This window comes from Sarcophilus harrisii, chromosome 3 (genome assembly GCF_902635505.1).
Source record: "Sarcophilus harrisii chromosome 3, mSarHar1.11, whole genome shotgun sequence".
Taxonomy (NCBI): domain Eukaryota; kingdom Metazoa; phylum Chordata; class Mammalia; order Dasyuromorphia; family Dasyuridae; genus Sarcophilus; species Sarcophilus harrisii.
In genome coordinates, this window is record NC_045428.1 from 80,245,525 (window position 1) to 80,374,077 (window position 128,553).

Consider the following 128,553-nt stretch of genomic DNA (forward strand, 5'->3'; position numbering starts at 1 on the left):
TGAACTAGAGAACTATTAATCACCATGCTAAACTAGATAACCATTGTCTTATCAATTCCATTTAGTTAGCACCTTGTAAGAATTCTTCTTTCAAGTATAGAGTTCTGGCCCATAACAATATGCCTCCTAGTTACTAAGCATAAAAATATACCATTCCCCTCACTCTGAAATAACAAAAGTCACTCGTGTCATCATCTGTAAAATTAAGGGCTAGATTAAATGATCTCCAAAATCCTCAGAATCCATGAAATAATGGAAAAAAGCACCTAAATGTTCCTATTTGAAATAATAATGACTAACATTTGTAGAGCATTTTAAGGTTTTCAGCAATTTTGTGAGGTACCTAGTACAAGTATTACTATCCTATCTGAGTAAACAAATCTGAGACATCAAGTGGCTTGCTGCAAATACCATGATTGTCAATGTATGAAGTGAGATTTGAATTAAAAGTCTCCTAGTCCATCTCTCTTTCCACTACTTCACTTTCCACTACCTTTCCTTGAAGTTATTTAACATCTCCCACCTTTAGCAACATTAGAAGATTCAGCACTATATCTACACAGCTTTTGGACTTATATGACAAATGAAGATGATTTAATTTGCAAGTTGGGCAACAAGAAAATCTTTCCTTTGGTATCATAAAATTTAGCACAGAAAAAAGAACAATGTCTGTCATTTCTACTGGATTTCATTTTTCATTATGATTTAATGCTATTGCAAAGACTTAAAATGAAGCATTCTCATGCACTCTCCTAGTGCTCAAAAAAGACAGGATAGCATTTTCAGAAGGAAATTGTTTTCCCAGTACAATTTATTTAAACGTATGTTTATGTGCTGGTGCTTTGCCCTTGCCAGAAAAAAACACCCTCATGCTTTAAATTCGGACCATCTAATTCTGTAAACTGAGACACTTTTACACTATGTAATGAATCCATTTTGTTATCATTTTATCTCTAATCATTTTTTTGAAAAAAAAAAAAAGGCCTGAACTAAAACTAAAAATTACTTTAGATAGTTCCACCGATTTTAGGAAATACCACCTATTGTTTTATTAGCATAACTCAGTCATAAGCAAATAATAACAAAGAAAGCAATGAAGTATAGAGAAATGGTTATTATTCTAGGCCTAGGATCAAGATGCAGAAAACTATATGTGACTGAAGGCAGAGGAGATAAAGGGAGTGGCCTTGGAAAAAGCCTGGACAATGTTCATAAAGCAGGTGGAAAGGAAAACAAAATCAGTTTTTTGTTTGTTTGTTTTATTAGGGCAAGTTGGAGTATAGCAATAGTCAGGAACCTAAGCTTAGAATGCTGAAAAAAATGGAAAGTATAGGAACTAAATAAAACCAGGGAGCATAAAGTAGGTTTTTTAAATTTTTGTTTTACTTTAATGCATTTAGAAAATGTAACTAAATTGTAAAACCAAGCTACTGAGACATTTTGTGTACTTGTATCTTCCACCCTAATAACAATTCTAAATAAGAGCAATTTCTAATGAGTACACATACATGCACTGTATATGTTTATTGTTGAGCCATGGGAAAAAAACACCATGAATCATCATAGCAGCAAACAAAAAACTGCTCAACTTCTAAATTCATTACAATATTCTCAGTAGGTTTTCTGAGTATTAATCTTAGGTTGTCATCACTTCCATTCAGCAACTCTCATTTTTTAAACATCTATCATAAACAACAACTGCTCAACCTAAAAATATAGAAATCTGTATCAATCCTTTCTTTACTAAAGGATTCTTATGTTCTGGACTCAGACACTTCAGTCCTGACCTCTGATGAAAAGAGATAGACACGCCTTTTCTTGTATACATTGTCTCCTTAAGCCTCCACCCAACAGCCCTAAAGATGATTTACTTACAACTCAAAAGATTTGTGCCCAGGCTCTTCCCAAAAAAGAAGGGGTAGAAAAGTATTCATTGAAGATTCTAGATCATGTATGAGACAGGTATGTATTTTCTACACACAAAAGAAACTTTAAAAGACATAAAAATTAATGGCGCATTGGGAGAAAAAAACTTAAAACAGGATTTAGTAACTTAGCATAACTACTGTTATAATCTTCTGGAGACTGGTACTTAAACCTCATAAGACATGAAGCAGTTTATAGCTGATTAGGCATTTCACATGAACATATTGTAACACATTGTATTGCAGATAAGAAAAAGAGCTACCCTTACAGCAAAAACTTCACAATAGCTTTCTGCTTGTCTAACTATTTGAATGGATGTGAACTAGAGAATATCAGAAACTAAGTTGAATTCTCATCTTTCCTTAATACTATTTGTCTGTAATATATGTATTGAAAAGTTGCATAATACAGTATTTTAAAAGGGGGGCGGGGGGAGGGGGAAGGGGGATCTGGCCTTACAATCAAGAAAGTCCTATATCCAAGATCTAGTTTGGTATAATAGCTGTCTGACCACAAGCAAATTTTCCAACTCTCTGTGCCCTCAGGGAACTCACAAAGAATATAATTTACAAGAGGAGTTGTTGACCTTAATCTGTCTAAAAAATTTCCATAGCAGAGAGCTTCCCTTTCTGATAATAAAATCACAAAGACCAAAAAAAAAAAAAAAAAAGCCACCAAAAAAGAATGTTTTCATATACATATAGCCTTGTTCAATTGAATTCAACAACTACTCGCTTATTTAAAGTATTTATTGATTTAGTAATGCTGCTACTATGTACAAGGCACTGTTAGGGTATTGGAATACAAAAATAAAAATGAAATAATCCCTGCCTTCAAAGAGCTAACATTCTATTGAATGCTGGTAGGTGCTGGGTCTACAAATAAAAAATAAAATGAAATAATTCTTGTCCTCAGGAAACTTACATTCTACTAAGAGAAACAGTAAGAAAAGGTATCTGACCCTGGCAATTTTCTGCTAATATCATCAGTGCTCTGATGAAAACCAATTTGAAATGATCCCCACTTTACAATTGAGGAAATTGAGAGACAAAGATTAAGTGGCTTGCACAGAGCCAAAAGTTGAAGAAATTGAAAGGCAAAATTAAGTAGTTTGCCCACAGTCACACAACTGTCTGAGACCCAATTTGGGTTCAAATCTTCCTCATTCAAAGTCCAATACTCTATCCACTACCTGGAGGTGAATTAGAATGACATCAGGATCAGGGAAAAAAGAGTATTCTGGAAGAAGGGGTAGAAAGTTTAAGAGAGCACTGTGAAATGAATAAAAAGTAGTAATCTTAATTTCCTAAAGTTTTTTTTTTTCAGGGTGGCACCACGGACAGAGCTTCAGGTGTGGAGTCAGGAGAACCTGAATTCAAATGGGCCTCAGACATTTGCTTACTGAGATCCTGACCCAGTCATTTAATTTTATTTGCCCAAGTTTCCCCATACGTAAAATGATCTGAAGAAGGAAATAGCAAGCTACTCTAGTATATCTGCCTAGAAAATCTCAAATGGAATCATGAAGAATCATGAAGAAAACAAAAAAATATGATAGTGTAATGAAATCCAAAGAACGAGAGTGTCCAAGATGAGAAAGTCAAGATCAGAAGTTACAAAGGGGTCTAGAAGGATGAAAACTGAAAAAAGATCATCAGATTTCTCAGTATTTAATGTCAACATATATAGAGAGAGGACTAGTAATAGCTACTCCATAAAGTTGACAGTGTTTTCATTCATGTTTCTGAAGAAATACTTAAATTTGCCGTTAATGTCTCAGTCTCATGTATTAATGATGAGTCATTGTAGTTTTAAATATAAAATCCTAACCTTCCAACACTGGTGAGAGGGGGGAACCCTCAATTATGCAAGCTCTGTTAATTCTCCAAGTTTGAGAATTGGATAGAGACTAAACAAGCAGGAGTATAGAGCTGCAAGTTGTGAGATGGAGTATCAGATATGAGGAGAGAAAAAGATATAGACTATAGCAGAGTGGCAGGAATATGTCTGGAGTGGATCCAGTGCTAAGCAGGATTTAATGAACTCTTAAGATTGTTATTTCTGATATAGTTTATGCATTTCTTCATTCATATCATCTTATTGTTTTTATTTAGTGATTAAAAATTTAAACATGATAAACATAATTTACCATATGGATTTGTAGTTTATTGGAGACCATAGAAATATATCCAAAGACCTAAATTTTGCTGAGAGCAAAACTAAAACCCAGAAAGGTGACTTAGAAAAAACTAATATCTAAAGAACTAAGAGTTCCTAGTCAAATAAGGATTTTTTTCACTTGTGGGAGAAAAAAATACAAAGAAAAAAAAGAAAGATGTAAACCGGTTATGGTTCTTATTTACAATTCAATGTAATTATTGTGGGACTTTAATTAGCAAACCCTCTAGGAACAAGGCTCCTTTACAACAAAATTATTCAAGTTTAAGTGAATCAAAAAGTTTGTAAATCATATCAAACAATATTATTGTTCATTGTACAATCCAACAACAATATTTCCATTACCGTTTTTGAGGAAGATTGTTAGAAGTTTGTCTTCAAACTATTCAGTGTTTCATTTCTACACTTTCCCTCTCATCACAACAGTGACTCCTCTCCTTTAGATACAAATTTACTTCTGGCTTTTAAGACTCCCCTATATCCCTTATTAATAGAGAAAAGGTTCTAATATTAATTTACACTTGTTGATTGATCCATATGTCTGTAGAATAGACAAGATTTAGTGACTTTTATCTCAACCAGAAACTATTCACTTTGTCTTTTTCTCTAATTGTAAAGGGTTTGACTCTCTGCTTAAGAAATTTTAAATATTAACTTGAAAATGGAAGTAATGGGAAAGAAAATGTCCCTCAAAATATTGACTACTTGAGAGTCTATCTTTAAAGGCAAAACTAGGATAGTGTTGTGATTGATTGTGTCAGATTTTCATTGATCCCAACCCAAGGAAAATAATGCTTCAGGAAGAGAAAACTCCAGTGGCAAAGTGGACAAAGTCTCTAGAATGAGCCTGCCAGAATACTGTGGAGCCCCTAAACAGATATTTTCATCTAATTTGAAAACCAAACTCTTTTGGAGGGATGATGTCTCTAGGGATTAAGCCTAATATACATGAGTGAGTCCATTAATAATCAGAGACTTCCACTAAGATGTATAACCAACTGTATAGAACAGGGGCTTTGAAGATAAAATATCTTAATAAAGTCTGAGATTTTTGTTAGAATTGTTCTCCTAGGGAGCTATCCAGAGTTCTGGACTTCTTTTGCCTTAGCTGTCTCAGGCCCAGTGAACCAAAGTCTTATATCTCCTGTGTTTGCTTGCAGCCTAGACCCGCTCTCAAAACAGGTCATCCTTAAAACCAATCTTGTTCTCTAATCCATATGCTTTTTTTTAACCATGATTAACTTCTAAAATTAATCATCTGCCCTGTCCTATGCTCTATTTTATCTCAACTAATCCTGTATGCCTATTTCCTATGCCAAAGTATGACTAGACTGATTTAAACTGCCTCTTTTCCTAAAACCTGATCAAGGTGGGTCTCAGACCAAAAATCTAGTTTCTTGACAGAGTAGTTGAGAAAATGTCAAAAGGGATGGTTTTCCACTGATAAAGGGGTCCCGTTTCCTCATAAAGAATACATGTCCTATTTATACCAGTTGTTTCCAGGATTCTTCTCAAGCTGTAGATCCACACTATAAACTTACCTCCTTATTTCACATCTTTCATCCTATCTTTCCTGAGGAAAAGAGTAGGAAGGAAAAGTTAAAGTTTAGAAAATGGAAGAGGTGGCCCTGTATTCTAGCTTCTTCTCCAGATATGTTAACAAGAACAACCTGCAGATACTAAAAGAAGTGTAAAAGATATCACCAAGCACATTTTACCTTATTTTTATTTAGTACTTAATGGCATTTTTATTAAAATCCTACTCTTCTTTAATCCTAGAATAAAATCCCCATGTCCTGTTATTTCTCTCTTGTAATGAAGCTTTTACAACACAGGATTTCATTGGAACACATTGTCTTTGCTAAAAGAAGTTTGCAATATTAATGTTGATAAAATGTAAACACCTTGAAACAAACTGTATTGTTTTTGTCTTTGTATGCCTAGCACCTAACATAGTGCCTAGCACATAACTTGAGTTTTATACTTTATTGGAAGATTGATCATAATCATCATCATCATTACCGTCATCATTATTTTGCATTTAATTACACTAAATGTCATGGAAAATTCTTGTACAGGGTACAAATACATGAAGAATTCCTTATCCACAGTGCAGTTCACCAGATGTTCCTATTTCTGGGTGAGTTTATAATGATTGCACAGTTTCTACAGAGCCTCAGTGAGATCAATAGGAGAAGGAGAGACAGAGATAGAGACAGAGAAAAAAAAGAAGGAAGAAAGTAGACAGAGAGAAAGGAGAGAGTACTGGTGTACTTAAGATAGTAAGGTCATAGATAGCAAAGTTATAGATTTATATAAATCTAGTCCAACCCCCTCATTTTAGAGATATAAAAACTGAACTCCAAAGAGACTAAGTGATTTACTCATTATAGTAAATATGAGAGAGAGGATTTGAACTCAAATCTTCTGACTCCAAAGCTGGTGCTCTACATATGGACAATGAGCAGGATCTAGAATTAAACAGAAAGGCTAGAATGTCTTGGTTTGCATTTAGAAAATTGTTCAGAGCTTTCAATAATCTCAAAGTATTCCCTGACCCAAATCAAATCTTTTTAATACCAATATGAATGTGGATCTCTCTGTGTAAAATATTACCTATTCTACTATCTATTACCTCACTGTAACTATTACCATAATAGGTAACACAAAGGAAAAGAGTCAGGATAGATATAAATAGATTTCAGTGTATTCTTAATAATATCTTGAGGATAAGAAATGAAATAAGAGACATCATCAAGTGGAATGACATGACACAAAGAGAAAGTATAACAAGGAAAAATATGGGCAAGTCACAACAGCAAGAACAAGGACTAACACATAGCCTGTTATATTGATATTCACAAAATAATAATTATTAAAAGACTCAGAAGAAAGAACTCAGCATGCTGGGTGAATATTCTTTGAAGGATTTAGGAAATGATATGAATAGAGGATAATAAAGTACTTATGGGTGAGATTCTAGAAGAAATGCCCCTTCAATGAGATAACTGATTCACTGAACATTACATTGGTATACTATTCTCCCTGATAGGAGAAAAGGGGGCCCTAGGATAATCATGCTTAGAGAATACTCTAAAGGAAATGGGCAGAATTACAAAAATAGAATGAAATTCACAAATAGAGTACACAACATACTTTTCTTATGTCCATCTTCTTCCCTCTAATGTGACTCACCCCCCACCTTCATCACTTTTACTAATCAAAAAAGTAAGTATCACATACAGGCACATTTTTGATATTCTAGTGCAATCATTTCCTATTTGCAGGGTAATCAGAAAAGGTAAAAGTTTGCTGACTGTCAAACATTTTGATCTATTTCCAGCTTGAATTTAAAACATGCTCCCAGAAGAGTCCCATATAAAGAGGGAAAGAAAAAACAAAGTATCAAAGGAAGAAATGAAAGAGTACTTTCAATGAAGTTTTGCAAAAAGGAATAACAGTTTTCTGAGTGGGTATCATAATTTTTGATTCATAAAATACTGTTACTAAGATCTCTTTGCCCATTCCTTGGGTAGGAAAATAATTGTCTTACTAACAAATGATCAGCCTTACATTATGCTAGTATTGGGACTTAATACATGGAACACCACTGTATCATTATCACCTTTAAATAAATCTCTCATTCTCATTCAAAAAACAAAGGTACAGAGTAAATACTTTCTGAAATTGCATCAATCAGTCGCCTGTAAAAAGATATGTCAGTGGGCTTGAAATTCTACTAGGATATTTTAAAAACAAATTGTAGCACTCTGATGAAGAGAGATTAGTTATTCAAAAGGATTATAGATCTGTGGAACCAGAAAGAACTTTACTCATCATATAATTCAACCTCTCCATTTTAATGATAAGATGGTGGCATTATTGGTAGCAAAGTAAGGCTTAGACTCTAAATCTTTCAGATGAAATTTTTATTGTCACGTGTTGTCTATCCTTAATAACAAGGGGCAGAAAACAACATAACTTTTAGCTATATTTCTTATATGTACATTGAAAGTGTTTGGTTTTTTCATATATCTTCATAAAACTATAGTTACAAGCCTTAAGATGACTTATGAAATTTTAATTTTTGCTAGGAACAATGAAAAGAAAAGAAAGTTTATCTGCAGCTTCCCTAGTTCCAGGGGACCAGATAATGCAACCAATGAGGCCACCAAGCAAAACTCTAAGAGCTGATGGCAAGCAGAATTTAATACATTGAGGTACAATTCCTTTTTCCTCCTGAGGAAATTGTGCCTAAATCCTCAGGCAGCTGAATCATATTTTGAAGATATAAAAGGAACCAAATGTTGAGGTATTATAGTATATCATGGATACTGATGCAATTCATGTTATTGTTAGGTCTCATTTTCATGATCTTCTTATAGGTAAAAGTTTAGTTAAACCAGTTAGAGTGTACAGGTATGGCCAATTTATAGTACAACACAATCATGAATTTTAAAAATTTAAGACTAAGTAAATTATTTCTCCTCAATTTATTTCTCAGATCAATTGGTTTTCCAGTGAGCTATTTCACATATTCTTCTATTTATTCTTTTTTCTTTTACTTTGTTTTATTGTTTCTTTAAGTTTCATGGAATCCTTAGTTTTCATTTGTCAAATTCAATTTTTTAAGGAATTATTTTCTTCAGTGAATTTTTTTACTTCCTTTTCCATTTAATTGCTTTTTCTGCTTTTTAAGAAGTTCTTTTCTTCAATGAACTTTTGTGCCTCTTTTGCCATTAGGTCAATTATGTTTTTAAAGATATCATTTTCTTCAGTATTTTTGTGCTTCTTTTTACAAAGCTCTTAATTTTCTCACATCACTCTCATTTTCTTTCTCAACTTTTTCTCTACCACTTTTATCTTTTTTTTTAACTTTTCCAGGAATTCTTTCTGACTTGGGATCCAGTAAGCATTTTTCTTTGAGCTTTGCTTGCAGTTGTTTTCACATTATTGCCTTTGTCTAAATTTATGTCTTCTTTTTTCTGGTACTCTAGTAGCTTTTTATGGTCAAGTCCTTTTTTTGTTGTTTTCTCATTTCCGCAGCCTTTTTATTTATTATGAACTTAAAGTTTCAGCTAGGCTCTGTTCTCCTTGGGATGGTGAGGCAATATGTCAAACTTCAGGCTCTTTATGCTGCTGTCTTAATAGCTAATTCTAGAGTAAGTCTCCTGTGCTTCCAAAGTGGTGTAAATCTAGGAGAAGCATGGTCACTTCTCTCCTGGTTTGTGCTTTGGTCTTTACCCAGGAAGGCCCCTGCTTCCCTGCAGCTACAAGAAAAAGGAAAAAGATGCATATGTATAAAAAATATTTATGGGAGCACATTTTTGTGTTGATAAAAAGTTGGAAATTAATTAAGGAATGATTGAACAAGTTTTATCATGTGATTGTAATAGAGTATAATTGTGCTAAAAAATGACAAGGGAGATTCAGAAAAACAAGGCAAGACTTATATGAACTGATGGAAAGTAGAGTGAAAAAAAAATCAGGGGATCATTGTACAATAATGTATAGCAATGTTGTGATGATAAAAGACTATAAAAGTTGTGGCTATTTAGATCAACACAATGATACAAAACAAATCCAAAGGATTTATGATGAAAAAATGCTATACATCTCCAAAAGAGAACTAATACACTATGATTGCAAACTGAAGTATGATTTTCTTGCATTTTTTTGCTTTATTTTGAGATATGGCTAGTATGGGAATGTGTTTTGCAGGATTTTAAATATATAACCAATATATTAATTGCCTTCTCATTGGGAAGAAGTATGGAAGGGACAGAGATAATCTAGAACTCAAAATTTAAAAAGAAAAGAATGTTATAAATAATAAATTTTAAAAATTAAAATATAAAAAGACCACGTAAGAAGTTTCCTGATTTTAACTTTTGTGATCACTTAAATGGTTCTTCCATATTATTTGCTGTAGGAGCTTAAAAACAAACATAAAAAAGTTCCTTGGAATAAATGTTATGACTTGCTTTAAAAAAAATCTCTCAACAAATGGTCTTTCTTTAAATAATGTAGTTGAATATTACGCTGTAACTTTTTAGAAAATCTTAATCTTACAGTAGTTTGAGTACCCTAGAATAAAAAATTATTTTGTCTGGAACAATGACCTTATTAGTGCAACTGAGTGCAGAGAATCTGACCTGTGACTACTCCAATATACTGACAGATAGATTATTTGATTAATAGATAAATAGATAGACAGAGATAGATGGATGTATAGATAAATAGACAGATAAACTTCACTAAATTGCTTTACAAAGGTCAGCAGAACTGCATGAATCAGAGTGAGGAAGGGATTAAACAAACCCAGAATTTAGCTATAGCAATATTTGACTCCACAAGTATCCTTTAAATCCCACATTTCTAAGTGCTGGAAATTAGTGTATGACAGAGTATTAGTGATGGATCTTGAAATATCATATAGATATCGCTTCAAATAGAAATTGTTTTAAAGGACCTTGTGGTTTCCTATTATTTGTTGTGGTAACTGAAAAGAACTTTTGTATCTCATACTCTAAATCTCTAGGATAAGCTGATTATAGCTAATTGTAGCTTTTTCTAAGCATTCCAATAACATCCACCTAAAACTGGGTTGTGGAACAAAGATTAGAAAACAACCAAAAGAAATGGGAACTCCTGTGTATCTTTATTCCAACTCTTATGTTTCTAGGGAAAACTGAAATAAAGTAATAATGGTACATGCATATTCTAGAGGCTACAAATATGTCACTTAAAGAACTAGTAGTGATTTAACTTAACGTTTTATAAAATAATCCCCACCCAGCCAGGGGGGAAAAAAAGCCAGTTAATACAAATCAATCATAAAAGCATGAAAGAATTTACTACAAATCACTCAGTTATGCTCTCTGTAGTAGAAGCTGAAACTATTTGAATTACAGCATCTATAAAACTGTAATAAAATTTTTAAAGAGAGAGTCATGTCCCAGAGGTCAAGAAGCAACTACTGAAATTTCCTTATTTCCTATCTCTATTTTTAGAATGAAACAAGCTATGGGGCAAGATAGAGAAATAGAAAGCCAAACACGGCAGTTTATACTTAAAATTTGACCACTTTAATTAATATGGTATCATTTAGAAAATTAAAAGTCTGCAAAAATAGGCAGAAGCCATATTGTAAAGAGCTTTAAATACTAAACAGAAGAGTATTTTATCCCAGAGATAAAAGGAAATCAATGAAGCCTTTTTATCAGGGGGTTAACATGTTTAAACCTATGTTTTATGAATATTAATCTGACAGTTTCATGAAGGACAATTAATACATCAAGCCAGCAAGCATTTATTATGCACCAGATAGGAACTAGACATCAGACACTATGCTAAGCACTGGCTACATTAGAGAAAGGAGAGCCTAGAAACCAGACTTGTAAATTGAAAGCAAAGGCAACAGGAGCCTAAATGTGGTGACCCTATAAGTAGAGGAAAAAAAAGGTTGTGTACCAGAGAAGTTGCGGAAGAATAATCAACAAGACTTGGCAACTTATTGGATATGACATGTTAGGGAATATGAAGAGTGGAAAGCGATTGAACCAAGATTGAAAACCTGGAACACTGGAAAGATGATGAAGCCCTTTAAAAGAGATAGGAAAATTAGGAGAAAAGATGGATTTAAAAGGAAAATGAGTCATGTTGAGTGTGAGATGTCAATGGAATATCCAGCTGAAGATACCTAGTAGAAATTAGTAAAAATAGTTCAGAAAAGGGATATAAATTGGATATGTAGATTTAGAAGTTAACTACATGGAGATTAATGAATGGAATGAAATCACCAAGAGCATGGAGAAAGAAGGCCCAGAACAAAGTTTTGGAGGATTCCATACTTCCAAAGTAAGAAGTAGATAACAAATTTGGGAGGAGAACAAAGAGATAATAGTATCATTGAAAACTCAGAGAATATCTGGGATGAAGGGATGATCAACAGTGTCAAAAACCAAAGAGGAACACAAAGTATGTGAGGAAATCATCGAATACTACTCAAGTAGCATTTTCAATACTACGAAAGTGGTATTTTCAATGTACAAGTTAACAGTTTTAAAATATAAAGCTATATAATAACATAGCTTAAAGGACGTATGACAAAATGAAATTGCAAGAACACTAGATATCTATAAATAGTGTATGTTTACATTATGGGCAAGCACAGAACCAACATATTTTGTGAAATTATAGGTCTCAATGGATCATGAATCACTCCTCTGAGAGAGGAAAGAAATTGGAACATTACACTTCTCTTTGGTTTCATTATGACAGATTTAATATGCTGTGTTCTCCAGTGTTGGTTCACAGCAACTGAGCAAACAGAGAAAAGTTAATTTTCAAAGTTTAAACTAAAGCAGACTTTTTAATTTAATTTCTTTTTGATAGAAATCTCAGTCAGAATATTTTCTTAGGTAGTTAAAAAGAAGAATTGATCAATATTGACTTTGGGCTGAAATTAGTTAATTATATAATTGAATATAATATTTTAGCAACATATACATATATAATCATTTTATGATGATTTCATCAACTAAGTATTGACTGAGGTTTTCAGAAATTTATTCAATTCAGTTATTTTCAGGTCCACAAAGAAAGTACTATAGGGATGTCTCTGTATATTATTATTGTTGTTTGTGAGGCAATTGAGTTTAGGTGACTTACCCAGAATCCCATAGTTAACAAATATTAAATCTCTGAAGCCCAATTTGAACTGAGGTCCTCCTGGTACTGTGCTCTATCCATTGTATCATCTAACTGCCCCGAAGGCTCTGCTTTTTAAAAGCATAGGAATGCTTAGGGGCAAATGGGGTGAGGAAGGTAGAATGATACCTTTGCCCCCACCCCCCTCAGATGGGTTCTTTTTGGCCTGCACAGGTAACAAAATGTATCAAAAAGCCATTATACTAGTAAATTTCTCCTTTGCCCATAAAGATTTGGAGAAACTCTACGCCAATAGGAATCTTGAGGGGTCATCTCTTTGATCTCCCTCCTTTCAGACACAGATATTCTTTTTTTGTGAGATAAGTGGGGTTAAGTAACTTGCTGATGGTCACACAATTAGTGTGACCATCTCAAATATCAAATATTTGAGATCTGATTTGAACTCAGGTCCTCCTGACTCCACGATTGACTCTTTAACCACTAGACCACCTAGCTGTCTACAGATAGCTGGCACTTTAAAAGTTAAAGGATTAAGAATCTTATTTCAAAGGACCTTAAGAAAAGTGTAATATAATGGCTTTTTCAGTAACTTATTTTAATGTTCAAAAAATTGCCCATGGGAAAATTTTTCTTATATCTAGTCTACCCTAAATCTCATCTTGTATTAGTCCATTTACTGCTCTTGGTAGGGTTGAAAAACAACTGGTGACTATATACTTTATAATAATAAGCCTTTATCTATTTTCAGATCATTGTTAAATTCTCTTTTAGCTTTTCTTCACTAGACTAAGTAACCTCAGCTCGTTCAAATTTTCATAATAGATCTTACTTTCTAATCTTTTAATAATCTTTGTGTAAATGTAAATGGGTAAATGCATAATACAAGGATGACAGCCTTTGTGTCTTGAGATCTTTTCACTTAAATAGCCTTTTTCAGAAGGAAAAAAAAAAGCCCATTATTATAGGCTTCCATTACTCATAAAATATTATGTGTTTTATTCCACACTGGATCATACCTCAATATTCTTACTAGGCAGGATGAGTAAAACTTTCCTTTATATCATAGTTATTTGATATGTATTTGTTATATGTCTACATCATTTCTCTAGCAACCAGAATAGAGCCTTGAATATATTAAACACTTAATAAATGTTCATTGAATTGAATTGGAAGTAGGAAGAATGAAGCCAAGGAGACAAACTAGATTGCTCTTAAAATAATTTAGATATGAGTTCATTACTTGAACTATGGCACTGGCGTTAATGGGTAGGGAAGAGAAAGGGAACAGGAAGATATAAAGAGAAGAATTGACAAGATTTGGTGACTTAGTAACTTTGAATGTTTCTGGGGATTGTTGAGTAATCCTGAATAATTTCCTCCACTACCCATTGCACTAAAAGATAAGATTAAAAGAGCTTCCACTCTACACATACATACAATTCAAATGTCCTTCAACCTTAATTTCCAGGATTGAAGTAATACACAAATGTTTATGCAAAGAGAACTGATTAGAATTTCTCTGTTTTTGATTCAAATATATGAAACTTTATTTTCAAAATAGGAATGAAAATTCCATTTTTATCATACAATCCACAAATAGAGACTATTAAACCCTAAAACACCTCATTAGGAAACTTGAAAACAAATCACAAATCTTTAGAAGACAATCAGCATACTTGTAAACATGATCTACAAAGGAAAACACTTTCACTAATGTACTGTTAGAGGAAAAAAAAGTTGACTAGCCTTATATCTATCCTGGTTTAGCCATGCTTCAAAGGATGGGATTAAACAACTAGAGGTATATAAATAATTTTTTTCTTATACTTTCCATGATCAAAATATGGAAAGGACTTTACAGATGTTCTTGAGTGAATTTTCATAATATCATCCATGAAACAGGGAAAGGGAATAAGCAAAATTACAAATTATTGATGGAAGCTTGCACTTATGCTTTGAAGGGGGGAAAAGTTCTTATTATAAATATGTAGTTAATTCAGCAAATGAATATTTTTGAACAAATTATTGAGCAACTGGGTTTTGTTTTGTTTTATTAAAACAAAGGCTTTGAAATTTGTAGTAGAAACGAAAACATTGTGTCTTGATTTATAATGCATACTTACATAAATATCCATTTTTATCTCCAACCTAATCCTTCAATCTTATTCTTTTCCAATGTCTTCAGGACATCACTTGGATGAAATCTGTCCACACTGAAAATCATCTTCTCAGAATACTTCCTTAAACAGATACATGAATAGAACATGTCTCATGCTTCTTTGTAGCTTCCATATCAACTGGCACAGTGTTTTCAGCAGAGTAGGGACCCACAGATTACTAATTAGACTACCTTATATGTCAGTAGTAATGCTATTTATTATCCTGCTTTACAACTTAAATTTTCATGTCATTTTTTATTTATCCCTTTTCTTCATCTTTTATGTTCATTCAAGATACCCTAACAAATCCTATCACCTATTCCTTCATAATATAAATTAAATGTGCTTCTCTTCTATTCCCTTGCCATAACCGAGGTTCAGACTCTCATGGCCTTACATGTGGATTAATGCAGTAGTGTCGATCTATTTTGCATAATTCTCCCAGATTAATCTTCCTAAAATACAATATTCATCATGTCATTTTCCTTCTTAAGATTATAGAATACCTTTCAATTGTTTACTATAGCAACCCCTATTCCTGGCTTACAATAATCATACTTATCTGGATCCTAATTTTTCAATGTGGTCTAATAGAAGCTCTATTCTCAGAACACTCATCATTGACCTGGGAAAATATATCTTTCTTGCTCTATACTCTGTTCATGCTATTTTTTGACTTGTCATAGCTTTCTTTCTCCCCTCTATAATCCATATCTGACCCATTTTTAGTTGCCATCTAAAAGTACCATTTTCTCCAAGAAGCCTTCTCTTACCATAACAATATTTCCCTTTTTCAAATTTGTATCAGATTTAGTGCCATTAGTAGTGTCTAAGATTTAATATCTAATTATTTCATTGATGTATATTTTGTTCCTCCTTTCCAACTAAATTGTGAAATGAGTACAAAGAACAATTTTTATAGTTCTTTTTTATTTCTTATATTAATTAGCACAGTGCTGAGCACATAATACAATCTGGTTTTATCCCCACAAATCCAAAGAAACTGTTCTTCCAAAGGTTATCCAATGGTCTCTCATTAATTTTCATTCTCTTTGTCTTCTCTACAGTATTTGAGGTTGTTGGCCACACAATCTTCTCTGATTCTTTTTCTTTACTGGTTTTTATGATATTTTATTTCTCTGACTCTGATTATCCTCTGTATCACTTACTACCTCTCTTTTTCTTCTGATCCCTTATAGTGAATATTTACCAAAGTCATCTTCCTTGATTGTCTCTCTGTCTCTTTGTCTTTGTTTCTCTCTGTTAGTCTCTATCTCTGTCTCTGTCTCTCTGTCTCTCTAAATATATAGACATATATCTTTTTGATATATATATATATATATACATATATATATATACAAATACACACACACACATGCACACACATATTTTTTCAGTATAAAGTCTTTCTTTTGACTTCTCTATTTTATCAAAAGTATCACCATTCCCAGTAATCCAAACTCAAAGACTTAGACTTATTTCTCCCTCACTTCCCTTAAGTGATCAGTTACCAAGTTTTACAGATTCTGCTACTCAGATATCCCAAATTTGTCCACTCCTTTCTCTTCTCCTATCACTATCCTCATAACTACCTGTCTACACAACTGTAACACCTCTAATTAATGAGTCAGATTGCCTTTCCAAACACTTGTACCAAATTAACCTTCCTCCCGCATATACATATTTGATCAAATCAGTTATCTCACCAAAAAAAAAAAAAAAAAAAAACTTAATAACTCAAAAGCATCATTTTGGATTTTAAGATCCACTATAGCATGATGTCTCCTCACCTCTCCAGTCTTATTTCATACTCTTCTCTAAATATATTATGGTCTACTCAAATTAAGACTACTTGCTCTCCTATGTACATATCTAATACTTTCTTGCCTCCATACCTTTCTCATGTTATTCTCCATTCTTAGAGTACACTTAGAGTATTCTGTTCTTATTCCTCTATCTCCTCTTTTTGAAATCTGACTTCTCTTTTAACACTTAGCTCGTGTCACTTTTCTCATAAAGCTATTCCTTGTCCCCTAGTTAGAAATGATCTTCCCTTCTGATTTCAAACTGTACTTTGTACTTACCAATTGTACTTATAGTAAATTCTGTACTATTTTTATTGTATAGCTTGTTGGTGATCTGATTATATTTTATTAAATACTGTTCTTTGTATAATATTAAATGTGTATATATCACATTCCCCCTTCCATATTTTAAATTTCATGAGGGTATTATATCTACCCCACTACTTAGTCCAAAGCTTTGTGCATAATAGATATACAATAAAATGGTTATTGAGTGAAATGGTTTATATTCAAACATAATCTGTATCTAGTGGGTAGCCAGCAGTGCATTAATAAAGTCTTATACTATGTTAGTGCCCATCTACCATTAAAAATATTTTTTAAATGCCCAGTGAATTATTGATATCTATTTTGAAAATATGGCTTTCAGTTGAATAATATCAAGGAGAGTGAGTTAACTCCCCTAATAATAATAACAACCAAAAAGAAAAATCTCAGTGTCCCAAGAAATCGTTTGGGAACAGTTTTAGAATATGAATTGCTCAAATTTCTCCTTCGAGGTTGGTTTCCATGGACTTAGGCTAAGAAAGTCCTCCCTATCCATTAACTGTCAGAGCTGTCATCCTTAAGAGTATTCTCCTTGTCCTGCAGAAGTAAGGAAGAATGCCAAAGTGAAAATTAAAATCTGGTATGGATTTCCCTAGAAGCAGAGTGCATTCTGGAACCAATTCTTTCTGTCAAGATGAGGATAGAAAAGCATTAAATATTCACTAATGTCTTAACTCCCATTAATCTGGCTTCTCTTCCCTTCACTCTGCCAAAATTGCTCTCTCAAAGGTCACCAGTGATATCTTAATTGTCTTTCTCAGTCTTCATCCTCCTTGACATTTATGCAGTTTAACACTGTTAATAATCTTTTTAATTCTGTCTCCTTCCTTAGGTTTCACAGCAAAGATCTATTCTGGTTGTCCTGCATGACCACCCCAGATTAAGTGGTTTATAGTCTTCTTTCCCCTAAGTGTGGGTGACCAGATTCTGTCCTTGGTCCTATTCTATTCTCTTTGGATTTTCTTTGATCATCATTTCTTTGCAATTAACTACTCAGCCCTGTTGTTCATGCCTTATCATTACTCTCTGCTCCTGAATTCCCTCTGATTAAAGGTCAGAATGGGAAGTTCCTTTTGGAATTTCCATTTAAGGAGGGCACCCAGACTGTCTTTATTTCCCATCAGGCTGCTCTCCTTTATATGTCTCCACTCCTCCACTTTTGGGCTTCCCTTCCCCACCACTTTACAGCTTCCTTTTAGATCATAAGTTTCCTGAGGGCAAATACTGACTTTCTTTTTCATATGCATATATGCCTAGTACTTACCACAGTGCCTGGCACATAGTAGAAACACAGACTGTCGGATTCTCAACAAGCATTTAAGTGCATAGTATGTACCAAGTATTGTGTGCTAAGTTTCTAGAGATATAAAGAAAGGCAAAAACACTGTCCTTGTCCTCAAAGAGCCCACTTCTAAAGGGGGAGACAACAACAAAATCATCATCATCATCATCATTGTCACAGCTAGTATTTCTATCACACTTTAAGGTTTGCAAAAAATTATCTCATTCTATCCTCACAACAACCCTGGAAAGTAAATACTATTATAATCCTAATTTTACAAATGAGGAAACTGAGACACAAAAAGTCAGTTTTTGAGTTTAACTTTCTGAGGTTAGATTTCTACTCAGGTCTATCTTGAATCCAGATCCAGAATTCAATCCTCTATTCTATGGAAGATAATTTTGGAAAGAATGGCACTAGCAGTGAATAGAAACAGGAAAGGTCTGCTTCAGAATATGGTATTTAAAAGAAGCCAAGGAAGTTAGGTGCAGGTAGTAACAACGAAAAACATGGGGAAGAACCAATGAAAAGGCACAGTGTTGGGACATGACATTTTAAGGGTGAGGAATAGCAAGTGGAATAGGTGGCTAGATTGGTGAGTATAAATGTAAGATTGCTGGAGTACAGTATGACTGTTAAAGTAGTATGGGGCTAAGTCAAGCCAAACAAAGGATTTGATATTTGATCCTAAAAGCAAAAGAGAACCAATAGAGTTTGTTTCTTAGGGGTATGGCATGGTCATACCTGCACTTTAATAAAAACCACTTTAACAGCCAAGTGGAGGATGGATTAAAGTGGGGAGACCACCAACCAGAAGACTTTTCTGATAGTCCAGACATGATAAGGTGTTAAGGGCCTGCAACAGGGTCAATTGGGTGAGTATAGGGAAGAGAACTTAATAGCAGAGATGTTGTAAAAGTAGAACAATAAAATCTGTCAACAGACTGTGGTAAGTGAAAGTAAGGAATCAAGAGTGACCCCTAGATTATAAGCCTGAGTGACCAGGAGAATGGTAGTGTACCCCACAGTAATAGAAAAGTTGAGCAGAATTTGGAGAAGAAGAAGACAATAACAATGAGTTCTATTTTAGATGTGTTGAGTTAGAAACTCCTATAGGATATTCAATTTGAAATAGTCAAGAGGCAGATAGTAACTCTGGAGTACAACTCAGGAGGGAGATTAAAGTTGGAAGCAGGGCATCCTCCTCCTCTTTTCTCTAATGAATGTTTCATCTCTTGCCAATATAATTTTCCTAATTCACAGATTTGACCATATCATGCCTTTGTTCAAAATCTTCTGTGACTTTCTGGTGCCTTTAGGATAAAACACAAATTCCTTAAGCTGGTTCTTAAAGAACTCTGAAATCAAGTTTCAATCTATCTTTTTGGTTGTAATTCATGGTGTCTCCCTTTTATAAACTCTAAGGTCCAACCAAACAGGATTACTAGTGATTTCCTGATCTTGTTTTATATTCTCTTACCTTACATGAAGTGCTCCAAGCCTTGGAACCTCTTCCTGACTCCTTTCTAAAGTCACATCCTCCACAAATCTATCTATGAATATGACTATCTTCAAACATACTTTCTCACTCTTCAAATCTTATATCTTTCCTTTGTTTTCATCATATGCTTTCTATCACATTTATTTATGTATATATGAATTATCTCAATCCCATTCAATTTTTAGCTCCATAGATTTGGCTGTTGAGAAATATCTTCCCTCTTCCAATATGGACCAGAATCCATATTAGAAATATGAGACCAGTGCCCTAATTCAGAAATATTTTAATTTCTTGGGAACTTTTGAATTTGCATGAAAAGTCTACCCTGTCCAATTCTTTTCTCTGATCTGTGCTCTGAAAAGGAAACAGAAAGGCAGAGGGAGGTGATCAAATATCTGGAGATCCAGGAAGTCTCTTCAACAGGATCACCATGTGTTTAGCCTGCAAGTTACTATTTTATGAATTTGTAAAGGGGGAGATATTAGAGAAGGGGAACCCTCCTCCACAGCTTACAGCACTCTGAAAGCCAAAGGAAAGAAAATTTTTAAAAAAGAAAAAAAGCTGAGTTTTTTTTTTTCACAACTTGCTCCATAGTCCACAGAAAAGATGGTTATTCCATCAAGAATCAATTTTAGATGATTCTCAGACACTGATTATCTTGGAATTAGTTCCATTGATGGGGGACTAATCACAAGTGTATAGGACCATAACAAGTAAGAGAGATTCCTTATGTTTTGAAAAACATGTCAGTAAAGAGCTAAGGTGCCAGGTCTACTTTCATGGGAGGCATCTTTCAGATAAAAGACAATGCTCTATAACACTACCAAGATGATTATCATATTGATCAGAGCTTTCCCAACAGTACCTTACATAGTAATCACTGACATTTGTAGCTATATAAGGTTTAAGGTTTTGAAACTTCTGTATGTACATCTCATCTGATACATCTCATAACAACCCTCAAAAGAGGTGGCATGGCATAATGGGCGGAAGATTGGCATCAGACTGAGGACCAAATGCATTCAAGACCTACTTCTCAGCATCCCAAGCAACTCTGAAACTATTAAGTTGTAGATTACTTGCCCATTGACATTGGTTGGGGGGGGAGAGGGGGAGAGTTTTCCTCACCAGGAATTCCGTGATTTGATAAAAGTATAGAACTGAAAAAAAAAGAAAAAAGAAAAAGAGAAAGAGAGAGAGAGAGAGAGAGAGAAAGAAAGAAAGAAAGAAAGAAAGAAAGAAAGAAAGAAAGAAAGAAAGAAAGAAAGAAAGAAAGAAAGAAAGAAAGAAAGAAAAAGAAAAAAAAAACAAGTCTGTAAGGTAGATAGTATAATATTGTTTTTATAGATATAATTTCACCATGACCATTTGGCTAATTTTTGTCAGATGCAAGACTTAAAATCAAGGTCTTATCTGACTACAGTTAAGTCAAGCTCTTTCCACTATGCAAAGTCATATACAGTGTGTATATAGTAAGAGCTAGAATTTGAATCAAGGTTCTCCTTATTAAAAGCCATTGTTCTTTCTGACATATTTGCCTGCCTCCCTCTCATACCCATGTTCTTCATTTGAGTTAGCTTAGAGGAAAGGATGACCAGATATCTTATTTTTTGATAATCCTATTTTCTTGGATTTTTGCATGATTAATAAAATCTTACAGTTGCAGTGTTTTTCTCACAACCATCATTTTGGATTAGTAATATAAGTATTACCATCTTCATTTTATAAATGAGAAAACTTAGGTTCAGAGAATGAAGAGGCTTGCCTATGATTCCACAATTAACAAGTACAAAAAAGGTGAGCTTCAAAACCAGGTCTCTCCTGATTCTAAATTTAGCCTTCTTTTAACTAGCTGAAAAAAATCTCTTTGGAGTAGTAATATACAAGTCTTGTCACCCTATTTGAATAAATAATTGCTAAGGTTATTATCATGTTCTCAAACTTAACTTATTTTTAAACTAAAGTTTTAAAATCTCTTTTGAAAGATCATTACTTGTATGTTTACTTCTTCAGATGAAAGGAAGTATTTACAATATGGTATTGACTTTCTTATAAAATGTTGCAGGAGTTACATTTTAGAAAGTTAAAATTGACAAATCATAGCAATGTGCTTAAGAAAACTGAAGCCTAAAGAAGTTAAATAATTGGCCCCAGTCAGTGGAAGAATTAGTCAGAAAGTCCTGATTCCCATGTTCAGTAGTCTTTTCACTGCATTAGCTAAGTATATTGACTCTATTCTTTTTCTACCACAAGATTAAGGAACAATGTCCTCGAACTAATGGAACTAATGAATGTATTAGTTCAGATATGATTTTTCCTTCAGATATTTGGATTGGGGTGATTAAAATGAGCTGACGAGAATCCTTTTGAGTGACTATCTCTCTCTTTGCTTATTGTTTGACCAAAATGAAGGCCTGCATGAGAGTGAGCTCTTTAAATGGAAAAGAATATAAGAAAACCAGTTGATTTTTAAAAGAAGACTTGAGATCTGTCCCTGATGATGGGTAATATAAATTGAAGAAATCATCAATTCATGGAAGCACCAAAATCTGGAAAAGGGGAAGGAAATTTTAACAAATGCAATGTCTTCCTTGCTCTGGAAAACATAGCAGCATCTATTAAGTGTGATAAAAGATAAGTTTCCTTAATTTATTTCACTTTCTTATTTAACAGGATGTATGATGACAAAGAATTAATATTTGTACATTTGCTATATTCTCCCTAAACATTTCTGTCTTTTGTGAAATAAGATCATGAAAAAGGGTAGTTATGGATCAATTCAAAGGGCATCACCACAACTATGCTTAAAAAAAAAAATCCAAAGGTTAATTCATTGGACAAATATTTATTGTGTCTATTAAGCACAAAGTTGTGAGGGATATGAAGATGAATAAAATACTGCTTCCTGTTTACAATTCAGTGAGAATGATAAGACATATACATAAAATCACTTTTTTAAAAAAAGATAGTTTGAAACAAAAGTAATAGAAAGGGTACAAAGTACTATGGGAGTTACTGGATAGCAACATATCGATATACAAGAAACAAACTACATTTCAAGAAACTTAATAAGGTTATTCAATTTAGTATCTACAAGTGCAATTATGTGTCTTAAGTATAACTATCTTTTGAGTGAAATGTAGCTAAGAGCAATGTGATATTGTTCTGAACACAAGCATGAAATGTATTGTACAAAGGACTGAAAAAAATTGAAAATGCTCAAGAGTTTCAGGAAGGCAGAATGTAATTAACCAAACTGGAATATGGCTCTAGGCCAGAAAATTTAACACTAGTTCTTGGAAATGGGATAATCTGAAAGGGTTTTAGGAACTCAAAAACATATAGTCAATTTCTATGCATCTATGGCAATTCATGACAAGGAATTCTGAAATTCCCCTAAGGTGAAAAGATTTGGCATAGAAATGTTCATTCATTGATTTCAGTTTTCCAATTCATCAGCTGTTTCAGTTTTCTCAACAATTTTTCAGCAATGCTGCTAGTAAATAGTAAAATTGAGTGAAATTTTTACTTTTTCTTTTCTCCTTTCAATCTTTAGGTGTTAATAGCCCACATAAAAATCAGAATCTAAGGATCATTTGATATCAGATTATATTCAAGGATTTGCTTAATAAAATAAACAAGTATTATCAGATATATAATCTGGAATTGACTGATTTTAATTAGGGAGGCTAGAAATTATTGAAAGTACAGGATATTTTATGTAGATTTAATGTATTTGGGCTCAAATTCAAAAACATAATTTATTTCCTCCCAAAAAAGGAGCAATTAAAGAGAACAAAATGCACTGGTTCGTGAAAACTCCATAAAATGTATTGAACATAACAACATAGGTGTTAGCCAAAGTGAGAATTACTAAAAATGCTCACAAAGGTCAATAACAGTGTTACTAATTCGGTTCAATTTGATAGATTTATTCAAATTAAAGGTAATAAACCCGAGGTTTTGTCTTCATTTATTTCTACTGTCTTTGCATATCTAATATATATATAGCATAATGTGTGATATTTGTATATGTATATTTAAATTTTGTTTAAGTGCTATATACACACACAGAGTATCTCATTTGATCTTCACAACAGCTCTCCTAGGTAAGTGTCATTATTGTTCCCATTTTACAGATGAGAAAATGGTGAACGACATTAATTGAATAACTTGCCCAAGATCACAAACTTATCTTCTAAGTGAAATTCAAATGCAGGCTCTTCCAACCAATATAATCAGCTTCCTTTCTTTATTCTCTAAAATGATCTCCATTTTATCAGGTATATAGGTTGCTTGTACAAAGTAATTAACATAAAACTGAGCTTTTTGAGAGCAGCTCTATGCTCTCCGTTTTTCATTCAATATCAAGTGTTTTTTTTTTTTAAGGTTGCTTTTCTTTTTCTTTTTTTTTTTTTTTTAATCTTTCCGTTCCTTAGCTTGTTCATTCATTCTTTTTCAGTTTCTCTCCATAGCTTTCATCCATCCATCGGCTCACCCTTCCACCCCACTATCTAATCTATACCCATCCATCCATCCATCGCCTTCCCAGCGTTTAGTAGTACCACGTATCTGGCACATTCAAGGAAAGCTAGGGGACTTGACCACAAATCGTTGCTGCTCTGGTCAGTCACTTCTCTCTGGGTTTTATGTTCCATATCTGAGGGAGTTGTTCTAAGGAAATCAGGGTCTCTTAATCGTGTTTTGTTTTGTTTTTGGATGGATCCAATTGGCAGTCTGTGGAAGCCTCTTCTAGAAAGAGCGTTCTTAATACATAAAATAAAATAAATAGGGAAGCCAGTGAATAAAATCTCGCTTTTTTTTTCCCCTTAAAGTTTACTGGGTCCCAGGTTAAATATCTAAGGCGTACTCCGGCTCTTTTGTGTATGATTACACCAGAAACAGCGTTGTACACATTTTTGTTCATGGGGGGCAGGGGGGAGAATAATCAAGGTGGAAAGGGTCCGCAGGCCAAGCTGAATGCAGTCTCCCAAAGCCGAATCAGGCCCAGCGAAGTGCCACCACGATACGGGGGAAAGGGGAGCGGCCCAAGCCTGGGTTTCACTCGCTCATTCACTCATTCATTCTCTCGCCAGGAGGGGATTCGGAGGGACCCCGCGACCACTGACCGGGGACCGGAGGGAGAGGAGAGGCGGACGTCCGAGCCGGAGGTGGCAGCAGGCTCAGGGAAGGAGGGAGGCTGGGCTGGCCCCTAGCCTCTGGTCCGTGCAGACCCGGAGACCCTCAAGCTCTGGGCGTGTCCGGGCTGGAGGGGGGGGCGGGGAAGGGGGACACTGCGGCGTGATTGGTGCGGCGGCCTGCGCCGGAAGTGAGCGGCTGGCAGCGGGGAGCGGGGGGAGGGGGCGGCGGCGGCGGCGGCGTGAGTCAGTCAGTCAGTCAGTCAGTCGGGCGGGCGGGCAGGCGGGCAGGCGGGCAGGCGGGCGAGCGGGCGAGTCCTCGGACAGTCTGTCAGGCCGTCCGCCCGTCGGTGCGTCCGCGAGTGCCCCGCCGTGATTTGCAGCCTCGGACTTGCCCGCGGGGCGCGCGCCGCCGCCTCCCGGGAGGGGGCGTGTGTGGTGTTTGCGTGTGCGGCGGCTCTGCGGTCGGAGCCTCCCTTCTCCGCACTCCCCACCCAGCCGCCCGCCGGCCGGCCACGCAGCGCGCGGGGCGGGAGCAGCCGAGGCTGCCGAGGGAGGAAGCGGCGCGGCCCGTCTCGGCCCGGCCATCGCGGCGGTGAGTGAGCCAGGGGCGCCGCCTCCCCTTCCACCGCGCGCGGCCCCCGGGGCTGGGATGGGGGTGGGGGACGGGGCGTGGCAGGCGTGGTCCCTCCCGCGGCCCCCTCCGTGGAGCCGCCTGGGGGCGCCTGGGACCTCGCCGGTGGGGGCCGCGGCCCGAGACAGACAATGAGCAAGCCGGCTGCCGAGCACTGCCCCTCGCCCGGGCTCCTGGGGGGGAGGGGGCGCCCCGGCGAGTGACCCCCGCGCTCTTCCGCCTCGCCGGCCGGGCCTGGGAGGCGGGAGGTCACTGCTGTGCTCGGGGTCCTTGTTCTTCTGCCCCGGGCTCTGGGCTGGCGACTCCGGCTTCGGCCACTCGTCCCGGGGTCGGATCCGGAAATCCAAAGGGCAGCCGCTGGGGCTGTAATTTTTCGGAGCTGGGGGGTGGGGAAATGGGGAGATCGCTTCCTTTTCCGAAACGATTCCCCAGTGTCCCCACGGGATTTGCTGGATCCTTCTGATCACCGCCGATTTAATGTCTTCCCAGACATGTGGCATGATCGAAAAGCTTCTAATCAGAGGGAGCAATGAGTGGAGCCGCACTCCTAGCTTTGAAATAGGTTGTCATGACACCTCCAGGAGCAGTTGTTCTTGACCAAATTCATTTTCCCACTTGCTACTAGTATGGATTAAATTTTTTCCCCTGCATCGTTCCTTATGAATGTGGGAAGAGCTGCTTAGAACCAGAAAAAATCATTGTGAAGCTAGGAGAAGGGAGAGATTGTAATAGGGAGAGTGTCTATGTGGATATATAAAACTTTAGCCTATTCTGTGTCTTATATTCATGTTTTGTGCGTGTACATGAGTATATATGTATGAATATATTGTATCTTGTATTTATTTTACGTGTGTATATCTATATGCATATATGCATCGATTTTGATTTAGTTCATCATTTTTCTTAGTCTTCTGCATAGATGATAAGAATGTCTTTAATTTAGTTTAAGTACTACGAACGGATGAAATTCTTTTTCTTATTCCTGAATGACAATAGTTTAGCTTAAGGGTTATATAAGGTAGAACTAAGATATAAGAAAAAGGGGAAATATGTTCTGTGACCACTATATATATATATAGAATTGAGCTATTAGATGTTTAAAAAGCAATTTGATAATATCACTGTGCATTTATTTATGTACCATTTTTGTGCGTGTGTGGTTTTTGTCCATTTAACATTCCTGTTAAGGATGGGTGCTAGCCCCATTTAAATACAGAGAAATTTTCAATGTTGAAGTCCAATGAATTGAGAGATCCAGTTGATTCGAATTGGGACTTTTTCTATCAGCAGATTCTGGTTTCAACTTTGAAGGCTTATCTTTAAGGCATATCTATTTAAATCATTAATCCTAGTGATTTTATCCAGTAATCACATAGGATTTTAGTAGGAGGGGAGGATATAGAAATCATTTAGTTCAACTCCTCACTTTACAGTGGAAAGCAAGTCCAAAGAGTAATTTATCTTAGTAGTAAGTATATTTTGAACCTAGATCTTCCAATTCCAGATCCAGTGCAGTGTCCTTTTCCTTACAGCACACTGCCTTATTTGTACCCACAAGGTGGCACTCCCACCAAAGCCAGAATTGAAAGCTTTGTATATTACAACACTGAATTAATTACTAATCCTTCAGAGAAATAAGAGCCAAAGAGAAAACAAATTGAAGAGAAGACAACTTTGCTTCAGGGTTTCTTACCTCCCAAGAAATACTAAATTTCCATCATTACTGAGGAAGTTGGAAGAGAAGTGAACAGGAAGGCAAAATGGGGAAGCTGGATAGCTTTCTAGTATGCTGGAGTCAAGCTTTCCTTGTGTGGTATTGTTTTTATTTCTTGTGTTCTGAATTCCACAAACTTTGAGATCTAGTCATATTTAAACATAATCAAGCTTTTGTTAAATGTCTATTAAGTGCCAGGCATTGTGCTTGGCTCTGAAGATACAAAGACACTTCTAAGTACAAAATTGCATTACAGAGCCAAATGTGACTTTTGAATGATCTTTTCTAATATTCTTGTTAACTTGGATAATCAAGCTGGAATATAATACAAAATAATTTGTAATTGTATAGAATATTATTCCTTTTTGGTAAGAGGAAAAAAACTAAATTTTTAGACTTACTAACTACACAAGTGTCATACAGCACAAGAAATTAGGCAAACTGAACACAATAAGCACAAGGTCATTGTATATTGTTTGAAGCAAACTGTCACTGCCGTTATCACTGCTCACAACTATCACTTTATTCCCTTTCTAAATAAACTATTACTTTATGCATAGTATTTTGGCTAATCATAATACTATTTAAAGATTTTTGGAATATATTTTCTGTGAGAAATGCTCTTGTCTTAAGTTGCAAGTCAGTCAATATATATTAAATGCCTACTATATGCCAGACGCTGTTCTGAGTGCTGAGGTTAGGATGAAAGGCAGAGTAAATGCATATCTTCCATGAGCTCACAGTTTAATAGGGGAGACAATATGCAGAATATATATATATATATATATATATATATATATATATATATATATATATACAGATATGATACAGATTACATACAAACAGGATAAATGGGAGTAGGGGTTAGAGAGAAGACATAAGATTAAGATGGACTGAGAAAGGTTTCTTGAAGAAAGTGGAACTTTACCTGAGACTGGAAGGCAACTAGGGAAAAGAAGTGGATATGAAGAGGGAGTGTTCCAGGGATGAAGGAAGCCAGTGAAGATGAAGAGTCAAGAGAGGAACAGCAAAATGATATGTGTCACTGGATCAGAATATTTGGAAGAGAGTAAGACTAGAAAAATAGGAAGGGTCCACGTTATAAAGTGCTTTAAAAGCCAAACAAGATTTTATGTTTAATCTAGGAGGTGATGGGGGCTACTGAAGATTATTGAGTAGGGAGATAATGTGCTCATACCTGCTCTGTTTAGGAAGCTTAATTTGACAACTGAGTGGAGGAAGAATTGAAATGGGGAGAGACTTAAGGCAGGGAAACCAATTAGCATGCTTCATTCAAGAAGAGAACCTGTGACATCATCTTGACTTACAAGTGAATTAGATTTAAGGGAGGCAGAGCTGTGCAAAGTCATCAGCCCCACTCCTCCAGAATCATTGGAATACAGTGATAAGACATAGGTCAGGATGACTGATGATGGTGCTGGATACAGTGGAAGACCCTGGCCTTTTTAAACTAAAGTCTTTTTCAGGTCTAGGTTTTTCCTAAAGCAGTACCTAAGCAATAATTAAAAGGTAGGGAAAAAATTGAATCAAAAGATGGACTAATGGGGCAGCTTGGTGGTGCAGTGGATAGAGCACCAGCCTTGAAGTCAGGAGGACCTGAGTTCAAGTGTTACCTCAGACACTTAACACTTCCTAGCTGTGTGACCCTGGGCAAGTCACTTAACCCCAATTGCCTGAGCAAAAAAAAAAAAAGATGGATTAATTTGACTTCATAGAAAAATCAATCTGGGAGGGAAAGAACTTCAGTTTCTGCTTGAAACAGAAACAGTTGTTATTTACATTCACTTTATTTTATCAAAAACCAAATAATAAGCCTAAGCTGGAATCTATTATTGGTCAGTTAATGAGAGCTAGAATGATTTGGATTTGAAGGCGTAGTCATATAGTTCCACTTGCAGCCCAATAGTCTTTATCAAATTTTGAACTATATTTACCAGAATTTTATTTGAAGAAATCATAAATAAAAACTACATCAGGAAAAAGAGTTAATTGTTCCAACTTTTCTAACTAGTTCAAGTGTGAAGTGATAAGAAAATTGCAAGAAAAAAGAGGATTTATGCACAAAAGGTAGAAATGACACAACTTGGCTAGTGTTGGGATATTGGGAGGGAGATAAAACATAGAGTCAAGGTTAAGGTTATTATCCTGAGTGACTGATGATGTGATAACCATGACAATAATAGGGAAGTTAAGAAGAGGGGAAAGATTTCACTTTGGGGCAAGTTGAGTTTAAAGATGTGTCTGGGATTTCCAGTTTGAGATGTCCAGTGGGCAGTTGGAGATGCAAGACTAGATATCAGAAGAGGTTCTTACTGGTCATCTGAGACGCATCTGTATGGAGGTGATTGAAACTGTGAGAGCTGCTGAGAATGTAAAGTCAGGTAATGTAGAGAAGGTACAGTATAAACTTAGGGAGCCTCTCAGTTATTGAATATGACATAGATGAAGATCCAGAAAAAGAGATAGAAAATGAGTTGGTCAGACAGATAAAAGAATCAAGAGAGGGCAAGATCTCAAAAACCTAGAGAAAAGAGAATAATGGAAGAAAATAGGATAGCAGATGTCATCAAAGACTGCAGAGAGGTCAACAAAGATGCAGATTGAGATCTGATAATTAATTGTAACTTTGAAGAGAGCAATTTCAGTTGAATCATGTGGTCAGAAGCTAGGCTGCCGAAAAGAGAATGAGAAGAAAGGAGAGTAGACACTAATTATAAACAGCCTTCTCAAGGATTTAGTCACAGAAAGGAGGAGCAATATAGGACAGAACCTATTGGACTGATGAATCAAGGGTTTTTTGAAGATGGGGGAGACATGAGCATATTTATAAGCGGGATAGAAGCAGCCACTACACAGAGTGCATTGATAATTAATGAGAGCATAAGGATGAGGGAGGACAATGTGCTGGAGAAGATGGATATTATAGGATCACTTGTGCATGGATTGGGGTTTGTCTTGGCAAGAAGGGTAAGATGAAGATTTTTACTTCATGAAAAATGAGAAGGAAGAGGTAGCAGAAGGTATTTAAATTGTTAGATGAGGAAGAGGGGAGTGTGAAAATAGCAGATGACCTTCATTTTTTGTTTGAAAAATGAGGCAAATTTTCTGCTGAAAGAGTGAGGAAGCTGTGAAAAGTTTGGAAAGAGATAAAGAGTTTTGGGAAAGCCACTGTGATGGAAGCAATAGTGAATTGGTTATGGAAGTATAAAAGAATCCAGTTGAGCTTAAGTAACACAAACTTGTAACAGATCCAGATAGTACAATTTCATGATTTTGTGGCAACTGGGTGATTTGTCAATTAGAGCACTAGATCTACACTTAGGGACACCTGAGTTCAAAATCTATCCTCAGACCTTTACTAGCTGGGTGACAATCAGCAAGTCATTTAAACTCTGCCTCAGTTTTCTTGATTGTAAAATGAAGAAACTAATAACACAACTCAGAATTGTGAGGATTAAATGAGATCATATTTGTAAAGCACTTAGCACAGTACCTGTCATATAATAGATGTTTAATAAATGCTAACCTTCCTTTTTTCCCTGCTCTCCTCTCTTTCTCCCTGACTCCCTCCTGCCTTGTCCAGCAGCATAAGGATTGAAGGCATATGGTTAAAAGATGTTACTTAGTCTTTCAGTTAAATTTTCTGGGCCTCAATACCCACACATATATGATAAGGAGATAAGATTATTTGATAAGTTCCCTGTTCCTGAAATCAGCTGTCTCCTATTCTGAAAATGTAGTGGCTATTTTTGAATCACTATTGCCCTTCTTAAGAGAGTTTTCATCATATCACTTTCCTGCTCAAAAGTCTTGAATGGTTTCTTAGTACCTAGAAAACAAAGAGTTTTCTTTTGGAGAAAAGTTGTCCAAATGTGTTCTGTAGTGATTCATAAGTCTTTTATAAAAATATAATTTTATTACCAGTGAATCAGATTGTTTGAAGCAGTTGGAGAAAATCGGCAGTGGAAAGGCACCAGAATGAAGGGAAATGTGAAGAAAAATTATTTTAGGAAGCATTATTAACCCATGAAAAGATCATTCAGATTTCCAATGAAGAGATCACTTGTCGGCCCTAGAAAACATTTTCAATAGAGTGATGGAAACCAGATTGCAAGGGATTAAGAAAAATGAATGATAAAAAAATACAGGGGAAGTTCTTAACCTTTTTCTGTTAGAGAGAATTTGAGAACTTTTTCAGTGAAAGAAAGAAGGCAGGATAGTAATTGAGATATTACTCTTCTCAAATATACAAAGTAGGTTAAAATTTCAGTTACTTATACTATAATGTATATATTCATTCCTAAAAAACTTGGGTAATGCAATAAAAACTGTAGGAAAAATGGAGATAGGGGACAACACTTAAAAACCAAGTCTGTGACACATTTATTCAGTAAATATGATTTTACCTAGAAAGATCCAAGTTTGCTTGGAGAAGTGGGGGCCAGGAAGGTTCCAGTTTGTAGTTTTCTGAATTGTTACTGTTTTAAGCCACATGACATCATGCATAAACAAACCAAAATTCAAGTTGTTCTCTTCAGGTGGAACAAATTTATGTTTGCAAAAAGAGTATTATAGCAGAATCGACTTTACATTTGGAGAAGGTAGTGGGGAGAGGTATATTGAAGATAAACTAGTGAACATGTTTTAGGAGGAAAGTATCTGGAGAGTATTAGAACTATAAATATGGAGGGACAGGAACTGACTCCTCTATTGAGTTGCCAAAATTCACAGCTTAAATTATGAAATATTTTCCCATTAAAAACTAGGTAATTTTATGAGTTTTCTTTAGAAGGACTTTATCAATACTGTCTTATAAATAGGATACATATCTGTGTGTCCATGCAAATATCAAGGTAGAGAACTTGACATGGATAGTTCCTCAGAATTAACTTTAAATGTTAGTTGAAAATCGAGGAGATACAGACATAGATATTTTGTATTTATGTGCATGTGAATAAAATTGGTATTATTGACCCTAGAATTATATACAGAAATACCCAGAAGCTTAGACAAAATTTTTACTGCTTTTTGTGTTATACTCTTCCTTTATAGTTGACTTATTTCACATGCTTGTAACAAATCAGAGTGGAGAAGAAAGGCATTTACTTCTTTTTTCTTATCAGTTGCCTTTCCTCAGCACCAAGAACTTATGTCATTAGCTTTTGATAAGTTTTAATCAAAATCTTTTGAGTACTGATTGGTAGATGATGGAACTCATTATCTTTGTGCTTTTCTCGCCTATCGTCTCTTTGGTGGGAGATAGAAAGCATGTTTCAAATATCCTTAGCCTTCTGTGTCTGATTTCAAAGTACTTTTCCATTATATCACTGTAGAGATTGTTTAAGTTGTTCTCTTTGGTCTACTCTTGGTCTCTATTCAGCATCAAGTCATCTTGTGATTTTTGTCTTGTGTTGCTTTTAGAACTTATTTTTGTTTTCTACAACATAAAAGAGCTAATATAAATATTTTAATATGAGTCTTCACTTCTTTGATGTCTGTTGATATTATTGGACTTAAAGGTTGAAAAAAGAAGAAACTTAATTTTAGCCCACAAAATATAGGTATTTTCTATGTAGTATAAGTTTATTGTTATAAAGAAAAATCCAGTTCCACAAAAATTTATTAAGTACCTGTGTGCAATAAAATACAATATCTGTTCTCCAGGAATTTATATCTCATTGTGGGAAACAACATATAAAACAGATTAGCAAATACAAGGCTGTTTGGTTGAAGGAAACATTATTAACAACTAAAATAGTCAAAAAAGCATTTCCATAAGAGAGAATATCTGAGTTGAGCCTTAAAAGCAGTTAAGGATTTTTATTGTTGCAAGAGAAGAGGGAATAGATTCCTAATCACAGTTTTTGCCAAGGCATGAAAGCTGAAAGGTGGAATGTCAAGTTCAGGGAACAAGCAAGTTGGCCATTTTTGTTTGGGATGTGGAATGTGTAAATAGGACTAATGTGAGATAGATCTAGGCAGGGGTCCTCAAACTTTTAAAATAGGGGGCCAGTTCACTGTTCCTCAGACTGTTGGAGGGCCTGACCATAGTTAAAAACAAAAACTTTGTTTTGTGGGCCTTTAAATAAAGAAACTTCATAGCCCTGGGTGAGGGGGATAAACGTCCTCAGCTGCCGAATCGGGCCTGCGGGCCGTAGTTTGAGGACCCCTGATCTAGAGGCTAATCCCAGATCGTGAATGATTTAAATGCTACATTGGTGTGGGAGGTATTGTATTTAGTACTTTAGGCAATAGTTCTGAAGCATTTTTGAGCGGGCAAATGATATGGTCAGACCTGTGCTTTGGGAAGATTGTTTGACAGATTAGATTAAAAAAGAAAAAGAATGGAAAATTAGGAGGCTGTCGTGATATTAGTTGAGACTGAAGATGTGGCAAGGTTTATGGCAGTGGAAGGGAAAGGGACAGATGCAAGACATGCTGTAAAGAAAGAATTGATAGGAATTGACAACTCGGCAAATAAATAGTTGAATTGGATCAAGACTATGAGGAGTGGAAAGTGAAGCCAAGAAAAAGAAAATGTTGATATTGAACTAGGGCTGTTTATGTATAAATTAGCTTTTCTTCCCCATAATGCCAAGCTATTCTCTTACTTAAACCTTTTAAAAATTCAGGCAACTAGGGACTGGTTGTGGTTGAAGAAAGAAATATGCAGGAACAGAAGGTTGCTTCATTTTACTTGTATGCAAATTTCCTGGTAAATGGATAAAGTCCACTGAGAGAGAAGTCCTGTATAAAGAACTTTCTATATTTTTTTATTATATCTGAAATATAGCTATATTATAATATGACTAAATATTTTAAGTAAATGTTTTATGTTCCTAGAAGCAAATTAAAGTAATTAATTCAAGAAAATTCCTGCCCCTTAAAAAAAATTCATTTGATAATTCAGCAATATTGGACATAGTTATGTTGGATTAGTTTCATATCTTTGCTTATATTTAAATTGCTTTGATAAACCTTTCCTTTGCCGCCTTTTATTAAAGTCTATTGAAACCCACAGTGACCATTTACCTCAATCATCATATCCTTTTATCTTGTGTCTGTTGATTTTTGCTCCCCCTATGCTTTTTTGCTTTTTTCAGAATTTTGATTCTCTCTTTTAAAGTCTTTCTTCTCTTTAGTCCTTTTCTCTTAAGGTGTGTACTTTAAAACTATCCTAGATTTTTGAAGCAGACTTCTTATTTTTATTTTAATTTGTTATAATTTTTATCTTCAAAATTTTTTGATAAAAGTGCTTTGTAAATCCTAAAGTCTGCTAAAAAATACATTATTATTTTCTTTCTAAGACTATAGTCAATCATCCCCTTTCTTTGCCCTTTAATTTGCTCCCTCCTCCTCCCATCCCCAGCAGCAACCAATTGTTGATGGTTGACTTTCTGAAAACTTTTAGGCCACTGGTCACTTGGTTTTGTCCACAGTACCCCAGGCTAGGCTTTTCATTGATATTTCCTTAAAATTTTACCTTCACCCATCTCCTTCTATGCATTTTTTAAAGTATTTTTACTGGTCTCTACAGCCTTTCTTGGCTATGGCTATCTTTGGATGCTTCATTGATTTACCACTGCTGCGTTTCTGTTGATTGGGATGTTCCAGAAGCAAATAATCTCTTCTGATAGGGCTTTCTGTTAAAAATGATTTATATGTCTCCCAATTATGGAATATCCATTTTTCCTTCATATATGGTGAAGCTCATTTTTACCATGTAGGTCATTCTGGAATGCATCCTGTGCGTCATTTTTCTTAGGAACACATTATTATTCTATTTCCTCCTAAGTTTTCTGGTGGATATAAAATAGTCTTGCATTGTTAGGATCCCCTTTCCTTGGTTTTGAAGATCTTTCTCTTGATGCTTAAAGAACTTTTTTCCTGAATTGAATTTAATTGCTAGATGTTTTGGAATTTTTTTTGGAGGTGACCTGTGAATTATTTCACTTAATATTTAATTTTCTGTGTGTGGAAGTTATTTTCTGCATTGTGGTGTAAAGATTATTGTCTTATTCTTCTGGGAGAACCTATGCACTTCCTGTTTTCAAGATCAATATATTTTATTATACAACATTTCCTTTTCATGTTAATGCTTTCTGTATCTTCTATATTGTCCTTAACTTCCATATATTTGCTTTTCCAGTTTGTTGTTCTTGTTCTTTGATGAGATTTGCCATCACAGATTCCAATTTGGTTAGTTATTTTTTTTGTTTGTTTTTAATTCTGCCCCTTATTTTTGCTGTTGGGCCATCTTTTAATTCTCATTTCTCTTTTGAACCACTCAGGAAGAGTATATTGTGGTTCCTTGTTCTTAAATTCCAAAACATCTACTGTATCATCAAATGTTGGATCATTTTCCTTTGTTTTGCAGTGTTTACTCATAAATACTGAATTTGCTTAATAGATTGGAAGACCATTTTTCCTGCTGTTCTTAATGTTTTCCTAGTTGACTTTCCACTATGCCTTTCAGATTAATTTACATGTGTATCTTTCAAGTTCTTTGTATTTTCTTCTTATGGAAATTTTTGGTAATTTCAGTCTTTTTTTTATTCTTGATTTTTCCTGATTTTCACTTTCTGATCCTGTCCCCTATGATGGTGATTTCCTTGGAGGAGGGATCTCAAAACATCTCAGCTTCCTTCCAAATTGGGTAATTCATGGTTCACAAGCATAGGTCTCTTCCTAAACTGACTATTGGGTGATGCACTGAATTAATCCAGAATTATGAAACCTAAACTTTCCATTATAAATAGGAAATTTGATGCAAGTCTTTCCATAATATATCCTCCATTTACTCTATATGCCAAGGAAGCCTCTGGTCTCAGGTATTTCTGTTCAAAAATAAATTCAACATTAAGAGGTTCTGCAATGGCATTATAAATTATTCCTCCAGTAATGAAAAAGTAAGACAGCATTACAGTACCAAGGTGGACACCAACATAGCTGATAGCATGTAGGCCCAAGGCAGCTTTTTCAACTTCAGATTGGGATACTTAAAGACCATGAAAAGCAGGTGATATAGTGTCTCTATTGTTAACTGCACTATATGGTGGCCCCAAGCCCCTTGTTTGAAGCACTGGTAGAGCTGCCACTGCCATCCTGTGCAGCACTGGAAACTTGATTAATTTTTAATGTTCTGACTGATAAAATAACATTACAAATACTGCAGAGCTCCTAAACCATAATATTTTTAGAGGAGATACCCTCATGATAGCAATACATGATAGCAATTACAGGATTAAGTTTATTCCAGATTGTCAGATTATACTGTGCCATGCAATATACAAAGCAGTGAGAATAAAAGACAAAAGTGAAATAAATGGTCCTTGAGCTCCAGGAGCTTATATTCTATAGGGAGAAAAACTTGTACCCATAATAAGTACATGCAGATTGTTTACAAAATGAATAACAAGATGTTGGGAGTTGCTAGCAGTGAGGAGTTCAAGAGGCCTCTCTTATAAAAAGTTGTACTTAAACTAAACTTGAGGTGAGCATATATTCTAATTATGAAAGACTGGCAGTCAAAAGCATGGTGTGAATAAGAATTGAAATGTATTCTGTGAGGTAGACAATGGCAGACGGAACTATTTTATTGACAGAGCTAGATTAAACTGTCACATTGAATACTGCCAGGAGATAAACACTGTCCTTGATCTAGCATGTTCCTTCACTTCAATCATCACTTAAGCATTACCAGACCTAAACAGACTATTGAAGACTATGAAGGTGCCAGACATCACTGAGAGGTGGTGAATTTGGGTACTTCAGAGTTGAAGGAGGCATTTGGACTAGACCTAAGTCAGCCAAAATCTAATTTAACCAGATCAGGCAAAAATTGAAAATATGTCAAAATAGTATGTTAGCTTCTGGTACAGGAAGGTTTTAAAATATAACAGTGATATAGGTGGCTCTGGGAAGTTGGGAACTGGCATTGAATGTACTATCAATTAGAGGTATAGCACTCTTTTGAGAAAACTAATGGTGCAATACTAGGAGCAGAGTTAATTATGTTATTGGAATGAGACAATATGCATATAGATCATTCTATACACAGTATAATTAAGGATGATGAGCCTTTTTATATTTTAGCAAGGCATAAATATTTTCTCTTTATTAATCCAAGCAGTTAACTTTAATTATTTTTTTCTAATAGGGTTCTTGGTGAATATTGTTTTTTATTGTTTGCTGTTCTTATTATTATGCCAGGTAGTAGATGAAATGAGTGAGAAAACAAAGATTCAAGCTTCCAAGCATATCAGTTTATTAAATAATGCATGCCAATTTCAAATTAAACGAGTTCCAGGCCTTTCCTCAACTTTGGCACTGGCCTTTGAATAAAGGGCATGGGGGGAGATCTTAATGCATTGAAGACCAGTTAATTAAAAGAAAACTATCAACTAGCTTACAAAATTAGATAATATGACTTCTGATTGAAGGAAAGATTAGAGACATTCCACGTTGGGCAAGGGAAAGTGAACAGGTATTACTCCCTGAAATCAAAAAAATAGGTGTCCTATTCTCCTCAAGTGTCTGGCAAAAATAAAAGAATATACAAATAATAATTGATCAGTAGGGGGCCAGTTTTTAGATAAAACATGGGTTACCTGAGATGTATAATTGTGAGAAGATTCCTTGCATCAGTCTTCACATATGAGACTGAGGTCTCTGGTCAACATAATCTAGATCCTTAGTTAAATGGATCTCTAAGCAAAAATTAGCTACTTGCAAGGGCTAAGGTTTAAACAGTGTAACAAATTCCTTTCACAATTCCCACAGTTGAATAAAGTTTTCTTACAAGACAGAATTGAACTAGACATATAATTGCATAGAAAGGAAACTCAGCAAGCTCCAGAATTGAGTCATAAGATGGAATCAATATAGTTCACCCATTTATCCCTACTCCTTGCTGTTCTAATCTCATTACCTAAAGAGATTTATTAAATATATTTGTGTGGGTTTTAAATGCTATATGCTGTATCTTGTTAATAGTCATAAGATTCATATTTATGCACATAAATTATCACTGAAGTTACACTTATATATCAGCATTTTTGTAGGAAAAAATAGAATAGAAGGGAAATCCCCATTTTGCAGAGGAGGAAACTAAGAATTAGAAAGGTTAAATGATTTATTTATCCATTAGCATGAAGCTATTAAGTCTCTTATTGGGGTTCTGAACCCAGGTCTGCATATTCCAAGTTTGACATTCTCCATCACACTTCGGAGGAAAGTGAAGATTAGTTTGAGCTAAAAAAGTTGGAAAATATTTCATAGACAAGAGAGTTCTTAAACAGACAACAATTGCTTCCATCTAATTCACATCCAATCAGTTAAATTATTGACAAAAACTATAAAATATCTTCACAATCCATTGCCATATCTCTATTCCTACTATTATCGCACTAGTATAGGTTTTGATAGCCAATGGATTTAAAAAAAAAAAAAATCCACCAACTGTAACTTTTCTTTGCTTTCTTGATCAAACTTTGGTTCAATAGATTTTCTTATTAGTTGTGGAGGTGTATTAAGTGAGCTGGATAAAAATTCTGACTCACTCTACCATCTTGACTATTCCCTCTTTCTCTTTCTTTATGGATATTCACTCCCTGAAAAAGTATGTCTATCCTTGAAACTTAAATGATCACTTATATGGAATTTATTGAGATTGAATCACACTCGAACAACACTGATTGAAACAAAACTTTTAACTTCCTTTTGTCCATCCTGGGTCATTTTCCATGTCTCTAAGTAGCCTGATGACCTTCCATCCGGAGGTTGCTAGACTTTGTTGGCACACTCCTCAACTTTCTCTTACTGCAGCTCAGAACTCCCAAACTGACTTAACAGCTTCATCCTCCCCAGCAGCAGATGACTATTTCTATCACATACAGTATCTGGAGTGCTTGCTCACTGAGTATCATAACAGTTCAGCCCTTTGAGGAGCCTAGAATGTATATTAGTATGAAACAATTTAGAGAGCTCTAAACTTATTAAGGATGATCTAGTCACAATTTATTTAACACTTTAAGAGTTAACAATCTTGTGAAGAAGGTAAAGCAGTAGCCTTTTAGCTAAAGAGAGGATATGGCAGGGATCCTTTTCCTTTATGAGAGAAGAATGGATTAGAAGTAGAGCATAGGTAGGAGGACTTTTTTGGAGACTGGCAGTAGTTCAAGTAGACAATCGTAAATAAACAGTTGTGGAGTCAAGAATAAAATGGGAAGGCTAAGGGATAGATTTTGGAGGCATAATCTGCTATATTTGATTATTGATTTAATATGAAGAGTAAAAAGGAAGAATTAAAAATGATACTTAGGTTTTGAACCTGCTCAAAAATCTGTTGGGAGCAGTGAGGTGGCCCAGTGAATTGAGCACTGACCTTGGAGTTAAGAGGATGGGAATTCAACTCCAGGTCTCAGACACTTGACACTTACTAGTTGTGTGAATATGGATAAGTCACTTAACCACTATTGCTTTGGGAGAGGAAAGGAGAGAGGAAGGGAGAGGAAGAGAGAGAGGAAAAGAGGGAGGTAGGGAGGGGGAGAAGGAGAAGGAGAAAGGGAGGGAGAGAAGCATATTGAATTGGAGCCACTTAACTTTTCTGAACCTCAATTTATTTATCTGTACCATGAAGGATAATACTTGAATTACCCACCTCACAGGGTCATTGTGAACAAAATACTTTCTATACCCTTAAAAACACTACAGAAATTTGAGGTGATGGTGTTATAATGGTACCATAGATAATAATGAAGTATAGGTTTTTGAAAAGAGAATTTTAGACATGTCTAACTTGAGGTGCTAATGGGACACATTCTTTTGGACAGTTTGAAGTTATATATCTGTATGAGGACTGAAAAAAAGGCCATTGGATTTGATGACTAGAAGTTAGTGGTGGTTATTAAAAATTGAGTTTCTCTAGTGTGGTGCAGATGGAATTCAAAGAACATGGGGCTAAGAGGCTGGAGATATCAGATATAAGACAACTTTTTTGAAAAGCTTGGTCTTGACTAGGAAGATAGAGATGGATAGTTTAGAAAAGTCAAAAGAAAACTTTTTAGAATGGGGAGCTACACACTGACAAATATTGGAAGGAGCTAGTGGGAAAGAAGTGATTTATAAGATTTTTAGATGTAGAAGAGAATTTAGAGATTATCTAATTCTTTCTCATTACAAATAAGGAAATAAACTCAGCTAGGATTTGCCCAAAGTCACACATGTACTAAGTAACAAAGTCAGGATTTCAATCTAGGGGTTAATTCTAGATCCAGTACTCTTTCTGCTATATCACTGCATTGAAGTGAGTTGAAGATGATAGAAAGAAAGAGAGAAATAGGAGGGAAGAAAGGAAGGAGAATGGGAAGGATTGCTGTTAGTGAGTGAGTTTAGTCTTAGAAATAGGAGGCAAAGTAATTTATTGTAAGTAGGGATGGGAATGAGGAGAATGGGATTTTGATGAGAGAGAAAAAGGTTCATAATAGCACAATCATGGAAATGAGAAGGGAGCCATTATAAATACAGTACAGAAGAAACAGGCAGAAGCTGAGGCTCTGGACTTCAGGTAGGTGGTAATGCAGGCTATATTGATAGTGATGTGTGATAAATTTATATGAAGCAAAGTCAGTTTTATTTTTTGAACTTGGCACAACAGAGAAATTGAATAGTCTTGAGTAGTGTTAGAGGATCCAGGTAAAGATTAAGAATTTTGGTGTCTAGAATATGTGCTATGAAAGTAAGTTCATAACACAGAAAAGCATTTGGGAGGAATTCCAAATTCTTTTATTAACAGGGTTTGAGGGTTACTTACATAATAATTCTCTCTTTTGAGAGAGACTAATTCAAATTTCTATGAACTTCACGGTGTAAACCTTGAAGAAATAAAACTTACTGAGCCAAAATGCTAATTTTATTGAATGTTTGTGTTATTAACCCCATATTTAATATTGAAATTAACCATCTTATAGAAATGAGCCACTATTGAGATTTTTTTAACCTGTGTTATCAAACCAAATGAGGTATCTGTATACTTATCAGGGCAGTTGTAATATATAGAATATGTGTGTTCACATATTTGTGATACATTCCATTCACATATTTGGTACAATGATGTCAAAACCTATCATACATTTAGCTTGCATTAATTAAACTATAACAGCTATGGAAAGGGGGAGGGGAGGAAATGGAGGGAGAAAGGAAGAAACAGAGAGAAAGACAGAGACACCCATCCCAGGATAAGGTCATATGGGAGTTTGAAATATATTCTTTTTTTTTTTTTTTTTTTTTTTTTTTTTAGTATATTTCAGTTTGAGCATCTTGCCACAATGAGTGTGTCTAAAATCCCCTCTTCTGTATTCTCACAATAGAGACTTTCTATCTTTGTAAATGTCTAATCATATAAACAGTATACATAAATTGCATTATTTTATATTTACAATAGTTAAAGTTGTTTGCTAATATACTAAACATTGAGGATACAACAAAACACAAAAATATAGTTCTTACTTTCAAGAGACTCATATTAAGATGATAGCTACAATGTGCAAATAACTATGTATATGTAAGAAATACAGTTTAAATGAAAGATAATGATAGAGGGAAAGCACTGGTAGTAAACTTATACAGAAAGTGGCATATGACCTGAATCTTGAAGGAAGCCAAGAAATGGAGTTGATGAGAGCATTCCAGCCATGGTGAATATATGGAGTTAAGACTGTCATGTTGGGAATTTCATTGGCGTGTGAAGAACAGCAAGAGGCTAGTATCCTGGGATTATTGTGTGTGGAAGGGGGAGAAAATTGTAAGAAGACTGAAAAAAATAGAAAGGAGCCATATTGAGAGAGAGAATTTTAATGAGGAGTCATTTGAGTTAATTGCCTAGAGATGTGACAAGCAGAATTTCTCATTAGGAAATAACTTTTTTCACTTCCAGTGGAGCAGTAATGAACTGAACCAGCTACACCCAGTGAAAGAATTCTGGGGAGATGACTAAAAACCATTACATTGAATTCCCAATCCTTATATTTTTGCCCACCTGCATTTTGGATTTCCTTCACGGGCTAATTGTACAATATTTCAGAGTCCGATTCTTTTTGTACAGCAAAATAACAGTTTGGTCATGTATGTATACATATTGTGTATCTAATTTATATTTTAATTTATTTAACATCTACTGGTCATCCTGCCATCTGGGAGAGGGGGTGGAGGGAAGGAGGGGAAAAATTGGAACAACAGGTTTGGCAATTGTCAATGCTGTAAAGTTACCCATACATATAACCTGTAAATAAAAGGCTATTGAAATTTTTTTAAATAAAATAAATAAAAAAGAAATCACTTTTTGAGTGGGACATGGACAAAGGTTGGGGAGAGACTTGAGAAAGGGAGAACAAGTCTGAATTATAGACCTATTTTAAGTTCATGCATTAAATGAGACATCATATAAGATATCTGGTGATCAAGATGAAAAGACTTTAAAAAAAGACTTAGGAAAGAAAGAAATTAAAATAATTACCCAAAACTGATGTAAAAATAAGGAATAAAAAAAGAGTTGTTCAAGTCTGAAGAAAATGTATGGGGAAAAATACATACCTAAACAAAAAGGAAAACTAGAGACAAACACAAAGGCATAAATCCTGGAAAATTAAATAATTCCTGTAGCACTTAAAATTCTATAAAGTAGAGCTCCATTCCTAGAAAATAGTTTGTGACTTTTCTTTCTAAAATTTTGATCCAAAGTTAGTAATTTCTATTTCTGGCTAGAGTCAGACAGGTAACCTGTATTATAGGTATTGTATGAAAATGTCTATTTGGATATAAAATTTCTTTCAGGTGGATTTTGATTGTCTTTCCTGAGGATAACTCCTTATATTTGTCAACTAGCTTATTGAAAGGATGATGTTTTATAGTATTTTGTTTTATCTGCCATATTGTGGCATCTTTGCAATTTTGCCTAATTCGATGTTTAATCTTTCTCATCTCAGAAGGATCATCTTTATTCACATATTTGGTATAATGATGTCAAAAATCTTACATACGTTTAGCTTGCATTAATTAAAATGTAGTGGAAATGGAGAGAAATAGGCAGACACACACACACACACACACACACACACACACACACTAAGATCAGAGGAGAGTTTGAAATATATTTTCTTTTTTAGTCTCAGCTCTTGAGTGCCTCTCAGTTTGAACATCTTGCCACAGTGAGTGTGTCTAGAATCTCCTCTTCAGTATTCTCATAGACAGTATATTCTATTTGCTTATTCTAAGAGAAGACAGTTTTAGTTGCTTTTCCTAGCTTTCTAGGTCAGATTAAAGACCCTTATTATATTCCCATTGACTTTTCTTACCACATAATGAGCAGGAAGAAGAAATACTTATGTGATGGTGTGATTGCCATCCATCTATACACTATAAAACCCTCCCTCTCAGAAAAAAATTTCCCCGTAATCATCTATTTCTCTTGCCTTAGTTAATTCTTTACCCATTTTTGTTTTCTTATATTTGAATAGCAATTTTGATTCCTCTGGTTATGATGAAAAATAAAATTATTATTGTCATTGTTGGGGTAACCACATCAGATTCATCAGCTTTATCATTTAGACTTCTCTCTTTAATATTTTATTTATTTGATTTTTCAATTAATAAGCATTTATTTTCTCTCTTACATCAATCCCCAATTTGAAATTTAAAAAATACATGTCAAAAATGTATTACACTTCCCTCTTTTAAAAAAACAAAACTATTTAGTTGAGCACAATCTGGTATGACACACTGTAATATAAAATACAGGCAAGCAATTTGATAGAGATTATATAAGGATAATCATACAAAACATTACCATTTTAGCCATGTTGTAAAAGAAAATATAGACCAAACCCCCCCCCCCAAAAAAAATAATTAGTAACTTTAAAAAGTATCTTTCAGTCTGCCTTCATATTCCATCATTTTTTTCTTGAGAAGCAGTTAGCATTTTTCAGCAGAAGTCTTTCAGAATTGTTTTGGATTGTATTGCTGAAAAGAACTCTTTCACAGTTGATCAATGTACAATATTGCTCTTACTATATATACTACTCTCCTGCTTCTCCTCATTTCACTTTGTCATTGTGTAAATCTTCTCAGAGACAAATTTTTTTCTTTAACAGAAGTTCATGTTTTGTTGACTGTAGAAAAACTGTAACTCTGGTTTTTTTGGTAATAGTGGTGGTGGGTGCAAATCATAACCAGGCAGGACAGAGCCTAAAGAACTAGGTATCCTCAAGTTTCTGACAGCCTAAAAATTTTTAGTGTTTCATAACCGAAATCCGAAAAGGATTTCATCATTTGTAATTTGGCTTTTGTAGCATTGCACTTTAAAGGACAGCAAGGAAGTTTAAAAAGAATTCTTAGATTTTTAAATTTTGAATATGAATTTGCATTTTTTCTCATGACCAACTATAGCTGTATAAATTTTAAATAGCTTTTAAATTTTTATTTTTATTTCAAGGTAATTAGGATTAAGTAACTTGTCCAGGGTCACATAGCTAGTTAAGTGTCAAGTGTCTAAGGTTACATTTGAACTCAGGTCCTCAGGGCCGGTGCTTTACCCACAGTGTCACCTACCTGCCGCTTTAAGTGCCTTTTTAAAAAATACTCTACTATTGAAAGGACAGTGGTGTTTAGATTTTAAATAAATATTCCATATATACACATATACATATTTTAAAGGTTACTTTCTATTTTAGCATAGAGCTTTTTTCCCCTCAGTGAATATTATTATTATTATTTTACATCTTATAAATTCTTTGAACTTATTAACAGTTTTCAGAAAACTGCTTATAAAATAAATGATAGGTTATGTTGCTGAGCAAGAATATAAGGTACAATTAAAAGTTTTCCTGAAAGTAAGTCAAGACTGTCTTCATCAGTAGAATTTAATTCACTATGATTTTTCCTATCTTCAGCTATCTTTGAGATTGAAAAGCACATTTTTCATATAAAGTAGCTTTTAAAGTAGAATTTATTGAAATAAATCTCCCCCTTTATTTTACATATCAAATAACTTTTTAAAAGACTTCAATTTCTTGTCATTTTGATCAATTTCTTCATAAAGAGATTAGTCATGAGTGAATGAAAAATCAGTTATTAAACATTTACTGTGTTTTAAGCACTGGGGATACAAATAAAAACAAGACAATCTGTACTTTAAAGGAGTTCAGATTATAATGAATAGTTATTTTTCATCTCACCCAAGCTTTATGATTAGTCAGTCAATGAGAGGAGAGTGAATAGGGAGATCATAACTGCAGTGACAAGTATATGTAGTCCTGGAGAGGTTCTGGGACTGCACAACAGGTGAAAGAAAAAGAAAAGTACCAGGTAGTAACAGTTCTTACCAGCTTTCTGGTAATCTCTCAAATGTTTAGATTGCTCAGGTAAGTGTTTCATAAATGATTGTTGTTTTTCTTTGCAATATTGTGATTACTGTGTATACTTGTTGCTCTTTACATTTTTCTTCTGGATCTGTTTACTTCATTCTGCATCAGTTCTTTAGGCAAGTCTTTTCTCTCTCTCTCTCTCTCACACACACACATACACACACATACACACACACATGTTTGGATTATAAAGCCTTTTATACTTGGAGGTTTCAAGTTCTAAGTGAAATGTATTTGTTTTAGATTAAAAGAGAAGAATATTAGAAGGTTATTCTAGACCTTGGGATCAAAAAAAAAAAAAGGCTTCAGTCTATTGAAGCCAATAATGACATTGGTATGTTTAAACAGTTTATGTAGGGAAAGTTAATTATTAGCAAATAATGTGATGCAATTTTACGATATTATTTGGAATTATTTTAAAATATACTGCCATTTCAGATGCCACCTAATAATATATTGCTCAAACATTATGACTTCTGATTATGTGAATTGGCTTTAGATTTTTTTTTTAGAGTAATCCTATTAAGGCTGGTTCTAATGTGCTCATCTTAGTTTTTTTGACTACATATTTGTGTTAATATTGTATTAAAACATTATTAAGCTGTTTTAATGGACTGTTCAATATGCCATATTTACTCTTACAATTTCCTTCTTTTTCTTAGAAAGGTATTTTAAACTATTTGGTTAGAAATATGACATGGAGTAGAGAAATTTTGTTATAGTTCAAATTATGCAACATTTGAGTCGCTAGCTCATTAAGCTGGTCCATCAGTATATGTATCTTGGACAGAAATCTCATATGGACAATAAGCTAGGATAAGCCCAGAATTGAATCATAGGGGAGCATAGAGCAGGCTGGAATACATTTAGCAAGTTGCAAAATTCTTCAACAGTTTCAAGTTGCTCTTTTAACAAAAACCAGTCTATTGAAAACTGATGTCTTTATAGTTGAACAGCATTGTGATAGTACAATCTAGATGAATTTGCTTTCTTTAGGTAACTATGGATGATCTTGGAACCTTCCTAGGGAGTAAAATTCCCCATTTCAGGAATACTCCCTGCATTATACAATACTTTATAAAATTGAAGTGTCTGCTACATATGCATAACACTAGGCACCATCTTGGAAGAGATAACTGATTTTCTTTTTTAATAAATGAAGATATTGAGGTTCATATTTTCCTCATCTCTAAAATGAGAAGATTGAATTAGATGACCTTTAAAAGTCTATGATTCATTACCTTCATATACTATAATTTATTCAGCCATTCCCCAACTGCTGGGCATCCACTCAGTTTCCAGGTTCTTGCCACTACAAAAGGAGCTACTACAAACATTTTTGCACATGTGGTTCTTTTCCCTTTTTTATGATCTTTTTAGGATCCAATAGAGACACTGATAGATCAAAGGGTATGAATGGCAAAGAAATTTAACAAACAGAGGAGAGCATTCCAAATGTAGGGAATCAAGAAGTCCATGATATGTGTGTGAGAGAACAAGTTTACCAGTTTGGCAGAAGGCTAGAGTATATGGAGAGAAGTACAATGAGATAAAGTTGGAAATTTAAATTAGTTTTATTATTTTTCCTTCTGTGATAAAGACATTAAGGGGAGATAGTTACTCCCACTAGACTTTACTCACTTTATTGAGTCCAAATGTTACCCTAGGGGATTTTTTCCACACAATATGCCATATAGTATGACACAGAAAAGAATCTTATACTTTGAGAAAAGAACCTTATACTTTGAGTTAGGTTATTTAGGTTTTAACTCTAACTTTGTTACTTATTACTTTTATAAATTTTGAAAAGTCGCTTCACATCTCTTGGCCTCAAGATCTGAACTTAAGACTTGACTCCAGTGCTTCTTCCTCCAAGAAGTTTTCTCTAAATAGAGGAAAAGAAAATTCATAGATTTTTAGGATTAGAAGGGATCTTTAAATTATATAGTCTGATCCTGTCATTTTAAATATGAGTATATTATGATCTTAAGCGCCTTTATATGTAAAATAAGGAGAACAAATTAAATGTACTGGAAGGGACTTTATAACAACTCTGTAAACTAAGGATATTGAACTAGATGAACTCTTGCAGCTTTAAATCTATTATCTTACATAAAATGACTCTGAACTTTAAGAACTTCTCAGTGTCAAATAACACTAACAGAAATGTAATATCAAATAATAGTACAATCTCATGTATTTTAATCATTCTCTTTGCCTATAAATCTTGCTCATTTGCTTTTCTTCTTCAGCAGTCCAAATCTATACTTTCTCCAAGCAGATCTCTTCTAACTCTATGATTACATTTACCTTTCTCATCTAGCTTCCTTAATTACACTAGGCTCAGTGATTTTATCATTCTTTAACATTCTATAGGATTTGTGATCTCTACCACACAATACTTTATTTTATGCTGATTGAAATTTGTATGATTCTTTCAAGTCTAACCTAGCTCTCAAAATATATTAAAAACTCATGTGCAAGAACTCTTACTTCCCATAGAAGTTAGTTTTCTAGGCAATACATTCTTTTATTCCTTTTCATATTATCTAAGAAAATCCTACAGTTACCACAAATTTGGATACTTTAAAAATATTATAGGATTCTAGATTTAGAATATGGCAGGATTTAGTCCAACCCCCATTTTACAATTGAGAAAACTGAGACCAGGAGAGATTAATGCCTTGCCATCTTTATTTTCTTGATTTTGCTTCCCACATTTTCCCTCATAGATAATAGCAAGATGTGACCCTAAATTTGTTGTTTCCATTAGGATATAATCAGTCAAGTGAGATATATTTGAATATCTTTTACATTTTGTTTGTTAGTTCAAGTGTGACTAGAAATCTCAAGGAGAAACAATAACATTAGGAAAAACCACACCTTAATAAAATTGCCATCAGACAGATCAAATCAAAGGACAAAAATACCCAGTGTCCATAATATTCTGCAAATTTATGAGTTAAGATTAAACCACTTCTCCTTTTCTTGGCTTATCTTAAAAGTATTAAGGCCATAAGTAAATTTTTTTAAATTAAATACTATATATTTAAGTTTGCTATTTATTATATTTGCTTTGCATTTCATTTCTTATATTTGAGAGCTGGATTCAGGTCAGAGAGCATAAGATTTAGAACTATAAGGGGTCTTAGATGTCCTCTGACCCAACCCACTCATTTTATAGTGGGAAAAAAACTCAAGTCTAGGAAAGTTGAATTATTTGCTTAAGGTCACCCAGGTAGCCTTCCTAGTAGGTGTTAGAGGGATGATTTGAACCCATATCTTCTGATTCCATGCAATTGAAATTTGTTTTGTATTTGGAACCAAGCATAAATAACTGACTAAATAACTGAAATGGTGTCAGATAAAGATCATTTTAGGTAGGAATTGAGTTAGGACACTTGGGCTGAGTCATAACTAACCAGCTGACCATATTGGATTTTCTTTCTGCTGGTTGCCAAAGAATAAGTATTAAAATAATTTCGTTACGAGCTTAACATTATGTGAGAGTATGCTACTTTCCTAGTTGTTGTATTTTGAAATCTGTTGACTTCCTTAGAGCATAGGTTGCCACATGTAGTAGAGATTAATTGAAATTTAATAGCTTCTATTCCTCCAAGATCTTAATCTAATAGCCATGTAATAGCTTGTTAAGAGGATGTTATCTTCTACCAGGGCATATTTAGAGATTAAGAAAATCTCTTATGACTTATGGCTTATGACTAGAAGATTTTTATTTAAAATAATACTTCATTTTAAAAATGAAAATCACTTCCACTTACTTGTGAATGTTTGCCAAGCTTCTTCCCCTATCTATTGATTTTATATTCCTGTCTTTGTGTACCATTACTAGTAATGCATAATACTGGGAAAATTCAAGTTCTGAGGTCCAAAAGCTAACATAGGTTTAATTATTGGGTGAGAAAGAAATCGGAATAGTAAGTGTTTTATATTTTAGGGAAAAGGCATTGTAACTATTACAACTCTTTTTTTTTTTTTTTTTTTTTTTTTTGGACAAAATAGGTCAGATCTTTAAGTAGCTAACAAATTAAAATTCATTGCAATGCCAATTTGTATAAAAAGCATTCTATAGGTTGCTAATTTTGTATTTAGAATAAATAGAAAGTGATTCCTGGTTAGAGGGAATAGATTTAGAAAAATCAGAATCAACCTAGTTCACTTAGAATCTCTTCAGCTACATATACTCTTAATAATAGAGGTGAAACAAAATAGTAGTAAAACAGTTTCCATCAGGATTTTTAAAAATCTTTTTAAAATTTCCATTTACCTTTTTTGTTTTTAGAATTCTCTTTAAGAATATACCTACTGGCTCTTCTGTATTAAATGCTGTTCTTGCAATCAGAAATGTCTGAGTGTAGATTCTATCTCTGATCCTTAGTAGTTCTGAAATAGGGACAGTCACTTAACCTCTCAGTCTTATATGGTTTTTCTTAATATTTAAAATGAGCTGAATTTGAATTCTATTTTGATTTACTGGTAATACGAAGTAAATGATCTGAGAAATACTATACCTTTGTTAGTACAAGTGAACTCTGCTACATGGAGGTCTAATTTACAATGGTTGAAACCTAAGAAATAGCAGATCTATGCTAAATTTCTAGAACCTTAGCTCTAGAAAAAATGTGATTGTCTGTGGGGTTCATACAAGTAAAGAAAATGGGACGAATCTTCCTTTGTAACAAAGAAAACTGGTTAAGCAAAAACATTTACAAGTGTGACTTTCTGACATGATATAAATCTGCTTGACTGCTGTATCTGCTGAGAGAAAAGAGGTAAGTTTTACAATTGGGTCCCTAGAACCATTATTGAAAACAAATATTTTCAACTCTGTTCTGGATAGTTCTACTTTGTTTATAAGATCATATTAAGAGGATGTTATATGAACACTTCAAACTAAAAATGAGGAAGCATGGTATAGTGGAAATACCACTTCGCTGACTCTGAAATTAAAGGACCAACTAGGGGAAGTTGGATCCCAATTTTTACTCTTACTATCTGTAATCGCCTTGGGTACATGATGTAATATCTCTGGTCTTTAATTTTCTCATTTATAAAATGAGGAGTTTGGACTAGATGGTTTCTAAATTCCCTTCCACCTCTAGATCTTTGATCCTATAAATAAGCAGAGTCTCAGAATCTGAGTTTAATGAAAAGATTCAACACACTATAGCTAGGTTTGAATAAGTAAACTCTAAAAATAGTCATAAGTCTTCAAGTCTATGCTTGAAGATCTTTTATGAGAGACTCCTTATGAGGTTTTTCAACTCTGAGTTTTTAGTTATTAGGAAGTTTTTCTTTGGTCAAAGCCTAATTTTGTTAATTTACAAACTTACTTGTACTTCTGCCCTTAGGGACCATAGTCTATATGACTACTCCACAAATACTTAAAGACAACTAAAACAATTGTTATGTTCTTTTTTTTTCCCTTCAGGCTAAACATCTCTAATTTATCCAATTCATTTGATCTTTATCCCCTTCTCTTCTTTCTTGCCAGTGACGAGATACAGATCCTAATTACTTGTTAATAAATTTTTCCAATACCCTTCTGACTGGTCTCCCTGCCATTACTGTTTCTTTCTTCCTGTTGTTACTCATACTTCCCTATGCTTCCAAACAGTTGCTACCAGATTTTCTTTGCTAAAACTTAGATGGAATCATGTTATCCTCAACCTTTAAAACAAATATAAACTCTTCTGTCTAGCTTTCAAAAAATAATTTAGTTCTAGTCTACTTTATTTCTTAATATCATTCCTTTAACTTATCCTATTTCTTTGCATATATACTTCTTTGCATCCCTCCATCTTGGTTGCATACACAAAGAACTTGAAATATATTAATTGAAAGTTTGTTGAATGACTACTTAAGATCAATAACATTAGTTCATTCAGAAATTTATGTCTTTGTGATAGATTTCATATCTTTTTAATGTCTGGTCAGACATTTTAAAAGGATTCACTCTGTAGCAGGATGCCATGTCTGATGCTTATTTTTTAGTTGCCACCTGTCTTTTTGTGAAAGTCCATTAGAATTCTATATCATGCACATTTGTTTCTAAATTACAATTTAAAATAGCTTATAAGATCTATTCATATTCTCAGAAATGTTGCATAACCGGTTTGGAAATACTGATAATTACATTATGTTTTTCTTTTTAAATGAAGATGGGTAGCCTGAAGTTCTGATTCAGTCTTAGGCAGAACTTCTCTCTAATGAGATTACTGCATTTACACATGTACACATATGTAATACATGTGTATATATTATGTGCATACATGCATGTACTATATAATTACTGAGGAAACTTAGAGAGTATTCTGTATTTAGAGCATGTGACACTTTGTATTTCTGGCATTGTCCAGGTTTATTTAAGCAGAATTTGTGTTTAGATATTTGTTTATGTGTATGTATTGAAATGATGGTGCATTTCCTATGAATTAAATAATAATTTTGTATTTATGTTTGGCCATATTTCTTAGACTCAGACATTTTAACAATATTGTCATTTAATAGTATTTATTATATATATATATACATATATATATATATATATATGTATATTAACAAATAATTCTGTTTTCAAACTCTTTCCTTAATACCAATATAAGTAACTACCTGAAAGGAAAATTACACTAGACCTTTTGCCTAACAATGTCAGTGGTATCTTTGACTTAAAATTGTGTCTACTTTTTACTGCTTTGGTATCTATCTATATCTGTCTCTCTTTTGATGAGGTACAAATTTTATGTGTTTTGTACTAAATTGTATTCTGACAAATATTGAGGTTTGAGATGATTAGATTTGGCTCAGTTCAATGGACAGTCTTTGGATATATTTAAAATGTACCTCAAAAGACTGCAAATTCCATTTCGGTAAATGATCTTATATGAGATTCAGGGGAGGAGAATATTTTAAAGGAAATTTGCAGTGAGTCCTTTTGTAAAGTGAGTAATTATTCCCTAATTTATCCATGTGGTAAGTTCATATCCTTAGATAGTTTTATTAAAATGAGACAAACTGATATTCCCAATCCTTACTTACTCCAGTATTTTAAGGATCAAATTATTTCAAAGAATTTATCCTCTTGGGACCATTCTCCAGTAATGCAGTTCTTAGTTACTAACTAGATGGTCCTGAGCAACTAGTATAGTTTGACATTAGAACTATTGTGAAGTACACTAGCAAGGATTCAAAAGAATTTTATATTATAGCCACAACAAAATATCTGAATAAGTTCTTCAGTCATCTCATTTTCCTATTCTCTAGTCATTCGCTTTTCTATTGTCTAAATAATCAGAATTATTAACTGAATCATAATGCCTTGTTAAATATGCACATTGGTTAGGAAGAAATTCCTTTTGTCAAAATATTTGTAACTAAGTTGTAGCAATATAGAAATTTTTAGATTTTGTTACTTTTACCTTTGATTTGAAGGGACTGCTGTAAAGTGAGATTATATAAGAGATTTTCTAACAGATAAAAGGTGAGAGTATATGTAGTAAAGTAGGAGAAGAAAGTTTGAAAGAAAAACTAGAATTTTTTTTAAATTTAGCACAATATCATTGAAACAAAGCATTATGCTATTTTGACCCTGCCTTCATATTTCTTTATACAACTGTATCTCTATAATTGCTTTGAGGTCTGATACGTTAAATAAAATGACTTGCCTATTTGAGGTTATCTGAAGCCATTTTCTTCTTGTTTTGGAGATAGAGCTGGATCTTCTAAGGGAAAGAAGTTTATCTAGGAAAAAAAAAACAGAACATGAAAGCCAGAGAGAGATTGAGAATGTGACATCTCATAAAGGTCATACACAGTGTTAGAGAGCTCATATGTACTTCTGATTCTCATTCCCACTATGTAATAAAATACAGTCTGCTGGTTGATGGGAATGCTCTGAGAAAAAAATAGTAGATTTTTGACTATGTCATTTCAAAATTTTTGGACAAAGCAAATAGCAAATAGATTATACTGAGGTAAATTTCTTGTATTTCAGATGGAGCAGTTATCAGATGAAGAACTTGACCATGGTGCTGAAGAAGACAGCGACAAAGAAGATCAGGATCTCGACAAAATGTTTGGTGCTTGGCTCGGGGAGCTGGATAAACTTACGCAGGTCAGAAATAGTTTTTGAGTAAATAGTTAAGGATTTGAAAGATCATGGATTTATTAATTCAGTCTTTGAGTATTATATGAACTAAAACATGAAACAAAATAGAAACAGTACACAAAAGGAGAAAAATATGCGAAAAAAAGATAAATAGAAACTTTTTTGGAAATACATCATTTTATTTGGTAATTTTGAGCAATTTAAAATCTTTCAGCATAGAATATTTAATTGCAGAAAATGAAATAAAAGAAATAAGCACGTGATAAAACTGTAAAATTACATTTTAAATTTTTAAAAGTTTGTAGTTTAGATAGGATTTTACATCTCAAGCAAATTTAAGTCAAATGACAAAAATTACACATCATTAATGTCTTTCCTTATATATAATGCCTTTCCTTATATATTTACAAACTTCTATCAGTGTCTAATTTTAGATTTCATTTAGACCATTAACAACCTTTTCCTATAGTTTGCTTTTATTAGGTGTCTGCATTTAAAGAATAAGATTTGTTTCTTTTTTGGAAAAAGTTGAAGATGACATTGATTTCCATTATGCAAAATTTTACTTTAAAGAATCTTTTCCTTTTATAGTTACAAACCCCTTTTTGCCATAGAAATTTTTACATGACTTCAGGTATATAGATTTATAAAAGAGGTATACAAATCAAATATTTTTAATAATAAATTATTATTTCACAACTCACACATTCAGTTATGAAACCCCCTATGGGATCATGAACCATAATTTAAAAAGGTGGTCTCTAAGAGACAGATTCTTTAAAATTATAAATCACAAACTTTCATTGTTATACTTAACTTTATTAGTTAGCCAATAACTACAATCAGTTCCAAGGAAGGGCATTTTTGCGATGTCATACAAGAAAATAGTAAACTAGAACAGTTTTCTTTTAAATTTCTTTCTTTTATTTTTATTTTCAATACTATTTTATTTTCCAAATACATGTAAACATAGATTTCAAAAGACAGCAAGCAATCTGATGTAGGTTAAATATGTGCAATTCTTTTAAACACATTTTCATATATGTGCAAAAAAAAATGGGAAAAAAAACCACAAGACAGAAGAAAACAAACAAAAAAAGAACTGTGAGAATACTATGCTTTGAACCACATTAAGTCTCTATAGTTCTCTTCCTGAATTTGATGACATTTTCCATTCCAAGTCTGTTGGAATTGTCTTGAATTGTGGAAAAGAATCAAATCCATCACAATTGATTATCATATAATTGTGTTTTTGCTGTGTACTATGTTCTCTTGGTTCTAGTCAATTCATTTAGCGTCAGTTCATGTAAATCTCTCCAGGATTTTCTGAAATCAACTTGCACATCATTTCTTATAGAGTAATAATATTTCATCACTTTCATGTACCATAACTAAATGTACCCATCTGAACGGGTACATTTCCACTCCATTTCCAGTTCCTTTACAAAAAGAAATGCTATAAACATTTTTTTGCACATGTGAATCTTTTCCCTCTTTTGTGATCTCTTTGGGATAAAGACCCAATAGTGACACTGCTGGATCAAAGAGTGTACATAGTTTTATACACTTTGTGCATAGTTCCAAATTGCTCTCCAGAATGGTTGGATCATTTCACAACTTTACCCAAATTGTATTAGAGTCCCAGTTCCCCACATCCCCTCCAACATTTGTCATTACCTTTTCTCGTCATCTTAGCTAATCTGAGAGGTGTGAAGTGAGACTTCAGAGTTGTCTCAATATTTAGAGCATTTTTTTGTATGATGATAAATGGCTTTAATCTCATCTGAAAATTGTTCATATCTTTTGACCAATTCTCATTTGGAAAATGATATGTATTCTTATAAATTCAAGTCAGTTCTCTATATGTTTTAGAAATGAGGCTCTTTGTGCAAAAACTTGTAAACTATAGTTTTTATTTTTAAAAATCACTTCACATTAACATAGGAAAGCATTTCTCACAACTACTATACTATTGATGTGGGAGATAGGAATATATTTAGAGTACACTGATACAGCACAGGTGGCTAAAGCAAATTGCACTCACAATGTACAGCAAACTAATGTCCTTTTACTTCCCTGATGGTAGTATCATCAGCTACAAACACAACTCAGTTCCTTATGATCAAGCCTCTCATTTCACAGATCTTCTCTTGTCTTCTTCCTCTATTCACTGGTCTGTTCTATGTGTTTGAATGTCTTGATGCTAGATATCATGTCCATTGGAATTATTGGGAGGAAATAAATATCTCTTCCCCCTTATTTATTTTTCCCTCCCATTTGTTTTTCTCTTTATCTATTCCCTCCCTTTATTGTCAAGGAAAAAGTTCCTTTCAAGAACTGAATAATTTTTCTCCTATACATGGATCTCTTTGTTTTCAGAAATCACACTTGGAGATTTGTCTTGCCTCTCAATTTTTTGAGAGCTGCCAAGGACATAACCAACAGCTAGCTACCTCATAATTTTGATCACAAAACTTTTTCACAAATCATAAAGTTGTAAGTTTTTCTTTACGCTGATACTTGATTCTATCATTTGCTCCTTATGTGATTTTTCAAATGGACTAAAGAGAATAAATTGATCAGAGATGTTCTGGTTAATTCCCCTAGACTTTCAATTATGTTTGGCAAATGCTGGCATAATATCCCTCATGCTCAAATGGATCTTTGATTTCATCACTTTAGGAATTCTCTCTAACAGTGTGGATCTTAACACTATCTACCAATCCTGTGTAATTCTATATCTTCCTAAAAGTTGTTCACCAAGGGTCTACCCAAGGGGATTGGAGGCCTTCCTTATCTGTCCCAATACACAAGGTTTAACCCATTTTGTCTGGTCACTGGTTATCCCCTTTTCTCTGCATAGGACCAGCCTACCCTTTTCTGTCATATAATTCCTTGATGACCTCTTCAATCCCTATGTTTTTAGTCCCTTATTGATTATGTTATAACCTTCTCATAACAACTGTACTGTGTACTCTATGTAATGTTTATTATCATTAGTTGTTTTTCCAGGTCTTGTTTGTCTACAAGCAATGTCAAATGTATTTTTTTTAATTAATTTTTGGTCACTGCAGTCAGAAATCTTTTACTGTTGCCAGATTTTTTTGTAGCCCCCCACATTCAATTAAATGACCTCATATGGAATTATAACCCATAGTTGAAGAAGCTTTGCCTTAGAGGACTATATTCCATGCTGAATCTCCTTTACCACTGGCAAATATATAGATTTCCCTCATTTTATGCCTTGCCTAATGTTAATTATCAGAACACTGAACAGACTTACATCTTACAAAGATTCTAATAGTCTAATTTATTCACAGGAAACTGTTTCTTTAATCCTTATACCTGGATAGGAAATACCTTGAGCAATGCATCTTCCTCATTAGTATTGTATTTACAATGATTCAGTCATATGTGTCATATGTTAAGATTACCTCACCTTTGTACTAAAGTGCACACCTAGTTGGATCTTAATAAACACTTGTTGAATTATGTGGAAGTAGAACTAAAAACACTTCCTAGCTGTGTGGCTCTGGGAAAGTCACATAACTATGTTTGGTTCAGTTTCCTTATCTGTAAAATAAAGTAGAGAAGAAAATGGCAGACCACTCTAATATCTTTGCCAAGAAAACTGCAAATGGAATCACAAAGAATCAGACACAACTGAAAACGACTCCACAACAACAAAGAGAAAATTATCCTAAAGTATAATCTGGGTTTTTTAAGTGAGAGATTTAAGGAACTTTTTACAAAGAAAATAATTTTAAAACAATGTATCTTCTAGCCCATTGCTTATGAGAACTATAGTTTCTTTCATGTTTGACATAACTAAATAATTTTGTATTGAATCCAAAATTTATTTTCTTTCTGGCTTTTATTTGCCTATTTTAAAGAGTTTGGATACTGACAAGCCGACAGAACCAGTAAAAAGATCTCCTCTTCGCCAGGAAACAAACATGGCCAATTTTTCTTATCGCTTCTCCATGTACAACTTGAATGGTAAGCAAAGATTGGAAAATAAAATTTGAAGTAATTTCTTAAGAGTTGAATAATATGTACACATGTTTTGACACAATTGTCATATTTTCCTACTTGATAATGGGTGGTAGAAAAGGTTTCTACTTCAAAATATATGAACAGAACTAAACTTTTAAAAATTATTATCCAATTATAGAGGGCAGACCCTGGAGAAGCATACTTAAAAGAAATATACTGTGAAACAAGATGTTAGTTCAGTGGAATTAATGAGACAATGGTTATCTAGTTTACATATACTTAGTACTTAGCATGGTGATGTAATAGTTCTCTAGTTCACACATATTCAGTATGTTGTAATGATGTAATTGTAATAGAGTATATAAGAACTGGGGACAGGCAGACAGACAGAAGTCAGACTGATAGACTACTGGAGGAGACTGGATCAGACTATGACAGACAAAGACTGTGTAAGAGACAATAAAGACTTTGGACTGTATTCTTGTCCATTCTCATGGTGTCTATCCTGCTGAGACCAAGGCCCTTCCAGAGGACCTCCAGAAAGCTAGCCAGGGCATTACATCCAATTGTCCAATAAATATCTGAATGTAGTTAGAATACAAAAGCTGTCAATTGTGCTGTTTTTTTTTTTTAAGCTATGTGAAAATGCCAATGAAAATAATACCTGTTGATAGTTAAATTCAAGTAACCAAGAAAAATATCTAATTCTTTACTTTTTTTTAGATTTTATATAGTCCCTTTAATTCCCTTTTACTTCCCCTTTTTCTCTTGTTTACCCTGGTGTCATCTCAGTGCATATTGGCACTTACACCAAACTTTATATTATTATGACATTGTTTAATTGTGAATAATTGAGATTTAAATGTTTATGTTTTTGTTATTTTTAAAAATATATTACAGATACTTGATGTGTTTTAAACCCAATATAATGAAATCTTTTGATTTTCCCCCTGAATATATTATATGGAACACATTTATTATTAAGGAAGAGGAATAATGAAATGCAGAAACAATAATTAAGTCTACATGAGAAATCTGATGTGTATTATTGTTTATTGCAGAAGCTTTGAATCAGGGAGAAACTGTGGATTTGGATGCTTTGATGGCTGATCTTTGCTCTATAGAGCAGGAACTCAATAGCATTGGATCTGGAAACAGTAAGCGTCAAACCACAGAAACAAAAGCTGCTCTGAAAATACCTGCTAGCCGACATACCTTGAAACATGGCACCCTGAAAGGATTGTCCTCTTCATCTAACAGGATAACCAAACCTTCACCTGCCAACTACTCTTTGGATGACATTACTGCACAATTAGAACAGGCTTCTCTCAGCATGGATGAAGCTGCTAAGCAGTCAATAATGGAAGATGCCAAACCTACAGTGATTAATCAGCACAGGAGAACAGCATCAGCAGGTACAGTGAGTGATGCTGAAGGACGCTCTATTAGCAATTCATCTCGTTCAAGCATTACTTCTGCAGCTTCCAGCATGGATTCTTTGGATATTGATAAGATGACACGTCCCCAAGAACTAGATTTAACACATCAGGGGCAACCAGTTACTGAGGTAAATATGATAAAGTTACAAATCATTCTCCCATAAAGTGTCTGTAATATTGGGTTTCTGGTTTTCCATACAGGGAAGGCAATAGTAAATAGAAATATAGTTATTTCTTATCTCAAATATTTATATTAATTTAAAATTCGTAAATAGTGTACTACAAATTAATTTTTAAATCAGAAACTCTGTAGTGAATAGTATAAGTGGATAAGTTACACCGTCTCATATATGCTTCAAGACAGATAATGAAGAATGCTTTTGTCTTAGTATTCTTATTCTTAAGGCCATGCTCAAATCCTCCAGCAAGAATTTCAAGTGGTTATTTGAATGTAAACATTTTTAATTGGTAACAATAAGTGACTCCATAAATTCACATGAAGATATCATAATATTTTATATTTAACGTGTTCTATTTAAAATGTCTATCAAGAGAAAAAAGTCTCCAAAGTTGATGTCTTCTTATCCATGAAATCACAAGATTATACTAAAAAATATTTATAATCAATGGGTACGCCATTACTTCTCCTGTCTTCTGTTCCTTTTTTTAATCAGACTTGTTCTTGGTCTTGTTCTATAATCTTCTTTTAGGCTGTCCTGGGAGATTGTATGTTTATCCAATGTAGAAATACATATTTATCTCTTTTTTACTTTTACTACTTAAACCAGGTCATTTTTACATTAGGATAGTTTAAGTGATGAGAGCTTTTAAGGAAACTACCTTCTTCTCCACATAAAAAAACTGGTCCCGCTGTATTATAACTGCTCTCTTCTCCCTTATCAAAAACTATCCCTAGTAAATATTACTACTGCCTTCCTTTTGTCCATGAAAGTCAACAGTGAAATGTATATCTGACTCTTCCTATTATTTTCATTCCCCACTTTCTGTGAATTAGTTGTTTTCATTTAAAACCTATAAAATTAAACAAAATTTACCTTTTGACAAGATCTGTAGAAATGTCTCTCGAATGTCATCTTATTTTTTTTTAGTGTGTGTAGATAATCTGTGACATGCAAAACAATTACATAACAAATGATTTCATAAAAAGTTTCTGATGTCTAGTTGTGTTTATTCTTCTTCTTATCCTCATATAACAATTTCTTTACAGATAGCCTCTATTCTTCCTATTAAGATACCAGTAAAACTATAGTTAATTTCAGGGTCCTATTTCAAATGATATATTCTTAGGAAGAAGATATTTTGTACTCTGGAACACAAAATTGTATTACAGAGTTTTAGTAATGCCTTGCTATATTTTAAAGAAAAAATGATATAGAAAATAGAAAATAAATAGCCATATAAAATATATGGGGGAGGATGAACCATAACCCCCAAGTACGGAAAGAACTTAGAGAGGCCAATTGTTTGAGAAATTGTGGGGAACAAAAGATTAGAGATTGATACATGGTCCAGTTTTCAAAATCTAAAGTGGGGAGAGAGGAAGAGTTTTTGGATTGTATAACTATTATGGAACCCTGACACAATTGTAGAATTAATTTTTAAAATATATGCTTATAACTAGTACTTGGAAAATAGTAAAAACTATGATCCTTTCATTCATTTAGCATGGGTTCACTAAACATCATGCCAAACTTTCTTGCTTTGATGGGATTTTTACAATACATCTAGAAAATACTATAGACTTAGTATGTCCTAATTTTAGAAAGACATTCAACAACTTTTTGTGATACCCTCATGGACAAGATATAAAAATATAGGCTGGATGATAGTGCATTTATGTGTATTCATAGTTTATTGACCCACTGTTTCGAAAAGTTGTCAGGTAATGGATCAGTGTATTGAAATTAATTCTGAGATGGGTCTTAAATGGCATTCTGCTGTGCTGTTTCCTCAGTCCTGTTCTTGGTATTATATTTATCAATGACTCATATAAAATGTAAGATATATATTTATTTAATGTGCAGATCACAAAAATAAGCATAAATAATACAGTGCATTAAATTTTCAAACTAATACAGTATTTCATTTTTAACATATCAAATTTACGGGATAAAACAGTGATAATAAAGATGAAAATTAATAGAGGCAAATGTCCCATGTATTTTAACTTAAGTTAAAATAAATGTCACTCTACTACAGGACTGAAAATTCAACTGAAAAGTTTATATGTCAATTAGTTGTGACTTTATTTGATTACCAACTTAATAGTATCATGTGGCTGCACAAAAAGCTAGTATAGTTTTTTATAGTATAAGTTAGCATTATGGGAAGTATAATGTTGGGACAAGGGAGTATGTAATTGTATTAATATACTTTAAACTGGTCAGATGATATCTGGAATACTGGTTTCTATTCTGAGCAACATGCTTTTGGGAGATTATGACTAGCATATCCAAGGAATAGCTGTTCGGATGGAAAGGATATAGGATATGCCAAACTATGTGAAGTTTGATGGCAGTGTTGGAGATATTGGGGTGTGTTTTTAATATCTTGAAAAACAGAATTGAAGGTGATAGGATTTCAGATACTTGAAGATAGCTGTCATGTGGAATGGGAATTAAACTTCCAGACACAAATCTGTTAGAAATTACGAAATGGCAAATTTAAGCCTGGTGTAAAGAAGATAATCTTTTTTTTTTTTTTTAATAGCTTTTTCATTTCTTTCTTTTTTTTTTTTTCCTAAGGCATTTGGTGTTAAGTGACTTGCCCAGAGTTACATAGACAGGAAGTATTAAGTGTCTGAGACCAGATTTGAACTCAGGTCCTCCTGACTTTAGACTGGTGCTCTATCCACTGCACCACCTAGCTGCCCCTAGCTTTTTATTTTCCAATTGTATGCAAACATACATTTCAACATTCACCCTTGCAAAACTTTGTGTTCCATATTTTTCCCCTCCCTTTTTCCCAACTCCTCCCCTAGATAGCAAGTAATCCAATAAAGATTAAACATGTGCAACTCTTCTAAACATTTCCACAATAATCATACTGCACCAGAAAAATCAGATCAAAAAGGAGAAAAAATGAGAAAGGGGGGGAAAAGCAAGCAAATAACAAAAAAGGTGAAAATACTATGTTGTGATCCACATTCAGTCCCCATAGTTCTATTTCTGGAGCCATATGGCTCTCTCTCCATCACACATCTATTGGAATTGGCCTGAGTCACCTCATTGTTGAAAAGAGCCATGTCCATCAGAAATTATCCTCACATAATCTTCTTGTTGCTGTGTGCAATGTTTTCTGGGTTTTACTCACTTGACTTAACATCAGTTCATGTAAGTATCTTCAGACCTTTCTGAAATCATCCTGCTAATTATAAGATAGTTTTAAGAGCCGAAATTGTCCAAAAGTAGAGTAGGTTCCCTCAGTAAGTGATGAGTTCATAGTTACTGGAAGTATCCAAGTGGGGGCTAGATAAGTTTATCCTGTATATGTTAAGGGATTCCATTTGGTATAGGAGGTTGGATCAGGCTCTTAATATTAGCTAATATTTCACCATCATTGTACCATTAAGGAGTGATAGTGTTATCCAATGTTTTCTTGATTTCTTTTGTCATACTCCTTATTCATAGTATAGATAAAAAGCAGTCAAGAGTAGGAAATAAGAGAGTGAAGGAAGAGGAGAGAAGTTATAACAAATTAGTTTTATTCAGAGTCAGTCCATGTTATCTGTGCCAGTTGCCATTAACCTCCTTGCTATTCTTTGAATATGATACCCCACTCTCCTCACCGTCTTCCATGCCTGTAGCACCAATTTTGGCTAAGAAAATTTTTTTAAATCTAAGACTCTATTTTCAAATACATTTAAACAATTATAAGTATAATACTTCCATTAAATTAACTGTATTTTTTTAGTGATCTTAATCTTTTGTAGTTGATTACTGTTTGCTAGTATTAAAGCATCTTAACTTCATTTATAATACTTGCTACACTGCTATCTACAATCTTTTCTAGATTAAAAAAAAAAATGCTGTTTCCTTTACAGATCTACCTGATACCGAATTCCCTGTAGTTTGAGCTCTTTCCTGTTGCTTAAACTATGCATCCTTTATTTTTCCAATTTTTTTTTTAGGATATTTTAATTAAAATTTTGAAATTCCAAGTAGATTTAGCCTTTTGGGTCAATCACTTTTATCATAGTAGCACTTAATATTATAAATGAAAGATTTCTTTGATTTGAAAAAAATACTATCTCTGTATAACTATTTTATTAGTTTGATTTTTTTTTTTATTCTGAACTTAACAAATATCCCAAAAATGAAGTTTCATGTACCAAGTAGAATAGGAGGGTTGTACGTGAAATCATGAATCCCTATTGTTTACATCATTGCTTGGAAAAAAAATCTAGTCTGTTACCTTCAAAAGTGTTCTGCTTGTTTGTGCTTTCTTTTAAATTTAATTCTATCCTCTGTGCACCTATTAAAATGTTTCAGTGACTTGCTTCTTTTTCCTTTTCTTTCTTTTTTTCTCTAATTCTTCATATCATCTCTTCCTCCCTCCCTTTCTTCCCTCCTTCCCTCTCTTCTTCCCTCCCTCCTTTCCTTTTCCCTCTCTCCTTTCTTTTCTCTCTCCCTCCCTTTCTCCCACCCTCCTTTCTTTTCTCTCTCCCTTCCTTTCTCCCAACCTCCCTCCTTTCTCTCTTCTTCCTTTCCTCCCTCCTTCCTCCCTTCCTCTTTTCCTTTCTCCCTCCCTCCTTCTCTTCTTCCTTCTTTCCTTCCTTCCTTCTTTTTCCCTTCACCATTGCTGCCCTTCTTTCTAATCCTTCCTCTTCCCCATTAAAAACTGAATAGGAAAACTTTTATAACAAATACATTCAAGCAAAATAAAATCCACAGTGGTTCAGTTCAAATATGTATATTTTCTCACCTTGAGTCCATTACCTTTGTCAGGAAGGAGGTGGATAAAATGATTTCTCACAGGTGCTCTAGCTAGAAAGTCATGGTTATGACCAGACTTTAAATCTTTCAAAGTAGTTTTTATTTACAAGATTATTTTTTATTGGATAAATTGTTGTAGTTCTGTTTACTTCGTTTTACATCAGTACCTATTTCCCAGGATCTCTGAAATTGTTTCTTTTTTAAACTACATTTTATTCAGTCATTTTCTAATTATGGTTACCCTTTTAGTTCCAGTTTTTTTTCTTTCTTCTCTCACTTTAATCACCTCTTCATCATCAAGAATTTTTTTTTGTTTTTGGTATTGTTCTCCCTTTTAATCATACCCTTCTTTCCCTCTGTATACCAGCTTACCTTTAGATTTTTAATATATTTTTACAGCAAACTTTTTTGTATATGTGTTCAACTTTCCTTTGTCCTTTCAGATAAGAATGAGGTTCATCTCATGTCTGCACCATTAATCACGCAATAAGCATTTATTAAGTACCTACATTGTGCCAAGCACTATGCTAAATACTGGAGGTATAGTGTTGGAATCCTAGTGTCAACTCAACTTGAAACAAGGTACTAAGTGGAACTGAGAAACAATGCTTGTGTTCACACCTATACTCACTGTAGTTCACACATTTGGGAGATTTCAGGGTTTAGTATGAGATATCTGAATTCACACCTCCCTTGAAGCTCTTAGGGCCAGAGAGCACTCTGGGAGATATCCCACAATCCCACTCCCAGGAGCCCAGCAAAGTGCCTTGGTGCTCACTAACAAACTTAATGTTAGTTCAATTGAATAACTCATACCAAATGCAACTTGAACAACGTGAAGTCTTGAAGTCTTCAATGGACTTAGAACAATTTCCAAATACAGAAAGTTATACTTTCCAGACCCTGCTGAAGGCATTACAATATCTGTCAAAGCAAAATTCATTTGTTAGCTACAGAATGAATGTGACTTCACATACAATTCAAGGTCATCTGATCCATCCACTGTCAACTGCTTCCCCACTGCCTCGCTTATGGTAGCCAAATGATGGGAGGCATGGGCTTGTCAAAGCAGTCCAGTTACAGTGGTCCAGCTAGCCAGCAGCTGAGTGGGGGTTATGGAGGAGGCTACGGTGGTCAAAGCAGCATAAGTGGATATGACCAAGTTTTACAGGAAAACTCCAGTGATTTTCAGTCAAATATTGCATAGGGAGCCAAGGAAATATGTACTTAACAATTTCTAAAAGGTCAGTGATCTGCTCCAAAATTATAATCAAACCTTGGCTTTCCATAACTTTGACAATGCTCTCTAAACATTTTCCTTGAACAGAAACAGGCTGTTTCTGTTCCCATCTTAGCTGAAATCCTACTTTAACTCTTTTAACAAAATTTCTTTGCTGTACTCACCTTAATTTCTGGATTGAGGAGACTTTTCCATGGATTCAGGATCAGAGGCTTTTCCACTGAAATCCACTGCTCAGGTTCTGCCCCATGTTGGGCACCAAAATGTGGTGTGTTTTTTTTTTTTTTTTTCCTTTATAATAAGACAATTAAGATGATGGTTGTCTCTAGGAGAAAGCAGGTTTCTTGGGGAGGTTTTTCTGGAGGCAGCCTTAGTTTCAGTTACAAGTAAATAATCACCCAAAATGCAGCCAGCTGATAAAAAGCAAACGTTTATTTTTTCCTTCCAAGTTTTGTCTCTTTCCTTGGGCCCAGGTAGCTCAGAGGCCTATCTCTCTGCTTGGTTCCAAGAGCTCTTGAAGATTGTCCCTTGCTTCTACCTCTGCTCTCTCTCCTTGGTTCTAAGAGCTCTTACAGCTTTGTCCTTTGCCTCTGCTTTCTGCAGCCTCCAGATGGAATGAATCTCTCTTACCTCCAAGAGAGGGTTCTAGAAGTCTCTCAATGTCCCAGAGTGCTGAATCTCCAATCCTGGGAATGTTCCCGAGTAAAAACTCTCGAGTGGCTCACTGAAGCTCTATTTATGCTGCTTCTCCAAGAGTGGGATTGTGGGATATCTCCCAGCGTGCTCTCTGGCCCTAAGAGCTTCAAGGGAGGTGTGAATTCAGATATCTCATACTAAACCCTGAAATCTCCCAAACATGTGAACTCCAATGAGTACTTAAATATTTCTTGCTTCTATGAGCTCTCTAAAGGTGTGAACACAAGCATCGTTTCTATCGGTTGTACTTAGTACCTTGTTTCAAGTTCTGGCCCAAAATATCTCCTCCTAAGATCAAATCAATCATAATGAACCATGCTAAATTAGATAATTATTGTCTCTATCAACTCTAATGGCTTAACACTTTGTAAAGATTCCAACAGTATAGTATAATAAAAAGGAAATAATTAACAGATGGAAGGCAGTAGAAATAAGAGAAGTTGGGAAAGGCTTCCTGTACAAGATGAAATTTTAGTTGGAACTTAAAGGAAACCATTAGCTAAAAATGAGTAGAGAGAACATTCCAGGAACGGGAGATAACCAGAGAAAATGCCTGGAATTGAAAGATTGGATATCTTATTTATGGACTAGCAAGGAGACAAGTGTTACTGAATTAAAGGGTAGCACCTGGGAATAAAGTGTAAGAAGATTATAAAGGCAGGACAAGGCTAGGTTATGAAGAGCTTATGAAGGGCTTTGAACTCCAAGTGGAGGAATTTGTATTTGATGCTGGAAGCAATAGGGAGCCAACAGAGTTTATTGAGTAGTGGGTAACTCTATTGAATAATGAGCATGTGGTTAGAGTTGTACGTTTGGAAATTCACTTTAGTGACTGAATGGACACTGGATTATCATGGGGAGATATTCAAGAGATGTTGCAAAGATGAAATTAATAGACTTTGGCAAAAACTTGTATATGAGGGATGAGAAAAAGTGAAAAATTTAGGATGACTCTCAGGTTGTGAGCTGGATGGACTGGGAAGTAGTGATGCCCTTTACAGTAATAGGGAAGGTAAGAGATAGTGAGGATTTAGGGGAAAGGAAGATGAGTTCCATTTTGGACATTATAAGTTTAAAATGTCTGCTAATTTTTCAATTCTAGATGTCTGAAAGGCAGTTGGAGATACACAATTTGGAAGTTAATGGAAAGATTGAATAGATTTAAGATTCTTAAGCATAGAAATCAAAGTTAAATCCATGGGAATTGATGAGATCTGCCAGTGAAATATATAGAGGAAAAAGAGAAAAGAGTCAACAGAGTCCCATGGTTAGAAGTATGTGATCTGCATGAGACAGAGAATGAGCAAAAAGACAGAAAATAAGAGAAGAGAATCAGGAGAGAGTAGTCTCCTGAAAAATCTAGAGAGAAAAGAATATTGAAGGAGATGACGACCAGCCATGTCAGTGTCAGAGGCTTAAAAGAGGTCAAGAAAAATGGAAAAAGACCACTGGATTTGGCAACTAAGAGATCATATTCTTCCATGTTTGAATTTCCTTCTCACATACCCCAATGCTGAGAAATAATGGGTTCTAAAAGTTTCTTCCTCCTTTCTACATTAGTATATTTCTTTTTTCCCCTCTTAAAACCTCCCAGAATAGTACAGAACTGATCTACTCCCAGATCCTTATTTTTAAAATTCTTAATATTCTTTATTAAGGTTCTGGAAGGACACTTTCCTTTTATACAGTTTTTTCTAATTGCTCAAATAGTTACCTTTCTAGTTCACTTTTGACTTTTGTTTATATTCTCAGAGTTCCTATTTAGCTTGTCTTTTCAGCAGGAATACTTGAATGGCCTCTTCAATTAAAGATCCTTTTTTCCCCCTTAAGTAATTAATATTTTATTTTTTCAATTGCATGTAAAGATAGTTTTCAAGATTCATTTTTTTATAGGATTTTGAGTTCCAAATTTTTCTCCCTCCCTCCCAAGATAGCAAGAAATCTGATATAAATTGTACACATGCAATCATCTTAAACACATTTTCATATTAGTCATATTTTAAAAGTGAAAATAGTATTCTTCAATCTGCATTTAGATTCCATGTGTTCTTTTTCTGGATATAGATAGCATTTTCCATCTTAATTCTTTTGGTCTGCTTTGGTTTGGGTTTTTTGAATATCCCAACAGTTCTCATTTATAGTAGACGTCCAGTCTTAGGTGTTCCTGACTATGGTATCTTGGTATTTGAACTACTTTAGCTTTGACAAAAGATGGATTCTTTCTTATATTCATTTTGTTCTGTTTTTAATTGATTTGTAAAGTTTTTATTTACAATCTCTTGAATTAGAAGGTTTGGGCTTTTGTTTTAATTGTTTTTTTCTAGGTCAGTTTTTATAGCAAATTCCTTAAATTTCCTTCTATTTTAAGTCTTACTATTTCTTGCTCTCATGACATTCATTCACAACAATCATTGATTTCACTTTGCTCCGTTCTGATTTTCAAGGTATCTTTTAAGATAAAATCTTAAAAGATAAGCATTTTTTATTCCAAGTCATCTATTATTCTTTCATTCTCAAACTTAGAAATTTTTTTTCATTTATCTATTGTTTCATTTCTTCTAGTTATTCACATATGCCTTATGGGAAAGTATCTCTATTAAAATTCTTTATACTGATCTGATCTTTTATTTATCCATTTTTCCAGGCTTAGTTCATGAATTAGGGCTAATCTCCTACTCCACATGTACAAATGGTGGGGTGGTTGGCCCTGCTCAATTTGGATCTGGGTTACCTGGCTTGGTGAGCTAAGTGTCTCCTATCCATAGAACCTTGGGCCTGCTCTGTCTTTAGTCTGAATACTGCCTCTGACCTAATTGTTCACAGGCATTCCCAGTGGCTGCCACGTTTGACCATTTCCAGGGTACCCTTAGATCTGGCTATTTGTAACACCTCTACTACCTCTGGAACTTGGCCATCTTTTTTGCCTGTTCTGACACTGGCATTTCTGATAGCTTTTCCTATTGACTGAGATTCTAGTGGAAAAGTCAGTTTATATAGTTTCTTTTGGGGCTGTGTAGTTAAATTATTAAGTTTTATTAAGCGAGTTCTGTGGGGGAACTAAGCTTTCTGATTTCATTTAGGTAGGCAAGCAGTTATCTTTGCAAAGAAAGTCTGATACTCTCTAGTTCCAATTTAAAATTTCTTTAAAAGTTAAAGGATAATTACACAATATGTACCTCATTTTTAATGATTTAGAAACTTTTAGGTTGTGGGTTCTTAACATTTTTAGTGTACCATTGTCCTATTGGTAATCTAATAAAATCTGTGGACTCCTCAGTCATAAAAGTAAATATGTAGAGAAATTAATCATATTGAAATACAATGATCAAAGTCTTTTTATTTTTGTTTTTTGGTTTGTTTTTTTTTAAGTTCTTGGCACGCAGATTAAAAGAATCCCTGTAGATTAACATACAGTATTTGTATGTTAATAGTGGCTGTGCCTGCAGTGTCATGAGGAAGCTGTAGTCAGGCCAGGAAGCTTGTGAATTAAGCTCTTTTTTTCCATTTTAGAAATCTTTTTCTCCTTCATCCCACCCCAAAACAAGAAAAATGATCATTTTAATATAACTTTCCGAGGATATACTATTACAGCTTGAAGAATTGGGAAAAGATAATTGAAGACAGCTAGATGGCTCAATAGATAGAGTACTGGACCTGAAATCAGGGACACCAGAATTCAAACCTAACCTCGGACACATATTTGTTTACCATCTTAATCCCTTGGAGAAGGAAATGGCAAACCACTTAAGTATTTTTGTCAAGAAAACCTCATAAATAGTGTGGTCTGCAGGGTCACAAAATATCAGGCACAATTTAATGACTAATTGGGTTAAATGACAATTAGTGCCTAATGTCCTTCAGAAAATTTTTTTAATATTTTGATTTGGAAATGAGCTATGATTCATACAGTTATCATGTGAAATTTATTACTTTGTTTCTAACATATAAAATGAGGACTGGCATTTTAGAACTATAAATTTTTTTTTTGGTTCTAGAATTTCTTAATATATTTCTTTATATTAAAAAAAAAATGGAATTTCCCACAATTTTTTCTTTCCTTTGCACTAGTCTGTCAAGGTAAACTTCCAACTTTTTTTGCGTGAACCTTCATTTTGAGGGACTTGGATTTAGAAGGGCTTAATAAAGAAAGCCTTAGGGCAGGGATCCTCAAACTTTTTAAGTAAGGGGCCAGTTCACTGTCCCTCAGACTGTTGTAGGGCCGGACTATAATAAAAACAAAAACTTTGTTTTGTGGGCTTTTAAATAAATAAACTTCATAGCCCTGGGTGAGGGGGATAAACGTCCTCAGCTACCACATCTGGCCCATGGGCTGTAGTTTAAGGACCCCCTGCCTTAGGGTGACAACTGTATCAGAGAAGAAAAGACAAGTAGATCTTCAGTAATTAGAATCGATTAAAGTAGTGAACAAATCCAAGTTAGAAATAGCAATTCAGGAAATCTGGCGATCTTTCATTTTGATAATCACAGGGACATATTTGGGATTTTGTCATGTTACCACAAACTATACAAGATAAACAGAAATAAACAAAAAACTGAAATAGAACTGTAACTCCCTCATCAGCCTATTTATGCATATGATCTTAAAATTTCTCTATCCAACTCAGTCTTTCTCCAGAGCTTCATGCTTACATTATTAGTGGTCCCTCCAAAGAGTACAATATGCAGATAACTATGTTAGATGGAAGGACACAGATTTTCAGTTCTTATTTTTAAAAAAAGGCATAATCTCTTCCCTTAATTTAGTGATCTAATGGGGGGTACTACAGTATACCATAGAAAGTCATGTAATTACCATAGAAGTATTTTACCATAGAATAGTGATCTCATTGAGCCTTTTGTCAAGAAGACCTCTGCTTCCAAAAAGGAAAATGTTTGGTTTTTTAAAGATTGATTCACTGCTTATTATATATTTATATAGTTGCTTTTGCATTGCTGTTACTTCCCAGTAACTGGGAACCTTCCCTATAACAAAGCCATAGCTAAGCAAAAACAAATGTCCAACAAGTTTGACAAACTGTGCTTTGTTCTCTACATTGTATACCTAGAGGTGGAAGGTATATTTTATCATCAGTTACTCTGTAGTCAGAGTTTGTGATTGTACTGATTCAAATAATTATGTCCTTTTATTTTCTATCATTTTTCTTGTCTCTGCTTATTTTGTTCTTTGTTATTTTGGATGTCTTCCTAAGTTTTCTGAGTTTTTCATAGTGTTTCTAACAGTTCAATAATGCATCTTTATATTCTCATTCTAAACTTTGCTTAGCCATTCCACAACTGATAGACTACCCATTTTGTTTCTGGTCTTATGCTAAAACAAACAGTATTCCTATGAATACTTTGGTACATATGGAACCCTTCTCTCTATTTTTGATCATCTTGGGACATACTCAGAAGTTATATTACTAAGTCAGAAAGTATGAACAACCTGCACTTTTATTTCATAAATAACAAATTTATTTCCAGTGCAGTTGAAACAGCTTACACTAATGTCATATTAGTTGCCTCTCTCCCCACATGGATTGTTTTTTGCCCTTTATTCTCTTCTCCAGTTTTCTAGGAATGAAGTGAAAACTGAGTTGACTTTTTCTTTGCATTAATCTTATTAATAAATTGAAGCCTTTTTATGTTGATAATTTGTATTTCTTCTTTTGAAAATTATTTATGGTTTTTGATTTATAGATATTTGAATCTTTTTTTCTATATCTTGGCTTAACAGCTTTTATCTAAACTGTTTGTAATAAACATTTTTTCTTCCATAATTCTCCATAATTTCTCTTCTTATTCTAATTATATAGTTTTTTGCCTGCCATCTATGTCTTATTTTCTTGTCTCAGTTCTGCTCATTCCACTCTTTTGGCAATTTTCCAGCATCGTATAATGCAAAACACAGAATTTCAAGATTCTGAATTAAGTCATTTAATGAGGAATTAGCTTAAATTATTTCCAAGTTCTCTTAAAATCTAATTTCTATGATCCTATAATCTGATAGTTCCTTGTTTTATAGTACTTAATATTATTCACTTTTTTCCCTCATCCCTTTTCTCCTTTCTTTTGACTTGCACTCACTTAAAAAAATATATTGCATGAAACATGAAAGTTTTACTGAATACTGTTAGGAAAACACTAACATAAGTCATACAAGATAGTCTGTTCCCTTTATATATGAGAGGCAGCATGGTATAGTGGAGAAAGCTGATCTCTCAATATTAAAAAAAAAAAAAAAAAAAAAAAAAAAAGACATACCTCTGGTACAGCTTGCCTCTATCATGCCAGAAAAGTCACTTCAGGAACCCACTTGAACTCTCTTAAAGCTCTAAGTTGCATCTAATATGCTCCTCTATATTGGTAAGGAATATTTCTTCACCAGGAGTTTCTTACACCAGGGAAAATTCCGGTACAACCCAGAAGGAAACTGATGCTTCAGAGCTAAAATTAATAATCAAAGATTTATAGAAATGTTAATAATAATGTTGTTTAATTATATACATTTCTATACTCCTCTGTGTAATTGTGAGAGTGCACCTAGTACCAAAGAATATCAGATGTAAGTAACTATTAGAGTGCATAGTGCTATAGAATAACTCAGTGAATCTCCAGTAATAATTATTTTACTTATTTATGAAATAATGATGTCCAAATTATGATATGTGACTAGTTGAGACAAAACACACATGCTACATAAAATAACTATCGATGAAAGACATCTTGTGGTTACAAAAGTAAGATCTGAAGATGACTTTGAAGGTAGGTGTGAGATTTGTTCAAAGAGGGAAAACTTAAACAAACAGCATTAAGTTAAGGGGAAAATGACCAGGGCATGTTCTAGGACCACAAAGACCAGGCTGTAGAAACAAGGTTTAATTTGGGGAGATTGTTGGAGATTAAATTAGGCAAATAGAATTGGATTGTGGAATATCAGGGATTTTAGATTTAGGAGTTTGGCTTTCATCTAATGGGTATCAGTCAAGGCTTTTGAATTGTTGAGTAGCATGAAGAAATTAGTATTTTAGAGAGATGAGTATCAGTGTACAAGATGAATTGAATGACAGAGAGACTAGAAATAGTGAGGTCAGTTAATAACCTTTTATTCAAGTTGTTCTAATTAAGAAGTAGTAAAGCCCTAGGATGATTTAGTGATAGTATTGGAAATGAAAAAAAGAGAGATATATAATTATTTGATTTTGATTCTTTTTTTTGTTGTTGTTGTTGTTGTTTTTACATGATAGTGAGCAATGTTATTACATTCATACAGGAAATTTATTTTCATTTCCTCTTCCTTTCAGTATTCATTTTCCTCCCTTCTACATAATAATAAGAACATGTCTTTTTCTACCTCTCCATATCTATTATTTTTCTCCCTCCTGAATTTTCACAGCATTTTAGTTCTATGGGATGTGCCAGCAAGCAGGCCAAGTATCAGATTGACTTCATGGAAGAAGAGACTGAGCTAACTCCTGTAAGTTATTGTGTGACCATGTCTATAAGCCCCTATTTATATATCAATGAGGAGTCATCCCACTAAATCATACTGATGTTGAAATATATCTTCTGGTACTACAAGTTTTTGAATCTCTTTATATATGTCAAAATAAGTAACTTGCAATTACTTTGGTGTACAATATCATTTAATTTTTTTTTAAGTAACGATATTAAAAATATAAGTAGAGAAATGCTGTTACTAGACTGCTTACCACTTTTATGAAAACATGATACCACATGCTGCCTTCTGGCTTTGAAAAATTATTGTTTTGAAGATAGGGAAAGAAGAAAAAGGAAAACAATCAGGTATATGTATTAATCCAATCAGATAAATTGTTTATACTACAATTCAGCTGGATATTTGAGTGAAATTGCTACCTCCTTAATACTGTTGCTTTGCTAAAAAATAGAATTATCTTTACTCTCCTCCTTAAATGTATTTCCTTCTCCTTTACTCTGTCATTATCTTGTGATGGCCTAATGTGTCCTTGGTGAGTAATGTAAGTACCGCACTTTAATTAGTTTGTACAAATAAATAGTTCCAAAAATAAAATACATTTTTGATAAATGTTTTGACTAATGTTAATGTCCTCAGGGTTTTTATTGAAAGAATGCTTTTATACAGAAAGTACTTTATTCAATTCATTTAATATTTCCTTTCAAGATTACTGTTTGAAGTTAGGTCAGTAGTTATCATTTATTAAGTTCTTAGTGTATGCCAAGCACTGTGCTAAACTGCTGGGAATAGAAAAAAAAAGAATGGTTAAAAAAAATTAGCCTCTAATCTCAAAGAGCTTATTCTGACAAAAGACAACATGCAAATAAATTTGTGTATACAAGATATATAAAAAACAGATGAAAAATAATATTAGAAAGAGAAAACATTAGAAGCATAAGAGGGACCAAGAAAGTCTTTTACAGAAGATGGGGTTTGAGTTGAGTCTTAAAGGAGTCCAGGGAAAGAGTTAGATGTAAAAAGAGAGAGAGAGCATACTAGAAATGGAGAACAGCTAGTGCAAAGGCACAGAGACTGGAGGTGAAATGTTATTTTCCAGGTGTTTTCATGGATAAAAATAAGAGAGGGCCAGATCATGAAGAGCTTTAAATGCCAAAGGACTTTATATTTGATCTTGGAGACAGTTGGGAACTATGGGAGCTCATTAAACGTGAGAGTGACCTAGTCGTACCTACTTTTTAGGGAAATCATCTTTGCAGCTAAATAAAGGTTGGATTGGAATGAAGAAGGACTTGAAGTGGGGAGACCAGTTAGAAGTCTATTGTAATAGTCCAGGTAAGAGGTGATGAAGCCCTGAGGTTATCTATGTATGATTAGAGAGAAATAAATGTATAAAAGAAATGATGTGAAGGTAGAAATGGTAAGATCTGCCAATAGATTGAATATATTGAGTGACAGTGAGGAGTCATAAATGGCACTGATGCTATAGAGTTAATCAAGTAGGAATAGGATTATCCTCTACAGTATTAGGAAAATTTATAAAGGAGGAGATTTGGGGAAAATATGAGTTCTGTTTTAGCCATATTGAGTTTAAAATGATGGTTGAATGAAAAAGAATTTGGAGATGAAAGGAAATTTGTTTCTCATGAAGCCAGAATTCTAGAGGGCACAGTGAAAGAGAGAGAGGTAGAATGGAGCAGAACGTTTTGGAAAATAATTGAGATGGACAAGCATGAGGCAGTGAAGGATGCCAAGGGTAGAGAATGCGGTTTCTACAACTGCAACTGGAGGTTCAAGATCACTGGTACAGAGCAAGTAGAAGGGAATGGAAATATGTTGACCATTGAATGGTGAATGTAGGCAGTCTCATTGACTAGAGAGGAGGCCATTAAGAGAGACAAAGAGAAGTTTAGCCAAAGTATAGCAGGAGTAAGATTTGTGAACCTAGATTTAACATACTTTCAATAAGTTGTTAAGATCCTTCTAGAAACCAGAAAGGTGCATATAGGTGGCAGAAATGGAAAAAATGCAAAACAGACTTTGTCCTTAGAGAGCTTACATACTAATTATTGGAGAACATATGCACACATAAGTATATGGAAAATAGATACAAGATGATATTGCTCGAAAGGCCACTAACAGTATGGTGGGGGTGAGGTTAGAAAGCTGTAATATAGAAATTACTGCTTGAAATGAATCTTGATGGCAACTATCTATGGATTCTCAGGCATAGAAGTGATGAGAGAGAGTACATTCCAGGCATAATGGGCAGCCATTGCAGACCCTACATGGAAATTGAAATGCCTTGTCTGAGAAACAGTAAAAAGACCCAATTGACTGGATTGTATGTAGGGCAGGGCTCATGTTTAATGACGGAAGGGTATGTTGTGGTGAGACTAGAAAAGGTTTTAGATATCTTTGTAGAAGAATTGGGGAACCACGGGAGTTTATTGATTAAAGGAATAATATGATCAGCCCTATGCTTCAGGATGATTACTTTGATATCCTTGGGGAGGATGGACTGAAGTGGTACAGTAGAAGCAGAAAGACCTACTAAGAAATTATTACAATCATAAGGATGAAGATGGTGTTTGGTTCATTATTTGATGCTTGCTATTATTGCATCTCTATTATAATTTCTTCTCTGAAACTACTAAGCTTTTTTAGTATATAGTATATAACTTTGTGATCAGAATTACTGTCTCAATCTTGAGTTATATATTATTGCCCCCTGGTGGTTAAGTAATATATACTGTATTTGTTAATTTACTGACCAGAAAAGTGTCTTGAAATTTTAGGGCTAATAGATCAAATTCATTTGAGAAGATTTTAAGGAAAAACAGTACCCAAGAAACTGAAAATGATGCTTAGATTTATTTGTAATTTGATGATAACATCAATTTTATTAAACCTACTTTATGAGACTTTTTAATTTGAATGGTACTATAGGACAATAAATAGAATAGCTGGATTTGGAGTCAAGAAGACCTGAGTTCAGTACTCTCTTTTAAATTAAATAGTCCTGTGGCATTTTTTTTTTTTGCATGTGTGTAATTTCATAAAACAAGCTTGAAACGAAAGTTTTTTTCATTTCTTAAAATCAAGCAAAAATCACATAGTGGCAGGTTTCACCAACTTAGAAGTACTTTAAATATAGGCCTTATGACATTTGAGGACCAGGTTGGTTCTAAGTATAGAGAGGCTCATTATCAGAATATTGGATTGTAAAATATTCAAAAACCAAAACAGATTAAAATAGCCCTAAGTCCAGTCTAGCATCATTTTACTTTTGTATTGATGATGGTATGGTTATGGCAAAGGGAACAGAGGGTATTAAGAATCACCTAGTTTTTCAAAAATTTATATAAAATAATTTTACTCTTCAGCTTCCCCCCCTTCCCCTTCTTTAATCTTTGCTATAAGGATGACTCACTATTTGGGATACGATATACATTGCATATTTTCATATCCTTATATATTTTCATTTTTACTATAAATTTAACAAGCATCATGAACATTTCAACATACAAAGAATAATAGAAGCTTATATATGAAACTAAACTATTACTTTTTAAAAGCTTATATTACATGAAATTTAAAGTTTACATTAAATCAAAAACTGCTCAGTTTATCTGGATCCCCTGTTGAAGTTCCCCTCTGTTTCTCCTTCTGTATGTGTGTGGGAGCAGTTGAGGAATGTGAGGGGGAGTGTTTTTAATGTTTCATTGACACTTTTTTCCTTTTTCTTTCATCACTGTCTGATGTCTGAAAACGTATATTTTATTTTACACCTTTATTGACTCTCTGCCAAGACATGAAAAGTATTCATAATCTCTTGGAATTTGATGTGGAGTTGGGGAGGAGCGAAGAAGAGCATTGTATCAATTCAGCATTTTTAAGTCTTTCAAAGTAGTTTTCCATTACACTGTATATATTATTCTTCTATTTTTTGCTCACTTTGGGTCAGTTCATATAAGTTTTCCAAGATTTCTTTGAATCTGTTATAGTCATAATTTCTTGCAGTAGCAAATGATAATGTAATAAATATATTTAAATACAACAGATAACATTATTTGTTTAGCCATTCCCCATCGATAGGCACTCGCTGTGTTTCTTGTTCTTTTCCACACCAAAAAAGAACTGTTGTATTTTCATACTATAGGTCTTTTCCTTATGCCTGACCTTTTTGTTCATGTTTGTGTATGCATGTGGCAAGGAGTGGTATCACTAGACTCAATAGTATATATATTTTAATGATTTTTTTAATACATTTCCAAGTTTCTTTCTAGTATAGTTGGAACAATTCATATCTCCACCAATATTGTATCATTGTATCTATGCTCCCCTATGTCCTCCAACACTTGCCATTTCTTTGCCAATCTGATGTTTATAAGATAGAAACTTAACAGTAATTTTCATTTGTATCTTCTTTTATTCAGTGTGATTTGGTGCATTTTTCATATGATTATTGGTGGCCTGCATTTCTTCTTTAGAAAATAGCCTATCCATATCTTAATCTTATATATTTGTAATAGTGCTCTCTATATCTTGTATATCAGACTTTCTCAGATATATTTGTTGCAAAGATATTTTTGTTCCAATTATTTTATTTCTAATTCTAACTGTTGATAATGCTTGTGCAAAAACTTTTCGATTTAATATAGTACAAATGACAATTTTATCTTCTACGCTCTCTCTATCCCTTATTTGGAAATTAAATCTGGGCGGAGGTATATATTCAGAAATGAAGGTAAAATAAAAAGAGAAGACAACAGGAAAAAATATAAATTTTTTTAAAATGATAACTGTTCATCCTCCTTGTGGTCTGGACTTGCATTTCCCCCCACATTTTTGTGGGAAAATGTGTGAACAGTACAGGATAAAAAGCCATAGAAAATAGAAAGGCAGTGATTTGTAGTAGTGTTCTGGAGTTGAAGATGATTGAGCTAGCTAAATAAGTTGAAAAATACTAGGAAAATCAATTTAGGTGTGAAAGGCCCCTAGATTTGGAGCTGGAAAGGATTTCAGATATCACTGAGTTTCAAATCCTTGTTTTTATAGAGAAGGAAGTTTATCTTGCCATAGGTCACACAGCCACTAAGATTTGAATCTGGATCTTCTGACTCCAAATTCAACTGCATTATGTCTTGATAAGTTTTTAGGAAAATTTTTAGTTATCTTTTTAATAGATTTTAAGTGGAGATAGCTTTGTTTTTTTTAAAGTCAAGGAATTTCTTTTTTTTTCCATAGTTTGAATTTTTTTATATTAATAAACCCATTGGAGGGGAAAGGAATTCCATGACCAGGTACATTATGATACTGATTATAATGAAAACAACCAGTTATACTGCAGCAGTTTACATTGGAGTTTGCTAAATTAACACTGCTATGCTCCTACTTTGGAATGATTTTTTTTTTCTACATAGATTAGGTTTATTTGAAAGATTCCAAAAGGGGGGAAATCATTCTTGCAACACACATTAAAAAGTAGTAAAAGGATAAAAATATAAACTCATTGCAATCTTATTGGAGAAAGCAACCTTAAATTACAGGATTTTTTTAAAATAGTTCTATTGACCATCATTAGAATGACTGCTGATTTGGAAGTCAAGGAGTTGTATTTTATTTAATCATGGAACTTTGGGGTAGTCTTAAGTATTACTGAAAGATTCTTAAAATTTTAACTTATTACCATTATTTTTCAATATATACATATTTGTACATTACTAGAAGATAATCATTTATTTGCTCTATGAGCTTTAGGGGCATCTACATTTCTTTAAGGTGAGGAGAAAGCAGCAATTGCTGTTATCTGAAAACCACCTGCTTTGTGGATGTAGTCCCTATCAAGTTTAGAAGTTTAGGGGACTTAAGAAGGACATTCTTGCTTTGTCTATTTTATATTTACTCATTTTTTTAAAAATCCACAAAGCCTACACTGACCCCTTTTGCCTTTTTTTCTCTCTTTCTGTACAAGCATTCCTATCTGGACAGGGAAACCTCCCTCCTTCTGAGAAACATTGCAGGAAAACCTTCTCATTTGCTGACCAAGGTGATGCTTCTTCTTTCTGCCTGCATGTGATTGTCGCTTTGAGGGAGAATACAATTCTTATAATTTGGATGTGCTCCTTGATTATCGCTTTCTTGTTGTGGCACCTTTGTCTTTGTAAATTGACTTTTTCTGCAGTGGAAAGTGATTGCTTAATATTAATAACTCTTGGAGAAAGAAGGTTCTTTTAAGAAATTCTCTAATAACTTTTCGTTCAGCTTTCTAATATTGATAATGACTGGCATTCCTCCCATATGTATTATAATATGAAAAGAACAATTTCTTTAAAAGCTTTTTGGTGTTTTTCCATTATAATAGTTTTATTCTTTTGAAGTCTAACATATTAATTTTCATTTATCTATTGGTGGAATTATCCCTACAGAACTTTTTCCCCCTGTGACAAATCTTGCTTTCAAATTCTTATTTCTTCTATTACCAAACTACTTCTATTTTTTACTTGAACAAAATCTTGATTTACTCTAGCCAAGCATTAGCTAGAAGAAACATCTATAACATTTTATTACTTAATTCTACATCCTCAAAAATATACACGTGCAACTAGACTTACTGAAGATGGATTTCCTTTGGAAAGGTATTTTGCCTTTTTCTTACAAGTAATGATTTCTGTTTCCATCACTGAATTAGTAACCTGGACTGCCTCACAGTATAACTTCAGTTTTTGGTTTAAAATACTATGGTAGAATCCCCAAGATAGCAGATAAATTGCATTCTCTGGGTATAAAGTTATTTAAAAATCAAGTAATTTTTTTTTTAAATTATGTATATTTTGGATTTGGATGCAACTGACCTTGTGATTAATAATTCATTGTATTTGATATTATATTTAGCTACAGTTAGTCACTTAGAATATAAGTGAGTGACATTTTTTTAGATATAAATTTGAAGCACTTGTATTAAGGTTGATTAATGTAAGGATTAAAAACATTTCTGTAAAATGTAGTGTATTTATGAAACCTTCACCAAGAATTCATTCACAACTAAAACATGGTAGTAATAATAATGATGATGATAAAAATGATGTTGAAGCAGTGCATTTCCCGAGTACCTTTTAAATAATCAGAAATCAGATTATGATCAACCTGGTTTTCAGGGGAAAGTGTTTTATATTGTAAATTTTTTTAAATGGGGTAAATTAGATCTATGATGTGTATGATAGATACCTCTGATTATATTGTTTTTAATGCTCGTAATCCTAATTTTTCAAATTAAGCTTATTTTTACATTAAGAATGAATTGTCCATCTAACTACAATTCATTATTCATTTCAGTTGTGTCTGACTCTGTGACCCATTTAGGTTATTCTTGGCACAGATATTCAAGAGATTTGCCATTTCCCTTTTTAGTTCATTTTACAAATGGGGGAACTAAGGCAAACAGGATTAAGTGACTTGATCTTGGTAACACAGCTAGTAAGTGGTCTAAGGCCAGATTTGAACTCAAGAAGAGGAGTCTTCCTTACACTTGGCCCAGCACTGTATCCACAGTACTGCTTAGCTACTCATACCTCATTGTAACCTCTTTTTATTTTAGCTAAGATTTAGTAAAACTAATATTTAAACAATCCAGGAAGACATGGCTGGTAAGGAAAGGGATGTAGAGTGCCCTAAAGCTTCAGTAGTGAAGTCAGGCAGGTCTAGAGCCAAAACGTTTCTTTGAATCATTTTGCAAACTGAATCATTTTCCACTGCCATTGAACCAATTCACAATTCCACTTTATATAGTAGTGTTTTTGTTATCCCATAGACCTTCAAATTTGCATCATTTCAGTTTTTTATAAATTATTGTTTCCAGTTTGTGGAGTGTGGATTGAAGTCTTGAGAATTATTTTAATTTGAATTTCTCTTATTATCAGTTGGTTGGAGTATTTTTTTTTCCAGTGGTTCTTGATAGTTTTTAATTCTTTTGAAAATTTAACCACAGAATATTTATTTTTCTGATCAGTCAAGTCAACAAGCATTTATTAAATGACTATGTGCTGGAAATACAAGAGAAAAAAGTCAACAAGCTATCTATCATCTCTAAGATTTTTAATATTGAAATTCTATTCTCTCCACAGACCACTGTACTTATAACCTTCTCACTTACACTAAATCTCTGTTGCCCTTATCATGATTTAGGTTTCCCTAATCCATCCCTACTCTGCTGGTCTTCACCTATAGTCTGCTCCATTAATACTACTAGTCATTACTCTTCAACCTCTTACCCCTTGACTTTTTACCTACTTTTTTCATCATTATAAAACTTTTGAAAGTAGTCTATACATGTATTACTGAATCGTACAATAGATAATGTTCAGTCATTTTTCAGCTGTATCCAATTCTTCATGACCCCATTTGGAGTTTTCTTGGCAAAGGTCCTGGAGTGGTTTACCACATTTTCCACATGAATAATACATGAAAATATTGGGAAGCTTGGGAAAAGCAAACTGTTAAAAACTATTTCCTTGAACAGATCACATCTTTATAGTCACACAATTTACAAATACAGACAACATAAGATACTAATGTACTTATTGCTGTTTTCTTCTTCCTTCCCCAAAGCATTTGATTTTGTGGTACTATGTTATCTTTTAGTCAATACAGACATTAAAATCACAATAACATATACCTCTACTCAGATCGAATGTTATTGATATTCAGAAACTATCTATCATTGTTCATTTTTTTAACAGTGTCACTACTAACAAATTGCCCTCCAACCAGTCCTAAGTTGCATAAATAGTTAATTCTGAGAACTAACCTTTGAAAATGCAGTGCTAGTCATTTTCTTTATCAGGAACAGCAGAGCCTTCTACCTACAGTGTCATAATACCAATAGGCAGAGAAAAATAATAACATTCGTTAACAATAATAATGTTGTTCAGTTGTTTCAGTTATGTCCAATTCTCTGTGACCCCACTGGAGGTTTTCTTTGCAAAGATACTAGAGTGATTTGAAGGCAAACAGGATTAAGTGACCTGCTCAGGGTCACATAGCTAGGAAGTATCTGAAGCCAATTTGAATTCAAGAAAATGAGGTTTCCTGACCAGGCCTACCACTCTATCCACTATGCCATCTATCTGTAGTAGTCATAATAGCTCAAATTTATTTAACACTTTCATTCTTGCAAAGTGCTTTACAAATATTATTTCATTTTATCTTCCCACCAACGTGCAAGATAGGTGCTATTGTTATCCCCATTTTAGATGTGAAGAAACTAAAGCAGAAAAAGGTTGTGCCTTGTTCAGGGTTACATGACTGGTAAATGACTAAGGCTGAATCTGATTCCTAGCCTGGCACTCTATTCACTGTACCCAACCACTTCTAGATGTGTAGATGCATTTGTGATTTTGTTGCCTTCTAATCTCAGATGCCATTATGGTATTAGAGCTTATCCTTTATCAGTGACTGACCAAAAAAAAAAAAAAAAAGACCAAGAAGTGGCCGTTCTAGGCCTTCCTATTTTCCTCTGTTTTAGGGAAGGCAATCAAACTAGTACTGTATGCCTCAGTCTCATAAAGTTTTTTCATTGCAAATAATCTGTCTTTATACTTTCCTTAGTGACTATATAAGTCACTTAGCTGTGACATTGAATTTCAGATGGTAGGCAGTCAGTGATATTCATTAGGCATGTGAATACTTTGGGAAGTTGACATAAACTAATTTTCATCAAATCTTGAGGCATGCTAATTTTAGTCTGATTTGTTCTCGGATTAGTGATTGCAAGAATTAGTGACATCAAACTTTGTTTCCATTTCTTTTGGCTACTGTATCTTTTTCTTAGTTTTCAAATTTTTATACAAAATGAAGATGCTAGAGCATTGACTTTCTTATAATCAAGAGTTGTCCATCCAGTTTTTATCCTTAACGTAAATTGGCGGGGGGGGGGGAGGCTTGGTTTTTGATGGTCTTTGATGGTTATGAAAAGAATTTTTCAGGAGACAATAGTTTGCTTTTTCCATTTTAGTAAAGAAAAGAAGTTAAAGTTATTTTGGTCTGTTTAATTGTTATTAATGCTTAATATGACCAAAAGGGTGAAATAAGGGAGGAATTGAGGTAAAGTACTGAGAGACCACAAAATCTAAGAATGTGATGTGGTGGTATTGCTGGTGCTATTGCTGTTTTCCCCTGGGCTTTGGGGAAACATTGTCAATAAAAAGATAATGGAAAAAATCAAGACAAATTAGGGAATACTAGATTTAGAGCTAGAAAGGATCATATACTTCAAGACTCTCATTTTACCACGAGGAAAATAAGCTTCAGAAAAGTGGCCAAAAGTTATACTCAATGATAACTGAGCTAATAGGTAGACTAGCGAGAATTCAAACACAGCACTGGGAACTCTGGAGAAAGCCCTGTGCTGAAATCCAGAAAGACTGCCTGATTTATCTAGTTCTCATGTATCTGATAGACAGTAGCTGAGATTTGAGCCAGTGTTCTCTGATCTTATCAGTACTTTCTCGATTTTACCATGCCTTAGAAATAACTAACATAGATTTTTGTGAATTTTTTTTTAATCTTCAGTTCTTTTAAGTTTTTTTTATTAGAATTTATCATCAGTGATCATTTGTTAACCAGTCTTTTGGTATTATGTTGTATTAAGTATAGCCTGTTTAGGAAATATGACAAAATGTGTACAATGGATCCTTTCCTCTTTTCTATGTGAAGTCATCTTGCTCAATTTCTAAAGGCAAAAAACAGTCTTATGACCTAATAGTAAGGCAAATAGTAGGCAAAACATGCCCTCTAAAGCAGACATTGTTTGAGACTCACACAAAAATATTAACTACCTTAAGGGTTTCATATAAATATTTTCTTATAAAATTGTTGAAGTTGAAGTTTAAATATCTTCCATTAAAATATACAATGAAAAATAAGTTATGTTTTACTTATTTATTTGGATGAGTCAATCTTTTCATTATTAAATGAGCACACCTTTACAAAATAAGTCAATCTTATCTACACCTCAGCACCTTCAAAATAAAATGCTCTGTTCTTTGCCTAGCTGGGTTTTCAGGTAGTATTTCAGGCTGGAGCTTTACACTTTTGTTAATTCTTCAACTTCTTTTCAAGGATCAGATTCCGGGCAAACAAGCCCACTGCTCTCCCCAATATACTTGTTTCACTCACTGTCTAACAAAATAGTAAATACAAAGCATGAAACAAGGGAAGCAACCCAGAATGAGGAATGATGTAGGTAAGGAACTAGGTGGGACAGGATCTTTAGCTACTAGCAAAATCTTGTGCAAAGGCATGGGACAGATCTATTAAACATAGCAGACTTTTCATTGTCCTGATACTTAATGAAAAATGGCATGTGAATTGTTTTTGGAGCCAAGTACTATAAACAATATTTAACCACTGTTTTGAAGGACTTAGCTAATCTTACTAACTATAATCTAGTCTGTATTTCAGATGAGGGTGGATTGGGAGTTAGAAAAGAGGTTAGTGGAGAGGAGCCAGTGGAATTGAAATATTCATCTGGGCTTTGTTCCTCTTAAATTCTATAGTAAGTAATAAAATTAGGGTTTTTCTTTAGATGTCTCACCTATGTGAGACCTTAAACTTTTTAAATCATCCTGTACTGGAAAAGGTTTTACTTTTTTAAGGATTTTTTTTAAATTTGGAGATTACTGCTACAGCATTAATATGGCCAGTTCTCAGAAATTGCAAGTAAGTATGGATATTAGCATATAAAATGTTCTTTTAGGAAAACTAGAAAAATAGTTAAACTATAAATTAATTCTTGGTTATTTTATTCTAATCTTTTGAGAACTTTTTAAGGAATTCATATCTAAAAAGTTCCTGAGACTTTTACAGTTAACTTTTTTTTTAATCTAGCAAGGGATGAATATGCATCAGCCAGAATTTACTAACATGAAGTACAACTGACTGCTCTATTTTTATGTAACAGGCTGCATTTATATTTGCATTCTTTTTAAAATGAAAATATGCCTGTATTGTAGTTTTCATATTCACAAATAAAAACAGACTTTACTTTTTCTACTAAATATAGTGTCTTGAAAATGTTGTCTCAGAATGACTGGGGGAAAAAAACTAGTTTTAGTTTTTTCAATTCTAGCTGAACTAGAGTTCAGCTGCTCTGCTTTGCAGAGATTTTACATTTAGGAAGGTTGCATTAAGAGCAAAGATTTGTCAATAAACAAAATCATCACAATGTTTTAGATTCTAAATAATTTCCTCATAATGAAACTATAAAGTCTTTCATATTTGATAGAATCAAATTTAGCATAATCTTAGAATATGTAACTTAACCACCATATTACAAAACTAATTCATTTTGGTGACTAAATTAGTCTGTTAGGATGGATTTTGTAAAATGCTGTCTTCTGTAATAATCATCCATGTTTTCATTTTTTTTCTTTCAAAATATATATTCTATACATTTAAGCATGGAGAAACTGCATACTTTTAAAAATTCATTCCTTGGACTAACCCTAAGCATTTTTTTTTTTTAATGTAACTTTCAAAATATTTGCTAATATTCTGGGCATTTCTTTAATTCAATTATCTCATGTTCATAGGAAGAACAGGCAGCCAAAGTGAAGGCAGAAAAGATCCGAGAGGCCCTGGAGAAGATTAAAGAAGCCCAAGTGAAGAAGGTGACTTAGGGCTTTGGGTTGGTTTGGGGGTTTATTAATATATAAAATGTCTACTTTGACATAATGGATTTTAACAGTCTTATCAAAGGAAATAAGTTTAAAGTTTTTCACATAAAAAACAATTTCTTGAGACCAGCCTAATCTTAATTAGAATAGCAGCCTGATTTGTAATTTCAGTCTTATGTGTACAATCTTTGTAGATGACAGTCAGATGGTACACCTGTAAGATTGTTGATAGTTCAATTAAGTAAACATTTATTAAGCATGTAAGCGTTTATTTAATTGAACTATTTTGAACTATAATTGAACTTAATTAAGTGCTTACTTAATTGAACTGTGGGCTGGACACTTACTATGTGCTGGACACTGCGCTAGGAATGGAACAAGCAAATTAAAACTATTTCTAAGGGACTACCAAATATTTGTTTCTACATTTAATTTTTAAAATTGTTTCCACCATACTTTTAAAATAGAAGACAATAATCTCTATTTTATAAGAAACTGTCAGAAGTTGCTACTTGATATATTTCACCTAGAAAACTAAAAGCATGGCTACAAATGTAGTAGCTGTTAGAGAATAGGAATCTCCTTTACATAACATTACACATTTTTTTTTAACATTGGGGTTTTTTAAGCCCTTATTTAGTTTCTTCATATTGTTTTAGATAAGTTTCCACACTGCCAGTTTTAATATAAACTTCAAATATTTTACTGCTTATTTCAAACCAGACTTTTTATTTAGGATTGGTTTTTTTCCCCTTCCCTGGGGTTTTTTTCCCCACATTCCCCTATGAATGGTTCAATGGTTCCTTGAACCATTACACACACACACACACACACACACACACCAATAAAAATTACAGAAAAAAGCTTTTTAATTGTATGTTTGTAAACTGTTTGTCAGAAAGGCAGAGAAGTAAAAGTATGTTCAATTAGTCAGGGGATTACAGGATATAGTAGGGTTTGTCCACCAAATTGAAAAGCCTAGCAAGCCTACCTAAGGTCAGAAAGCTTCTCAAAAGTAATAAATATTTTGAGGAACAGCCAAATGTGTAAGCATTAAATGAAGCATTAGTGATACTTAGAATGATACAGTCACAGTCCTTTTGAAGTAATTGATGTGAACTATCAAGAAAGTGAGGGTGCAGGAGACTTCTTAAACCACTTATTACATTAGCCAGTTTGTGACTCTTAAATTGCTTGCTAAATTTATGTAATTGATTAAATATATTTTCAGTTGTTAATGTTCAACATTATGTTGATATTAATGTTCAACAAATATCATTTCATCTGTTATCAGTTCATTCTTTTCTTCTGATTGTTCAAGATCACTTAGCAAATTTAACAGAAGCATGTACTTGTACCAGTTCAGTTGATGACATTTAAGCAAATGTTACTTTTCTTGCCTAAAATTTTAATACATTTTAATAGTTAATACAACTTTCTTGTTATTGCAACAAATTCAGTAAACTGTAAAGTGCTACTATATATATATAGTAGTTTTGCTCAGCTGGAGATAGAAAGTTCTTAGGAATGGACATTATACTGGAGAAGTAAAACTCCATACTACATAAGACAAGTATAGACAAACTTATTTAAAGGGAAAAAGCAATCACAACAGGGCAGCTAAAAAGGAAGATTCTCAGAGGAGGTGACCCCAAAATGAACCTTGAAGAAAAATAAAGATTCCAAGGGGTTTGAGTTGAGGAGGTACCTTGTGCAAATGTATAAAAAAAGAGATAAAACGGCAAGGAATTCAGTTTGGTTAAAACATGGAGTGCATTAAGATAATTTTCTTAATTTTCAATCAAAAAATGTTCTTTTTAAAAAATCTTAGAATAATTTAAAAATACAAGTACTATAAGAATCCATTTAAGATTTTTACCCTACTAACTTGTTTTAAACTTTGTAGCCTTTTTTCTTTGTATAGAAAAGGCCTGCTTTACACACACACACACACTTACTTGTTTCCCCCTACAACAGACGATGTTAGGAAGTAGATAGGCCAATAAAGAAAAAAGAATAATAAAGGTTTTTCTTGTTTATGATATTTTAAGGGTTGTTTCTTTTTAAGAAAGCCTTAGAAAGAATGCTGATCACAAAACTACTAATCTTTGCCCCACCATTTTCATTTTGACCTGAGGCTCTTTGAAACTTATTTCCTCATCTACAAAATAGGAATAATAAAACATCATAGAATTACTATGAAGCTCAAATGAGATTGTGTAGGATAGTAAAGAATGAGTTAGATTAAAAATTATTTTCATAATTTTTTTGTTTTTTAACTTTTTTTCTTATCTGTTACAGCTTGTAATTAGAGTCCACATGTCTGATGACAGCTCCAAAACAATGATGGTAGATGAGAGGCAGACAGTGAGACAAGTATTGGATAACTTGATGGACAAATCACACTGTGGCTATAGTTTAGACTGGTCACTAGTAGAAACTATCTCCGAATTACAAATGGGTTAGTAATTTTGTTGTGCTAGTCTTTTATATCTTTGTAAGATCTTTATGGTCTATAAAAGTATACTTTTTAAATCCTTTTGTTACAAATTTCGTTGTCATTTTTACACGAGTTGGATTTTTTTTCCTTGTGTTTATAATATCTGATTTGTCTGATTGTTGGTTAAATTATAATTAATACAAGATTATAATCTACATCATTTCACTGATATCTTTGCTATATTGGGGACAGAACAAAGCATGAAAAGTACTATATTTTCTTTGAATTGGTATGTACTGTTGACCAGTTATTTTATCCTACTACAATTATGGTTATGTTGCTTATGTCTGATTTTTCCATGATAAATAGAAGACCTCTTAATACTTTTAGGCAATTTCTTATAATCTATAAATTTCAAATAGTCTTTATTGTTAAATTCACCACTAAGAGTATAAAAAGGAACTTATATCAAAAAAAGTGTTTTGTATTAATTACAATTTTAGATTTCTAAAGTTATTCTGATAGCATTATGGCATTTAATTTCATCTCACTTTTTGTTATTTGATTTATTTCTATTGTTATTGCTAACTATTGTGTTCTTAAATTTTTCACCTATCTCCAAAAATATTAACTAATTTTCCTTAAACAAATACTCTTAAATTCAAAGATTAACCAACACATTTTATCCTGGTAATACTGACTCAGATGGCTTTTTGAACCTTGCATATTTGAGTTCATAAAGTTCATCTAAAAGTAAGTGATAGTCATAAAAAATTTCCTGTTACAATAACATAGCAAGGTATACTTGTACATCTCCATGTATATATGATATTCCTAAATTCCTCTTGCTTCTTTTATGTAGTTCAAGGAAGAGACACAAATAAATTTTTCCAATCAGATACAATATGTGGATTTTAAAGTTATATAATACATTTATGTCACTCTGATTTTTCATTTTCTAGTTTTAATTTTCCCAAATATAGAAAAGGGCTATAATAATAGCAATAATAATAGTACCACTTTTTATTTGTAAATTTTTTTTTACTTTCCCAAGATTATTTATGTGTTTTCAAAACAACCCAATGAGAAGGTAGGATTTTTTTAATTTATAGAAGAGAGAGAAATGAGGACCAGATTGGTGTATACTAGTGAATTGACAGCTGGGACATAATGGAACAGAAACTAAGATCCAGATTTCCTGATTCCTAATCCAGTATTTCTTTATCAAAATAATTTAAGTTCATTAGTTAATTATTTCAAACTTGATTTTTAACTTGAATACTGCGTCATATTGAATCATTTTAAATAAAATGATTTAGCACTACAAATCATCTGAAAATTTGAAAAATAAATATTAATAACAGCTTTCCCTTTTTTTCCACTGACATAAAAATTAATGTATTCATGTTGATAATCCCAACTTTCTATCATGAATCCTTTGAAAAATATTTTAATTTTAATGAAGGGCATTTAGAAATTACTATTCGTATTTTTTAAATCAAAGGAAAATTAATAGTTTTGAAATATGTTAATAACATACAAAATAATTTATTATGAAAATAAAACCATAAAATGTTTGGGATGAAAGGTAAATAAACTTCTTCACCAGATACCAGTACGTTTGCAAAAGGGAGCATCCTTTTGAAAGAGGGGTATTTAAGACAAAAGCAGTTTCAAACATAAGGAAGAATGTTTTAACAATTAAATCTGCCAGAAAGTGAAATAGACTATCCCCGGATGCAATAAGCTCTTAGTCACAGATGTATTCAAAAACAGACTGCGTGTTAAAAATATATAGCTTAACATGGTGGTGCGTGCTTATAACCCTGCTATTGCAAGGCTGAGACTGGTGGGTCTCTTAAATTTGGAAGTTCTGAGCCATGGTGAGGCTAAAGTTGGTTGAGTGTCATTATTAAGTTGAGCACCAATATCATGACATTCTGAAAGCAGGGGAGCCACAAAACAACAATATGTGTGGTCGAATAAAGGATTGCTGCACTGATTGGGAATTGAGGCTAAGAGATACACCCCAGGGAACCTCTAACTTTCATGATAAATGATTTTATAAAATATCTCACATTAGAAAACTACTGTGCTCTTAATCCCAAAAGACAGTATAGGTAAATAGATTTTTAAACGATTTAGGTAAATTCATGGATAACAGATCCATAGTAGTTTGGGAAACATAGAATGATTTGAGCACAGAGTGGAAATCTGTCTTTATAGGACAGTTTCCTATATTCCCATAAGAATGTGGATGGGTATGGCACAGTAGGGCACTTCTCATATCTTAATGCTTTAAAATTCTGGAAGATTTAAAATCTTACCAGTGGATTGACGTGTCTCTTGTGAATACAAATTATATTCCTTTCGATATTTCATGAACTACTTTGGCCAAAACATTTATTACTTAGTGACTACCAGTCATTTAGCTATATATACATATACTTAGCTATAAGTGAGCGGATCTTCTTGACACAGTTGTCCCAGCTCCTGTGCAAAGTCTTTGCTGCTTGGGCCCCCTTAGCATAGCTTTTGGACACCTGAGCACGGTTGCAGACACTCTACAAAGCCACAGCACACGTGCCCCCTCTTCCTGTTCTTCCCAGCCCTGTTACCCTGCCAATTCTGGTTCTATTGTTCACTTGGAATCTCCCAAGACCCGGGTTCGAATCCTGCCTCAGATGGTCCTCAGCATTGTAGTGCCAAACTAACCACGCTACTTGTCAGCAATAAAATAAAGGTTATACAAGCACCACCTTACATGGTGGTGGGGAGAGTGAAATAAGATGGTCCACATCAGGCGCTCTAAAAAGGCAAATGATAAAACATGTGTAGAAACCACTGTTGTTCTTAGGTGATCGTGGACATGTCACTAGCTCTCTTTCCTCCTTAGGGGGACAAGATGACCCCAATATTTCTAGCTCCAAATGGATGATCTGCTATTGATGATTTTAATGGAGGAAGTCCTCAATATATGGTACCAAAGAATAAAATTGCTTACCAAAAATTACTTTAGCTTCTTAAGAGGGTAATGTAAGTCCAGTGTAAACGGCATAGTAGACTTAGAAGTCAGGAAGACTTGAATGAAAGTTTGCCTCAAATAGTAACTTGTGAACCTGTGTGAGTTACTACTGCCTCTTTTTCCTCATCTAAGAAATGGGCATAAATAACAACCATTTCACAAGATTGCTTTACAAACATTTAAAATACAGCATAAATATTAACTTTTATTATTACTGTAGCCCCTGAATCAATAAATATTCCAAAGTAAATACTCATTTTCAGGAAAATGATATTTTTTCCCTTCAGATATTTTTATACCCTCTAGTAGCTCCTTAGGTTTTCATTTAAATAGTTCTAGTTAAAATTTGTTAGTTAAAGCTATTGATTTTTTTCTTTGTATCCTTTGGAAATTAATTTAGATGAGGAATTCTGATTATCCTCTTTTTTCTTTCTGTGTATAGGAGTGATAAGTGTTGAGGATTATAGGATTATTTAAAGTCATTGTTATAATTTACTAATTTTCTAAGGATAGATCAATTGGTCAGTAACTTTTAAAGCATCTTCCATGTATCAGATATAAGAGTAGGCAGTGGGGATAGATACAAAGACAAAAATGAAAAAGCCTTTGCCTTCAAGAAGTTTGTATTTTAGCAGGAAAGGTAACATATAATTGTATAAACATATAGATATAGATTTTTTTTTAATGTAAAGTGATTTTGTGGTAGGGAGGCAGGTACTAATTGGAGGATCAGGAACAACCTTATGTACAATATGCTGCTTGGGATAAATTTGAAATGAAAATAGGGATTCTAAGAGGCAAAGATGATAAGGGAATACATTTGACTTAGCGTCCCACTTAAATCCAAAATCATATGAAATAAGTTTTTATTTAAAATGGTAATACTGGTACCTCTGAAATAAAATTTTGATGTACTCATAGTAATATTAGTACCAATATTAACATACCTTTGTTGACCCAGAAATCAAGTTGCTATTAGAAATAAAAACATGGGTTCTGCTCTTAGAAGGAATCACAGATTAAGTATTCATACCCTATACATAAACAAGCCTTTAATTTGGAAAGCTTTTTTAGGTAGTATTTTTAAATGACTTCTTCCATCATACCTCTATGTCTATCCTTCAACTGCTTTAAGATACTATTATTTATTTAATAACATTTTCTTATTTTCTTTTTTCAAGCTTAAAAAATTTATCTTGGAAGATTTATTAAATTATTTTAATTTTGTTTTTGTAGGAATGTGATGTTCAGAGATGTTATTTTATTTTATTACTTAGTTATTTTAATACTGTAAGAATTGGCTACTTCTGTTAATCATATATGATGATTTATTTCATTAAGGTAGCAACATTTGCTTCAAGCACAGTGCACTGTAATGATTTATGCTGTCACTGGCACCACAAAATTTCATAAAATTTCAATGAAAATTGTTTTATGTGAGTATGTTTTAAGGGGGGAAGACCCAACTGACAAGAGTGTTTGAGAGTTAGAATGAGATGCCTTTTCATTATTCATAACTATTTATTTGTTCATAGTATGCTATTATATACCTTTATTATGCTTATCTACAGTTTCTGCAACTTAAAATTAGGAACTTTTTTTGTATTTAAGAATTAGCATTTTGAAGACAGGCTTAAAATCTGTATTAATTTAACACTCCCGTATTAAGATTATAATGAATCTAAGATTATAATAATTGTTTCATTAAAATTAGTTTACTTTTGTTTTATATAGTGATCCAAATTCATTTAATAAATTGTTGACTATTCCTTTGTCTCATTTCACATTAGCCAAACATTCTGGTTTCCCTAATTTTTTAGTAGGCACCAGGTATTTACTTGACTAAGTTGACATCAGTCAACTAAGTGCCTGGTTTTGTTTTTTTTTCACTTTCCTTTATTCCCATCACTTGCCAAATCTTAGGAGCTTAAAATTAGAAAAACCTTTTTCCTCTAGAAGTGAGTTTAGTCCAAAAATGAAGAAATTGAAGTTTGAAAAGTTTAAGTGACTGCCCAAAGTTTACTTAGCAGTAAAAGGCAGAACTGGAATTCAAACTAGATCCTCTTGAGTCCAAATTCAGCATTCTTTCCACTACACTACATTGCTCTGCCAAATACGCAGAGATAAGTAATTCATCTTCATCATGAACATCTTAACACCACATTCCTACAAAAACAAAAACCTTCCCCATATTTACCAAATAAAGTCTAAGCTCTTCAACTTGATACACAGAGATCCCTGATCATGTTTTCAATCTATTTCCATTCTATTACCTCCCACAATGACTTGCATATAGCATAATTTAAATATTTATTGAATGATTTGTCTACACATTGAATCCCAGTGTTAGGGAGGATAATTAATATTCACTGAGGAAACAATCTGACCTATACAATTTATTAGTGAAACGAGTATAATAAACAGTTCATTAGACTTCCCAGTCAGTCCAAAGACCCTGAACACAATGAACCAATTTTTTTGTATTAAAACAATCAAATAAAGCCAGTTAATTAAAAGAAGACAATTAACCAAGATACAAAACTAAGTAATCTGCTTTCTAATTGGAGGAAAGATTAGGGATTTTCCAAATTGGGAGGGGAAGGAAGAACAGGTACAATTCCCTGAAATCCTATTCCTCCCAAGTATCTGTATTCAGTCTAAAAGACTTGGAAAAAATAAATCATTAACAAGTACAAGGCCAGTTTTCAAATAAAACATACAGGTTGTTTAAGATATATAATTGTGAGAAGACTCTATGTGTCAGTCTTTCAATCTACTTGGGTCTCTGGTCAGCATAATCTAAGTCCTTAGTTAAAGGCCTCTAAGCAACAGCTAGAAATAATCCAACTTCCCAGCCACACAAGACTAAGTTCAAACAATGCAATAAAGTTTTATCATAATTTCCATAATTGAATAAAGCTTTCTTACAAGACAAAAATTGAACTAATTCCATAATTGAGTAGAAAGGGAACTAAGATAGCTTTAGAATTGAGTCATAAGATACAGTCAGTATGGCTCATTCAGTTCCCACAGTTTTTGCTTTAATTTTTCCTTCACTCCCTTTGTTTAAGGGGTTTTGTAAGCCATATAAAGCTTCTAGATACAGTAGCTTTCTAATGAATCTAGCATTAGAATGCTCAGATCATAACACTCCCCAAACAGAAGTCTTCAATGAATCCTAGTCTATAATGTAAAATAATTTCATTCTGAGATTGTTACAGCAATGAAGTACTAATAAAACTTTGTCATTTGGGCAGAGAGAATCTTTGAAGATCATGAAAACTTAGTTGAAAATCTTCTAAACTGGACAAGAGATAGTCAAAACAAGCTTATATTTGTGGAACGTATAGAAAAATATGCACTTTTCAAAAACCCCCAGGTAAGCTTGAAAAATCTTGTAAGATTGAAATATAGTTTATTTGCTATTTTGACCTAATTAGATAACTGTTTTGAAAAATGGGCAACTTGATGACAAGTATATATATAGCACCATAGGATGACTTGCTTTCTGGCTTGTGTAGATATCCTAACAATCAAAATGTTAGCCTTTAAAAGTGTTTAACCATCTGATGACAGAAGTTGCTACTACTTTTCAACAGAAGGATCATTTCTACTAATTAATATTTTTATTAAATAATTGTAAAGATGCTTACATTGGGAAAGCTTAACCTTTTGTTGTGATTGCATGTTGTTAGGCTTTAAAACCATCACCAGTAAACTAAATCTGGCCCACCCACTGTTTTTATGTGTTTTTTGTATGGTTCCCAATCTAAGAGAGTAAGTAGCCAAAAAAATTGATGACCTAGGCATCAGCCTAATGATGAACTTTTTCATTCTTACATAGAGTGGTCTTCTGCAACCAAATACAGTTATTGTCAGGTCCATATCCACAGCCCTTCCTGCTTGATAAGACCAGTCAGAATTTATAGTCCATTAGCATAGAATTGGTGAACCTATCACCCAGAACATGATAATGTGTAAGAGTTAGGCATTAATCAAAGTTATACTAAATAAGCTATTAGCAGAAGATACTTTTTTATTTATTTAAAATTAAATACAAAATAAAACAAGAAAAAGCAAAATAGACAAAGACAGAAAAGGAATATTTTTAAAATACAAAGCAGAACATCAGGAAGGACTCATAATGTATAACAATACATTTCCATTTCCAAAAAGCATATTTGATAGAAGAGATTATATATTCATGACTGTCTAGCTTTGCTTTCTTGTAGGTATCTTGTTCTCTGCTGTGCATTTTTTACTTTATTCTTTTTTTCCCCTTTCATCCCCCAGAACCCCTAAGCAGGCTAGAGTTATATATAACTCTATGTTTTATATATATCTATACACACACACACACACACACATATATACATATATATGTATTTAAAACAGAATTTAGCCTAACACAACCAGATATCAAAACTTATTACAAAACATATTACAAAGCAATAATTATCAAAACAGTTTGATACTGGCTAAGAAATTGTTATTGGTTGTTGTCCTTTGTTCTTGAAGAGGACCAAAATGGCATCACTATGTTACAGTGTGTCTGACTATGGCTGATCAGACCAATATGAGCTCAGAATGCTCTGCCACAAGCCATACACAAACAGTCCCTATGAACATTTGGGTGGACTCTATAACTTTAGGAATTTCACATTTCTTCTGAACTAATTCAATTCTACTTTGCTCATAGGAGCACTGCACTTTGTCTGATTGGAGCATGCCATGCTGGTTGGTAGTGTCCCAGCATGTCCCATGCCATACAATCAATTCTAAAGTTCTTGAGACTCTGAGAGTGGTAGAGTGTGGACTACATTAGGTACATGATACACAGTAGTAAATGACCATAATAATCTAGTATCTGATAAACATAAAGATCTTTATCTTTGGGAATCTTTATCTTTGGGAAAGATCTTTGGGAAAAGAATTCACCATGTACCAAAAATTGATGGAAAAACTGGAAAGCAATTTGGCAGAAAACTATGTATAAGCGTCTCATATTGTATCCCAAGATAAGATATGTGATTTAGACATAAAGAGTGATATCATAAGTAAATTAAAGGACCATGGAATACTTTAGATCTATATTTAAGGAAACAAAAGATAGTAGAGAGAAGAACATTTTGGGATGTAAAATGGATAATTTAGATTACATAAAATGAGAAAGAGTTTGCACAAATAAAACCAATGCAGCCAAGAAATTTTTTACAGCAAGTTTCTCATTTCTCAAACATAAAGAACCAAGTCAAATTTATGAAACTATAGTCCTTCCCCAATTGATGAATGGTCAAAGAATAAGAATGGGCAGTTTTCAGAAGAAGAAATCAAAACCATCTATGATTATAAAAAAATTCTCTAAACCACAATTGGTTAGAAATGTACAAATTAAAACAACTCTGAAGCACCACCCACCAGCTATCAGATTGACTAAGGTGACAGAAAAGGAAAATGACAAATTTTGGAGGGGATGTAGAAAAAATGGGGCTTAATGCAGTGTTGGACATTGAGCAGCAGCAGATCCACATTTTTGGATAGCAATTTTGAAACCATGTCCAAAGGACTAATAAGTTGTGCATATTCCTTGACTCAGCAATACCACCACTAAAATCCCAAAGAGATTAAAGAAAAAGGAAACAGTGCATATGTACAAAAATAATTATAGCAGCTCTTTTTGTGGTGGTGAAGAATTGGGTAATTGAAGGGATATCCATCATTTGGGGAATGAATAAGTGCTGATATACAATTATGTTGGAATATACATGTTCTAAGAAATGATAAGCAGGATGCTTTCAGAAAAAAAACCTGCAAAGTCTTATATTAACTGATGCAAAGTGAAGTGATTCAGAAAAATATTGTTCATATTAACAGCAATATTGTAAGGATGATCAGCTGTGAGTGACTTAACTATACTCAGAAAAACATTGATATAGGATAGTTGTAAGGGATCTGTGATGAAAAATGCTATCCATATGCAGAGAATGACCTGGTGGCCACCTAATGCAAATCAAAGCATACCTTTTTTTTTTTTTTTTAAATCTTTTTTTCCTTTGATCTGTATTTTCTTCTACAACATGGCTAATATGGAAATGCATTTTGCGTAACTACACATGTGTAATCCAAATCAAAATGCTTGCTTTCTCAAGGAGGGAAGAGGGAATTTAGAATTCAAAAATTATAAAAAGCAAATGTTTAAAATTGTTTTTACATGTAAAAATATAAAGTAACATTTTCAAAACAAAGGAGGGAAGTTAAAAACTAACTTTGGGGGAATCTGGATCAGTTGGTTTTTTAGGTATAAAACAACTGCTTTAAATGTAAGGATTTTTTTATTCATTTGTATCTTTTAAGTTTAATTGTGATATGATATTCTAAAACATAGTTTTTATTTATATGTAATGTTTACCATACAGTTACAAAAGGGAGAAGATTTCAGAAGCAACTAATACAGAAAGATAGATGAGAGGAAGAAAAGCAATAGTAGACATCTGGTAGTGGTCAATTTTTTTTAGAAGAGGCAGCAATATGTGTGTGACAAAGGAATATATAGAATTTCAGGTTTTTGGTCATAAATTTATCTTTTATACTAGATCTTAAATTTAATGTCTTTGTTTTCTCTTTCAGAACTATCTCCTAGGAAGAAAGGAAACATCTGAGATGGCAGACAGAAATAAAGAAGTGCTGCTGGAGGTATAATTGTAAATTTTTTTAATGTTATTTTCAAAAATATAATAGGAAAGCTGTTGTTATAAATATAGTAAATAGTACATATGCTTTGCAACTTGAATCTGTTATTCTCAGAAATTAAAACAGTCTTTTGCCAGATTAGTATCTAGGATTATAATAGAAATTGTGTTTTAATTGTTGAAATTTTGTTTTGATGATTCTTTGTATTAACCATGGTAGTTAAAAGGCAAATGATTTTCCAATTTTGTGAACTTACTTTATTTTTAAGAGTAAGTTTTGTTGATAACTTTTATATTTATGTCACAGCTATTTTTGGATTTTCATCATACTTTCCCCCTGTCCCATTACTGAACTCTGCCTTGTAACCAAAGGATTTGTAACAAAAACAACTCATATAGCAACCCTTCTGACTGTATATATAACATTCTGCACTTGTATCAATAGTACCAACATTTACACCAAAGAAAGAAGAGAAATATATTTGATCATCTGATTTCTGGGACAAAAATATTGACAATTTTGATTTCTTAGAATTTGACTTCCTTTTAGAGTTGTTTTCACTTTTATCATTATAACCAGAGTATAATATTCTTCTACCAGTATCACTTGGTGCAAAGCCTTATTATAGTCCAGTAATATTCCTTTATATTCTTTTTTTTTTTTTTTACATAGCATCCTTTTCAAAAGTAGAGATTTTTTTTCTAATATAGATTTTTATCTAAACAAGGTAGATTAATAGAAAGTCTGATAGTATTATACAATATATACAGTGGAGAGTTTTTAAAGTATAACCCATTTGAACTTTTTTTTTTAATTTAAATTTCTGGAACTATTTTATTGCAATTACAATACAGTATTTGGTTTTCTGTTGAGAGATTTATTTCTAATTGTCACAACAACTAAGTATTTTGCAAATGGTTAATCTTTGAGATGTTTAAGTAGTATAGTGTTTCTGTTAAGTGGCACATTTTGTTTAACTATAAATAAAGTAGAATTAAAATACAAATACAAGTTCTTAACTTTTTTTGTGTCGTTTCACCGACTTGACTTCACCAGCTGAGAAGATCTCTTCTAAGAATAATGTTTTTTAATAATAGAAGGAAATGCTAAGATTCATGAAAATAAAGCAGCTTAGGTGATACAGGAGATAGAGTGGCCTGGAGTCAGGAGGACCTGAGTTCAAATCCAGTCTGACATTTACTACTTGTGTTATCCTAAGCAAATCACTTAATCCTGTTTGCCTCAGTTTGCCACTAGAGGGGCAGATCACTCTAGTATCTTTCCCAAGAAAACTCCAAATAAGGTCACAGAGTTGGAGAAGACTGAAACAACTAAATAATAACATGAAAAAACAAAGGTTTACACCTATTTTTCCCATCCAAGTTCACAGAGGTCTTGAAATTTAACTATGAACCCCAGATTAAAAATGCCTGAATTAGAAGGTTTACAAATTGCTTTACACACTATAATTGTGGGATTGAATTTTTCAGAGACATAGGTATAAAAGGATTAAAAAACTACTGGTGTTTATGATCATTTACATGAGATATTTTATAGGTAGGAAGATGTTGACAAAAATTAGTCAAAACAGCTGTAGTGCCAGACATGGAGACAAGATGATCTGGTTAGAATTCTGCCTCACATACTAGCAATTTGACCCTGAGTAAATCATTTAACTTTTAGGGTCTATAATATGAAGATTGAACTTGGTTAAAGCTCCTTCCACAGTGTGTGTGTGTGTGTGTGTGTGTGTGTGTGTGTGTGTGTGTGTGTACAGGTAGCATGGTTTCAACATATAATAAAGACAGTCAGTTTCATGCTAACATCTTATATCATGTGAATAAGTTTATTTTGACAAGTTAAGAATTATAATCCTTTCTACTTTATTCATTGTTCTGTTTCAGGAGTGTTTTTGTGGGAGTTCTGTGACAGTCCCAGAACTTGAAGGAGTATTGTGGCTGAAAGATGATGGCAAGAAGTCCTGGAAAAAACGCTATTTTCTTTTGCGAGCTTCTGGTATCTACTATGTTCCTAAAGGAAAAGCAAAGGTGTGTTCTTTATAGTAAAAATGTTTAATTTTTTTTATTGATATTGCTTTTGTTATTTGGTGGGTTGTTTGTTTTGTTTTTGTATTGTATTGTATTGTACTGTATTGTTTTTTAACTTCAAAGACATTTTCCACCATACTTTGTCACAAAGAAAAACATAAAACTGACGAAGTAGCCAGTACTACTTATCAAGAATACACAAGCTACACGCGTAGTCCCTCACATCAGGGCAAATATGAGAGAAATTTGTTTCATCATCTGTGCTTAAGCACCAAGACTCTTCACTGAAATTAATCTGAGTTTAACTGCTTTTTAATGTTATTTTTATTTATAATAGCCATTGTATTTTGTTTGCTCGCTTCTGCTTTCTTCACTTTGCATCAGCTCATAAATGTACTCCTTTGTTTCTTCAAATGCTTTATGTGTATTGTTTCCTATAAAACATTTCCCTTTAATTATGTTCATGAATAGCAGTTTGTTCCTGCATTTTTCTGTTGATGAATAATCATTTTCTTTCTAGTTTTTTTCACCATAAAAAAAGTATTGCTTTAAGTATTTTGTTCAATATTAAACTTTTTTATTTTCTATCTAAGTTCCTATATATGTTACCTTTTGTGGAATCACTGTGTACGATCAGTTTAATAATTTATCTTAATATAATTCTAAATTTTCTTAGCACAGTTAGCCCAGTTTCTAGCCAATAGTATTAGTATGTCTGCCTTTCCACAGTTCTCCCAAAATTAACTGTCTTTGTCCATCATCTTATCCAATCTTATTGATTAGAGTAAAATCTTCCAGTTGTTTTAATTTGCTTTTTTTATTATTAGTGTTTTCATGTATTTTGCATATTAAGAAAATTAGCCTGGTCAGAATTCTCATTTTTATTATATTGGCACAAACTAACTGAGAGCATAGAGTATACCTCCAATCCTTAACTTTTTTCCTAATTTAGGAAACATTTTGTAATTCAATTTTAAACAGGCATTGAGTTTGTTTGGGTAAGTGAACTCCCAACTATTATATGCAAATATAATTAGAAAGCATATAGCTGAATATTAGATATTGATATAATACCAACTATTCACCTTAATGATAATTTTAGACCTTAAACATCACCATTTACTTAATAGGGAAGCAAAAGGAACTGCTACCACAGATAGCAATATATTCATGAAAATACATGTCATAAAATTTGTTATATTTCTCATAAATCTGGATTACACTGTCTCACCAATCCACTAAAGAGATATGGTGAAGTGAGTGTACATTTCAGAAATATGAACTACCCATAATTACTATTTTGACATTTGTCATTTTCCTCTTTTCTTATCTCTGCCAATCTGATGAGTGTGAGGTAGTATCTCAGAGTTATTTTAATTTGCATTTCTCTACTTATTAGTGATTTAGAATATTTTTTTTCTTTTGGCTATTAGTAAGTTAGATTTCTTCCTCTGAAAATTGTTTCTTCATAACCTTTGACTATTTATCAGTAGGAGGATGACTCTTATTCTTGTAAATTTGACTCTCTCTCCCCTCCTGCCCTCCCTCCCATTTCCTGTCCTTTTTTTTCTAATTTTAGCTACACTAGTTTTTGTTTATGCAAAACTTTTTTCATTTTTCATAATTAAAATTATTCACTTACTTGTAAATTTCTATCTCATTTGCTCATGAATTCTTTTTCTATCCATAAATCGCACAGGTCAGACGACTTTTAGAGTATTGTGTTCCATTCTAGATATATGCATTTTAAGAAGGACATTGACAAGATCAAAAGTGAAATAAATATAGTGAAAGCTCATTCAGCTTGGTTCTAGAAGGTAGAAGTAGAGGTAGTAGGTAGAAGTTATAAAGATACAGATTTAAGGTTAGTGTATGAACTTCCCAAAGAGTGGATGTTCTTCCCTTATCCATAGATCTGACTGGTAAAATATTCCTTGCTCCCTAATTTGTTTTGATGTGTATCCATTTTGACCTGATCTTGGTAAATGGTGTATATAATATGTCAGTCTTTATCTGGATTTTGTCAAATTGTGTTAGTTTTACCAGCAATTTTTGTGAAATGATTAAGTTCTTGTCCTAAAAACTTGGATTTTTGGGTTTATAAAACACTAAATTGCTATTGGATCATTTACTGCTGTTTGTTGTGTACCTAATCTATACTGATCCACCACTTTCTTAGCCAATACAGATTGCTGCTGTTGTTGTTTTGGTGGGGGTTTGCGGGGGAAGCAATCAAGATTGAGTGACTTGCCAAGGATCAAACAGTTTATAAGGGTTTTAACCCAGATTTGAATTCCAGTCCTGACTCCAGGGCTAATGTTCTATGCACTGTGCCACCTAGCTGCCCCAATTTATAATTTACTTCTCTTTTATAATACAGTTTAAGATCTAGTACTGCTAGAACACCTTAATATGACAATAGATAATTCTGATATCTTCTGAAAACTATTTATATCCTTTGACTTATCAGTTGGGGAATGGTTCTTATTTTTATAAGTTTAGCTTAGTTCCCTATTCTTACTGACCTTATTGTGCTCATGCTGGAGAAAGGACATAAGGATATAAAGAATGTAGTACTGTATTCAGTACTGAATCCTTGTTAAACATCTGAAAATCCACATGGGATATATAGGATCCATAGAAATATAATATTAGGAAATTCCTTCATGCATAATGCAAACCTCTTTTAACATGCTGTATTTTTTTTTAAATACCCTCCTCAAAAAAACAAAAAACAAAAAACCCTACATATCTGTAATTTTTAACCTAACTATACTTTTTAAAATTGAATTTCCTTTAAGAAGCAAAAAAAAGTAAATAAATATTTTTCAAGATGTTATGAAAAGGGGATTTTTAAAATACATATTTCACATATTTTTATATATATTGGGTTCTGTGTGTGTTGAAGTCCCTTCAGTTCTAAAATGCTGTAACTAACTATAGATGTTTGGTGATAGATAGGTGTCATGAAGGAGAGAGGAGAATGAAAACATCAGGCTTTTTATACTTTTAGATCAGGCAATTAATGATACTGCTGTTAGAACTGAGGATAACTGGAGAAAGAAGCTAGTTTCAAGGGGAAAATTATAAACTCAGTCTGATTAATGTAGTAGAATGAAAAAATATTGTAGACAGTTGAAAATATGGGGCAAGGCAGCAAATGAGAGAGAAGGGCTAGAGATGTATGTAGTCTTTGAAGATGGAGTTAAATGAACTTACCAATGATTGTATACCAAGAAGAACATCGAATAAGCCTGGCTTTAGTATATACCCCTAGTTAGGAAGTACTGTATAGATTGTTGCTGACTTTTGTTTGTATATTAGGTTTCTCGGGACCTTGTATGCTTTCTTCAGCTGGATCATGTCAATGTTTACTATGGACAAGATTATCGGAACAAATACAAAGCACCTACAGACTATTGCTTGGTCCTGAAGGTAACTTAGTTGATAATTTCTTAAGAATTTCTTATTAAAGTTGCATAGTAGATAGGATTATCTATAATATTATCTTAGTGATATAAGCACCCAAACTGTCTTTATCTGAAATAATACTTTACTTTAGTTTAAAAGAAGCAAAAGAAAAATAATAAAGGTAACAACAGTAAGAATTGTGTGTTATACCAAAACTAAAATTTTAGTAATATAAATGGATACTGACATTTCAGCATTATATTCTATTATGTATAAGACAATTTACTCTTATTTCTTGTTATCTAAAATACATATTTGTCTTTAAAAAATTAAAATTAGTCCATTATGTGGGACAAAAATTCAGTTCAGCTCCTGAGAATTTTTTTTCCCATTTAGCTGGTGTTCTTTACTAAAGGGAACCATCAGAGGGCACCATCGTCTCAGTTAAGCTTCACTCCACTTTGATCCACTGCAGGAATAACATTAAAGTAAATCATTCCCACCAATTCCATTATTGTGCCCTACTTCTGAATTTTTTGTGGTGTTTTACTTTAGCCAGTTTTCTCCATGAAGTTTTCCAATCCAATTACTCCTTCACATTAGAGAGAGGGAAGAAATTAATATATATTTTGAATAAATTTAATTAAAGCAACTTTAAAAATATACTATGTAGCTGTCATTTTTATTTATCAAGATAAAATTAAACTGATTATATTTACAAATGAAGCAAAGATATATCATCCATAAGGATATTTAGAATCAGTTTCAGATTCTACTTCAGGTGATTAAAAGCTTGATCCCCTGGGCAAGACATTTATCCATTCTAAGCCTTCATTTGCAAAAGGTGGATTACAATAGTCTGTTTTTTGGCAGCCTTAAAGTTAAGAATTTTTACCTCTAAATTACCAATACAATCTGCCCTTCTTTTTAAAAATCATCAGTTTCTCCCTTATCATTTCATTTTGTGTATGGGTGTTTTTTTCCTACTCTCCTTCCCTATTCACTACTACCAGTTTATCAAAAAGGGAAAATATGATTCACTCCTCAGCCATATGTGTATTTACTGTATCATGGATACTTGTAGTAAATCACTAGAACACCCAAGACAATGGTTCTTAAACTTTTAGTTCCACAGACTAGTACTAAAATCCAAGAAGCTATATCTATCCTTCTTGTATCTTGTACCTAATTGATCCTTTTCCCTGATATCTCCCAAATAAATATTTTTTTTCTTCCCTGCTTTGGAGAGAGAGGAAAAAATTTAAAAAGCAGGAGAGATGGAGTATGAGCTCTAGACAGCAAGATAGTATGGTGAGGAATACTGAGAAATAGCAAGTTTCAAATTACATATATTGAATGTTTAGAAACAAAATCACAGCTCTTCACTTCTTAACCCACACTCTGAACACTCACCACTACTACTACTACCACCACCACTACTACCATCACTACCACCACCACCACCACCATCATTGTCTACCAAATTATTGAAATTATTGAATAATTGAATTCAATTGAATCGAATTGAATTGAATTATTGAAAAAGACTTTTTTTGGTAAGTAACAGAAAGGATCAGGACTAGCTTAGATTATCTTTTTCATAGCCTTTCCAAATCTCATTGGTACCTTCATGGAAATTCAGTTCAGTAAAATTGTATTGAATCAAGTTGGCAGCATTTGAATTAAGTAAATCAGGTTGTCAACACTAGTTGTAAGTAAACTTAAGAGAAAATTATTCTGATTTCTGAGTTTGCTAATTTTTCTATACTGTAGGCACTGGTTATGTTTAGTCTTCATGATACATCTATATACACTGTTTATATGTTAAATGACAAGTAAAGATTAAGGAGAAATCAGTCTATTTGCTTTTAAAAGGAAAAATCACAATAATTTCTGCAAAAATAATGAATCTAGTTAACACAAAATATCAGTTTCTCAAATGAAAAACAAAAGTTCATTTTATTAGACATGATGTGTAGGAAAGCAAGAATGATTAACATTTTTGAGAAGAGTATGAACATGAAACCTGAAGTATCACTAGTAAAAGAAATGTAATATATATTGAAGCCATAGATGTAATAATATATGATAGGTTTATGTACGAACCATTTTTAAAATTCAAAGAAACTATTTTTAGTTACAAATGCTTTCAAAGTATTGAGGGGGGGTTATTGATGGCTCTATAATTATCTTTGATTGTCTAATTTAGAATTGTGATTTTATAGCACCACATGTAAAGCTGTTGATTTATTCAATGGAATTGTCTATTTAAATGAAATTTTAGGCAAAAGACAAAGAAAAGGAAAATAGTGACTTAAGTCTGATTTTAGAAAAAGCTTATCAAAAATTATTTTGTATCCTAATTCTTTTACTAGGTGATTCTTCCAATCCGTGTTATATTTAAAATGAGATGAAGATGTGTGTGGTTTGTTTTTTAGTGGAGAAAGATACATAAAAATTTTTCAATCATTATTAAGTGTAAAGTATTTATAACTGACCCAATGACCTTCCACACATTTCATACTCTTACTGGCTGTCTTTTTGTGGCTTTTTTTTTCTCCTCCCCCAAGATTGACCTTCACATTCATTTTAATCTACTTTTATCCTTGTTTGAAAAAAGTTTAGGAGAAGCTAAGAACAATGTGATTTCCTCTGAACCATAAACAGTACTGAGGATATCTCTTGTACAGCTGATGTTAACCAGTGAACTATGGTTTCACTCAGAACAACTTGTGACACACTAACCATTTCCTTTTCTTTTTTGGAAAGCTTTGCTAAAATAGATCAAGAGATGTTATAGATATAATTTATCTAGATTTTAGCAAAGCATTCAGAAAGCTCTCATGCTATTTTGGTGGGGCGGAAATGGAGATCTGTAGTCTATATGATGATATTCCATGATAGTAGATTTAGAACTGATTGAATGGATATGTTAAGCATAATTTAGGAAGACTACTGATAATCAGGATGATTGGAATTAATGTTAATCTGTTGAAGGAATGGGAAATTGTCTGAAAAGAAATAGCATAGCAGACAAGGTGAGGAGAACATGATAACTCTCTTCCAGTTAGGGCCCTTTCTCAGAAGAGAAATTACATTTTTTTTTCTCTTTGTCCTTGGAGGGCAGATTTTGAGCCAAAAGAGAAAAGTTGCAAATAGGGAAATTTAGGTTTGGTATATGGGAAAATTTGCTATCAATTAGAACTAACCAAAATGGAATGAGTCATTATATGAAGTAGTGGGCTCCCCTTACTAGAGACATTCAAGCAATGAATGGATGGCCATTTGTTAGATATGTTTTATATAGATTCTTGTTCAGATGAACACTGAGGGTCTCTTCTAATAATAAGTTTCTGTATACGACTATGAGTTGTTTGAGGAAAGACTGGAGTCCAGATACTGCCTTACTCCAAGGCCAGTTCTTTCTTTCCACTTTACCATACTGCCTATGTGGAGCATATACTTTCAACTTTGATCATGATAGAAGTTTGTTTTTAAATATTTAGCTTTGAGGCTAGAAATTTAATCAAATGCAGCTAGTGAATTTGCTGATTTTTCTCTCACTCTATAAATGAACATCTAATATGCAGGATTGTTAAAAAGAAATGTTTTGCAACCTTAAAGCACTCCAGAATTTTGAGACATGAATTGTTAAACATGTCTAAGGTATTCCTGTGTTCTTACAAATCATCATAAAAATCATAAGAGAACTTTTTAGCATCATAAAATTACCAAGTTAAAGCAACTAAATAATTATAAAATCACCAACTTAAAGCAGTAAGTGGAATTTTAGAAAACTTAATCAAATCTCTTTTATTAAAACCATCCCTATGGTTTTAGCATGGCCAAGGAATTGGGCCAGAGTTGGACACAGGAGTGCAGTGGGCTGGAGCCCTGAAGAACATCAGCAGTTCTTTTTTAATACTATATCTGCTGGTGGTGGCATATGGCAAGAAAAGTGAAAACTGTCTCCAAGAATTATACAGTAATATCACAAAAAAAAGCAATTGATGAGGCATAGTGGATATGAGCAAGCCACAATAACTAGTCAGTGAGAAACTGAAGGGAACAAGGAATAAATGACTATCATCAAGGAATTAAATGGTGAGAAGAAACTAGGGTCAAGTTACATGGCACAGGGTGGCAGTGATCCCCTGGTGAGCTTGCACTGAGAAAAGAAATGAAGCAAGTCTCTAATACAGGTAGCAAACTCATGAGAAAATATGGGAAAGAGTTGCAAAGGATGGACAGATCTGGATGGTTGCAATCTAATGATATAAAACATCTTTTCTAAACAATTAATGACCATTGTGCGGCTGCCTTGTTCCTTAAAATCTAACTTATAAGCCTAACGATAACTTTCACTATAAAAGTAATTGGTAAATTACTATGATTTCATTAGTATAGGGAAACTTGCTAGGTGGGTAAACTCAGTGCAAATTAGCACCTTCTTTCAAAATAACCTAAGACAGCTGTCTAAAGCACTAAGAGTTGAGACTATATTGCCAGTGTGAAGAGAGGCAAGGCTTATACCAAGGTCTTCCTGGTTTTGAGGCTGGCTGGCTGTCCTTTATGACACTCTGAAACTTCTGTCTCTCTTTAAATATTTATACACACATATACACAGCCCTACACCCTTTCCCAAGAGAGTTCCTTTTAGAGATATAACCTACATAAGCATTAGTATAACATATATTTCTGCACAGAAGGTGTTTGACCTACTTAGTTTAGAAGGACTTTTCCTATCCCAGTGTTCTCTATATCAGTGAAATCACAAGTACAGTCCCTAACTTTGAATTAATTTCATCCAGAACAGAGATGAAATTTTGTTGTGTCAAAATAAACAATTCTAAACAAAATAAATTGTTTAGAAAAGATGTTTTATATCATTAGATTGCAACCATCCAGATCTGTCCATCCTTGTTTTCTCTTCATTGTTCTAACATCACATGGAAATAATGTTTCTGCAATACACACTTTTGACAAAGGGAACAGAATAGTAGCAATGAAGTATATTTTTAAATGGGCATTAAAAATTTTACTATTTACTCATACTAAGCAATCTCTTATTGTCTTGGTTTATTTATACAGTTTGGTTCACAGAAAAAACTATTCTTTTTCCCTTTCCTAATTTTCATAGGTTGAAATTGAAATTGGTTTTGTTTCTTCTATAAGATATTTTGTTATTCTGCAGAATAGATATATACAAAAGATTTTCTGGAAATGCCCCAGAATATATCCACTTCATTTATTAGGTTAACCCTAATTCATATATCCTATTCCAAGAGTAAACACAAGATTTTAAAGAAATTACCTAATTGTTCTAACTGTTGTCAAGGTGACCTTAATTTTTGTTTCAGGATTTGCTTCTGTTATCTTGAAGTTACATTTGAAATTTCCTTTTCAATATTTTCTTTTTACTCCAGCACCCACAGATCCAAAAGAAATCTCAGTATATCAAGTATCTTTGTTGTGATGATGTTAGAACTCTGCATCAATGGGTAAATGGCATCCGGATTGCAAAGGCAAGATTTCCTTTAACATTTCTGATGGGTTCTTATGCAATTCAGCAAATATTTATCAAGTGCCCATTATGGACACACTATATTGTTTGTGCTAGATGCTAGGAATGCAAAACTGAAAAACAGACTTTCTGCTCTTGGGGAGACATCATTTTCTTATTATGTAATGGGAGTGGGGAGAGGTGGTGGTAATCAGAAAAGGCTAACTGGAGGAAATAGCAAAATGAGCTAAGCTTTAAAAACAGATTTCAGTAGATAGAAGTAGAAAGGAAGTATGTTGCTGATGCAAGAATGGTATTCATGGAGTCAAGAGAAAGTAAGACAAACTGGGGAATCATCCAATTTGGATAATATGCAACAAGAAGAAAGTAGTAGGAAATAAGCTTAGAAAGGTAGGCTGGAAGTTTATACTTTATCTTACAGTCAGAAAATCAGCTGAAGGTTTTTGGGTTGCTGGAATGACATGGTCAGATGTGTGCAGTATAAATGAACAACAGCTAGATGATCAGATCTGGAATGTCCTAGGAATCAAAATCAAACTTACTGGTCTATAAATTGACAGACACTATTCTCCACCATTTTTTAATTATTTTTTTTTTTCCACACAAAGATCCACTTTCTCTCCTTCCAACTTCCCCTCATTAAGAAAAGAAAATTTCTTTAACAAAGAAAAAATATATATATTTATAAAGTAAATTCTCACATTAACTGTGGGAGAATCTGGATATTTGTCTTTCTCCAATCTGTAGTATCTCTCCCATTTTCTGTGATCTTTTTTTTTTTTACTGAGTGTAGTTTTTCATTAATTGTGGATGTAGTTCATTTGGGCTAAGTAACTTGAATTCATTAAAGACAACTTAGATGCTAACTTATTATCTGCTTACTTATCTTGAATATCAACTCCTTGTTAAGTCATTCTTCTGGTCAGAGAAAACAGAAGTAAAGTAAAAATTGTTCTGCCTTTTCTCTATAGGCAAGTCCTCCCATCTATCTTGTTTTTTAATTCTCCTTTTCCTTTCAGTAGAGGAGAGGGATGGACCTGTGGTTTCATTGGTACAGTGAATCCTTAGGTGAACAAGATTCCCTTTACCAATATAGGCTGGCACATTTTCTAAAACATAAGAATCTTAGAGCAATTTAAAAGCTTCCCTGTCCAGCCACAGTATCTTCTGAGCTTTCACAGTACATACATACACTGATTTCATAGATTATATGTGGCTCAGATATTCTCCCTCTGTTAAATCTGGCCTTTCATCTGTACATTCCTTTTAAAATAGAAGTAGTTGGTAAGTTGCTTATATGTCTATCTATACTAGGCTCTCACTCTGATTCTCCAGAATTGCCCTCATCCTACCAGAATACTCTACTCCCTGTGTAATTTTACATAGGCCTCCTGGCCTTCTCACAGCAGAGCTTCCTTCTTTTAATTGATTAATTCTGCCTCCTTTTTAAGTAAAGTGTCCAGGCCGGTTTTCATTCTTCTTTGAATTTTTTCAACCATGTCCTAGTCCAGGCCTTTCTCCTCTCTCCCTTTCTTATTTCTTGGTTTGTGTTTTTATTTTTGCTTGTATTTGTATTCCTAGCACTTAATAGTTGCTTGACTCTTTAGACAAATTATATTTTAAGTTTCCATTAAGGATCTTGTTTCCTTCTATGTCTTCAGAATTTCATTCTTGGGTTGATTTCTCATTTTAGTTTTTAGTTCAAGAGATCCTACCTTTTCTTTTTCCTGTGAACCCCCTTAAATCTCCTTTCTCAGCTTTTCGGATATATTATGTCCCAGATTTTTTTCTCTTTCACAAACTCTCAAAGGGAATGATCACTTCCTCCTTAGGGGAGCCATCATTTCTGTTTCAGCAATCTGTTGGCTCCCTGTTAGCACGAGCCAGATCCATGTCCAAAAAATGTGTCTTTCTGCATTTTAAGCCCATTACATCTCTCTCAGTCCATAATTGGAACTTTTAGAATCCTGGTTATACATTAAATTGATCAGAGTTAATTAATCCTTTCAAAGTTCTTTGTCAATCCATGCATGTCTTTGCAGATTTCTTTGAAACCAGCCTGTTCTTCATTTCCTATAGCACAATCATTGTATTCATATCATAATTTGTTCATTCTCTTAATTGATGGTTACCCTCTTAGCATCTAGTTTTTTTTGTCACATACATAAAAGAGCTGCTATAAAGCTTGATCTCAATAGGGAATAGACCTAGTAGTAATGGCATCAGTATTACCAAGTCAAAGGATATGTTCAGTGACTTTGGGGGCAGAGGTCTAAATTATTTTCCAAAATGCCAGAGTCAATTCCTATCTCCAGCTGTACACCAGTGTATTTGTTTTCCACAACCTCTCTAACAATTATAATTTTACATTTTTGTCATCTTTGCTTATTCTGAAGGATATGTGATAGAATCTCAGTGTTGCTTTATTTTATTTTTTGGTAATAGTTATTTGGAGCATTTTTTTCACATATTCCAGAGGTTGGAGAAATCCAGTTATTAGTAGCCACATGGATATTTACACCTCAATCCTAAGTACCTGGTTAAAATTTTGGGAACAGATTGTCACTTCTCAATAATTTGAGAACCCATTAAATTTAATTTTCTTCAGTTTCAATTTGAAAGTTTCCAGTACTATACACCAATTGGCCTCTTTCACTACCCATTCCTTATCCTTCAGTTATTCTGTTAAATCAGCAAGCATTTATTAAGCATTACTATTTGACAGGTCCTATACTAAATTGTGAACTTACCAAGAATGACAAAGATCTGGTCCTTGCCTTCATGGAGCTCCCGGGAGAGGTGTTATCTGGAAAATACTTGAAGTAGAAGGAAGTATAAAGTTTTGCCTCTTGAAGAAAGTGGGATTTGAGCTGAGTTTTAAAGGAATCCAGGGGAACTCAAAAGAGAGGGAAAGAATACTAGAATTTCAGGAATAGGCGAGATTAATAAAAAAAGACAAATAGACTATGGTGTTTCAGAAGTGAAAAGGCTAGTATCTTATAGATTATATAGAAGAGAATGAAATATAAAAAGACTGGAAAGGTAGAAAGGGACCAGTTTATGAAAGGCTTTAAAATACAAACAGGATTTTATATTTGCTAAGTGCTGGGGGATATTATAAAAATAAAAAGAATGAAAAAGACTTTTCTGTTTCAGAATGAAACCAACTTTTTTCTAACTTACCTTACGCTTTGTCTTGCCAACTACTTTTTCATTTTTCTCCTGTAGTCTTCCTCTTTCTACTCCCTAATCTTCCTTGATCCCTTCGTCCTTAACTCCTTTACATACTCCTTTCTTACTTTTGAGCCTCTTTCATCCTAGAAGTAGAATCCTAGACAGATATCTCTTGAATTCCCCTTGAATCCTTCACACATAATTACTTCACTGGTCCAAACAACTTTAAATCGCCTGCTGGATTTTCTCCTTTTTTCTGTTAAAATCTTTTTCTCTTCTCCTATGCCTTCTCCCTGGAAACCAAATACTGCAGAAAGGTCAAGGATGAGGACTGAGAAAATACCATTTGATTTGGTAATTATAAAGTCATTGGTGGCATTGGAGAGAACAGTTTCAGTAAGGTGGTAGGGATAAAGACCAAATTGAGGAGCATTAGTTATGTATGGGTTGAAATCTACTCTTCATAGAAATTTAGCATTGAGAAAAATGAGAGATAGAAGGGTCATTTGAAGGTTTTTCAGAAAATTAGTGAGTTCTGTTTGTAGACAGAAAAGAATTATATTTTTGAAGAAAGGAAAAGAGAGAGAGAGAGAGACAGAGAACAATGGAAATTACAAAAGAAAGGGGATCAAGAATAATAGGGGAAAAGTCTTGACAAGGAGGAGGGTCACTTCTCATTGATGAATATATATTAGTGTAATATCTTCTTATTGGTTGAGGTTTAAACTTCTAAATCATAACTGACAAAGGATCATAGAGTACTAAATAAAGTCAAAGTGTTGTTCATTTGAGTTTGAAATGCCTTGTGATTCTTTTGGAGGAAATATTCATTTTTTAATGGTGCTTTTTAAAATTGCTTTTATATTTACTCCTGAAAAGCTTCTGAGTAATCTATAGATAAAAACAACTATTGGTTATTGGTACATTTCAGTCTCTTTCTGCCTGCCCAAAAATTATACTTAACCATATAGATTGCAGTTTAATTTATTCTAACAGTTTGGCATGGTGAGAAAATTCTTTAATAGAAACTTATAAATCAGTTAGCAAAAACACATCTTTTCTTCCTTCCACACCAATTAAATTCAAATGAAGTAAAAAATTATTCTTTTCTGTTTAGTATGGAAAACAGCTCTACCTAAATTATCAAGAAGCCCTAAAGAGAACAGAGTCAGCCTATGACTGGACCTCCTTGTCTAGTTCCAGTATCAAATCTGGATCAAGTTCTTCTAGCATCCCAGGTAAAAAATCCCCAAAGTACTACTTCACTATTTGTCATAGACTAATATTTCAGTCTTTAAAGCAGGAATTCCTAACCCATTTTGTGTTGTGATCTCCCTTAGACCATAAGTCTGGTGAAATTTATGGGCCCCTTCTCAAAATAATGCTTTCAAATCTATAAAATATGTAGGATTAGAGGAAATGGATTGTATTAAAATGGTTATTTAATAGTTTTGAAAATTAACTTCAACTTTAAACTTTTTTTAGCCCTTTCCAAAGACTGATAACCTCTCTATTTCAGTGTAATTTCAGTTGTTGACCCTCTTAACAATAATAATTTTGCGTGTTCCATTTTTAAATTTCTCAGTACCAGGCTTTTGTCTCTTAATTACATTATGCTATTTCTTCAGAACAGAAAGCTGAGATTACTCAAATTATGAAAAATATTTCAATTGAGTATCTTCAAAATGGAAAACTTTCCATTTGGGGATAACACTATTCAGAAATCTCAAAAACAGGGAGGAAAAAAAAAAGATAATTTTCATGGTTCTGTTGCTTACTATAGTTTTTAATCAGTGAACAATCACACTTTCTTTAAAAATCCTGTCTTCCCTAAATTTCTATGAGAGTATAAAAAAATAAATAAGAAGTGGCAGTCTGTTCTTTTCTTTTTGTCTCTAACCTAAACCTCAAGCAAGACAATCTTTTCATCACTCTTATGTGATAACAGTCAGAGAACAAAATTGAAAAGAGTATAGACTAAAAAGTCAATGAGCATATGATATAGGAATATACCAAAAAAGAAATAAAAGAGCAAATACGGCCATTATAAATTGAAATGTCATGATGCTATATTTTAATTCAGTATCATTCAAATACATTTCATTGTGTACAATGTGGGGATAGACTTTTTTTCTCTAATTTAAAAAGTCCTTTAAGAATAAGTCATATAATCAGATCTGAAAGAGATCTCAAGAAATTATTGGATGCAAAACCTAGTTTTCAGCAAACAATAATTGAGTACATGCTTTTTGCAAAATATTGTTTTAGTTATGGAAAAAAACACAATTAATTTTCTTATTAATTAAATAAAATGGAATTCATGATTAAGCTGAGGAATAATACAAAGAAAAAAGTAGTAGTAAAAGTCCCCTTTTACAAGTGAGGAAGCAACAGCCCACAGAAGCTTTGGCTTGCCCCTGTGGCTGATAAGGATTACAAAGGAAGGCATTAGACTTTTTCTTCTTAATGGTGAATAATGATTATTATTAAAGTATGACTTAGAGATTCCTTAGGTTTTTTTTCCACCCCACATACCAGCAACATATATGGTCTGCAACCAGATGGCCACAAACTGCTACTGAGGAAACTACAGGAATATAATATAGAAGGGAAGATAACTCTTCCTGATTTATCCAGTAACTAGCCAAGATACAATATGTTCATACATATTCTCATTCATTTTCATTCTTTTTCTCTCTTTTTATCTTTCTTCCCACTCCCCCTCCCTAAAAAGGCTCTCATTTCAAAATCTTAATTGATAATGAAGAGAAAAGTTTAAAACTGTACATTAAATGTAATTTAATCTTACTTTGTCCCATTTCCCAATGTAACAGAACAGACATTAAATTTAAAAAAAATGCTTCATTTTCTCAGTCAAAAGGAGTGAAAATTTATAATCAACCATCATTATTAGTGTTGTTGGGTTTTTAAATTTTGGGTTGGAAAATAGGAGGATGTAAGACCTTGTCCTATGGGGAAAAAAAACAGAGTTGGTAGGCTTTTTAATACTGACCCAAAATGTTTCCTTATTTGGATTCCTATTTGTCTTTGAATTTGTTCAAATTCAAAAAAATTTATTCTTTGATTTGCTGAATGACTGAATACTAATAATATGCACGGTCTTTTTATATAATTAGTGAACTGGTATGCTCTACAGTAGACATGAGATTTACCACTTTTAATTGAGAAGCATTTTCTAGTGGAAAGTATTTCATTTTATCAGTTGAGTGGTAAATTGACACTTATTTTGTAAGAGATTTCTCTAACACACTTATTCCTCCCCCAGACAACCTTTTTAAAAAAGTGTAATTTTTTAATTTAAACAGAGTCTCAGTCGAATCACTCTAATCAGTCTGATAGTGGAGTTTCTGATACCCAGCCAACAGGACATATTCGTTCCCAAAGTATCGTGAGCTCCATCTTTTCAGAAGCTTGGAAACGAGGGACTCAATTGGAAGAGTCCAGCAAGGTAACAGGCCTTCTTTTAGCATGCATATAGCAAATCTCAAGATGCTTTAATGAGAATAGACGTCATTGCAATGTTGCTCTGTCTTTTTTTTTTTTCCCTTTTTTTTTTTTTTTTTTAAGGAACTCTTCCTTTTCAGTTCTGTTTTTCTTGGTATCTTTATGATTGTGGGGAGTCACTATCTTATGTTTAAATAGATGTTATCAAATCAATTAGTCATTGATGGGTCAAGGAGAATTTATTCAGGCTGTTGTTTACATGCCTCTTATCTTCATTTAATTTCTTACTTTTATGGACTATTTTCTTGCTCATTCACCTCTTCCACAAAGTAAAAGAGGAAAGGAATGGGTTTTAATTCCTCATCTTTAAAACTTTTATTCCTGAAACTTGTGTTCCTGAGTCATACCTCCATGTTGAATTGGACACTTCTTCCTGAATTATTAAATCAATGAAAAATCTCAGATATGGAATCTTTGAGCTGAACAACTGATCCAGTGGTTCTCTCAATATTATTTTTGGTCTCAGGACCTTTAAGAGCCCTTAAATAATTTATAAAGATAACTATATAGATACACTGTATTTGACATTAGAATTGATATTTTTAAAACATTTCTTTAAAATAACAATGTCTACTGCATATTAACATTTTTTGTAAAAGATAACTTTGCGAAAAAAATTTACTGAAAAGAATGGTAGTGTTATATACTTTTGCAAATTTTTTTATTGTCTGGCTCAACAATAACAAAAAGCTGGATTGTCATCTGCTTCTGTATTCAATCTGTTATTATAAGGTTTTTTCAGTTGAAGAACATGAGAAAAAGATCTGGTCTCACAGTTACATTAATGAGAAGGGAGAAGAGGAAAGTATTTCAATAGGCAAATATTATATTAGTATTATTATGAAAATAGTTTTGATTTTGCGGATCTCCAGAAATTTGGGGGACTTTCCAGGGTCTGTAGACCACACTTTGAGAACCACTGGCCTAATCCAATCACCTTATTTTAGAAAAGAGAAAACTGAGATTGAGAGAATTTAAGTAAAATGCCTCAAATCCCACTGAAGTAAATAACAGCACTGCATTTCAATCAGTTCCTTGACCTTGGAGGTTATCTAGGCCAAACTTGTGCTCATTGTAGTTCTATTACATCTCTGCCAAATGGCCTCTTTAAAATAGCCAGTTCAAGAACTCAGTACATTTACAGCAGCCCGTTTCACAACTGCTGTTTCAATTAGGTTTTTATTCAGTAATTATTTTCTAGTGCTGTGATCTGAATTATTTTATACAAATGTACTGACAAGCTGAGTCAAACTGAAAATTTGTTGTGTAATGCCAGTTTGCTTACCTTTTGATTATTATCCAAAAGAATTCTAATTCAGAACAAAAACTAATATCAGAAGTACTTTGGGGAAAATTAAGTGCACCACAATAGAATTTTTAAAAATTCTTATTCCCTCTTTGTCTTTTAATTTGTTCTGATGAATCAGGAACTATGCTTCAGGAAACTCCACTATTTATAATTTCTAGAATAAAATTCTCCAGCATATGAAATTTCTAATGTTATCCATATAGATTTTTTATCTGCAGACTTGCCCCAAAGATGCAAAGATTTTGAGTTTTTAAAGGGTTGGCTGTCATTACCAAATAAAAGTTGATTGGAATTGAAGAATTTAAAAGGGATTTTCAAGTCAGAAATATTGGCAAGCCCCTTTGCAGTGGTGGAGATTGAAGTTACTATTCCTCTTCCTCTGTGTTTCTCCTGTTACCTCAGTCTCAGATGTCTAGAGTGAAGGCTGGCAGAGCTAAGGTCTGCATATCCAAGATGCCTAATATGGGGTACAGCTAAGGTCTGGGACTATTCTTTGAAACCACATTAACCTGAGTGATTCACAGAACCAAATCTTACCTACTAACACTTTTATTGAGAGCTGCTTAATCCTTTTATGTGATTATACTAATTAGCCCAAAGTTTCAATCTGACAATTTCAAGGTATCTTGTTTTAACAAATTGGTTGAAAAATCCTTTCTAATTCTTGCTTTTGATCGATTGTCATTACAGTTTAAAACCCCAAAGGTCTTGCCCAAATTATTTAAAAAGTAGAAGAAAAAAAAACAAACATTATCCAGGATATTTCTATATCATTTTCAGAATTTAATTGCATCCTTACATTATTAAATTAATTAATCAATGCATTAAATGATGGTGACTCCAGTAGCACTAAGGGACATTTTTAAGTCATCTGTCTTCTGGATTTCCTTTTCTCAAACCTATTGAGATTATTCTCATTTATCTCCTTGCTTTTTTCTATATAATAATGTTTTTTTTTTCCCTTGTCACTCACTGTAATGTTCATGAATCATTTCTTTATATATTTTCCAGTAAAACAAATATAAGGAAAATGTCCCCCTTTTACCTGCATTGCTGGACTTCTGTGCATGTTGGATGCAAGTGTCTCGTACGAATACAAGTGTGTGTGTCAAGCTCAGCCCTGTATGACTGTGCACGCCTGCTGAATATTTCCATGCTCTCATATGTCAGCACTCTAGCATCAGAAAGCCATCCTCATTCATCAAGAGACCCTCCACCAGCACATCCTAAACCTAATCCATGCATCCGCTTGATGCGGGCACGCTCATGGAGTGAAAGGTTGTCCTCTCTCCTCATGACGAGTCCCTTTCAGGACAGGATGTGCCGCAGTAATAGCCGCAGGCCCCAAAGCGGCTTCCTGTCACTGTCCAAGCCGCTTCCACCCCAGAAGTCCGCTCCCAGGTGGACAGGCCCTCTAGCTCTCCACTTCGGAGCATAGTCTGAGAGGACTTTTCCTGTGGGTCCCTCCTCCCCAGGGAGCCAAGCTTCCTGCTTCCTCTCATGTGGTCTATCCATCTTCATCCTCTTGCTACATCTTCATGCATGTTCCAGGCTCCTTTTTTTTTTTTTAAATAGATAAGCAAATTAGAACTGAACTTTATAACTTTTTTTTTTTGTCTCCCTTGTCTCCCTTTTTTTTTTATACTCCTTTTAGGCCAGAATGGAGTCTTTGAACCGACCTTACACTTCACTTATGCCCCCTTTATCCCCACAGACTAAGACAGTCGCCCCCTATACTGCTTCACAGCCTTCCCCCCCTCTCCCCCCTCCCCCGCCTCCTCCCCCACCTCCTCCGCCCCCCCCACCGCCCCCACCCCCTCCTCTCCCTAGCCAGGCTGCCCCTTCCTCAGTTTCAGCAGCCACAATGTTTGTGAAATACAGCACGATAACCAGGCTTCAGAACGCTTCTCAACATTCAGGACCTCTCTTTAAACCCCCGCCACCCCTGGGGACCCAGCAAATGTCAGCAGCCTCCCAGTCAGGAAAGCCTCAACTGCTGGTGCCTCCTAATGGGGTGGTTCCCCCCCCCCCCCCCCCCCCCCCCCCCCCCCCCCCCCGGTGCCCCCCCCCCCAGCCGGTACCAAGACGGCATCACCCATCCCCCTCCCCGTCCCCACCCCTCCGATGCCCCCGGCCAAAAAGCAGCCCGTCTTTCCCATTTCCCAGATTCCTCCATCTCCCTCCGCTCTTCCTAGCCCGGTTCCCCCACCGACCTTACCAAAGCAGAGCTTCTGTGTAAAACCACCTCCTTCTCCGCAGTCTCCAGGGCCATCTGTGGTGAAGCAGATAGCCAGCCAGTTCCCCCCCCCCCCCCCGCCCCCCCCCCCGCCCGAGCCTCACCCTTTGAAGCCCGGGCCGCTGAGCGTGATGCCACAGTCTCCCCCCGCCGTGAAGGCCAAGCCCAAGTGGCAGCCCAGCTCGGTGCCATCCCCGGACTTTCCTCCACCTCCACCCGAGAGCATCCTTGTATTCCCACCTCCACCGGCTGCAACTCCAGGGCTCCCTCCCACCCCTGATAAGATGGGATCTCCGGTCAAAAAGACCAGCAAGACTTCAAGTCCGGGGGGAAAGAAACCACCGCCGACCCCGCAGCGAAACTCCAGCATCAAATCTAGCAGCTGTGCAGAATATCAAGAGTCCAAAAGACCTTCGGTGGACAGCCTTGTTAGCAAATTTGCACCCCCATCAGAACCTTCGGGGTCTCCCAACAAGGAAACCCCCCCACCTCCTGCAGCTCCACCAAAACCTGGGAAACTCAATCTCTCCGGAGTCAGTCTACCCATAGTTCTCCAACAAGGAGGCATTTCAGCAAAAGTACCAGGGATGAGTGGACCTGGTAAGGACTCAATGGTAGAGTTTCCTTCTCCTCCTTCAGATTCTGACTTTCCACCTCCTCCACCTGAAATAGAGCTTCCTCTTCCACCAGTAGAGATTCCATCAGTGTTTTCAGGAAACGCTCCTCCCAAAGTGGCCGTTGTTAACCCTCAGCCGCAGCCGTGGTCCAAAAGCTCCGTGAAGAAAGCCCCTCCACCCACGAGGCCCAAGCGGAACGACAGCACGCGCCTCACACAGGCAGAAGCCGCGGAGCAGCAGGGGGCCGCCCCAGGCGTGCCACAAGTGCCCACTTCTCCCAAGTCCAGCCTTAGCGTCCAGCCCGGATTCTTGGCTGACTTAAATAGGACACTGCAACGCAAGTCCATCACCCGGCACGGCTCCCTCTCATCTTCCCGGATATCCAGAGCCGAGCCAACGGCCACCATGGATGACATGGCGTTACCCCCTCCCCCCCCCGAACTGCTCTCAGATCAACAGAAGGTTGGCTATGGAGGTAGTCACATCTCAGGCTATGCAACTTTGCGGAGGGGGCCGCCTCCTGCTCCCCCTAAAAGAGACCAGAACACCAAGCTCTCTCGAGACTGGTAGCTACTCTAGGATTCTAGATCATTCTTCAATCAACTAACCTAACCTATAAATTCAGGTGTTCAGCACCTCCTCGTGTGATAGATGATGTGATCAAAATGGTATTCAGCTGTAGCTAAGGGTAATTGTATACATTCCCCTTGTCCCTCAAACTTAGTCCAAAAATGGGTCGTGTCTTTTGGGTGGGGGGATGTGGAGGGGATGTGTGTGTCTTTATCCTTTCGTGTTCCTTTTTTTTCTTCCACGTGGATTGGACCAAAAACCTTTCTTACTTTTCTGCATTTGAGGTATTTTGTAATGTCTGTCCATGTGCAATGAGACTCCGTTTGTGCATGTTTTATAATATACATCGAGTAGGTTTGTAATGGGACATTTCTCACAATTATAAAAGACAACCAGAATGTTTGGTTTATCTAGCTCGTTTGAGTCTCTGCCATCAAGCACAGAGAAGGGGCATTTAAGCTAGAAAAGCAGCTCAGCATCTCAAGAGTCTAATACTACCTGGAACAGTTGATGTGACCGGCTGCTTAGAATACAGACATGATATAACCAAAACATTCTGGCTGTAAACATTCAAAGAAAGTAGATGTTATTTGGTGATCTGGAGTAAAAATAAATTTCTGCCACAGGTAGCCTTCTAGAATGTGGCATTCTGTCCCTGAGAAAATCAGGGAGAAATTACCTGTTAATAAGCTTTGTTAGTTCATTTTACTGTTAACCAGGAGTCCGTTTCAATCCCTCCCTTGAGTTTCAAAAAGCTTTTAATTGAGTTTGGTTCCGTGTTTCTTTGTTTTGATTCATTCAGATATCCATGTGTAGACCCAATCAAATGATATTGATGTGTTCCACTTTGAAGTGTGCGCTTTTATCATGTAGCTGTATGTAATACAGCTCTCTAGGTAATAAGTAGGCACACACATTATACAAATGTATCATTGCCCAAAAACCACCTGTAGGGCGAATAGATACTTCCAGTGTTTTGGCTACTCTCCCAAGTAGGAGTGACTAGAGGGCTTCATTTAAGCTTAGTTTTGTCCTTTCCAGCATTGATGAATACCTAAATCCACAAACATCCTGTATTTTGTATAGAACTTGAGAATATCATTAGACTTTGAAAATGGGGCAGGGTGGGGGGAGGAAACAGTCAGAATCCTGTCTTTATAAATTGTGAAGGCTTATCCAGCTACCAGATAGGGATTGGAATGCCAAATTATGAGAACTTGAGATTGATCACCTGTTGTATATGTGCAGCACAGCATGAAATCAGAGCGGAACAACTCCAGATCTAGTGTTTTTCTAGTTAATCTTACTCCAAGTCGATTTTTATTGGGAGAAGGGGTGGGAAGGAGAGAGACACACATCAGAAATCCTGTCCTATTATCCTGATCTTGGGGAGTGGGAGGAGCTGCTTTTACACAGAAAACCATAGAACTTGCCCAGAAAGCATAAGGAAATGACTATCAGTGAAGAAAAAATGTTCATATTTTTAAAGATGAAAATATCAAGATCCCGACCTGAAGGAAGAAAGAATCCAAATAATGTCATCTTTTGGGAATAAGAAAAGATTGAGCAAGTTGCGCACACACACACACAAAAATCTTGTAAAAATTTCTCCCCTTAGAAAGCAGTGTATTTAGAGTGAAGAGTGAAGTGAAAGCAAGCGGTACCTCCATTATCACATCACCATTCTCCTGTGTTAAAATAGTTTGAGCAATAAGACCATTGTGCATTTTAAAGCAATGCTACTTTAAAAAGCACTTTTTTTCTATTTTCAATCATTCACAAAACTTCCTATGTTAAACATTTCTCTGTTTATGAAGTGTCCTTAAAAGCATTTGCATTGTTGATTCTGAAGCATGCCCTGGTTTAGCCAGCTAAGGCCGCCTTGTAGGTAGGCGGTTAAACTCTGCTCCTGTCCGTGGGTGCTGCTGTCATTTTTCCACAGCCTTCTACCTGCAGTTTTGTATTGTAAGGAATTACCCTACCTCTTTTCTGGCAGGGTGGAGGTATGAAGAATAGGAATCCAGATTTACATATCTGTTTAGTGCTGGGTTTAGCTGCGATGTCAAACTTTTATCAAGTTGGACAGAGGATTGTTTTTCCCTACAAAAAATTAGATCTCTTTTCTCCTTTGGGCCTTCAGAGTTTTTCTAGGACAATTCCAGTTTGGATAAGACTCTTAAGAAATAATATTCATTCATCATTCCCTTTAGAATCCATTAGGATTCCCCAATTTTTCTGCCTTCAACAATGGCCAATAATTGTCCTTCATTTTTCCTTGAGACCAAGGACCCTCTGAAAGATTTTTGGAGGCAGAAATGATGCTCCAGACCTTTGAAAGTAAGGAACACATTGCAGCAAGGAATTAAGAGGTATTTTTTTTAAGCTTTGGCTGTCTTGGTTGAACGTACAGCCATTTATTTCTGTCTTAGAGAAACATATAAATATAACACAAACTATTAGATAAAGTTTTATGTTTTCTTATGTGGATGCAGGAAACTAAATTATAAACCAAAATGAAAGTTCTAATATTCTCTTTGAGGATTTATATTCTTCTAGATTTTGTTTTGGGTTTTTGTTTTGCTGCTGATATGTTATAACCTTTTTTTTCCCCAAGGGGCTTTTGGGGAAATATTAGGGGTTCTAAAAAATTAAAAAAAAAAAAACCCTCAAACCTTTGATTTTGGATATTTTTGTAGCCATTCCTTTTTCTCTGTAGGTTCAGGGAAATATCTACTGCCAGATGATACTAGTACTGTGCCTTCCTTTCACTGCCTCTGCTAACAGTTCCAATTCAGCATTCTTTTTCCAGACCAAGGAGAGAAAGCTGGAAATCTGGCTTGGCAGCATCGACTCCAAGGACCTCAAACAGTTTAGCTTTAAAATACTGCTTTAGATGGCAGTGCAAATTGGTGGTTATTACATGTACTAACCTGCTTATCACCTACAAACTGTACTATCAAGTTTGAACTATAGCAGGATCATTTCTCTCTCTGGTAATAATGTAACATGTGTTTTTGTTTTTTTTTTTAATTTAAGCATGTTAATGTAAACATTAAAATATTAAAAGATACAATGGGAACTGGTCTTGGAAATTAACATCACAGTTTTGCCTGTGTGGCTTTTGATCAATGGAGGGAAATAAGCTGGTTTCTCTAATCTTTATTTGAGGCGAGTGACTATTATAAGTTGCCGTAGCTCGTTCGTTAGATCATAATTTTGCAAGTTGTTTTGTTGAATGAGAAAAGTAAGCCCAAAACAAATTGCTGGGAAAAAAGAAAATGTTAAGCTATGCCTTACATTTATACTTGATTGTTCTTAAAATTCTTTGTGCATTTTTGGCTATCTTTAACTTTGACTCTATAGAGTGGTGGTCCTACTTGTCCCTTCCTAGGAGTAAATTTGCTGAGAACCAGGTTATGATCCAAACTTAAAAATATTCTTTAATGAGATTATTTTCCACTTTAAAAGATATACGCAGGATGGATTTGTTAATTTATTAGTCTACAGTGAGCTCTTACAAAGTGAATGTGCAAGAAATATTCAGAGAAAATGATATTTATTATATACTGCAAGAAAAATGGAGACCCACTTCTAATAATGTTTTTCCTTGTGATTGGTTACAAATATCACAACCTACATGGTATGAAATAGTTTTGTTTAGCCAGTAGTACTTTTTGAACTCCTTTTTCCCCAGCTGAAAAGTGAAGGGGGAGGGGGAGAACCTTTTCCAAAAGTTCTGGCCAAATTTCACTAGGTTCCTGAGAGAAACTTGGGTTTTTCCCACGGATCCTTGGTGCGTTGTTCTCTCTAGCCACTACCACTCCTACGCCAACCCCCCAAAGTTAAGATAATTTACTTTCATACTTGTAAAACTAAACATTTATTTTAAAGTTTAAGCAGTGTTTAATTATAGCAAGTAAACCATTCTGTGAAGGTCTACAATGCAGGTGTGCCTTTAATTCAGCAATCTAAACATTTAACTTTACACAAAGGAAGGCAGTGGTTTTGCAGTGGGATTCCTTTAAATATAAACAGTTTTCTGGTGAATACAGTAATTGTGGCAAGAAGGATGCATCTGTGATCTTTTCTTTCTAGTAAAATAAACTAGACTGGACCTAAAGAATGATTAATATGAAAACTAACGTCTTCCATTAGAGGTGAGAGGTAATCCTTCAGGATACATCTTTCATTGAACTCCAGAGAGAGAGAACAAATGTTTGGATTTCCATTCAGCCAAATTATATGTATGCCATATTCAGTAGATGATGGCTCCCCATTAGGATGTAAGAAATTTAAATTCGTATCTACATAATCAAGATTACCAAAATAATTACATAACACACTAATAACTTCTAAAGAAAAAGAACTGACCTCATTCACGAGTGTAAAAAAAAAAAAAAATTCTTGATTTGTTTGAACTTCTTGGGCGAATTAGTGTGCCAAAATAAGTAACAAGAATTGCTGTTTCTTTGAATTCCTTGAAGGAACAACATTCTAGAAATCAGTTAAGTAAATCCATGATGGTTGATGAAAGGAAGGTATATGTTGTCAAGGCTCAGCAAAAAATGAAACCGTGGCTATTTCACCAGTTATAAATATTCCCCAAAATGGGATGATTTCAGCCATGAATATGTTAAGTAGGTGAGTTCAGGGCTGTCTACCAAAGATGTATTTGAGTGAGTGTGAGGAAAGCCAAGTAAAAGGTAAAAAGTATTGCATCTGGAAAAGATTATCAGCACAGAGGTATAACATACTTTGTGAAAATGGACATCTGGACAGTGTTTGTTTCTATAAGTAATTTGTCACAAAAAACCGAATCAATTCGCTCTTCTTTTAAGATCTTTTAAGGAAAACCACAGTTCAATTAAATTTCTTCCTATTCTTCTATCCTTATTTAGAGGACTGGCATTTGGAACAGTTTAACATAATGTTTGCAAACTCTCAATCATAATCATTCTGCAAAATATTTTTTCTCCTTAAGAAACAAGCATTAAGTGGAATATTTTCCATGGTTTTACAGCTTCATTTTGTTTGTTATCAGCCATTAATGGATTTCTGTACAGAGATGCACATTAAAAGTCATTAGTCTGTGCAAAAGCGTGTACTAGATGTAAATACATTCATGTTTACCGCTTTTTTAAGAAATTGCACCTTTTATCTTTAAATGGGATTGCCTCCCCCATTTCCTACTCCTCCCTCCAACCCCTTATTCCATTGGGGGGAAGGAGGGAGGCTCTTAAAAATTCTGACTTCTACAATTTGGGAGAGCTTTGCCATATATAAATATATAAATAAATATATGTATGTATAAATATACTTTTTTAAGCATGGGAGAGAGGACAAAAGGAACTGCATTATAAAGTACCCAATATACAAAAAAAAAAAAAAAAATATGCACAATTCAATAAGGATGTAGTTAAATTCAATATTTTTTTGTCTTGTCTTTTGCATAACTGTATGCTCTTATTTCATAATGTGCCTTGCTCCCTGATTGTGTGAAAATAGAGAGATATATTCAGTACTACTGACCATGTTTTCATTATACTGCTGGATTAAGTTATTTTACTGAGTCACTCTCTTGCCAATAATTGTTAGTAAACTATTGTAATGGCTTAGGATGGTGGTCATGAGGTCAGTGTAAATTTTTTTTTTCATTTACATGTTTCCATTGTGTAAGTTTACTGAAACCTTAATAAAATATTGGCTTCATCTACACGTGGATTTTTTCCCCCATGCTGATCTGCAAATGTTCGCATTCCTAAGTGGCCAAACACCAGGCCTGTCCTCTTATACCATGATAAATAGGCCATTTCTCACCAAGGATTAATTTCTGCTTTTCTCAGGACCCAAGAAGCACCGCCCAAAGTTGTTTGCTAATAACAGGTTATAAACAAACATAATAGACAGCCTGGAAATACCAGCAGTCCCTTGCAGTCATTTTTTTTTTTCTCCCTCAAGTTTAGAGGCAGGTGAGAAGTAGAAGATAGAGAAGGGAACCACTAGGAGAGTGAGCCTGTAAATTCTGGAGAAAAATAGGCTAAGTTGAATACTAAGCGTCAGTATCACTAATTTATTGTACAGAGGAATTTTATTTGGGGAAAAAAGCTTTTTTTTGCACTTGTGTCTTACTAGTTGTCTCTTCATTTATGCAGACATATTGAGCACGCTAACTTCTTCAATGTCAAGACCATTCGTTTTTCCCTGCTTTTGTGGTAATTAGGAGATTGTGCTGTTGAAGATAAAGAAATGAGGCCCAAAGAAGAGAGTCATGAATCAAAGCTAAGGTTGTCTAGCACTCTAGTCAATAGAAAGGGTGCTTGGTGATCTTCCAAGAAAATAATGACTGACTGAATGATTGGCCAGCATTCCATACAATGGGCTGTGTAGGCAACACACCTCATAAATGTGTGTGTATGTGCACATGCACCCACCAAAGTCACCTAGCTATCATCAAGTATCTGTGATACAGGATTTGAATTTGGATTCTTCCTGACTCAGTAACTGGTGCAGGTATTCAGATAATTGTGTGTGAATGGACAAATCAATTTTTCTAGGCCACATTTTCCTCATAATTTAAAGGGAATGGATTGGAGTATATGAACCTCAGGCCTATCTTCGAAGACAAGTGGAAGACAGCCAGCCCAGGCCCATCAACACATAAAATAGTCTCCTAAATATTTTTTCTGATAGCCTAACAAAAAGCTTTTAAATGAAGACACATTTACACAAACCTTTTAACATCTTCTTCCCCAAATAATTAGAAACTGCTTTTGATATTTGTTTAAAAAAATTAAAAAGTGACAGCTTTAAAAGCCAGAGCACTTGTATATTTGAGGTGGTTTAAGACAGATACAACTACTAACAGGGCAAATAAGATGTAAATTATTATTTTTTTTATTATTAACTGTAAATAGTTAAATTGTAGGGAAGGGAGAAAAGATTTTTACTACCTGCTACCATTTTTGTCAAGCCCATAAGTGTCAGTTTCAGTGTTCCATGCTTGCTTAATAAACATTAAAACCAAATTTAGAATTTCAGTTTTAATGAGACAAAAATGACATTTAGTACAAAGGCTGGTTACATGATAAATTAAAGAATAAAGAATTCCCAGAATACATTGTGGATATGTTTTTAGCCTATTCAACTTTATGTAACTAAAAACAAAGCTGGGCAGGATACCAGAAGATGCATTAGGACTACAGAGCTAGGTGATAACTTGGGGTGATCTCCTCTACTTCCCAACATTTTAGTGCTGTTCTGTTTTCAAAGAACTTGTGTGTTTCTCTGTGTTCATGTAAAACTCTCAGGAGGACAGAATGCTCCTGGAAGACAAGAATCATCATTTTTGTCCTATCTTCTGCCAAGACAGACAGAACTTGGTGCCATTTACGTGAGGGACATTTTAAAAATATCTGTTGAACCATAGGGAGAGGTTCTAAAGTGAAGACAAAAGAAAATCAAATCCCCTTAATTATACTATCAAAAAAAGTTTGTGTCCCCCCCCAAAAAAAAAAAAAAAACTCCATCTGTCCTATTGTTTCAGACTATAAGAAGAATTACCTGTGTACAACTGGTACCTACTCAAATAGAATACTAATTTATATCCTGTCTACAAGTCAT

The 128,553-nt window shown here is 34.0% G+C and overlaps 1 protein-coding gene across 6 annotated transcripts; it reads left to right on the forward strand.

Moving 5' to 3' along the window:
- The first annotated feature begins 25,511 nt into the window (after positions 1-25,511).
- On the forward strand, positions 25,512-119,976 carry RAPH1 (Ras association (RalGDS/AF-6) and pleckstrin homology domains 1). 6 transcript variants are annotated; one of them, XM_031958246.1, is made up of 16 exons: positions 25,512-25,584; positions 53,792-53,911; positions 57,799-57,904; positions 58,963-59,468; positions 73,628-73,708; positions 79,665-79,739; positions 86,281-86,358; positions 88,666-88,825; positions 95,087-95,208; positions 98,457-98,522; positions 100,424-100,567; positions 103,892-104,002; positions 109,405-109,503; positions 113,794-113,914; positions 116,003-116,145; positions 119,165-119,976. In XM_031958246.1, exons 2-16 carry the CDS (start codon positions 53,792-53,794, stop codon positions 119,747-119,749), a joined length of 2,517 nt encoding a protein of 838 aa, XP_031814106.1. In that variant the 5' UTR covers positions 25,512-25,584; the 3' UTR covers positions 119,750-119,976. The 6 variants fall into 6 exon arrangements, with proteins under 6 accessions (XP_031814106.1, XP_031814112.1, XP_031814111.1 ...); XM_031958252.1 differs by lacking the exon at positions 119,165-119,976 and adding an exon at positions 118,522-119,082; XM_031958251.1 differs by lacking the exon at positions 119,165-119,976 and adding an exon at positions 117,913-118,477.
- The last annotated feature ends 8,577 nt before the right edge of the window (positions 119,977-128,553 follow it).

Excerpts from the sequence above, each read along its gene's own strand:
- RAPH1 (XM_031958246.1), top strand. The coding sequence starts at position 53,792 with ATGGAGCAGTTATCAGATGAAGAACTTGACCATGGTGCTGAAGAAGAC. Across the intron at positions 95,209-98,456 it reads CACTTTTCAAAAACCCCCAG|AACTATCTCCTAGGAAGAAA; the intron begins GTAAGCTTGAAA and ends TTTCTCTTTCAG. Across the intron at positions 98,523-100,423 it reads ATAAAGAAGTGCTGCTGGAG|GAGTGTTTTTGTGGGAGTTC; the intron begins GTATAATTGTAA and ends GTTCTGTTTCAG.